Source organism: Mirounga angustirostris, unplaced genomic scaffold (assembly GCF_029215605.1).
Source record: "Mirounga angustirostris isolate CCGP_5_RB_7025 unplaced genomic scaffold, mMirAng1.0.hap1 SCAF_4, whole genome shotgun sequence".
NCBI lineage: Eukaryota > Metazoa > Chordata > Mammalia > Carnivora > Phocidae > Mirounga > Mirounga angustirostris.
Window position 1 is genome coordinate 28,893,504 of NW_026991712.1, and position 107,808 is coordinate 29,001,311.

At 40.1% G+C, this 107,808-nt stretch overlaps 1 protein-coding gene and 1 long non-coding RNA gene across 2 annotated transcripts; one reads left to right on the plus strand and one right to left on the minus strand.

Moving 5' to 3' along the window:
- The first annotated feature begins 1,924 nt into the window (after positions 1 to 1,924).
- LOC135364076 (uncharacterized) lies at positions 1,925 to 32,883 on the plus strand. The gene is made up of 3 exons (XR_010410546.1): positions 1,925 to 2,533; positions 5,578 to 5,773; positions 32,509 to 32,883. It is a non-coding gene; the product is annotated as an uncharacterized LOC135364076 (long non-coding RNA).
- Positions 32,884 to 47,015: 14,132 nt separating this feature from the next.
- On the minus strand, positions 47,016 to 89,975 carry TRHR (thyrotropin releasing hormone receptor). The gene is made up of 2 exons (XM_045896041.3): positions 89,137 to 89,975; positions 47,016 to 47,656 (listed from the first exon to the last, which is right to left on the minus strand). The coding sequence occupies exons 1-2, from the start codon at positions 89,923 to 89,925 to the stop codon at positions 47,249 to 47,251; spliced, it is 1,197 nt and encodes a 398-aa protein (XP_045751997.1). The 5' UTR covers positions 89,926 to 89,975; the 3' UTR covers positions 47,016 to 47,248.
- Between the last annotated feature and the right edge of the window lie 17,833 nt (positions 89,976 to 107,808).

The following is a 107,808-nucleotide window of genomic DNA, read 5'->3' on the forward strand; positions in this document are numbered from 1 at the left end:
CACAACTAGTCTTTCACTGGTGTCCTAGATGTTTTTACACCCTAGAACAATGACATAGTTAGATTCAGGATGAATCATGAAGATGTCTTTCTTCTATAAAATGGGAGAAGACCAACTTTAAAAGGGAAAGGGGCGGGGAGGGAATCTCTCTGATGATATGAAAGAGTACCTGTGAAAATTGAGGATATGAAATGGATTCCCTTAAAATTATGCCCCAATATGAAGACTACATCTTATATCTATCCTGTTCTAATCCCAGCTTTGTTACTGCCACAGAAATTTTGCTATCTTGACATGGTTAAGTATGATATTCTAACCCTGTTCTGTTTCCTGCTTTGTATATTTTAGCTCTATCTTTGAAAAAGAGGGAACAAAAGAGCTCGTTCCAGTCATATCTTTCCTCAACAGATAAAGCCCATGATCTTATATCCAGGGTCTCTAGCAACATGGCTACTCTTTCTAGTTGTGTCAACCCTGGCTCTTCAAGGGCACTCTCATAGCAACTGGAAATTGCAATATGACCAAATCAGTGTGCTAAGATAATAACTATGGATTGAGTACATCTTCTTTTTTAAGAAGTCCTAAAATACATGCACGTATTAGAAAATATAGTAAGAAAGAAGAGAAATATTGCCACCCAGAAACAACTGCTGTGAATATTTTGAAGCATATCTTTAGCTCTATGCTATCTACCTACCTATCTATCCATCATCTATCTACATCAATAAATCTATCTCTGAAATTATACAGCACAAACTGTTTTGAAGTTAAAGCTTTAACTCTCCAGCTCAAGTACATATTTTTTAATAAATGCACCTTTATAATATAATCTTTAATGGCTGCAGAATGTCCCACTGTATGATTGAATCACAATTTAATCAATCAATCCAGTATAGTTGGATATTTAAGTTGTTCTAATTTTTTTACAACTTCAAACACTGTGTGATTAACATCTTTGTAGCTAAATCTTCTCATATTCCCTTAGTTATTTCCTTGAAAATTATTCCTGGAAGAGAGAATTCTGTGTCAATATTTAAGTTTTCGATACATAATCTCCAGAAAGATCATATCAATGTACACTCCCACAAGCAACGTATGAGAATCTCCTTAGGAGATTATGCACTTCACTTGAGGAAAGTTAACAAACCTAGCTTTGGTAAGGAGTGTGTGTTAGAGCTAAGAGAGTATGTAAATTATATACTGATTCTTGTTCATGCAAATTATCTTTTTCAAGATGAAAAATTATAGAAACCTTTGGATTTCCTGCCTTGCTTAATCTCTTCATGGTGCCTGTATTTATAAGCTTTATAAATAGATCTTTAAAGATCTCCAGATTTGAGGCAAACCAGGCAAGATAATTATTCTGCCACATAGAGAAGCTTGTCTTGCTCTCAGCATCTAGATAGTTTGAAGCTTTGATTAGCTACCTAACCTGCAGGACCCTGAAGTTTGGCTTACTCTCATTTGAACTAAGTTTGTTAACTTGAATTTCAGGAAGCAGCAGAGTCAGAGTTAGAGGGACTAAATACTTACAAAATGTGGAGGAAAAACTGGTTTTCTATTCTTTATTTAAAATCATTACAGCATGAAAGCACCAGTGTTCCCAGTGAGTCCAATAAATAGTTATTGCTTTAAAAAATGTCTAGCATTGGGATGCCTGGGTGGCTCAGTTGGTTAAGCATCTGCCTTCAGCTCAGGTCATGATCCCAGGGTCCTGGGATCGAGCCCCACATCCGGCTCCTTGCTCAGTGGGGAGCCTGCTTCTCCCTCTGCCTGCCGCTCCCCCTGCTTGTGCTCTCTCTCTCTCTGACAAATAAATAAATAAAATCTTTAAAAAAAAAAGTCTAGCATTGATGATGATAGAAATGGCACATTGAGAGAGGTTGTGACATTTCTTTTCTTTAAAAGGAATGAATGAAGAATTGTCATTAATGCAGAGTTATTTTCTTCCACAGCTATAAGTATGACCAAAAGGAGGATTATGAAACACAAAATACGGATTGGTAAAAAGACTGTCTAAAGATAGAATAATACCAGACAAACATGTGTCATAGGAAAAAAAAAAATCAATCACTAGATTTGCATTTGGACTTGAGTTATTCATTTTTCCATCCATTTAACAAATATTTATTCAGGATTTACTATGTGCTAGAACTTCAGCTAGGTGCTTGAATATAATGATGAACAAAACTGACATGATCTTGTCCTCACAGGGCTTAGAATTAGGGAGAAAATGGACAATAAAAAGTAAATATGTTTTTAGCTCCAACACGTAATGAGCTTGGAAGACTTCACTCCCATCCTTACAACAAGAAAAAGCGAAACAACCTGAACATCCATGACTTTTCTTGGACTCATCAGAGAGCAGAGGTCACAGGGCTCAGTGTCATGCCGAAACCTGGAGAGATGGGTGAATCTGGAGAGCTGCTGTTGAAACCTGCTTACCAAATGCGGAAGTTAAACGGGCAGCAACATTTAAATGGTGATTTTGATAACCTTAACACTTATAAATCTTCAAGAAATCATCTAGGAGGTCAGTGGATCATAGGATAAACGCAAACTGTAACTGTATGACAAATGTATAAAACAACCTCACTGAAGGGATTGTGGGGGTGGGGGGGATGTTGACCTAAGGAGCACTGGAAATAAATGGAACCTGCAAGAGTCAAAGCAAAAAAGAGCCATACAAAAGTACAGCACTGTAGTTGACAAAGTTATATCTTACCAGGGTACGAATTAATAATTCTGATACCACTCTATGTATATACTGGAATCAAACAATTACGTAAATGGATGGCAGATGGTAGGGTCAAGGTTTCTCACTGTTGGAGTGGGAGATTATAGATAAGCAAGGGGAGGAAGCCAGAGATATGTACACGGTAATGGGTTAGCGCTAGAGACACCAGTATGAACTCTGTTTAGTTGAATATAGACACAGATGGCTATGTACATGTATCTGTACATGTGTGCATGCACATAGGCTAGTAAACACACGTATTCTCTTATTCTGTCAGTTACGAGGGCCCAGAAGTGACGATACCCAAATGGGAATAAGCACACCTAGCATCCAGATCTTGTTGTCTAATACCATTTGCCAATAAAAGGAAGTAGAGCTCTTAGGAGAAATGGCTGATTCTAGGACTGGGCAGGAAATACACATGATAAGCATCAAGCACCCTGTAGTGCATGAAAGAAGAAAGTGCCAAAAATAAACAAAAACAGAAACAGTCCCCTCCACCTCGCAAACACACAGGAAAATCATTGAACTATTTTAACCAAGGCACTGACGTCGTCTTTTTGAAAGATCTCTAGGTAAAGTATACAGTGTAGATTAAAGGAGGCAAGAATGCATGTGGGCTAGAACAGTTGGAAGGCAAATATAGGAGTCCAGGTGAGAGATGATGGTGAGCCAGACATGGGGAACAGGTAAGAGAGCAGAGGGAGTTAGAATTCCAGTTCTAAGGCTAACTAGCTCTGACTAGCAATTGGAACATGAGTAAGTCTTTGACCTTCCTGCCTCTTAATTTCCTCTCTTTGTTAAAGATGTGACAATCAGGGCAAAATCCAATGCATAGTTACCTCTTTAACAATATTTTTCTACAAATAAAGTTTGTAGATTTTCTACATTTGTAGAAAATTCTACAATTTCCTACAAATTCTAAAAAATAAATTTCTACAAATACACAATGTTTGAGTATTGTTTCAACAAATAGCATTGTTTATGTCATAAAAATTGAGAAGTAATTTTCCTGCTCACAAAAACATCATGTTCTATTTTGATCTTCACATTTTTTTATGATTTTTAAAAACATTTATTGTATTTCTTTTTTTTTTCTTTTAATTTTATTATGTTATGTTAGTCACCATACAATACATCATTAGTTTTTGATGTGGTGATCCACAATCCATTGGTTTTTGATCTTCACATTTAAAAAAAAAATTTTTAGTGCTAAGAATCAAAAACAATATGATCTTCAACAGGACCAATGAGGAAAGGTTAAATGAGTTGAAGTTATTTAGCTTATAGAAAAAGAAGAGGAAGTGATGCTTTGAGGACTATTTTCTAGGCCTTACTTCGTTTTGCTGTCCTGTAATTCTTTACTGTGGCCGGCAAAGGAACAGAGGCTTCTTTCCTTTTCCATCTCTCTGTCACGTTTTCATCATGTTCCAGAACCCTCACAGTAACCCTAGGAGCTTGGATAATTATCCCTGCTTTATCCATAACAGACACGTCTTTTCCTTCATTTCTTTCCCCAAACCTTGGAAGACGCATCTTTTTGGATGTGAAGGGAATACCAACTGGGGCCTCCAAACTGCTTGTAAATCTTTTTATGTGCAGCAGTTAAATGGTTTACAGTCACAGACTGAGGGGTTTGCAAAAGTAAAACTTTATTCCTAATTTCTGCTTGGTGGTGAAAAGCAGATTTTGGCCAAGCTAAGGAAATTCAGTCATTTCCACTTAGAGCTCAGTCGCTGTGCCCATCCTCCCTTTTCTTCCCCTTCTCTCCTTGGGTGGCATCCAGTGTTAGGGGTGGCTGATGTGGGGATTCCATGGTCGTCTCTGACCTTGCTCGCCTGTCCAGGGTGCCTGGCCCTAGGCAGTCCCATGGGGTCAGCGTCTGTTACTCAACCCACTGACACTTCCACCATATTCTCCAGTTTTCTGGGCACCAGGGTCTCAATTCACCTTTTGTCATCCATCATTTGGGACCTAAGAGCCGTCAGATGCTCTGCCCACTGGCTTTACATCTGAAGAAGACCTGGCCGGATGCCTCAGGCCCACCTTCTCTCTGCCTGTTCCATGCCCATTGCTCCTCCACTCTCTGGTGTTGTTTGGATGCAGGGCTTCCCCCAGGGGTTTGTGGTTTCTTTGGGCTAATGCCTGGGAAGAAAGGCCCTCGCCTCCGTGCCCCAGGATTCCTCCACACTGATCTGCCACCTGGGATTATAGCAGGGAGAGGGGGCGGGGCAGAGGCTCGGGCACTCCACACGCGCTTTTGCTTTTCTTTTTGAGTTCTTGCCGAATTCCCTCTTCCTCCACAGCCCGTAAGAGGTTTTGATCACCTGTCTGGGTGTTAACAAAGCTACTCTTGTGCCATGACGTGCTCTTCCCTGCTCTGTGTTTTGGGTTTTGTAGGCTTTGCTTTTATTTTTTATTTTTATTATTTTTTAAAGATTTTATTTGTTTGAGAGAGAGAGAGACAGTGCGAGAGCACGAGCTGGGGGAGGGACAGGGGAAAGGGAGAGGGAGAAGCAGGCTTCCTGAGGAGCCTGGGAAGCCGGATTGGATTCTAGTCCCAGGACCCTGGAATCATGACCTGAGCGGAAGGCAGAACCTTAACTGCCCAGGCGTCCCTAGGCTTTGCTTTTAATCAATAAAGCCAAGCTTTTAGAATTCCCCTAAGTCCATCAGAAGCTTCCCACAGAAAAGCCAAGCCACATACAAATTATTTTGTCCTTCAAATGCCTGGCTCTTGTAATGGAAAACCCACTGCTTTCAAGACTATTTTGAAACAAAAATCACAAAATTTGACACTTTTTTTTTCTTACTGGATTGCTTTATACTCTTTCTTCTAGGCAATAAACCTCAGCTTTCTGGTCTGTTTCTAAGTAATTTTGACATTGAAACATACCATACATACAGAAGAAAAAGGCTACAACTAATCTGCTTACTACAAAGTGAACACCAGTGAGGAGACCACCCAGAAAGAGAACATTGCCAACACCCCAGGAGCTCCTCAGCCCCCTCCCAGGGACTGTTCCACCTTCAAAGGTAACCACTGATCTAACTTCTAATACTATACATTAATTTTGCCTGTTTTTGGTATTTTATATAAATGAAATCATGGAAGATGCATTAATTGTGTCTGCCTTGTTTAGCTCAATATTACATTTGTGAGAGTTACTCCTGTTGTTGTGAATAGCAGAAGTTTGTTCATTTCCCTTGCTGTATATTCCATTTCATGAATATTCCACAATATACTTATTTACCCATTTCATTGTTGATAGACATTTAGGTTGTTTCCAGTTTGGGGCTATTGTACACAATACTTCTAAAATTACACTTGTAAATTTCATTTGGCACATACAGTATGCATTTCCATCAGGGAAATTCTTTCAAGTGACAATCTCCATCTTTTAATTGGAGTGTTCAGTGTAGATACACTCTTGGTATTTTAATAGCTTCCTATCTTGTCTTCCTGCCTTTCTCAAATGCCTTTTTCTACACTCTAGAACACTCTTTCTCAAATTCAAACCGGATCATTTCTATTCTTCAACCGTTTTTAATTGTGTTCTATTCCTCTTGGGAATGAATTGCAAGCTTTTTATAGGGGCCCCAGGGCCTTCCACGATTGGCTTCTGCTTGCTGCATTTTTCATTCTTTCACCCCTCCGAAGTGTGCTCTTTCACAAACTGTTTCTTCTGCTATTAACTCAGTTTTCTGTCACTCCTTGTGAATCTCCCTTTCCGCCCCTCACCATGATTTTATCTGGCTAACTCCTGCTTACCTCTTAGGTCACAGTTTGTCATTTAGGAGATGACACTGAAGGTGGAATTGTCAAATTCAGAGCATGTGGGCAATTGCAACACTCAAGTGAAACATGAAAATGTCTGACCCATCAACAAAGTTACCAAAAGTCTGTTTTTTCCATATTGGGATGTATATTAGAAAATGTGAGGTTGTAAACGAAGCTTGAATGAGATGTACGAAGGAACTATTTCAGTTATAGAGCATCTCCTTTACACACCACATATATCACAGAGCTTACACGGCATTCTCTAATGAGCTGTAAATTCCAAGTTTAGTTATCATAAGCAACCTAGGTAGACCACAGACAATTTCATAAAGAGGACTCCCCTTCTACCTCCCGAAAATATACCATTAGGTCTCATGTTTATGAAGGGATTTAACTGTGGCATCTCTTTCTAAGCATCCCCCAGAGGAAGAAAATAGAGTTCAGACTCATTGCTCATCCTTTCATTTCCAACTTCCTCAATGTAAACATTTCTGACCTCTAAACCTGGTTCAGGTGTCTCTGTTAGTATTTTCATAGTTTCACGTTTCTTCCCTCTGAGTGATTTTTGATGTTCTAGAACTTCTTGGTTGTTTCCTATAGCCCCTTAAGTCCTATAAACTCCATTAAGATGGGGATTATATATATATTTTATTTACCATTGTATGTGTGATGCACAGCACCATTCCTGGGGCATAGTAAGGACTCAACATTTGTGAATTGTTGAATTGCCCAAATCTATCTACTCCTTTAAAATAAGGTCATTTGTTTACTTAGTATGACATTGCTGGTTTTTCAGCTTGTTTGAATAAAGTTTATATATAGTTAACTTTGATGAATGATTCTAGCACGGCAGGAAGAAAAAGATTCATGGGTTTCTTGTATAAACCTTGTCATAATAATTAGATTTCATATTCTCATCGAATATAAGGCATAATATGTCTTTGACCTTTCCAGAGATCTTTGATTCCCAGACATATTTCCATTGACTTTCTTTATTTCATTGTCTTTTTTGGGGGTGGGGGTCATTTTCTCAGTCTTCTCCATTTCTGTCCTATTTTCCACCCACGTCTATTTGCACTTTACATTTCCTTTATGTCTTTCTTTAAAATCCATTCCCTTTCCTTAGTTTTTGTCACTTTGTGGAGAAGATTTTAAAAATTAGATTTCCCTGGCCTTTTTTTTTTTTTTTTAAATTTTAGGTAACATACAGTGCAATATTGGTTTCAGGAGTAGAATTCAGTGATTCATCACTTACATACAACACCTAGTGCTCATCATAACAAGTGCCTTCCTCAATACCCATCACCCATCTAGCCCATCCCCCTGGCATTTGAATTTCAGATTGAAATAGCCAGGTTCTTGTTTCTTTAACTGCTGGTTTAGATCTACCTTTGTTCCACATGGCTGACCTTCAGTTCATCCATGAAGTTGACAGATTAGATTATGAGAAGACTGATAAGACTGAAAAGATTATGGGCTCTGCTCTTTCTAAATTATGCCAAAACATCTCAATGAAAAGAGATCTATTCACTTATTTATCTGGATTCAAACCATACCTCACTCTAATACAATTCGTAATAATAATATTGAGTTTATGTGACAGATGACATTTTTCTGAAACTAAAGCACCATTCATGAACAGAAGATGGTTCTGATTGCTATTATAGGAGTTCTTTTGAATTTGACATGCTCATACTTTTCTTGTGCCATGGAATTATCCATTGTGCCAGTCCTTTTTCTCCTGCACGTTTCTCTATTCAAATTACTGCTAAGTCTATCCAAATAGCATTTATAATCTCATTTGGTCTTCACTAAGAACACATCATTTATGTGTTCCGTCCACCTCTGTTCTCATCCCATTAACCAGTCTTATTAGTGGCAACCGAACTTCTACTCTTGGTGTCAGCGTAATTATAATCATAAATGCAAATATGGGGACTCCTGGTTGGCTCAGTAGGTTAAGCGGCGTCTGCCTTCGGCTCAGGTCATGATCCTGGGGTTCTGGGATTGAGTCCCGCCCTCATTGGGCTCCTTGCTCAGCGGGGAGCCTGCTTCTCCCTCTGCTTGTGCTCTCTCTCTCTGTCTCAGTCTCTCTCTCTGACAAATAAATAAATAAAATCTTAAAAAAAATAGAAAATAAAAATAAATGCAAATATGGGCACTGAAATTATATGGCAATAGTCAGCTAGGAGGCAGTCATCCAGATGTTTAATTTTTTTCAGATACCTATTAAATAGATACACAAAATTTAAAAATTTTATGGAGAGCTCCTAGACCCTTGAGATTGTTTTTTGATCCCCAGAGATTGCATATAGTAGTTTGAGAAATCATAGGCCCCCCTTGAATTCTTAGACCAGTAACTCTCAAAGTTTGTCCCCAGAACAATTAGCTTCTGCATCACCTGAGAACTTGTCAGAAATGCAATTCATGGGCCTCTTCCTGAACTTACTGAATCAGCAGTTTTGGAAGTGGGGCCTAGAAATCTGTGTTTTAGCCTCTCAGGTGATTCTCATATACATGAAAGTTTGAGAAGCACTGTCTTAGCCTCTGAAGAAATGCCATTTGCCCAGGATAGAAAATGAAAGTAGGGTAATATTGCTGGGTGTGTTCTAAAATATGCATGTGGCTTGATGTATATGGCATTAATCATTTAAACAATAGTATGCAATCTCAACTACAGAGTGAGGTAGAGCTCTTACAAGTTTTAAGCACCATGAGGGCAGTAGTAAAACTAAAACAAGGCAATTCTAAGACTGGAAGATGGGGGACTTGAAGTATGAAGATCAAACTGAGCCAGGAAAGAGTGGGGGTCAGAAAGCCAAATACCACCAAGAACACACCTGTAGTTCATCAAGGTGGATTTATGACTTATGACATGATGGAAAGCACACTCCATGGGGATGTCGCAGTAAAAGGGTGTTGGGAAAACTTACAGGATTTGGGCTTGTGTTAAGTGATTTGGGGAGGGTTTAACGAAGGAGGATTTTGCTCTTACTTGGATGATGTCAGCAATCAGGGGTAATTCTATGATTTTGTATCTTAATAACTCTTATTTAGGAGAGGGAGTTTATGTCTCAAAGAAAAGAAGTGTTGCCTTTGTGTCAGCAGCAAATATTTTTCCTCTGGTCACTTGGAAAAGCAGCTTCATAGATGTTATATTGTGTTGGGTTTGTATGTGTGTGAGAGAGAGATAGAGAATAGAGGACTAAGCACTGTTCTTGACTCTGTTAGCTGTTCTTGTCCCATCTTTGATATTTCCGGCACTGGAACGGGTTTGATCAAGTACAAGAAGAGCTGCTCTTCTTGTCACAGTGAAGACTCCCTTCTGCTGTCTTCCTAGTGTAAGCTGACCAGTCAGCAGTGGAAGGACCAATCAGTTGAGTTCCAATGTACATTAAGAAAGCAACAGGACTGGGCGCCTGGGTGGCTCAGTTGGTTAAGCGACTGCCTTCGGCTCAGGTCATGATCCTGGAGTCCCAGGATCGAGTCCCGCATCAGGCTACCTGCTCAGCAGGGAGTCTGCTTCTCCCTCTCCCGCTCCCCCCTCTTGTGCTCTTTCTCTCTCTCACTCTCTCTCAAATGAATAAATAAAATCTTAAAAAAAAAAAAAAAAAAAAGAAAGCAACAGGACTTAAATCCTTTCTGTAATATTTTTCTTTCTCTCTTGTCTGCTAGATACTGTACTAGGAACCTGGTGGGGAAGAGATGGGTATGATTTGACCTCTGTCCTCAAGGAACTTATACTTTAGTGAGAAAAACAGGCTTATAAACAGATTACAGTGTGACAGGCACAAAAAGGGAATGTTGTATAATTATAGAAACAGCAGACAGGAAGAAGTTATTAATTCTCTTTTTAAAAATATTTATTTTAAAAAAGATTTTATTTATTTATTTGACAGAGAGAGAGACAGCGAGAGAGAGGGAACACAAGCAGGGGGAGTGGGAGAAGGAGAAGCGGGCTTCCCGTTGAGCAGGGAGCCCAATGTGGGGCTTGATCCCAGGGCCCTGGGATCATGACTTGAGCTGAAGGCAGACGCTTAACGACTGAGCCACCCAGGCACCACAGAAGTTATTAATTCTCTATATAGAAAAGCTTCAATATGAAGTTATTTCCAAACGGGGTTTTGAAGAATGAAGAAGAGTTGTCTAAACAAAGGGAAGATTCAGGGGCAGGAGGAAGGAGTTAAGATCAGGCTCCTGTTCATAAATAAAACCACAGACTGAGATCTTCTACTTCCAGCAGTATTGTGGACTTAGGGACTATTTGCTCTCTGCCATAGCAAAACACTTTCAAAATGATGTGTTTGGCTCATAAGAAAGTATGGGAAATCTTGAAGGGCCAGAAAATAGGAGAATGCTGAGATCACAGAAAGAGATGAACACAGACATGGAAGCTGATGCTACCCTGGGGCTAAAAAGTCTTTTTAACCCAGAATTGTAGGTATCCATGACCACTGGGCAGAAAGACTAAGTTTGGGGCACGTGACTCCATGTTAGACAATACTCACAAGCTGAAAAATGCTGTTAAAAGCAGAAGACTTATACTAGAGATTATCCTTTTTTTTTTTTTAAAGATTTTATTTATTTATTTGAGAGAGAGAGAATGAGAGACAGAGAGCACGAGAGGGAAGAGGGCAGAGAGAGAAGCAGACCCCCTGCTGAGCAGGGAGCCTGATGCGGGACTCGATCCTGGGACTCCAGGACCATGACCTGAGCCGAAGGCAGTCGCTCAACCAAATGAGCCACCCAGGCGCCCACTAGAGATTATCCTTATATGCAAATCTCTTGCAAAAAAAGTAAGGCTGCCTAAGTATGCAGGCAATCCACATAAAATAAAAATGCTATGGGATTGATTATGAATATATATTCAAATTTCTGTCTTATATGATAGTCAGTGCTTTTGAAATTGGCAAGTATAGGAACTAGAAGATATGAGAGAATATAAGTAGGAGGAAATGAAAATTGGAAAGGTGAGCTAAAACTAACCTAATAATTTTAGTCCCCAGTCACTGTCAAGAGCTCGGATAATAATGAATTTGTACTTTCCATGCTGCAGTCTTTTGCTAGGAATCAAAATCCTTCCAAAAGCTAAGATAAATAGTAGCTCCCAAGACAACTCTCTGAGGCTGTACAAGCAAACCCTTTGAAGAATTTCCATAAAATACAAATGATGACTGGAAAAGTAAGGAGGTATTTAAAACCCACAGAGGAACATAAACGAAAATAAGTGAAATGCTGTCAAAAATTATAGAAAGTAGCTGCAGAAATAAGTCACTAAAAGGGTGGGGAGAAGAATAAAGTCTTTGAAGGATTTTCATATTGCAGCTGAATGTATGAATTTCACAGTTCACTCTTTTTGAAAGCTGTTCATTCATTCACGCTTGCCTTGATTCACTTAATAAACACTGAAAGCCAAGTATGTGGCTGAGTCAAAAGCCAAAGATACAAAACTGAACAGAACTCATTCCCTGCATTTCTGGAGTTCATGGTCCAAGGTAAGGGCTTCATGTTACACATGATTGTAAGACTGTGAGCTCAAGGTTCTGATAAGAAATAGCCGTGACAGACACAGCCCAGGAAGGAGGGTGGAGAGGGAAGTATATTATCTTTTTATTTGAGAGAGCTGCATGAACTGAGCTTCCTCTCAACAAATATGTTTAAGTGTGCACTATGAAGTGATGAAACAGAGCCACACTCAAGAGTGTCCCTGAGGACCGAATGAAACGAGGGGTAAATCTCTGCTTATTTCCACCATCTTCATCTTTGGAGTGGGGTGCACAGGGGAACTGCACCGAGTCAGTGAACAAAGCTATTGCACAATCCTGAGTCAAGGTTAGGAAGCCATCATCTTCCTCAGAGTGTCCTGCGTGTTCTGTAGACACTATCCACCCCAGAGACATTGGGAAGGGGAGCGGCTGCAGAAGACATAGGTCTGGGGGCTTCTGAATCTCTTTCTGAGCTTTATAAGTGAAATTTTATACAAATTATATTCCTATCTATGTATATTCATGTCTATGTATATTCTAGCCAGTGTATATGCAATATAATAGCAAAATAAAAAGATAAGCAAAGCAAAAACAATAAATGAAGGTACAGTAAGATGTATCAAAAGAATAAATTAAATCACATGAAGTTCTGGACATGAATCTGTTTCCATGCATAGTATCTTCCTTTTTGTTTAGTGCTGGGGTTACAGAGAATTCTTTTTTTTTATGATTTTTATTTATTTATTCGAGAGAGAGAATGAGAGAGAGAGAGCATGAGAGGGGGGAGGGTCAGAGGGAGAAGCAGACTCCCCGCTGAGCAGGGAGCCTGATGTGGGACTCGATCCCGGGACTCCAGGATCATGACCTGAGCCAAAGGCAGTCGCTTAACCAACTGAGCCACCCAGGTGCCCCCTGGTTACAGAGAATTCTAAAAAAAAACAACAAAAACCCCCCCCCCAAAACACTACTTACTCATGGAGCTGTAGTTAGGGCAATGATTAGCAGTGTAGGATCCAGAATCTGGATGGCCAGGTCTCAATCTAGGCAGGGTGACTGCCTATCCCTCAAAGACACCAGGAACAATACTTAATTTAGTAAAGGCTTAGTTTGCTTATCTGAAAAATGGGGACATATTTGCAATTTTCCCTTCATAATGTTAATTAATGCAAGGGTTACGTGATGCTCGCAAACAGCTTAATGTGTGTGAGGACAGTGATGATGAAGAGCCACCCAAGCTACAGGACTGAGGCCTAGCTGGGGAACCCCTTGATCCAATGGCTTTCAAAGTGTTAGCATATTAGCATCACGTGGCGCAGGGCCAGTTTCATGGGTGTGTGACCCGTGTAGTCAAATGGGGCCTCATCCAAAGAAGGGCTTCACACTTGGTTTCATGTTCCGCTTGTTGCCATCTTAACTTTCTTAATTTTTATTTAAAAAAAAATTTTTTTTTTTTTTTGATAGAGAGAGACACAGCGAGAGAGGGAACACAAGCAGGGGGAGTGGGAGAGGGAGAAGCAGGCTTCCCACCGAGCAGGGAGCCCAATGAGGGGCTCGATCCCAGGACCCTGGGATCATGACCTGAGCCAAAGGCAGATGCTTAATGACCGAGCCACCCAGGCGCCCCACCTTAATTTTTAAACAACAGTTCTGTATTTTTATTTTGAAAAATGAGCCCTGCAAATTACGTAGCGGATCCTGCCTGGGGAGTATTTAAAAATCCCAGTGCCTAAGTTCCAACCTATATCAACTCCATCAGAATCTCTGAGGCTTGGACCAGAGATTCTTTTTCTTTTTTTAAGTTCCATAGATGAGTCTTATATGTAACAAAGTTAAGAACCAGGGCCTTGGTTTTCTGGTGCTAGCAGTCCAGGGAGTTTTTTGCATCAGTGGTCTGTATGACCTTGGTGAGGCAACCTTGTTTTTAGTATGAATTTCTATTGCAGGAGAATGAACATAGATTCTCCAACTTTGAGTCATGTCTAGAACTAGGCCGCACACGCTGGGATGTCTGCCAATACGACTGCATGATGACAGGCCCTGCAGTCAGACCATAGGAACTTACTCTCGTTAATCTGTAAAATGGGGCTTAAAATAACACCTACATCATATGGTTGTCGTTAGACGTAAATGAGATCATTTATATTAGATGCTTAACAGAAAGCCTGACACATAACAAGTGTTCAGTAAATGCAAACTATTATTAATGTTATAATTTCTACAGGTTGTTTTTCGTTTGATTAGTGATGGGATCCTTTGATGACCTAAATGACTCCTATCACAGGAACAGCAAGATACTCATTTCAAAGTGCATAATTATCTCTTCTTTAGAGATAGAAGGATAGAAGGCATTTAGTCAGAGGAAGAAGTACAGTGGCTTGAGGCAAGCCCCATCACAAGAAGCAAGTTGTGGATAATTTACTCATACTGCCAAGCTTTCGAATTATTGGAATTTTCCAAAGCAGCATCTGACCGGGTTTTTCAGACCCTCCTCTTTTAAGGAAGATGTGGCTAACTGGAAGGGAAATCTGTCCTCAGTACTCATGTTGTGTGCACATCAGAAGGTGCCATCTGTCACTGCTCTCCTCCTAGTCACTACCCGGCCAACACAATCCCGCCATTGTCAACTGATGTACTTAGGTTTGTTCCTTGATCATTATTTATTTATTCTGATGTCCGTCATTTTTCATAGTAAAATGACAGAATGGAAATCACAGTTCACTGTATTTAGAGCCTCAAATGCTGCAATGATGCGTAAAGATAGGTTTTAAGCCTCAGACGGGGACGAGGACAAAGAGAACGATAGAAGTTGTTTAAAGGCATCAACAAACCATAAATTTACAGCCTTCATTTAAAATTTTTAATTTCCTATTTTCCTCCATTAAAGAGATCGTTTGGCATTTTGCTAGTACCACAGTGGGAAAAAGTTATGAATGCCCTTTGGTAGAGAATTACAAACAACTGTGTAAATACTAATTTAATTAGAATTCAGCAAGAAAGCCAAAAGCCAGAAATCATTTATCTGCCTGACACCTGGTTATCATGTTTACTTGGCATGGTGGTTCTTAACCTGGAAGCACTTCAGTATCTCTCGGTGAGCTTAAGGCAAATCATACCGAAGCCTTGGCCCTACTGTTGGCTGGTTGAATTCGAATCTTTGGGGTCGGGGCCTGGGATTTCATTTTTTTCCCCTTTGAGTTAAACACTTTTTTAGAGCAGTTTCAGGTTTACAGAAAAATTGAACAGAAAGTACAGTCGACCCTTGAATAACCATAGATTTGAACAGCACAGGTCCACTTATACATGGCTTTTTTTGGAGATAAATATAGTACAGTTCTATAAATGCATTTTCTTTTCTTTATGATTTTCTGAGTAACATCGTTTTTCTAGTTTACTTTATTGCAAGAATACAGTCTATAATACATGTAACACACAAACTATGTGCTAGTCAACTATTTGTTATCCTTAAGGCTTCTGGTCAACAGTAGGCTAGTAGTAGGTAAGTTTTGGGGGACTCAAAAGTTATATGCAGATTTTTGACTACCCAATGCCTTGGTGCCCTTAACCCATGAGCTGTTTAAGGTCAACCATACAGAGTTCCCATACCTCTTGCCTCGACATGCTTACAGCTTCTGCTACTCTCAACATCCTGCACCAGGGTAGTATATTTGTTACACTTGATGAACCAGAATGAACACATAATTATCACTCAAAGTCTACAGTGTACATGACAGATCATGCTTGGTGCACATTCTATGATTTGCACAGATGTACAATGACAAGTCTCCAACAATGTAGGATCAAACATTTTCACTGCCTTAAAGGTCCTCTGGGCTCTGCCTGTTCGTACCTCTCTCCCTATTAACCCCCAGCAATCACTGATCTTTTTACTATCTCCATAGATTTGCCTTTTCCAAATGTCATATTGTTAAGACTCAGACAGTGTGTGTTCTTCTCATATTGGCTTCTTTCATTTAGTAATTCATATTTGAGATTCCTTCATGTCTTTTCATGGTTTGATAGCTTTTTTCCTTTTAGAACGAAATGATATGCCATTGTCTGGAAGTGCCACAGTTTATTTACCCATTCATCTATTGAAGGACATTTTGATTGCTTCCAAGTTTTGGCAATTACAAATAAAACTGCTGTAATACCCATGTGCGGGTTTTTGTGTGGATGTGAGTTTTCAACTCATTTGGGTAAATACCAAGGAGCACAATTGCTGGATCATATGTAAGAATATGTTTAGTTTTTTTAAGTTTAAATTCAATTAGCCAACACATAGTACATCATTAATTTCAGATGTATTGTTCAATAACAGAGTATGTTTAGTTTTGAAAGAACCTGCCAGACTGTCTTCCAGCAACGAATGACGGCACCTGGTTCTCCACACCAACATTTGGCATTGTCACTGTTCTAGATTTTGGCCATTCTAACAGGTGTGTAATGGTATCTCATTATTGTTTTCATTTGCATTTCCCTGGTGACATATGATGTGGAGCATTTGTTCATATGCTTATTTTCTATTTGTGTATCTTTTTCTGGTGAGGTGTCCATTCAAGTCTTCTGCCTATTTTTTAACCAGGTTGTTCATTTTTTATATTGTTGGGTTGTTAAGAGTTCTTTGTATATTTTAGATAACAATCTTTTATCAGATACGTCTTTTGCAAATATTTTCTCCCAGTCTGTGGCTTGTCTTCTCTTTCTTGTGATGGGGCATCAAATAATAATAATAATAATAATAATAATAATAATAATAATAATAATAATAATAATAAATTTTCCCAGATGATTCTAACATGTAGCAGGGTTGAGAACACAGAGCCCCTGCTAGAAATGAGAGAGATCCTTGTAGGACTCTCAAGGGCTACATGCTTTAAGGGTTTGAGAAAATGCAAAAGCAGTTTTTTGTTGTTGTTTTTGTTTTTTTTATTTTTTATTTTAAAGATTTTTTTTATTTATTTGAGACAGAGAGAATGAGAGAGAGAGAGCACATGAGAGGGGGGAGGGTCAGAGGCAGAAGCAGGCTCCCCGCCGAGCAGGGAGCCTGATGCGGGACTTGATCCAGGGACTCCAAGACCATGACCTGAGCCGAAGGCAGTCGCTTAACCAACTGAGCCACCCGGGTGCCCTGTTTTTGTTTTTTTTTAAAGCCCTACTTGATTCTGGTTGAACTGTATAGGCAAACAATAATGTTGATGCTTGGTTTAAAAATACACACAAATATACCTTCAGCCATGTAGGCACAAGTAAACTACTTGTCAGTAGAACTTTCTCATGCTAAAAGCAACTTCAAGGCTCCTGGCTCCCTGGGCATGAGCAAATTCAGTGCAAAACACAGGTGGGTTCTTTTCCTCAGTTGTCTCTCACTCTTAGGCTTTCCCCACTCAGCTCAGCTGTTTGGAGTTCCCCTTGCGCACCTCTGTCAGACCTGAGTTCCCCCGAAAGGCAGCCATATTAGCCTTCCTTCATTCCCAGCGGAATATGGGGAGTTTTTCTTCATTATCATCTCTGAAATACAACTCACTGCCTACTCACTGCTGCCTTCAGTTCCTGAGGGACCCAGTATTGCCCCCACAGAAATGAATGTCTGTTTCTGGAAGAGAAGTCTGCCTTGAATCTCTACCTTTACAGAACTGCCTGTACCATGTAGAAGAATTGCAGATGTCTCCTTTATTCTAAGTCCTGAAAGCTCACACCAGTCTAGAATTTGTTTGCTTCCCCTAGGTGTGCCTTCCTGGCCCCTGTTAGATTCTGAAACAAAATAGCCCCCCAGACTACTCACGCAGTTCTCCTAGGCCAACTGTATACAGGAAGCAACTCTATGAAGAGAGAGCAGGAAGAGAAAAGGACAGAAGTGGAAAGCATTTAATTATTTAATAACCACTTAAAATGAGCTGCAGTACAAATTACCTGGATTAACCCTGTTTGAAGTCTCTTCTTCACGTAGGAGCCAGCGATCCTTATTTATATAAGTCAGATCATGTCACCCCTCTTCTTAGAAATCTCCAGTCGTCTTTTAACTCACTAAGAAGAAAGTTTAAAGTCCTTATCATGGCCCGTGGAGCTCTATGGGATCAGCATGCCATGGATACTTCATCTCTGTCTCTTGCTGCTCACTGAGCTTCACAAGCTTTGGCCTCCAGGCGGTTTCCGGGACACACCACACACCTCAGTTTTAATTGCCATTTCCTGGGTCTGCCAGGCTCTTCGCCCAGAGGTTGCCATGCCCTTACCCCTTCCTTATGGGAGAGACAAGCTGACCCTGCCTGACACATCATAAAGTCCTTGGTTTATTGTCTGTTTTCTCCCACTAGAATGCAACCTATATTACAGCAGAGGCTTTGTGTTTCCTGTGGCTGCTTTTCCAGTACCTAGATCAGCGATTATTAAATCTGCATTGGTCTCCAGTAAAGTTTCAGAACATGTGTGGAGGGATCTTCCAGATGGCACCTCTTAGCAGAGATTTCTCTCTGGAACACTAAGGACAGCTGTCTGACATTTCCGCTTGAATGTCTTAGCATGTTAACAGATTATAAGTCACAGCAGGGCAGGGACTCTATTGTCTTGTTCACCAATTTCTCTTCAACACCCAAGTTAGTGAAGGGGTATAGCCTGTATTCAACATATATTTGTTGAACGAATGGGCAAAATTGAACCCTCTCCCACCCTCCAGACCAACCATAAACCTGGGAGTCAATCTTGACTTCTCCTTATTCTTCACCTTGTACATCAAATCACGTATCAGTCCTTATAGACTGTATCCCATTTGTATCTATGAAATATATACGTTTCTCTCTAATCCTATGGCCTTATTCTAGTCTAGGCTTTGCTAATCTACAATACTCCTAGTCAACAAAATACAAAGATATCAAAATACTCTGGAAAGAGAACTAGAGAACCTCTATGAAGATGTTTCTAATGGAGATAGTCTTTAAATTTTCAATATTGGGTACTTTACGGTGTGAGTTGTAATTATCTTAATGTAAGTCACAGATTAAAACTTGCGTTGGGGTGGGGGGATCAGGTGGATATCTTTGGACACTGCTACAGAAGATGAGTGTTTAGGAATGACCAGTGAGTGTACTGTGCATGAATGATGGCAGAAAACTGGAAAATTTTGAGAAAATTGGAAAGAACTGGAAAAAAACCTATTGAGAAAACTGGAGAAAACTCCACAACTGTGCCTGTCCACAGAAAATGTGTATTGAATTTTCTGGAGCTCAGCAAGAGAGAGAGAGAGAGCAAAGAAGCTCCCTTCTTTTGACTTCCCAAAAGGCCTTCTCTCAACGTTTCGAGTAATGAGTCATTTAGAAGGAACATGTGTTGCATCTAGAAATGGGCTACTATTGGGAGCAAAAACGTTCACTGGCGAACAGAGAATTTGAACCTATGTCACAGGCAGTTGCACAAATAGTTTCTAAGACTAAAATAAAGAATATTAGCTTGGGCGCCTGGGTGGCTCAGTTGGTTAAGCGACTGCCTTCGGCTCAGGTCATGATCCTGGAGTCCCGGGATCGAGTCCCACATCAGGCTCCCTGCTCAGCGGGGGGTCTGCTTCTCCCTCTGACCCTCCCCCCTCTCATGCCCTCTCTCTCTCATTCTCTCTCTCAAATAAATAAATAAATAAAAATTAAAAAAAAAAAGAGTATTAGCTTTAGCTCTCATGGTTACCAGTGTTCTGTTGCATCATGCCAATTTTACTGTTTTTGTTCTGTTATGAGCTCTGATTTTTAAAATTCCCGAGAGAGAGCATCAGAATGGAATTCTGAATGTCAAGGTCACCCAAAACTCTGTTCTCTCTACTCAGCATGCATGTGCATTTGTTTTTCTGCACAGTGGTTACACTGCAAATTAGAAGACCACCTTTTCCAAAATAGACTCTCAGTGGCATGATAAGGTGATGAAAAGATAGTAGGCTTTGCAGTCAAGTCTAGTGTGAATTTTTGTCTCTGCCGCTGATAAGATGTGGGAATTGGGGAGTATTTCCCTTTCATTGAATGGAGTTGCCACATATGTAACATGGGAAACATAGTATCTACCTAGATTTGTTGTAAAGAATACGTGAGTATTTGATGTGCTTATTACAGAGGAGTTCTAAATGTTTTCTCTTGTGGCTTCACAAACTCCAGGCCAATTCTAACATTGTCTCCTGGGAAAGCGGGACAGGGACAAGTGTTACGGATGGAAATGCATCTTGCAGTGGTCCTTGGACCCTGTGGGTAGTCACTGTCAAATTTTGTTTTCTGATAAATGGTGTTCAGAAGGGATCTAGTGTACTTGATGATCAGCCTAGAAGAAAAAAGTTTATTAACCTTTTGTTTGAGATTTGATTTTGCATACAAATAATTAAATAATTAAGCATAAATATGCCAATTATTTATTGACTGACTTCTATGATTCAGGTACGTTTTATGCAATGTTTCATTTAAACCTCAAAACCACCAGATGCAGTTTGCATTTTTATCACTGCTCGCATACAGAGGGAAGCCCTGAGATGCTTACTGAAAGTCAGTGGCAGATCCAGTGTTTAAAACCAGGCCTGTCTGATTCTAAAGCTGGGCACTTTTGCTTCACTACTCTGCCTTCCCAAATCATGCCTTCTGAAAGGTGTGTTTGGAGGCTACAGGATTATGTAACAGCCCTAATCAGTATATTCTTATTATGATTTTAAGAAGTTGCTTTCCGGGGTGCCTGGGTGGCTCAGTCGTTAAGTGTCTGCCTTCAGCTCAGGTCATGATCCCAGGGTCCTGGGATCAAGCCCCACATAGGGCTCCCTGCTCAGCGGGAAGCCTGCCTTTCCCTCTCCTACACCCCCTGCTTGTGTTCCTGCTCTTGCTATGTCTCTCTGTCAAATAAATAAATAAAATCTTAAAAAAAAAAAAAAAGTTGCTTTCCTTCGCTCCCTTCTATGATCATTCTAACACCTCCACGTTGCCTTTTATTACTTTAAAATTTTGATTCCAACTTGATGTCCAAATAATCCAAACTCCTCCTTCTAAATTGTATTCCTCCTTCCATTCCCACCACCCTCCTTGCCTCCTCCCTTCTCCTCTCCTGCATTTGGTCATTCCAGACCATTAAATATTACATATGAATGTATACATATGCACATATAGAAATGTATCAAATGGGGCGCCTGGGTGGCTCAGTAGGTTAAGCATCTGCCTTTGGCTCAGGTCCTGATCTCAGGGTCCTGGGATCGAGCCCCACATTGGGCTCCTCTCTTAGTGGGGAGTCTGCTTCTCCCTCTCCCTCTGCCCCCCCCCCACTTGTTTGCTCTTTCCCTCTCTTCCCTAAATAAATAGACAAATAAAATCTAAAAAAAAGAAATATATCAAAGAACTCCATATCCAGTCAAGAAGTAATGCTGAGACAGATGTGGCTCTTTCCCAGTTGTATCTGTTATTAGCTCTTGCTAGGGTACCACTCACCTTATAATATATAGTCATGCATCTCAGAACTACAGCAGCCTGGACTAACACTTCTTCCACGTTTTCTCCATGGTTGGGACATGTCTGGTCCAGGCCAAGAGTCCAAAGCCCTTCTAATTTTAGATGAACAATCCCTAAATGAATGAAACAATATTTAACAAGTTGACTTTTTATTCCTTTTCCTTCTGTAGATGCAGATTTTATATAATTTTCTTCTATTTGGAAACACTGCATTAACCATTTAACTAGAGTTTTTAGGGTTTATTCATGACATACCACACGAGGAGTTGGAAATACTCTGGCTTAAATCACTAGAAAAGGCACAAAGTAGAGAGAATTGCAGAATGGGAAAGAATGAGGGTCAACATATATACAAATCAACTGCAATAAAGTGAAATGAAATGAATTTCAATAAAAACACATTCCCATGGATATATGTGATTTGGTTTTGAACTGTTTTTATAAAAAAGGAAAATAACCCTTAAATGATAAATAATTAAGTAAACTTTTATATAAAAACTTTATAAAATTAAGATACTAGTTAAAAGGAATTTTCTCTTGCTTTTTTCTGTGAAAATGTCTGCCTAAAGTGATTTAGTTGGGTTACTGTTTCCAAGGCCTCTGATTTTTTATTTGCATTTGGTTAGACATCCCTCATTCACAAAAATATCACCTTTGTAATAATTTAATGAGGTTATGGAGAATAATCAATCACATTTGAGCTCCTTTACGCTGCTGAAATCCTAAAAATACATGCTAAAGAATATGTATGCTATAGAAGTATATACCTGAAAGAATATATTAAAGAATATGCATAATAAAGGATACGTATATGTTAAGGATGATGCTTTAGTTGGTAGAACCAACTTAACCAAAAAATTATGGAGGTCACATATATTACCAGAGTAAAATCCTCAAGCACCATGACATATATGCAATAGTTATATGCCTCATATTTCAAAAGCAGTCCTTATTTTGATATCTCCTGCTACCATATCAGATGCCACATACATGTTATGGCACATGTCTCAAGTTTTGGGCTGGGAAATACTATCAAAGTACACATGAATAAAATAACAAACCAAAAAAACCCCACAACAATATCCAACAATTTCCTGTTTCCAAGAGATCCACCCAAGGGAAAGAAAATCAGGACACAGAAAGACTGGAAAGAGTAAAATGACAAAAAAATCTGTTAGGAAGATATTAACAAAATAAAAGAGAGTGTGGCAATCTTAATAGAGGAAAAGTGCATTTCTATGAATTACTATAATGTATTTTTCTGGGATGAGAGTATTAAATGAGACAGATGTTGCAAATGTTAGAGGACAAAGATTTTATATCAAATAGTAGATAAGGCCTATATATATCTAAATGCACAGCTATAAAATATGTAAGGCAAAAATATTAGAAATACAAGAAGAAATGTACACACTTACAATTGTTGCAGAAAAATTTAACACACCTTTCTCAGAAATTAATTGATAAAGCATAAAAAGGATATGGGCAGATTTAAATAATATACTTACCAAACTATATCTAATAAACATATAGAGAACTTTGTATCCATGAACTGAAAATATGCATCCATTTTTTATATGTACATGGATAAGGAAAGTCTAAGAAAAGACTCTACATATTAGTCCACAAAATATAAAAATTATTTAAAAAATGGATGTAATAAGGAGTATGTTTTCTGATCATAATGCAAATTAAAAATAAAGAAATCAAAAAATAAATTTATAGCAAAAAGTCTAATCACTTAGACATTTAATCATTTCTAAATAAATTGTGGGTTGAAAAGGAAATCAAGAAAAATTAAAATTTATACTACAAACAAACAAAAATGAGAACATGATTTGAACACTGATACCAAAATCAGGTAAGAACAATACATGGGCACATACACATACATCTAAAGGCTGTTAGACCACAACACAGAAGACACAACTGTATATTTACTTGAAGATGATAAGATTGTAAAAGCAAAAAAAAAAAAAAAAGATGTTAGTTGTCTAGATTCAAAGTCAACATACAAAACTGGTATAATTTTCTATACATCCAGAATAACCAATTTGAGAAGTCAGTAGAAAAGGATCTCATTTATTTATTTATTTATTTATTTATTTATTTATTTTATTTATTTATTTTTAAAGATTTTATTTATTTATTTGAGAGAGAGAGAGAATGAGAGACAGAGAGCATGAGAGGGAGGAGGGTCAGAGGGAGAAGCAGACTCCCTGCCGAGCAGGGAGCCCGATGCGGGACTTGATCCTGGGACTCCAGGATCATGACCTGAGCCGAAGGCAGTCGCTTAACCAACTGAGCCACCCAGGCGCCCGAAAAGGATCCCATTTATACTAACACCAAAAATCTATAAAGTTCTTAGGAAAAAAACCAAATAGTAGGTGTTCAAATCCTATCTGCAGAAAATTACTTTAGGGGCACCTGGGTGGCTCAGTTGTGTAAGCATTCGAGTCATGATTTTGGTTCAGTCGTGATCTCAGGGTTGTGAGATCGAGCCCTGCGTTGAGCTCTGTGTTGGGTGTGGAGCCTGTTTTAAGATTATCTCTCCCCCCTCCCTCTGCCTCTCTGCCATGTTCTCTCTCTCTTAAAAAAAAAAAAAAAAAAAAGGAAAAGGAAAAGAAAACTACTACTTTAGTGAGAGACAAAAAGGGAGACTTGAATAAATAGATAAATACCATATTTCTGCATGGGAAGATTCAGTATGGCAAAAATTCACAAATTCATGATTTGATTTGTTTTGAATTAAAATCATAACAGAAGTTTTCATGGAATTTGATATCTGTAGGAGAAACATACACACGAATTTGGTAGAAGAAAAATAAGAGGGAACTGGCACCCTCAAATTTCAAATTAAGGCATAAAGCTAAGTTAATTAAGATAAAGTGGTATTGGGCAAGAAAGAGATAAATAGTTAATTTAGTTGAGGAATCCAGAATCAGAAAAAATTATATATATATATTAAATATTAGGGTGTCAGCTTGAATGAATTCTCCACCAAACAACTGAAGAGGAGGAGTTGTCTGATTTTCTGAAGGCTGATTCCAGAGGACCTCACCTAGGTGTGACCAAGAGTATGAATAGTGCATATGACAAATGGGCACTTTCAATCCTTGAGGAAATAAATTTTTTCATTAATGTGTTACAACTGTCGACTTTCTATTGGAAAGATTATTAAATTTTATTTCTCATATTTTAGATATTTCAAAATATAAAAAAATAGCACTAGTAAAAAACACTAGTGAAATTTTTAGTGCTTTGACATAGGCAAGACTTTCCTAAGCGAGGTAGAAAGCACAGAAATTATAAAGGAAAAGATTAACAAGTTTTGCAACTAAAGAATTAAATTTGTATAGTAAAAGATATCATAAAGCACAAATGACCAAAAGGGAAAAAAATGGCCAAAGGGGAGAAAATTTTTGCTATAAATATAACAAAGAATATTCAAAGTACATAAAGAACTTCTATAGATCAGTGAGAAAGCTCAGTGCAAAAAAATGGACAAAGACCATGAAAAAGCAACTTACAGAAAAAAGAATAATTCGGTAGGGGGGAGAGAGAGAGATATAGAGACAGCCAGAATGCTCACCTATATTAGTAATAAGGAAATTACAATTTAAAATAATGTGTTTTGTTTTGTTTTTTGGTCCATCAGTTTAGGAAAACCTTAAAAGACTGATATATTTGGTGTGAGGGAAAGTGTGTCATTGATCACTCTCATATATTGCTGGTTGGAGTGTGAATAGGTATAGTCTTTTTGGAGGTCAATTCAGCAGTATATACCAAAATTTATAATGTGTTTCCCCTTTGACTCAGTAATTCATTTTTAAGCAGATATCCTATAAGATTGCTGGGAAATGTATGTAAAAACATCTTCATAATGATGCTCACTGAAGCATTGTTTGTGACATTAAATTGCTAGGAACAAGCCAGAAGTCATTGAGAGAGAAATGAAATTAGATCACAGTACAGCCATCCAGTGGAATAGTATGTGGTTGATCAGTGTCCTCCAGCTTGAATAATGTATGGATCTTTTCTAAAGCGATTTTTAAGTTAATTCCCAAGGTAGCATGGAGGAATATCTACAAGAACAGACTTTCAAGATAGAAAGTTATCTTAAATGAAAAAAAATCAGGTTACAAAACTACGTGCTTAATGCAATACTTATTAAGACAACAAACTCAAGCTATCTATTCTCTTTCTCTCTCTGAATGCACAGAAAAGACTAAAAATCATATTAAAGTGTTATTAGTGGTTACCTTTAGGGCTTGAATTGAGATGAGGAAATGTACTTTCTCTCTCTCTTTTTTTATTCTCTATGATTCTGCTTTTTGAAATTTATGTTTCAATAAAATTGTGTCCCTTATTTAATTTTTAAAAATAAAAATAATTTTTAAAAAATCTAAGAAATAATAATTTTAGAAAAAGAAAAAAACCCTATTTTTCTAGGATTTCTTTTAATCTTAAAAAATTCACTCTGGGATGGGAGTTATGAGATGTCAGAAGCAAACTGAGCCACACTTCCTTCAAATACATCATTGTAAAATGAATTTTTCATTAGTGATCTCTGAAACCAAGTACTCAAATCATGAGATGCAAAAGAAAGTCAAACATTCTTTGTTAGCTTTTTGAAGTACCATTTGTCACTTTAGCTTGCTCTGAAATATTCCGTTATCTGCTTCATTCCATGGAGTGCTGCAGACAAGGTTCAGCATTCATTTTGCTACGTATGAAAAGTGCTCCAGGAGAGAGTACGATAGTATGAGCCAAGGGACCTCAAGCCTCACTACAGTTTAGGGCTAAGGAACAAGTCAGAGAAGACAAGAAGGCTGATACCATGCAAGCCTATATTTTGTTCTGCTGTAAAAATTAAAATATGTAAATTCCTAACTTGGAGGGCAGGAATTAATATCTCTACTTTGCATACAAAAGCGAAATTTAGAGGACTTCAGTGAATGAACAGTCTGAGTACCTTCTCCTGCCAAATAGCACATTCATTTATGGTTTCTTACTGGTTATAAGACTTTTACCAAAACACTAGGAATCAGGGGAAGGAGTGAAATGTTCTGAAGAAGAATGCTGGTCTGAAAAAAATTAAGGTCAAGTTAAGTGAGTAACAATTCACATAGTAGGAATTAGGTAATAAGAATTTCATCAATTTTTCAGGGCAGGTGGGGTTAGTGCTGGTAGTGATGGGGTGGGCGGCTGTCAACGTGCTATGATGGGAAATTCATAGCACATTGGATGGTATGGTACCTTAATGTCCTTTATAAAATGATATTTTATTTTTCTCTGATTCAAAACTTATGTAAAAATTGCCAGCAAGAACTCCTGTATACATAGTTATATTATTTATCTATATTTAGACATCTAAAATATATATTTTAGGGGCACCTGGGTGACTCAGTCCATTAAGTGTCCAACTCTTGATTTCAACTCAGGTCATAATTTCAGGATTGTGAGATCAAGCCCCATGTCAGGCTCCGCACCGGACATGTAGCCTGCTTAAAATTCTTTCCCTCTCCCTCTGTCCTTTCCCACCTCTCTCTCTAAAAAAAAAGAAAAGAAAAAAGAAAGAAAGAAAAGAAAAACATATCTTTTATGTAAAATTTATCTAAAAAACAAAGCAAATAAATAAAAACACAAATCAGAATCATAAATACAGAGAACAAACTGGTGGTTGCCAGAGGAGAGGTGGTTAGGTGGATGGGCAAAATAGGTGAAGGAGATTAAGAGGTATAATCTTCCAGTTAAAAAGTCAAGTTATAGGGAAAAATAGGTGAAGGAGATTAAGAGGTATAATCTTCCAGTTAAAAAGTCAAGTTATAGGGATGAAAAGTAGAGCATAAGGGAGATAGTCAATAATATTGTAATAATGTAGGATGACAGATGGTAACTACACTTACAGTGCTGAGCATGGCATGATGTGTAGAATTGTTGAATCGCTATGTTGTACACCTGAAACTAATATAACATTGTAGGTCAACTATACTTTAGTAAAAAATTGCAATAAGGAACTCCTGTATACACATTTATATTTACATTTATTTATATAATTTTTTCCAACTCATTTGAGAGTAAATTGGAGACATCATACCACTTTGCCTCTAAATAATTCATTTATAATTCTCTTTATAACAACAGAGATGTCATCTTAAATAGCCACAGTGCACTGGTCAAAAATCAGAAGAGTTACCATTGATACAGTACCATTATGGAATCCAGAGTCCATACTCAAATTTGTCAGTTGACCTCCAAGTTTCCTTCACAGCTATTTTCTACCACAGTCTAGGATTCAAGCAAGAATTACCTTTACCTATTTTATTCCCAGTAGTTAATTAACTGTTCAAAAAATAGTTCTGCCCTCTATCTGCTGTGTATTGGTGTTAGTAACGTGGTAACAGAGGCCAGGGTCCCCCTCAGAGGAGATGGAGGGGAGGCTGGGGCTGGTAGAAATGGAGCAGGTCTGGGGCAGCGCCTGTATCTGCCACAGTATGGCCGGAGTTCATCTCACGAAGCATTTAGGGGAGATTAACGTCAGTAATCTACAGATGAAGAAAGAGAGCTAGAATATAAAGTGGCAGAATAAAGATTAAAACCTGTGTCTCTAGAATCTCAATCTTGTTATTTATAGATTCCTTTTCAACCTATCTATTCTCTTCCTGAAATCATCTTCAACATTTTTCAGCACATTAACATTCTTTGACATTGTCATGCTTATTCATGTCTTGTGCTTTTGCCCATAAAATTACCTTTTTCTCAAAATGCGTTTTTCAGCTCTTTTGTATCTCAAGATTTTACCTCCAGTTGGCATGGGTTTATGAATTGAAGAAGGTATAATCTAAGCAAGCTCTCAGAAGCTAATTCTTATAGGCAGCTGATATCTGAAGGATTCATAAACTCAAATAAGTGCCTTAAATCACAAAGTCGGATCCAAAAAAACAAACAAACTGGTTTTTGGAGTCCAACAGACTAAGCTTTAATCAGATCACATCAATTCATCATCAATGGATTTTAGCTTAAACAAAATCAGTTATTCAATTTCTACAGAGCACAGCTTAGATTTGAATATATGCAGGCTATTTGATCATTCTGGTTTAGTTCTATTTTTAATGCAAGAGAATGCTAGGGGTACCAGATGGAAACCCAGGCTGAGTACCCACAGGGGGTTCAGGTTCAAGCATATCCAGCTGTGTCTGGATGGCTGACAGGGTGAAGTCACCAGCAATCGATTTCCTGGAGGTGATCAAAAAGCCTCATTGTAAGCAGCTCATCCCCAGTGAAGGAAGAGTTAAGGAATGAAATCTTGTGTGAATACAATGGGGCATTTTGAATTTAGCAAGAGTATGACTTCTAACACAACACTGCTGGCATCAATGAAGGAAAATGACCATAACCATTTTTCGTTTTCACACTACTCGCCAACTGATGACAGAAATACTTTTAGAAAATTGCTCTCTCAAGTTGCTCAAAATATAGAGGTGTGCCTGCAATTTTCTGCATAAGCTATTCCCAGAAGATTTTTGGTCATAGCTCCTCTTTTTCCTATACCCATTTCCTCAGAAAAATAATCATCCCCCACAGCTACTAAGCCAGGGACTGCTAGCTAGCTATCCGACATCCATCGCCCTTTCCTCTTTCCTACCGAGATCCTGATTCCTGCCCCTCGCAGCTGATTAAGAGGAAACTGACACAACCCCCTGAGCCAAGGTGGGTAATTAACCTAACGCAACCAGCACGTGGCATTCCCTCCACAACTGTTTCTGATGCAGAAGTGGGCTTCTGACATTTTTGGCTCAGACTACAGTGAAAGACATATTCCATCCTTGGGCAGGGATTCCTCTCTCTCTCACTCGCTCTTTCTAGATGTCAACAAGAAACCATGTTGCTATAGTTGCTGCTGACAAGCATCTGATGACAAAACAAGAAGGACCGGTAGGATAGAGCAAACAGTCTAGACAGCAGAGCAGAAAGTTAGAAAAATCTGGGTGCCTGACGTGATAGCTTCAGCCACTGAATCAAATCACTCTGCAGTTGACTACTGTACTTCCTGTTAGTTGAATAAATTTCCTTATTGTTTAAGCCTAGATGAGTCATGGCTTCTGTTACTGCAGTTGAAACCATACCAAACAATGTATTATAGAAACATTTAATTATGAAGACTGAGAACCCCAAATTTTGTGTTAGGCCCAAACAAAACTTAAAGTTCGCCTGACTCATTTAGTGATTTGCATAATTGTTATCATACCACATAACAAATAGATATAAATTATAAGTAATGCACACGAAGGACTGATTTTCCAGGGAAGGTGCCATGGAGCAATAAAAAGCATATCTTATTCAGAATTGTGGGTAGAAATCTTATACTCTGCTTATTTCTAAGAAAAGGAGCTGCTCATAAATTTGTGATCAGCTCCCAACTGGAAAGGGCCTGCTGTTTATCGAGTACTTACCAGAAGCCGGGCACTGTCCTGGGTGCTTTTTACACAGTTGGATTCAAGCAGGCGTGAAGAGCAGTGGATATGGAGTCCCGTAGACGTCGTTCCATGGGCACGTGTGCCCGAGCGGGCCAGCTTCTGCTTCATCCACATTCCATGTTTGGATTCCCAAGGTGACTGTTCTCTTAGCAAAGCCATTGTTTCCCAGGGCCCAACTACTATGCTCCAAGCGCCTGGCTCCAGAAGAATGTCCAGCATCAGCCATGTGAAGTATCCGAATCAGCTCTGCCACACAAACTGTTAAGCTCCGGTGTTAAGACTCAGCCAAAAGTCTAGATAGCGACTCTTTTCATTCAGGTTAATTTATTTCAGGTGCCCCCTTGCTAGTTCTTGCCAATGAAACCTGGTCAGCACAATCCCAGAAAGCTCCATCAGGCCTCCCTGAGTTCTTGTCTCAGGGTGGGGAGTGCTGGGGCTGTGACCCGTTGTCTCCCAGAAGCCCTCTGGATTCCTAGGTAACTCTTCTGAGATCATGACCTGATCCAGCTACACGGATCTGAGAGTGCTCACTTTCTTATACTAGGAAAAAAAAACCCAAAAAACAAAAATAAGGGGGCTGTCCAAGTAATTCTTCCTTGGGTAAAGGATTTTAAACACTTACATAAAAATAACATAGTCAAATTATAAACATAAATAAGCATGGAAAATCAGATTACACAAATGCTGTATCTTTTTAATGGTCCCATGAAATTCCATCTATAAGAATACCATAATTTACTTAGTCTTCTAATGTTGTTTTTAGATTGTTTCTAATTTTTCTCTATTATAAATATTTCTTTGCAATGAACAACAGATGCATGAGTTTAAATGCTCCTGTAACATTTTTAAAAAGTAGGCTCCATGTCCAGCACGATGTAGAGGCTCAGACTCATGGGGCTCAAACTCATGACCCTGAAATCAAGACCAAGAGCTGAGATCAAGAGTCAGAACCCGAACTGGGTGAGCCACCCAGGTGTCCCATTTCTGTAATATTTTAAAAAGCCTTTTCAAACTGAAAGACTGAACTCAAGGAAATCCAAGGTCATTGTAAAATGAATCTGGGGACTGCTTTAGAATATGTCGCTAAGTCTACTAGAGAGACTGCTCTAGAACGACGTAACTGTTCCTTTTCAGTGCAAACACTATGCAAGCAATGGGCCCTATTTCCTCGTTCTTGACTGTTCTTTGCCCCTGTCATGTTGGACTCCATTTGTCCCCCAGATCTACCTCCTCAGTCTTCAGTGTCACCTCATTGCTTTCCTCAAGGTGACCCTTTTGATGCAAATGAACAAATCTTTTAAATCTCTAAAAGAAAGAAAGAGAATTTTCTTTGAGCCCAAGTGAGGGCAGCTGCCCAAGGAACCCAATCTTCACAAACAGACTACTATGGAGAATGAACAGTTTTTACAGTTATAGACTTTTTTACTTCTTGTAAAAGCTCAAAAGATTATAGAATAACATATAGGCAGGAGTCACCAGTTTTAACATCAAGGAATGCAGGTAGGAGGAATTTTGATGGACAAGCTGGTTTTCCTTGAGGCTACTCACTCATACAGCAGGTGTAGATTGCATGTTGGTGGGCCATAAATGAGGCTTTGGGTTTAAACAAAGTTTATGTACAGTCATGCTGACTTTGAAATCAACCTAAAATGGCTTCCCTTACATATCAAGCCTTTAGAGAGTTTTTCTCCCATTACCCTTGACCAAGGCCTCGCTCCATTTCCCCAGCCAGGCATGGGGTGCTTCTGCAAGCCCAGCCCAATGCCTCTCTGCACTCGTCCTCAGCTCTTTTTATAACTAACGGCTTGTACCAGCCCCGCTGTCAGGCGAAGCACAACGGGCCGGACACGGGAGGGTTCAAAAGTGTTCTGGGTTGGGCAGGAGTTATGGAAAGTATGAAGAGCAGTGCTGAGGCCAGGTAGTCAAAAATTCGGGAAAACCCACTTTTAGAGCTCAATCTGGCACTTTCCCCAGGGGTCTTTCAGCCATGACATTCTGCCCTGGTGCTTTCTGTCCTCTTTCTGGCCCAGGCTAATGTGTCAGCATCTGCACTCGAGTTGCAAGTTTCATCCATTTTTATTTTTCTATTTGCAAGTATCTGGGCTCCTACATTTTACTGAGATGCACTGGCTTCTGACTCTATTTCTCCTAAGCCTTCTTGGATCTCATGGAGACCGGGCGCCTCTCCTGCATCAGGCTCTCTTCCTAATGAAGAGGCTGCATTGCTCTGCCATTTATGCAGTCATTCATATTCATAGAACAGCATAAAGACAATTTTCTTAATTACAGTACTTGATGCTGCGGTGTGTCTCCCAATTTTCTGTGTGTGGTTTCATCTGCGTAACAGGCACTCTGCATGAATTCAACACCTTTAATTGCTGGGCAACGCGCTCCAGGAGAGGGAATATGCAAGAAGAGAATTCCATTTAAAGAATGCTTATTTGACTCTGGTCTTACTGGGTTCAGGGGGCCTGGCTGAGCTGCGGCTTTGTGATTGGCATGTACAAACCAAAATTAAGCTTCTGATTTGCATCCTTCATTTGCTAACAGAATTCTGTTTTGTATTTACCAGCAACTGAAGATGTAGACCTCACTCTCTCCTGAGACCGCCGTGAATGGAGGGAACGAACAATTGGATAGCCTCTAGCACGTGGAGAGAGAAATGCTGCAGCTTTTCACCATAAAATTGAATTTTGTGAAGCCATCACTAAACAGTTACAGATTGTAGAGAAAGTAGAGTGTAGCAGATTCTGCGGCCTCCCTCCAAATGCACCGAATAAAATCAGCGGGTCTAGGTTGTTGGTTGGAATGCTGTCCTCTCAGTCTGGTCTGTGGGATTTCAGAGGAACGGCTGGAGAGCAGAGTGAATACCACTGAATACATTTGCTTTTAGCATCTTAACAGCTACATTTCCCTGTGTGGTTTCAAAATTCCGTTTTTATCAGATGTCAGTTTTGGGTAAACTAAGCCATTTGCAGTTTTTTTTTTTTTTCCTTTCTGTTCACTTACAGGCTAATGAGAGCCAAGTATGTCTCATTTTGGCCCTTCCTCATTCATGCCACCTGAATGCTTGAGGGGCCTGCTGATGCAGAGACAGTCTGAGGTCATGAATGATCAGGTCTAAAGTTGGTATCAAAAGTTCTTGTTTGAAAAGAAAAACAAACAAACAAAACAAACCCTTCTTGTTCGGGTAGGGCTGACCTCAGATTTGCAGCAAGCTAAGGAACCCTTGAATTTTTCTTTCCTTTAATAGTTGTTCTTTCAAGTCCCTCAAAGAAGTAGTAAACCAGCAACACCTACTTCGTTCCTCATACTTAATCTGTTTTCAGTACAACTGTAATTTTCACTGAATCGAAACTGGGATTCAGTCTGCTGCTCTGCTGGGCCAGGGAGCTTCATCATTTACATTCGTGAGTTGATTTAAATTAAAGAAGAAAAAGACCGGAGGCAGAAGTCTTGTGAAAAGTGTCTGAGTCAAGCAGAGATTGGAGGGAGGCAAAGGACAATGTGGTGTTTTTCCTCAGCCTTGCACCTAGGTTGGATTTGATCTTCTAGCAAGAGAACATTTGCAGGTGGAGGCTGGAGCCTATTTTCATAGGAATCATTGTTATACACAGAACGTAAGCAGTGGTATACAGAACCAGGTTTATTACAAAAGATGATATGAAGTAGGGGAGAGAAGCATTTTATGTGGAGCAGAAAAGAAGTGCAGTCCTTCCTGGCAACTCAGAGGCTTTGTGTCTTTTGAAGTCAAAAGAGATGGTTCTGTACGCAAAACTATGTTATCATGGTGAGAAATGGCAGTATGGCATCTGGGGGATGATAACCATTGGTGATTTGGATGAATGAGGAGGCTGAGGTTGAAGAACAAGATGACACTGGATCTGAGCCATGTGATACACCCTCAGGTCCGCACCTAATAACTGAACGGGATGCTGACGCCCCCTGGTTAGGCAGGCGGGTTGACCAGCCAGTGAAATTGAGTATTAATGTGACTTCATTTGTGTTTGTGGACTGGTGACACCCAGGAAAATTCAGAATATATTTGCTTCTATTTTAGATAGCACAAACACCTATTTGGGGCCCCAGATTTCAATTCACTTGGAAACAGAGACATTGCACTCTTGCCTTGGGAGACTTTGAGTTAGTGTCAAATTATTAGCAGAGAAGATCACCCTTTTTGCTGCATTTCCATTATTTTGGTATATTTGCATTTGGCATCTTTTTCTAAAATCTGATAAGAAAGGCTTTTTTTATTTGCTTTGTGTGATTTTAACAATAGGAGACTGTAGAAGGCGGTATCCTGTGGTATCCTCCTAGGAGTGACACCGACAAATGTAAAAGCTGCCTTTTGGCTGTCTGGGTGGTTTGTGGGCTGTGTTCACTGTCCTTTGACAGAGGGGTGAGAATGGAGGATGATGGTGCAGGAAGGGAGTTTCATTGAGACTTCTAGAATGTGAGCAGTAAGAAGAGGAGGTACTAAGAGTAACCCTTCAAACACTTAAAGAAAGAATCTGTCACCCTTTAGCAACTTAAGTATTCAAATAGCTGCCCATCTAGTACACATAGTGCATTTTGTATACCACCAGTCATAGTGTTGGTGCATTGTAGATGCTCACTCCCCACTTGCTGTCTTAAATTGAATTATGTGGATGGCATTTTTCCTAATGGACCAGATTGCCTCTCCGATTCTGTAGATAGATGGCCTTCACCTCAACTTCCCTCTCATGCTTGCTTCATGGAAGTAGCAGTTTTGATGCTGGGTCTCAATTCCTCTGGATTTTCTAAGTGTCACTCTATTTGACTATATCATTCCAGTCATAAGATACAACAATATTCATTTTTATAAAAATCCAAATATATGTAACTGACATATGAAATTAAAGGACAGAGGGACGCCTGGGTGGTTCTGTTGGTTGGGCCACTGGCTCTTGGTTTCAGCTCGGGTCAGTGTCTCAGGGTCCTCGGATGGAGCCCTGCCTCAGGCTCCACACTTAGATGGGCAGTCTGCTTCTCTTCCTCTCCCTCTGCCCCCGCCCTCACTCGAAAGCATGCATGCACTCTCTCTCTGAAATAAACAAATCTTAAAATAAACAAAAGAGGGGCACCTAGGTGGCTTAATGGGTTAAGTGTCTGCCTTTGGTTCAGGTCATGATCTCAGGGTCCTCGGATGGAGCCCCACAGCGGCTCCCTGCTCAACGGGGAGTCTGCTTCTCCCTCTCCCTCTGCCCCTCCTGCCCACCCCCCCACCACTCATGTTCTCTCTCTCAAATAAATAAATAAAATCTTTAAAAAAATAAAGTCTTAAAAAAGAAATTAAAGGGTAGCAATTCATACTAATTCATACTAATAATGGCCATCACTCTCTTATCAGCAAGCAGGACAATATGAACTATAGCCTAGATGAACAATGTGTGATGTGGGTAAACTTAGCAAATGTCCGATTTGAAATAAGCTGTAGTTCGCCATTTAGCTGTAAAAATCAGTGTTTCCACATCCTTCACATCTTGGCATTAAAAAGAATGTGTTCAATGTTCCAAGCAAGGGTACTGATTCTTTCAGCTGTCTCAAGTCCTTCTGGTAACTAATTATATTCTTCCCAGAGAAAATGACTGATTGTGCATGAAATAAGGGTGCTTACATTAAATATTGAATATTAAACACTAAAAAAACTCTTTCTCCAATAGATCTAACACAGAATATGTTATTTGGAAGAGTTATCTTCATTGATCCTGAATTTTTTTTGTTGTTGTTCTTGCTTTTCTTCCCTTCATCTGACTGTTGGGGTGGTGTCTCAAGATATTTCTGTAAACCTCCAACCAGTCACAGCCAATAGGACTAAGAAGCTAAACAAACAAACAAACAAATATTCTAATTGTTATTATTGTCACTGATTACTTTTTTTTTTTCAATTCAAGACTTAGTCTTTCTCAGAACTTGGAAGTTGCCACAACGATGTCACCTACCATAATAAGACATGTGACATTCAAGGTTTAGTGTGGGGTAAAAGTTGAAATGTCATTTTAATCATCAATGCTGGAATTTCTCTGAGAGCAAGTTGGTAAAGGCTGTCATTAGAAACAAGCCGGAGTCAACCAGAGTCTGTTTTTTGTTTTTTTTTTTAAGATTTTATTTATTCATTTGACAGAGAGAGAGAGAGAGCGAGAGAGGGAACACAAGCAGGGGGAGTGAGAGAGGGAGAAGCAGGCTTCCTGCCAAGCAGGGAGCCTGATGCGGGGCTCAATCCCAGGACTCTGAGATCATGACCTGAGCGGAAGGCAGATGCTTAACGACTGAGCCACCCAGGCGCCCCAACCAGAGTCTGTTTTTTAATACCTGAGAATGACCAAAGTCGTACTAGATACATAATATATTTTAGATGATGAATAAATGTGTGGATAAAGTGAAGAAAAAATATGTCTATGGTTATTCTGAGCTTCCTATTATTTTATACTTCTATAAACTCTGTTATCTGGGAGTGTGTGTGTGTGTGCGTGTTTGGGGTTAGGAGGGAGCTTTTCTGGCTTACACTGCTATATAACAAAATGTGAAGCTAACTGACTCAAGTGAGAGCCATTTAAAAAGCTCTCTGCAAAAAAAAAAAAAAAAATCCCTGTTGCACTTGAATTATACTTTGACAGTTATAAATTTTGTTAGTGATTCTGATAAGAGGATTGGCCTAATTTTGCCATTTGACTAATTTTAAAAACATGTAAATGTCAAAATAATTTTGGGACTCATCAGGAAAACATTCTTGATCAAACTGCTTTCCTCCTTGACTTCCATGATCAACATTTAAATTTTGTTTTAGTAAACATATTATTTTGGAATAATTTAGATTTATAGACAGGTTCAAAGATAGTACTATCATTCTGTTTACTTTCTATTTATTCTAAACCAGAAACAGGTTAAGCAAAATAGTATTTGTCTTAGCTCATTTGGGCTGCTATCAGAGAATACTATAGACTAGATGGCTTATAAACAAGAGAAATTTCTCATAATTCTGGAGTCTGGGAAGTCCAAGATCAAGGCACTGATAGATTTGGTGTCTCATAAATAGATGGTAGCCTTGCTGTGTCCTACCTAACATGGCAGAAGGATCAAGGGAGCTTCTGTGATCCTTTTATTAGGGTGCCAATCCCATTCATGAAGGCTCTATTCTCATGACCTAATCATTTCCAAAAGCCCCACCTCCAAATACCATCACCTCTCGGGTAGAATTTCAACATAAGAATTTCAGGGGGACACAAATATTTGGTCCATAATAGTATTATTTTCATGCCTGATATTTTCAGGATGTCTTAGTTTGAAAGAAAACAGCCCAGCAAAATTCCTTTTTCAAATGAGCATTACCTGATTTAGACTGTTATTCTGCTCTTGATATCCTATTGTAAGCAAGTTAATTTTCCATAGTTCCTCTCACATTCCTCTGTCTCCATGCCGTCTTATGCCTTCTCATTTGCTGAGGTGTCCTTCAAATGCCTCCCTTTCTGTCTGTTCTGATACTTTCTCTGTTCTTTCGTATCTTACTATGAATATTCAAGTCCAATCCCACTGCCTCCTCTTGCTGGCTTAGCCTGGAAGGATCTCTCTCTCAATTTTCTTGGCAACTATTCTCTATGTTAATAATTGGGGAATTTACCACGTACTTCCTTTTTGCTTCTCTTGGCATCTTGAACTGCTAGTTAAATATTGTGCTGTTACCTAAATTTTAAGTGTTTGCATTTGTTTTTTTAGTAAGATCATAAATTATTGAGGATGATTATTATTGCCTGTTTGTCTTGTCCTAGCATGTAGGAAAGCGCTTTGCACACATTTCTTAATGAATATTTGTAACTTGATATGGTTGGAATTCTGATTAGTTTTGAGTCTGATTAGTAATCATTAATGTTGAGAACATATCCTTGGCCATGTATCTTATAACTACTTTTATGTATCATTTAATTTAATTTCCACAGTGCATGCATAAATTAGGTGTTTCTATCTCTGTTTTACAGATGCAATGATTATATGTTAAGTACTTATGAGTTACATAAGAGAGAATGAGGAGACAAAAATGAATTGACAAGATCCATTATGGTTCACTAGTATAGAGAAGCAACTTTTTTTGTGATTCATAAAACTGTACCATATTAGAGGTATAATAACTGATATATATATATGCAATGTCAGCTCTTTGAGATGTTAGAAGGCAATCTGATTAGAAATACAATGAGATCTGTTCTTGGTGTCACTTTCTGATGATGGCATCTGATCCACCACTCATTAGAAAAATTGTAGCACTGAATGGTACCTAAAGCAAAGCCTCAGACAAGGATTTGGGTGGACATATTACATGTTGGAGGTAAATTCAGGAAACAGAAGTGAGAAAGTTGGGAGAGTGGGACAAGGAAGGAAGAAAAGTGAATGAAGGGTATGTTTTTGAGTTGGCTACCAATGTGGAGAATGGGGTCTCAATCATGCTGAACCTAAAGAACCATTTTGAAGATGTTTCAGAAATATTCCACCAAAAGAGAGGGTGGAGTATTTGTCCCTCACTGTTTCCCTCACTTTCCCCTCCTCAGTTCCTGTCTCTCACTGAAGGGGTGCTTAACCCCTCTCTAATTCTTGGCTGCCTATGCTCAAGCTGAGTAGTTTCCACAGCTTTGGAGAAAGCTGTGAGGAAGAAAGCAGTCACTTTGGTTTGCTGAAGATGGGAGAGTGTCCATGGGTGAGGAACTGTCCACCACAGCTGTGCTGAAATCTTGGGAGCTAAAGAGGAGATGGAGCACAAGGCTCCACAAGGGGCTTGCTACCACCATGCAAATCTATTTGCACAGATTCATCTACATTACCCCAGCTTTTATGACAAATCTAGCAGCAGAGTTGGCAGTTTTGTGGAATGGATGGGGTGGGCAGATTGAGCATTGAGTGGATTTTCAGGTCAGAGGAAACAGTATTTAATCATGAAGCTGAACATATTTTAAGGTTAATATGAAAAGGTAGATGGTGTTTGAGATTTAGGAGGTCTAGGACTTTTCTATATGTAATTTACACTCTTAATAGTTATTATCTGTGGTATGAAATTCTTTCTTTTCATTAAATTTAATCCTTTAATAAACACATTTATTTACATCCATTAATAGATATTTGTGGAGGGTCCATTGTCTGCCAGGCACTGTGCTAGTCACTGTGCTTTGCTAACCACAGGAGCAAAAAACACATCCTCATTGATTTTTACAGCATTTTCAGGCATTCTGGGAATGAGGAATATGCTATTTGGTATAATCACACTAAACTAATTACCTGGGGGAATTGAGAAAAATTTACATAGGCTGGAAGTGTTATACATCATAATATAAGAACAAATAGTTTGAAAGGTAGATAGTGGTGGCAAGACTCTTATTCTTGAATAAAGAGGATTCAAAGAATCCTCTCTTGTTCACTGGAAGTTACATTGCTTCAAGAGTATTTTTTATTTTATTTCCCCCATGTTTTCCAAGTATGAAAGAATGAGGTCATTCAAGCGAAGCTTGAGATTTACTTAAGCAAGCATTTCCTTTTACATGCCAAAATGAACTTCATCAAATGGCGTCTGTTTACTAGAGCGGTGGCCCCAGGGACTAACTAAATCCAGTTTCACACAGAGCCGAACTTTATAGTCTGTATATTTTTGCCTGTTTATTCCAGGTATATTGGAGATTACTTGGAATTACAAAGGTAATGGAGCAATCTGCTTTACAATAACACACAAGTATTTGAGTTTACTTTGCTATTGTTAAAAAAGGGACAGTTAGAGACATTTGAAAGATTTAGTTCAGTCTTGCCCAAACTTCAGCTTATTTAACCCTCATGGTTTTTGTCTTATCTAATGTCAACATTAAGTGAATTCATTAATAGCAATGACATCATGAATTTTTTTTAATATATATATTTTTTTATTTATTCATTTGAGACACAGAGATACAGAGAGAGAGAGAGAAAGCATGAGCAGGGAGAGAGGCAGAGGGAGAGGGAGAAGCAGGCTCCCCGCTGAGTCAGGAGCCCGATGTGGGGCTCGATCCCAGGACCCCGGGATCACAACCTGAGCCGAAGGCAGACGCTTAACCATCTGAGCCACCCAGGCACCCCGACATCATGAATTTGATGAGGTAGTTATATTTGTTCCATCCAGTACACATTAAATTTATTATTAAAAAGGGAAATGTCTATCTGTGTATTACTTATAATCATCTCAACCAACCAACAAACAAACCTAAAGTGGATCATGTTGAGTGCCACTGGATTAAAATGAAGTCTCCTAGGCAAGTGGTTTAGGGTTAAATAACACCAACAATTAAGTAATTGTGAAGAAAAAGAAAGCTGAAGAGCCAGATCTCTCAGTTTGATTCTTTATTGCTCACAGTACACATATTGGGACAGACACAGTTTCCCACAGCAGCACATGTAATACTGCCCTTTCTTATAGAAGAGCCTTTGTTCCACAAGGACACAACAGTTAATTCCCAAGTAATGAAGCGAGTCAGCGTACAACTTTCTAAAACTGATAGAAGGAAGCCAATACATTCAGAAGCACATCATAAGCAACATGCGAGTCTATGATGTTGTCAGAAGTAATCTAAAGCTAAGCACTAACATGCTTTTCAATTTTATATTTAATCTTGAAGCTTAAGCTCATGAAGGGCCTAGGTCCCTGAGCTAGCTCTGATTTCTATGGTTAGGATAACTTGGTAAGTCCAGAGTTGTTAAGGACCCCTGAATAATATACACAGGTATAAATACTTTTAAATATATTGTGACAATATAATATAGAAACAAAGATATATATATATATATATGTATACAAATATATTTTTTCCCTTGGAAAATCAAGACTATAAGAACACTTTTAGAATTATAACACCTATAAGACAAATCGGGTAGTGTATTTTCTATAAATAATAAATGAAATTCACAAAGTTTAGAAAACAAACATGCTGACCTAGAAGCTTTATTCCCCTTCATATTCATACTCATACTGTATGGGTGGAATATTTTCTCACCAAATATAAGTTGACTTCATTCACTTTTCCCTTAGTTGGAGCTTTATTGGTAGTGGCAAATATTAAAGGACTAGCTGCCTTCCTTAATTAATCCCTCATGAAATGGACATGATTTGGATATCTATCCTTAATGTCCAGAGGCCTTCCCTAAGATCTGTTACATCTGTCTCCACTCATCTTATTTCTCCCACATGTAGTTTTTCCTTTAAATATCTAAATCATATGTATCCTTGAAAGAAGTTCTACCTTTTCTCCAAAGTCTTAATTACTCCAGGTCCCACTAATGCCCCTTTTGCTCTGAAGCACTCAGTTATTTGTAGTCTGAAATCATACAATTTGGCTTCCAATTATGTATTCTGCATTTCTTATATGTTTCTCTGTTAATATGTTGTCACTAAATTATAATCTCCTGAGGCAGAAACAATGTGTTAGTCTTCTTTATTTTTCATTATTAAATTAGGAGAATTATTAAATTAGGACATGAAAGTGTTACTGAAATTTCAAGCATTATGTATATATAAGGGATAGTTCTGACCATGATCCAGTACACTTAATGCAGTGCCATTCCTTGAGCTGAAAACTGTTTAAAAACAAACAAAAAAACCCAAATGGAACTAGCTCTCTTATTGTGAGGCTAGATTTACAGGCAAATTGGGCATCACCAGAAAATTTTAAAATATATGCCTTAGTTTGGGATTGATTTGTTAATTAATTTAACAGATACTTAGGGACATCATCCAAGTTTAAATGATTTGTGGAATACAAAGATGAAATATGCTTACTCACAAGAGGTTTTCCATGTAGTTGCTTATCAAGAATTGTGCAATAAATAAGAGCCTTAAAGGCTTTACATGAGGGACCAGGACTCAGTAGTTTTCCAAGGTGTGGTCAGGGGACTACAGGCATCAAAATCACCTAAAAAGGGAGAATCTCTTGGGGGGCAGGGCCAAATGAAGTGCATTTTAAGATAAGCTTCCAGGTCATTCTTATATGTACCAAAGTGGGAGTGGTTTATTATTGCTAGCTAAGGAATGAACAATTGGCCTCTTTACTGGAGCATCTAATGCCATTCCAGGAATCTGGAGAATATTCTTATTGACTTCTGAATTCAGACCTCTGGTTAGGTGGATTCTTATTCTGATACCATGTTGTATCTCTTTTTCTTTATTGGAAAGTTTCCATCTTTATCAGTAACAGTCCATAACATTCTTGAGAAAGTTCACACTTTCTCTTTGTTGCAAGTCAAAGAACAGTCACATGCACAAAAGTTAAGTCCATTATTCCAAGAGGAACAAAATAATCACTTAAGAGTATTGCTTCGGGGCTCAAATAAACTGCAGGAACTCTAGCCAACTCCACTGCTTACCCCATCCTTCTTTTATAATTTTCAAAGTGCTTTCATTTCCATTATTCTAGTGGAGAGCCTGCAGTATGGACTTGACCCAAATGCCCCTCCATGAGGACACACAGGTGAACATTACGCGAATTTGCTTTTTACTGGCCACAAAATTGTCTTTTGTTTTCTTGCTGAATCCAGATTTGACAGTTCCAACAATGTGCTGTCCCAGCTGTACCATTTCACTGAGCCCCTTTAATTTTCCAGACCGGATCTCTACAGCATAAATCAATCACCTCAGGTTGGATTTTCCATGAATGTTTGGTGTAGAAGAATGTAAACAGGCCTAACAACATTGTATACAAACATTCATGGCAACTCTTTTCAAGAGAGATTATTTGAATATCAAAATTAGAACCACCAAGATTTATTCAGGATAGCCCATTTGGTGCTAACTATTCCCTAGTGTGCAAATTTGTAAATGAGATTTTCTGCTAAGTGATTTGAGATTATACTTACAGACGGAACATATAAACAAAAATATTACAGGGCCTTATCTGACCTTTTTTCCCGTGTGTAATCAATGAAATTAACAATTAAATTAATTGATATTTCTAATTATAGTTCATAAAAAAGAATCACAATGCATAAATTATCTTAACAATTGCTTCTTTAAAACATTTCTGACACCTCTACTTGTATTCTAAATATTGCCAACTGTTATATCTTGAAATGGTATCATGTTGGTTTTTGTTTTTCCTCATTGGACTATGAGATCCTTAAGAATGGGAAGAGCCTTTGGTTCCCTTAAACACATTTCTGCAGTGGTTTTTCACATGTGAAGTGTTCTTCCATTGGCTTCTCACTGAAGGTCTGAGATGCAAAACCTCCGCTTGGTTCTGTGAGGAAGAAGCCACATCGAGCTGCTCAATTCTACACCCGAGCCCCACCATGAAAATGGGGACTTAAGTTAAATTGAAATGTCAGAAGCATCCGTTTTCCCATACTTGGAACATGATTTTATGAAAACATGAAAGTATTCAGAACAAGAAAATATTCTCTTACATATAAATATATTTGAAAGAATATTTGCACTTTTCCTTAAGATAGTTCATGTCCAGGTTTAGTCTTGAATGAAGTCGGATGAAATTGCCTGCTCTAAGGAAAACCATGTTTTAGGAGAGATAAGAGTTTGATTGGGAGGAGGAGTGGGGGAAGGGAGGAGGGAGGAGAGAAAAATGTATTTGTTATTATAGAGCTCTGTAAGGCTTCTTCATGAGTATTATTCTGAACACTTACATTCCCTCAGCCAAATCTTGGTTTTGATGGCTATTTACTGCAGACAACTAAAGATAAACAAACAACAAATGGCTAGAGCTTTTTATCCTCTGCTTCTTCCAAGAGAAATGAGTGATTCCAAACATTTGAAAAAGTTTTCTTTGAACCTGGGACTGACCAGTTGTTTCTGGATGCTCTTTCACACCTGGTTTCCTTACTCTATGTACGAATATTCCAACCCCTTTGTGAGTTGTAGTTGAGAGGCAAAAATAATGTTAAATATAGTATTGATAGAATTCACAGAATCATGGGTAGACTATCTAAAATCTGCTTTTCCTCCAAAAGTTAATATTGTCTCTCTTCTATCAAGTTTACAGATTTAACATAGTTTAGAATGATGTAACTCTTTTAATCTTTAAGAGCAGACCAAAATTGTATGGACCCACCTTTACTAAGACATACTGTCCTTAGTATTCCAACACATTCTTCTGAAAATGAGACAATTCAAGTTTAAGATTCAATTATACTAAACCTTATGGTTAAAGTTTTCCTTTTACTTTACTAGTTGTTTAGCTCAAACCAGCCATTTGTTTTGAAATATTTTCAAAGTGTATTTTTCTGTCCACTTAGCTTGTTTAAGAATGAACATGGTTTGGACTTTTCTCATTTCTTTTCAGCATATTTGTGTTGGAGTGAAGCTCTAGAAATACACTCACAATACTGATGGAAGAAGTCTTAAGAGGTAATTTACATTTGCTTGTTTTATTTGTGACCTGTGACCTTTACCTAATTACCTTAGGTGCAAGATCTAACCAAAGACATTCAGCAATTAATGAAATTGGAAGTAATAAAGCAACCCAAGGGATTTTATTAAGGGAGGCCCTTAATAATAGTGCTCTACTCCATCAGCAATGTTTTTCAAGTTCTTTATTTTTCATTTGATGGTGTATTAAGTTTTGATGATTTAAGGAAATACTTTTTGATGATTTAGTACACTGTGATAAAGAATACTTTAGAAAGTCCTATCTCTTCTGTGTAAACCCAACTACCTATTGGACATTGCATGGGAACATTTAATTTCATAGCGGCATTTGCTTTAGAGTTGAAACACTATGAACTATGTTCTCTTGAATTTTCCATGCGGTCTAAAACTAACAGGTTATTAGCAAATAATTCTTTAAAAGTGGAAATGGAAAAACTGAGCCCCTAAATTAAATTTCCAATGGTGAGAAGAGTACATTGTGTTCTGTGTATAACATGTAAAACTAATTATAATTTTTTTCAACATCTAATATTACACTCAGCAAAATATTTATGTTTTTTAGTTATTTAGCCCATCGGGTCACAAGTTGTCATCAGAACAAAAAAGAAAGACAAATTTTCTCTCTTCGGTACTACATAATTTAGAGAAGCTGCATTGATCCCTGATCCCTGATCCCTGGTTTTATTATCAGAGAAATCACAGCTGTAGTGAGACTGTGGTGAAGATAACGTGGTTTAAGTACCTACCAGCAAGCCTGAGACATAGCTTGTTATGATATCAGCCCCTTTCCCTAACAAAAAAGCGAATATATTCCAACGCCCTCTGTTAAACAACTTAGGCACGGGTGTGTGTATGTTTGTATGCAGATGCACACGTGCCTGTGATTTGGGGTGGGGTCACGCTGGTGCTTCCATCCATATAATTCCAATATTAATATTTAATCCAAGATGAAAAGTTAGTTAAAATAGATTTCTTGGTGTCATGCAGATAGACTTTTAGTGTATTTCCCATAAACATTTGCTTGCATTTGTTGACTGATACAGTGACAGGATAAGAATGTCTTCCTGGAATAGATGAGGCCAGTTTTCTCAAAAGCATATTCTGGTCTGATATTCTGGATGGCAGAGTCTCCACATAGCAGAATTTTAAAACTGAAGTTTCCAAAATAGAAATGATGTATTCTTCATAAAGAAGGTGGGGAGGGGTAATTGTCATTAGTGATTAGGTTTACAAAAAATCCATGAAATAGGAATATAGGCTGGAAAGGGCAAATGCCAGTACCCAGTACTTTCTGACTTCACCATTAAAAATGAGCTATTATTGAACCATCACCAAGGAAATACACTTGGAGATACTGGATTGGCCAAATCCCAGTAGGTGAGCCATCTGGAAGGGATTAAATTGGACCTTGACCCTATGTCTTGGGCAAATTCACATTCACACCCTTCTTATAATCACTGCAATAGAATAGCAGGTATAAGTCATACATAATAAAAATATTAATGATGAGATGAAATCAGTTTTAGCTCTCTTAAAAGTAAAGCCAACAGAATTTTGCTTTGCTTTGACTTAGAATCTGTAAACAAACTATCACTAGTATTAAAAACAAAAAACAAAAAATGGAAACCTACAAATGACAAGCAGGCAGGAAGAAAAGGCAATTGCAGACAAGTTAAAAATCCATAGACTACAATGCTCCGTGGGGAGTCTTCATTTGGAAGTGTAATAGACTTTGGCTGACTTAGAATAGCAACTAAGCTTTTGAGAATGTTTCAGACTTTTAAAGCTAGATTCACTTGAAGGATTCACTTGACATGGCTCAGTAGTTTTTACACAAGAATGCTCAAAAAGGATTTTCTTCCTTAAAAATTTTAGAGAAAAAGTAAAGCCTTCTCTTAAATACTGGGTCTTGGCTCCACTTTTCAATAATTACTTACATTGTTAGTTTGTATCTTCATAGTTATTTAAGCTGCTCTTTCTCTTGTCTCACCCATCGTTTTGGAGGCTCAAAGAGTTGGTTAAGAGCTGGGTTCATCTAAAAATCACATCTACATGTCTTCTGAACTTGTAATTCTGGCTATTTTAAGGTTTATTTTACATTAGAGTTGAATGATGACATCTACTTTATAAGACATAAAAATTATCTCAGGGGATGAAAGGTGCCGCCGAGAGAATATAGTCCCTGCTAGGGTAATAGCATTGCACGGTGACAGATGGCAGCTCTGCGTGCGGTGAGCCCAGCATAATGCATGCTGCTGTCAGATCACCGGGTTGTACACCTGAAACTGATGTAACACTGTGTGCCAAACACACTGGAATTAAAGAAAACCATCTCAGAATTTTATAAGGATTATGATATTTGTTTTTGTTTTTCTTACAGGGACTCTGTTTGAAATCTCATTTTTACTCAATAAATAATTTTTTTTTCTATTTTTCCCTGTAGTTTCAGATATTCATGAAATAGCACTATACTGTGTTAAAATGAAATGCTAAATGCAAACATTTAAACATTACACGTCACCAAATTACTAATTGTACCAATAATTTGGGGAAGTTTGAGAAGTTACATTTATTATGAATAATGTTAAATCAATGTCTAGATTTTATCTAAACTTCACAGCCCCAGAAAATACAGTGAATTTCTCAGATTCAATGGAAAGAGCTACACTTTCAGTCTCTATCATTTGGCTCTTTCACAAATCTGCTCCATTTTGGGGGAAACATTTTTGTGATACTAGAAGGAAAATATGAATCATTCTTATGGGTTAAAGTATCTTGGGCCAGGATTTATTAGAGCCTTGGCAAAGACTTTATCTGCTCTGTCTTCATGTACAAGTATTGGCTGTTTCCTCTTGGGCTGATAACGGCACAGATTCTCATTTACCCTGTGGTCCATTTTCTTCTCATTCATGAATCAGCTTTGGCTAAAGGTTATTTCAGAAGCCAAGCAGGTATCATCAAAAGATACTTTTGTGGCAGATAAATAAGTATCAGTGACAGTGATATCATCAAGCTCTGTGCTGAAGGGATCTGACTCCTTGATGACACTGTAATTTAGGGCCACACTGTAGTTAGTGGGTTTCTCCACTGGTTTCTGCTTGCATTTGCAGAGCTTGCTGAAGGCTGCACGGAATTTCTGGGACATGAGATTGTAAATCACCGGGTTGATGGCACTGTTGAGATAAATGCAAATTCTGCAAAAGAGCAAGAACCAATTTTCTTGGAAAGGGCTGGAGAGAAATGAGTTGACAACCACAAGAGTCCTGTAGGGCATCCATAAAAGGGCAAACAGAATTACAACCACTGCCAGCATCTTGGTGACCTATGGAGAAATAAAGAGAAATGCAGTGCAAACACAAACAAAAACAAAACAAACAAACAAATGAAAATAAAACACCTCCCTTCCCCTCCCAACCCCCGCCAACCATTAGTTCCCAAGAGGTAGTCTGAGACAAGGGCTTAAATGCAGGCAGTTTATTTGTGAGATCATCCCAGGAAGCAGGATTAAGGGTAAAAGAGAGAGTGTGATAGAAGAAGAAAAGCTAAAACAGGGTGTATTATTGCGATGACTCCCCCTGTGGGCAACTGTGAATCAAGTAATGCATTTCTGGATTATCTGTCCAGGGAAAGAGAGGCCGGGGCATTTATCCACTGGCTGCCAATCTCTGCTTTGTTGAGGAGTGCCCTTGGGGGCTTTAACTGGCCCACACTTCCACGATTCTCCTGCATGGAAACTCATGGGGGCTTTAAAGAGAACCTTGAGGCAGAGAAGATAGACAGGGGGCAATGAATACCAGAATCAGGATGTTTTCTGCAAGCAGGAACCATCCACTGTAGCAATGGCTGAAATCAGGGGCCAGCTAAGAGAATGCGATATAGGCCACCAAAAATGTCTATGACAAGTGTTAGGAGACCTAAGGTCTAATCCCGTCTTTACTTACCTTATATGTGGCCCTGAGAAATGATCTTAACCTTATAGCTCGTCTGTAAAATGGAGCCAGTATTGCTCCCCTAAATCAAATGGGGTAACAATAGTTCGAAAAGGATAAAATGTCTTTTAAAAAAGCCAACAGTTGTTGAACGTCTACTATGTTCCAGACACTAGATCTAGTTATCACATTTAAAAGGCTGAAAATCCTCCAAAATAGGTATTGCATCTTCCATTTTTCAAATCAGAAAATGAAATGCAGGTGCTGGTAAGTACTTTGGCGGAAGTGGTAGAGTCTTAGAGCCGGGACTGGAAGCCAAGTCAGCCTGGATCCAAAGTTTTGCCCTTCCCACCGTACAGCTGTCCTTCAGGGTAAAGGGAGATACAGGACAGAGAAAACAAACTTTGAAATTTTACATAGAGTTGACCCTACTCCTAAGAACAAGCCATGCACAGGAGCTAGGACAGTAGGTAGGATGAGGTTAATATCCAAGATTGCCCAGGGACAAGATTATCAAAGAGCATAATTTAGCAGATTCTGGAGACTGACCCAGACTCAGAGTTAGATCATTTGGTTTTGTCCATGTTAAGTGGTTTTAAGACCTTAATGGAGTCATTCACCTGTACTTCCATGTCTACATCTGAAAATATGCCTGATCATATTGTTCATTTAATTCATAGAGATATTGAGAAAGTAAAATTTAAAAATAATGAACATGATAAGGGCTTTGAAACTCTAAAGCACTATGGAAATATTATCCTTTGGTTAATGACCATATAAAGAGACCATAATATTTCAGTTCTGTGGAGGACATATTAAAATTGTAGCAGTGGTTACCTTTGGGTGGAGAAGATAATAATTGATTGCTTTTCTTCAAAAGCAACACTTTACACATTTTAAAATAAGTTTTCAAGGGCCCCTGGCTGCCTTGATCAGTGGAGCATGCAACGCTTGATCTTGGGGTCATAAGTTCAAGTCCCATGTTGGGTGTAGAGATTACTTAAAAATAAAAATAAAAAAATCTTTTACCTCTGAAACAAATAATACATTATATGTTAAAAAAGAAAAAAGAAGAAGATAGCAGGAAGGGAAAAATGAAGGGGGGGGAATTGGAGGGGGAGACGAACCATGAGAGACTATGGACTCTGAGAAACAAACTGAGGGTTCTAGAGGGGAGGGGGGGTTGGGTTAGCCTGGTGAGGAGTATTAAAGAGGGCACGTACTGAATGGAACACTGGGTGTTATATGCAAACAATGAATCATGGAATACTACATCAAAAACTAATGATGTAATGTATGGTGATTAACATAACATAATAATAAAAAAAACTAATGGTGTAATGTATGGTGATTAACATAACATAATAAAAAATTAAAAATAAATAAATAAATAAAATTTTCAGTTACCTCTAGTCTCTCACAGATTTTGAGAAATTCCAGCTTCCTTGGCCCAGACTTTCTAGATGTTCTGAACTTAGAAACTACCCAAAATGGAAGGAACAGATTCTTCCCCCCCATCCCTTTTGACCTTCCAGCTGTTTTACTAAGGCTAGTACTAGAAGCTTCTATCTTGTTCTGGCATTGAGGGGGATCCTGTTTTGAGAGAGGGCTTTTTAAAGGTCTTTAGTGTAGAAATAAAGATTCTACATCTAGACACGTACTCTGTTATCAGTATCTACTATAAATTCATCTCCCAACCTTGTACTTAATCCTGGTAATAGAATCCATCTTGATCTCCTGTGTTGGAAAACCTCCCTTGTCTCCCTAGCACATTTAGTCTTCTGATCCTGGGGCTCTGTTTTACTCTTAGCCATATCTCTTCTACCTTAGCTAGGAAACCCCTTGTATCCTACATTGTGGGAGTGAGGTACTCTCTTGCTGTTATTCTTCCTGGATCTGTAGTAATTGCCTCTTTCCTTGGCTCTCCAAATATTTGCTGTAAGACTTTTCATCTATGGGCACAAATAGTCTTTGTCTTTTTTTTTTTTTTCTTTTTTAACTATTACTATCTCTTTTTGAACAACTTCTACTACTTCCTTGCAGTGCCACCTACGAGCTATCCATCTACTCTCAAGGCAGGAACTAGTATTTCCAGTAGATATTAAGAACTCCTCATGTGTGGGGCACCTGGGTGGCTCAGACGGTTGAGCGTCTGCCTTCGGCTCAGGTCATGATCCCAGGGTCCTGGGATCGAGTCCCGCATCGGGCTCCCTGCTCCTTGGGAGCCTGCTTCTCCCTCTGCTTCTCTCTCTCTCTCTCTGTCTCTCATGAATAAATAAACTCTTAAAAAAAAAAAAAAGAACTCGTGTGTACTGATTCTAAGAGATAGGTACTGAGTATGACAGAAGAGTCTTTGATCTGTGTTTGAGGATAACAGAGACAGCTTCATAGGATTTTTAGGTAGACTGGTGAATTCTCCAAATGCTCTGGGTTTCTTGGGTTGGCCATAACATTAGTTCTCTGGAATTCCTTTCATGGAATAAGATCGATCCCATTGTGTGATTTTTTTTCCCAAAAAAACCTCATAGGTGGATCTTATAATACCATATAAATATCCCATGTGTTTTGATAAACTTGTTAAAATCTTTATAAAGTATACTAATCACCATAAATTGATCAATTATTGCCAATACTCCTCTGAATGCATTGCTCATTGCTGTATAATCCATCCAGTGGCATAATCATAGAAGATAAATATGGAGATCACTAGAATTGAATCTCCAAAAGATATATCTTAGAATTTTCCTTTTATTCCTTTGCATGCTAAGCATTTAAGACTGGAATTAAAGTTATGTTTAAGGAGAGCGTTAAAAGAACAACTGGGGGAGAGAGAACCAATATTTATTGAGCACCTACTATGAGTTAAGTATATAGCTCTTTTTTTTAAAGATTTTATTTATTTATTTTAGAGAGAGAGAGAGAGCACAAGAGGGGGGGAGGGTCAGAGAGAGAAGCAGACTTCCCGCTAAGCAGGGAGCCCAATGTGGGACTCGATCCTGGGACTCCGGGATCATGACCTGAGCCAAAGGCAGTCACTTAACCGACTGAACCACTCAGGCGCCCTAGGTATAGCTCTTCATAAATATCTGATTTATGAACAAACTTCTTGTAGATTATAAAATTTATTTTATGGTTGAGGAAACTTGAAAAATACTAGTGATATTCTTAGGATTTGAGTCCATGTCCTTCAGACTATTGAGGTCATTCTTTTACATTTATAATATTTCCTCTCTATAAGATAAATGAAGTTGAAAGTTGTGTTTAATTAACTCTTGATCTTCATGTCAAAACCACCTGTATTTAAAATATTTCAATTCATTCACTCAACAGCCAACATTTGGAACATCTGCTGTGTGTAAAGTGTTAAATTAAACTTAATCTCTATACTGCTAATTCTCTATCATCTTGTCCTGAGCAAAGAACTGTTCTTGCTCTCCAGTTCCTCTTTCCCACCCTTCTAGGGCCATTTTGTCACTTTCCTGAAGCTCTCCCTGCCCTCCAAGAATGTGCCCCAAGTCCCCTGTTCTGCCTCACTCACTGTTCCCTGAGCTTCTCTTCAGACTCAGTGCATGGAGGGTAGTTACACTTCATATTTTGCTCACTGGGGGTAGAGAAGTTGTTCTGTGTGAGAATGTGTAATTTTCACATTGGTTCATATAATACCAGCTAAAATATTATTCCAGAGATTCTGACTTCTTTCAGAGATTAAGAAGGATTTACTCAGTCAAGAGGTTAACTGAAGCCTAATTTTTTTCTGAGCAGACTTTTAAGATTATGAGTAAATACTTTAATTGGTCCTAGGAAATCGAAGACTTAATTCAGTGATAAATATTCTGAGCTTTAGAAGGAGATATAGTAATTATCATCTTTATCATCATCATCACTCACATCCCTGTCTTTGTCTCCTGTCTAGTACTCCAGGTTCTCTGACATCAGGTCACTGCTTTATACCTGCCAACATCCTCCCACTCCTTGCCAAGGACTAAGCATCCTGTATTTGAATCTCTGCTTGCTACACAATGAGGTTGCTACTATCACATTTGAGTTCTTTATGATGGCTCATGGTAAAGATATGTAAACATTAGCTTATTTAGTGCTTATAATAACTCTATGTGTAAGCTAGTATTAGCTCTATTTTGCATATGGGGAAATTGGGGTTTACAGAATGTATGTGATTTGTCTAAAGACACATGAGTAGTAAGTGACAAAGCTGTGATTCAACCCAAGTCTACTTAAGCCAAAGCCCATGCTCTTTCCTTTATACTTTGCTCTTTCTCTCTATGAAAGTCTTTTGCATTTCCAATGATGAGATTTCTACTGTGTTATCCCCGTTGTCGTCACTTAAACACTTAACTTCTTCTAAGCATAAATCCAACATACATGTTGCTTCTAGATTTCCAAACTTAAAGTTTGAATTTCATCTGTCTTTGTGTTTTTCTCTACAATTGTCAGGTGAAACATTGAACCCACATTTAATATCTACCTACCTCTTTTCACTTAATGTCAGTGAGGGAGCACTGTCTTTAAGAAAAGCTACAGTTTCAAGGTTAATATCTCTGCCATGTGCTTCCATAGCCCCCCAGGCAAACTTTGACAACACTACCAAAACTTTTTATTGCAATGATCTATATTTGTCCACCTCTCTAATACATGGTAAGCTTCTTCAGGGGATGAGTAAGTTTATTAATTTCTTTGTCCTCAGGGATTTAGTACGGTGTGTGACAGAAGATAGCCCCCAGTAAATGTTGAATAAATTCAGGCATGGAAAGAATTATTTCAAAATTGTAGACATGATCCTTTATTGGATTTTAATACTCCAAAATTTTGTTAGAGGATTTTTGCAAACATTTTATTTTTAATATTGAAAAATCTCTTTTAAGTGGAGATTGGTTAATTAATAAAATGAGTCCTTAATACATTTCAGCTTTTTGTTGAAATAAATATATTTTACAAAATTTAGGGAAGTGTGGAGTAAAATAAATATAATGATGTTTCTAAAATTAATCAATTGGAAAATACATCTCCAGTGGGATAATAGAGAATACATTTAATCCCACTCATAATTATTTTTAGTTAATTCCCAATACCTTTGATTGAGTTTAATAACTCAAATTTCTAAAATATTCACAAGTTTTTAGTGTATCCATAGCTTGGATTTTAACAACGCTTATTCATTATAGATGCAAACACCTAGAAAAAAATGTTCGGGAGGTCATCTTTCATACACTGTTGCTGAAGTTTTATTTCTGTTGCTATTCCTTATCCCAAATAAAGGGGCAAAGATGCAAATCTGAAAATATCTTTGGGCCATTGTTTTTAAGCCTTGACAATTTTGCTAGGGCAATGCATGAGATATGTGATGAGAGGAAAGATTGCTTCTTTACCAGCCTCTGTACCAGGACGTAAAATTCCTTGAGAAACAGTATGACACAATCTTCAGGGGAAAATGATTTTACAATATATTTGGATGGGGAAGGAATTTATCCATTCATTTAAGAGATTCATTTGCATCTATCCTATGTTCCAGTCAATGTCCTGGCTCTTGATTCGACAATGATCCAGAGAGACATTGCTAATGGCTTCACGTACCTTATAATCTGATGGGTAGTTAAAATACATTGTGATGAATCCAAAGACAGAGAAAAGTTTGGGTTCTATGAGAGCACCTGATCTGGAGTTGAGGTCAAAGGGTGGTTTGTAAGGGCTTTCTGGTCTCAGTGACATCTAAGCCAAAATCTGGAGGTAAAGAGAGGCAGGAAGAATGTTCCTGCAGAGACTGGATGTGTGTAGCCGTGTGGAGGCATGAGATAGTGAGGCCTATCATGGAGACCAGAAGTAATTTAGTATGCAAGTTCTGGGGTGCCTGAGTGGCGCAGTCCACTGAGCAACCAACTCTTGGTTTCAACTTGGGTCTGATCTCAGGGCCATGAGATGGAACCCCATGTTGGGCTCCGTGCTCAGCACTGAGTCTGCTTCAGATTCTCTCTCCCTCTGCCCCTCCTGCTTGTACTCTCTCTCTCATAAATAAATCTTTAAAAAATTTTAGTATGCAAGTTCCAATTGCAGATCATGTGAATAAGTGGAACTCTATCTTTCTCTAGGAAGCTTGTGGAAGCCATTACAAAAGTCATCACTTTTACCTGATGAGGTGATGTCACACTCTGTGGGGTGCTTGGCCTTCCATTGCTAGGACAGAAGGAGAGATGCAGCCGTCAAAGGAGATACAGTGTCGAGTTCTGAAAATGTCAGCTCCATGAAGCCATTTTAGTAATGAGGAGGTAGGCAGCCACTTTTGCACAGTATAGTGAGGACAAGAAAGGAGGCTGATTAAATTGATTAAATTTAATCAATTGATTAAAACACAGTATTGAGAGAGAGAGAGATTGCACACATTGATGGTTGAGGAGAAGAGCACAGAGGGAACAGGAGGAGCTAAGCAAGGGCCTTTGTCCTTGGCCACCATGGTGAAGGGTTATCTTTCTCATGAGGATCAGCTTGAAAATTTTAAATCAAGCCCTACTATATATATTTTACTCTTCATTATGTTTAATTATGTGGAATAATGGCATATAGCTCTCATAAAAGAGTTTAGATTCAGTCCTTCTCAACACATCCTTTTGTAATCTCTATAAAACCTCTAGATAATGATCCTACTAGGGATTGCTACTACTACTACTACTACTACTACTTCTTCTTCTTCTTCTTCTTCTTCTTCTTCTTCTTCTTCTTCTTCTTCTTCTTCTCCTTCTCCTTCCTCTTCCTCTTCTCTCTCTCTTTTTTTTTTAATGTGAAGTGGACAGATTTCTAACTTCTGATTTTTAAGGTTGAGATTATGGTTATGGTTCCTTCAGGGGACACTAGTTCAACTTGGCATATATGTGCTGCATGTGAAAAACCAGGCTAATTAAGTTCTCTATTTCAGCCTGCTAAGGATCCTTGTATTACTAACTACTATTCCTATTACTAGTACTATGATTTTACTACAAGTTCTAAAACTATTAACTAACATTTGTATATTGCTTTTTAAAAAAGTGTTAGATTTATGGGAAAGTTGCAAAGATAATACAGAGTTTCCATCTACTTTACATCAAAGTCCCCCTATTATTAACACCTTATATTGGTATGGTGCATTTGTCACAATTAACAAACCAATATTGATACTTTTTCTATGGAGTCAGTTAACTGCATAATTTATTCAAATTTCATTAGTTTTTTCCTGGTGCACTTTTTCTGTTTCAGGATCTTATCCAGGATACCATGTTATACTTAGTCATCACGTCTCCTTAGGTTCCTCTGGGAAGTGACAGTTTCTCTAACTTTCCATAATTTTGATGGCCTTGATAATTTTGAGGAGTACCAGTTAGGTGTTTTATAGAATATCCATCAATTTGAGCTTGGCTGGTGTTTTCTCACACTTAGAATGAAGTTATAGATTTGGGGGAGGAAGGCCACAAAGGTGAACTGCCATTCTCAACACAATATTTGAGTGCATGTTATCAACTTGACTTATGACTAATGTTAACCTCATATCTTGCTTTATTGAGATATAATATACATATAATTAAATTCACCCACTTAGAGTGTATAATTCAAGAGTTTTTAATATATTCCCAGAGTGTACAACCATTACCCCACTCTAATTTTAGAACATCTTCATCATCCTGAAAAGAAACCCCATACCCATTATAAGTCACTCCCACCTTCCCCAGCTCTAGATTGCCGTAGGCAACTGCTAGTATATTCGTGGCCCCATAGATTTGCCTATTCTGAACATTTCATTTGAATGGAATTAATCTTTTGTGGTATGACTGGCTTCTTTCACTTGGCATAATGTTTTAAGGTTCATCCATGTTGGAGTACGTATGAGTACTTCATTTCTTTTTATTGCTGAATAATATTTCACTATTTGTTGGAAAAGGGACTGGTAAAAAAGAAGGGTTGCAAGAGGGAGATGCAGAGCCGATTTATTTTTCTCAAAAATGGAAGATATTATATCTTTGTTTGCTTGGGGAGCAATCCCACAGAGAGGGGAAAATTTGTGATCCAGGAGAGAGAGAAAGAAAGACAATTGGAAGAACTGTGTTCTTTTTTTTTTTTTAAAGATTATTTATTTATTTATTTATTTATTAGAGAGTGAGCAGGAGAGAAACAGCATGAGAGGGGAGAGGGTCAGAGGGAGAAGCAGGCTCCCCGCTGAGCCGGGAGCCCGATGTGGGACTCAATCCCAGGACCCCGGGATCATGACCTGAGCTGAGGGCAGTCGCTTAACCAACTGAGCCACCCAGGCGCCCGGAAGAACTGTGTTCTTGAATAGGGAACAGAATGGGGTGCACAAGTGGTGAGTTGGCCTCTTCTTAGTCATATACACAAAAAACACTTTTTCAATATCTTCCCCTTTTTCTTAGCCACACTTGGTCTAAGATATCAAGATAATGCAGGAGAAAATTCCACCTTTCTTGTCAATACCCTGAATCTTGAATGGAGTCCTAACAGCAGCTAATTGTTTAATTCCTTGTATTAACAAAGTACTTTCATTGTCATCAAGCCATTTTGTGTTTCTATCCCTATGAAATCTGTAGGATAGGTGTTATTGCTTGCATTTTATTGATGAGGGTTGGAAACTGAGCTCAGAGAAGCAGAGAAAGAAGGTCATACAACTCATATATACATATAAGTAGCAAAGCTAGTTATTGGATAGTCTATTGATACTACACCTAGTTTTCTTTCTAGATAATTACAGAAATCAACGTATATACTGAGCTGATGACTTCCAATTGTTGTAAATAATGTTTATGAAATACTTGGAAAGGCCAATATTGTTGGCAGGAATCATCAGTAGTCCTGGGATTACATGTGTCTTTTGCTACATTTAGAAAGTACTGATTAGAGAGAAGAAAGTTGTCATAACAAGGCAGATAGGGATCCTTCACACCAATCTATCTCCTAGGGAAAAAAAATAAACAATAAAATTTAAAATGCAAAAGTAATAAAATGGAATCAAAAATAAAATGGGAACTTTTATTTCTGGGGTCACAGTCCAATTAGTAACGTGTTATTTGTGAGGATCTGGTTACATGGGATTTGGGGACACCTTAATTATCAGAGATTAGTTTATTAATCTGTCCAGGAAGTTATAGGGAGTTGATTGATATCTCAGTTCTCTGGAAGATTTAGTCTGAATTCTTGCGTTGATTCAGAAAAAAATTCTGACTTTTGATTTTATGTCTGATTCAGAAAAGATTCCGTGCATGGTCATGGGTCTTGCTATCATCTAGACATTCTTCCTTGGGAGAGAAAAGCTGTGGCATACTGCTGTATGTCAGTGAATGGCCAAGTCTAGTGGGTATGGAAGAAAGAGTTGGAATTGGCGTGTAGCATCTTGGTTTCACAACCCCTCTCTGACCCTGAAGAGATTGGGCAGATCACATGATTTATGTTTGAACCTCATTTTCCAGAGTCAGTAAATGTACAATCTTTATTTCTCCCAAAAGTCTCTCCAGTTCCAACATTCTAAGAAGATCTAACTTATATGTTACTCATGGTAACACAATATTCAGACATGCTTGTGATCATTTTCACATAATTGGGTTTTGTTATTTGGGGGTTGTAAGGCCAGGCAAAGGGAAATAGTACCTGGAGCATAAATATTCCTCAAGGTACTGATAAACTATAGGAATAGATTCAATTCCTAATAACGGAGATTGTCAGTAATTATCTTAATTGCTGCGTTCACAGGAAGATGCAGTTTCCTGAAGTGCTGAAGAAATTACTAGAATTCATTTTAACTTCCTGTAGCTAATTAAGAACATGGTGCATCTCTAGACCCAGAACCCTGGCTTCCTAACCTTTTATTATTTTCCCTTTTAAAGTTTATTATAACTGAAATATGGTTGAAGAACTGGAGTCATTGAGATATATTGGAGCATCACCTTGAGAAGAAAGCAAATAATTGAATCCTCTTTTAGGAGTACTATCAATTTAAAGACTGAATCTATAGAAGTTTTAAAAGGAATGCTGAAATAAAAATTATTTAATAACAGGTACCAGGGTCCATTCAAACATTTGGTTGAAATTCAGTGGCAGAATATAAAGATTTCAGGGAAATATTAAATACTGTGGAAAAGCTTTCTTAAAACTAAAAAGGCAAATCCATGTAAGAGGAGATGACAGCCATATCAATAACTGGTGTTGGAAGACTACCACTCTTACAATGCATGATCTTCAAGAGTGTCAGAACAGGTAACTAATTTGTGGATCATTGTCTCTTTATTTGTTTTGTATCTCCCACATTCTCTAACACCAAAGTTCTGCTTTTGGTTTCATGACCAGAATAAATCAACAACAAACTTTTATTGGATCCCTAGTACACAAAAGTTTGGGAGAAGTCCTTAGTAAATATGCCTGCCACATAATAAGTGCTCAATGCACAGTTGAATTATTCTTGAGTAAATACTTATTTTTCACAAATGTTAAAATATAATTGTGGAGGTATGTGTAGGTTTAGGACTCTTTAAATTAGCAAAGTGGTCTAGTTCTTGTACTTCTGGCTGGAATATACCCAATTTCAAAAGTGTACTTCCTTCTGGAAACATTCTCTTGGTTAATGAATACAAAACAGTTAGCTTTAATATTCTAATGCCATTCTTTGAAGAGTAACAATACGTTTTGTGTTTGGCTCCTGTCCATGTTCTCCTGTATTGCTACATTTTAACAAAGTGTTCTGTTACTGGGAATATTTTGCTCTCAGATGGCCTTCAGCAAAGTGATCAATGACCCTTTGCATTTTGTTACATTAATTGAGCCAGTTGAAGAATGAACTTGAGACAGTTATATAAATCTGAATTTAGGTAAGCTTCTACACTGATTGGGAGTGCTGAGATTTTCCTCTTCCAGAGGTGTTCTGCTTTGTTTTGACTTAGAGTCTGGCAATGTGGTTTGTAAAAGAGTTATAATCAATGTGGAGTGCTTTGTACTATGGAGTGGGATCATTGGTGGGGTTTAAAAATTGAATGATGGGGCCACCAATGGGCTTAGAATCAACTCAAAGTCAGTTAAAGTATAATAAAAGTGAATAAGGTCAGAGTGGTGATTCATGGTGGGGAGATCATGGACTGTCAAATCCTGCCTTGTGGATTACTTACAGATTTCTTGGCAAGGAGCCACTTACGGATGCTAATGCATGGGTTCTTGACTCCACCTGTCAAGTACTATATATAAATATTCCCTTAAGAACTTAGAGCCATTCTGGCTAGAATTACGGATTATTTTCTGGACTCTATTCTGATTAAAGATGTCCATGAAAATAGTAGCAGAGATTCACATTAGAGAAATTTTGGTAGTATTTGGCAATGCTTGGGGAAGAAGTGGGGATTAAGGGAGAAGTAGGGATTACAGAAATAGTGATACAAGCTTTTTAAATATAAATTTGTAAGTGTGGTGCATCCAGTGAAATTGAAAAAAAAAAATGTCTCCACAATTGTAGGGGTGCTGAGAAAGCAGACTTGTCAAGCAGAGCTATTCTCTGAGTGAGACATTTGTGGGGACAGGAAATTGAGCTCTATATCCCGGGGGGCCACACGCTGGCCCTGCCCTTGGTAGGACATACGAGCACAGTTGAGAGGTGGAGCTGCAGAAGGACATGTTTTCATACAGAACACCATGTGCGTCCTCCGTGACACCCCCAGATGCTTTACTGAGCATCACCAAATACCAAGTGTGAGGACGCTTACGGGAAACAGAGGGAGCTCTGCACCCAGGGCTGATATGGGATGAACCCTCAAAGCCCATCTTTCTTTCAAAAGCCAAGTTAGAGCGAGGTACAAACACACAAAGAGTGAAAAAAGTGATGGGACCCTGAGCTATTCTGGTTCATGAAACTAGAGTTCAGGGCTAAATTATACCCAAACCTCTCAGGGTGGGAGAGAGCCTGAGTGGTTGTGAGCCTCACTTTCTGAGAATCTCTGAGTCTGTGTTAGAGGACAGACTGTGAAGTATTTCTTAACATGTTTCAGTATCGAATGAGGAAAATGGGATGAAAATGGAAGACAGTCTAATCTAGCAATAGAAATTAGCAGATGAGGGGAGAATGGCGGCCTGGAGAGGGCAGGGAAGCTGCGTGCCATTTCTCCAGACCTCGTCCTGCCTAACTCTTCCATTTGGCTTTTCCTGAGTTACATCCTCTTATAATCAACCACTGATCTGGAAGAATTGATGGGGGCGGAGCAAGATGGCGGAGGAGTAGGAGACCTGGATTTTGTCTCCTCTCAGGAATTCAGCTGGATAGGGATCAAACCATTCTGAACACCTACAAACTCAACAGGAGATCGAAAAAAAGAAGAGCAACAACTCTCTCATCAGAAAAGTGACCACTTTCTGGAAGGTAGGACGTGCGGAGAAGTGAATCCGAGGTGATATTCGGGAGGATAGACGGCGGGGGAGAGGCCTCCATTGGCCACTTCTGGAAAGTGATAGAGCCGCGGAGCACAAAATCGGAACTTTTAAAAGTCTGCTCTGCTGAGGAACGTCACTCTGGTGGCTAAGCGGGGGGTGGAACCCTCCGGGACAGTGTGGTCTCAGGACCCTTGGAGTCACAGAAAGACTGGGGGTGCCTGAGTGTGGCAGAGCTCCCAGGTAATGGAGCAGGGAAGCCAGCTGCAGAGGCGGAGCCCAGGCGCGGGCTCTCAGCTCGGGGTTGCCATAAACCGTGATCTGTGGCACAGTTGGGCCACTGCTCCTCCAGCAGGGACCCAACAAGAGGCAGATCCGGGGAGACTCACCTTCCTCCCCCGGGGGGAGCTGCACGAGAGTGCACCGCAGGGACCTGCTGGGTTTGGAGACTCCACCCGGGGTTGGGTGCCAACTTTACAGTCATATTCCATCCCTTCATCATATCAACCCTTATTTTTGTACATATATAAGTTTTTCTTTCTTTAAAATTTTGGGAGGCACTTTCTTCTAAAAGACCAAAATACACCCCAAATCTAGTGTGTGGCACTGATCTATATACCAGCCTGATCATATTTGATCACATTCTGGTTTGTTGTTGTTGTTGTTGTTTTGTTTGTTTTTGTTTTTATCTTTATCTTTATCTTTTTCTTTTTTTTCTTTTTCTTTTTTCTCTCTTTCCATTTCTTTTTCCACTGCTTCAGGTCTTTTCTGATTTGTTTAGAGTATATTTCTGGGGATGTTGTTACTCTGCTAGCATTTTGTTCTCTCATTAATCTATTCTCCTCTGCACAAAATGACAAGACGGAAAAAATCACCTCAACAAAAAAACAAGAGATAGTACCGACTGCCAGGGACAGTAGTACAGACTACTCAATATGGACATTAGTACGATGTCAGATCTAGAGTTCAGAATCATCACTTTAAAGATACTAGCTGGGCTTGAAAAAAATATGGAAGTTATTAGAGAAACCCTTTCTGGAGAAGTAAAAGAACTAAAATCCAACCAAGTAGAAATCAAAAAGTCTATTAATGAGGTGCAATAAAAAATGGGGGCGCTAACTGCTAGAATAAATGAGGCAGAAGAGAGAATTAGTAATATAGAAGACGAAATGATGGAAAATAAAGAGGCTGAGAAAAAGAGAGATAAACAACAACTGGATCACGAGGGCAGAATTCGAGAGATAAGCGATACCATAAGACGAAACAACATTAGAATAATTGGGATCCCAGAAGAAGAAGAAAGAGAGAGGGGGGCAGAAGGTATAATGGAGCAAATTATAGCAGAGAACTTCCCTAATTTGGGGAAGGAAACAGGCATCAAAATCCAGGAAGCACAGAGAACCCCTCTCAAAATCAATAAAAATAGGTCAACACCCCGACATCTAATAGTAAAACTTACGAGTCTCATAGACAAAGAGAAAATCCTGAAAGCAGCTCGGGAGAAGAGATATGTAACCTACAAGGGTAGAAACATTAGATTGGCAACAGACCTATCCACAGAGACCTGGCAGGCCAGAAAGGACTGGCAGGATATCTTCAGAGCACTAAATGAGAAAAATATGCAGCCAAGAATACTATATCCAGCTAGGCTGTCATTGAAAATTGAAGGAGAGATAAAAAGCTTCCAGGACAAACAAAAACTAAAGGAATTTGCAAACACAAAACCAGCCCTACAGGGAATCTTGAAAGGGGTCCTCTAAGCAAAGAGAGATCCAAAAGCAACATAGACCAGAAAGGAACACAGACAATATACAGTAACAGTCCCCTTACAGGCAATACAATGGCACTAAATTCCTATCTTTCAATAGTTACCCTGAATGTAAATGGGCTAAATGCCCCAATCAAAAGATACAGGCTATCAGACTGGATTAAAAAACAAGACCCATCAATATGCTGTCTGCAAGAGACTCATTTTAGACCCAAAGACACTCCCAAATTGAAAGTGAGGGGGTGGAAAACTATTTACCATGCTAATGGACACCAAAAGAAAGCTGGGGTGGCAATCCTTATATCAGACAAATTAGATTTTAAACCAAAGACTGTAATAAGAGATGAGGAAGGACATTATATCCTACTTAAAGGATCTATCCAACAAGAAGACCTAACAATTGTAAATATCTATGCCCCTAACATGGGAGCAGCCAATTAATTATATAAGGCAATTAATAACAAAAGCAAAGAAACACATCGACAACATTACAATAATAGTGGGGGACTTTAACACCCCCCTCACTGAAATGGACAGATTGTTTAAGCAAAAGATCAACAAGGAAATAAAGACTTTAAATGACACACTGGACCAAATGGACTTCACAGACATATTCAGAACATTCCGCCCCAAAGCAACGGAATACACATTCTTCTCTAGTGCCCATGGAACATTCTCCAGAATCGAGCACATCCTAGGTCATAAATCAGGTCTCAACCGGTACCAAAAGATTGGGATCATTCCCTGCCTATTTTCAGACCACAGTGCTTTGAAACTAGAACTCAATCACAAGAGGAACGTCGGAAAGAACTCAAATACATGGAGGCTAAGGAGCATCCTACTGAAGAATGAATGGGTCAACCAGGAAATTAAAGAAGAATTAAAAAAATACATGGAAACCAATGAAAATGAAAACACAACTGTTCAAAATCTTTGGGATGCAGCAAAGGCAGTCCTAAGAGGAAAGTATATAGCAATACAAGCCTTTCTCAAGAAACAAGAAAGGTCTCAAGTACACAACCTAACCCTACACCCAAAGGAGCTGGAGAAAGAACAGCAAATAAAGCCTAAACCCAGCAGGAGAAGAGAAATAATAAAGATCAGAGCAGAAATCAATGAAATAGAAACTAAAAGAACAGTAGAACAGATCAACGAAACTAGGAGCTGGTTCTTTGAAAGAATTAACAAGATTGATAAACCCCTGGCCAGACTTATCAAAAAGAGAAGAGAAATGACCCAAATTAACAAAATCATGAATGAAAGAGGAGAGATCACAACCAACACCAAAGAAATACAAACATTTATAAGAACATATTATGAGCAACTCTATGCCAGCAAATTAGATAACCTGGAAGAAATGGATGCATTCCTAGAGATGTATCAACTACCAAAACTGAACCAGGAAGAAATAGAAAACCTGAACAGACCTATAACCACTAAGGAAATTGAAGCAGTCATCAAAAATCTCCCAAAAAACAAAAGCCCAGGGCCAGATGGCTTCCCAGGGGAATTCTACCAAACATTTCAAGAAGAATTAATACCTATTCTTCTGAAACTGTTCCAAAAAATAGAAATGGAACGAAAACTTCCAAACTCATTTTATGAGGCCAGCATTACCTTGATCCCAAAACCAGACAAAGACCCCATCAAAAAGGAGAAGTACAGACCACTATCCCTGATGAACATGGATGCAAAAATTCTCACCAAAATACTAGCCAATAGGATACAACAGTACATTAAAAGGATTATTCACCACGACCAAGTGGGATTTATCCCTGGGCTGCAAGGTTGGGCTGCAAATCAATCAATGTGATATAATACATTAACAAAAGAAAGAACAAGAATCATATGATCCTCTCAATAGATGCAGAAAACGCTTTTGACAAAGTACAGCATCCTTTCTTGATCAAAACTCTTCAGAGTATAGGGATAGAGGGTACATACCTCAATATCATAAAAGCCATCTATGAAAAACCTACAGCAAATATCATTCTCAATGGGGAAAAACTGAGAGCTTTCCCCCTAAGGTCAGGAACACGGCAGGGATGTCCACTATCACCACTGCTATTCAACATAGTATTGGAAGTCCTAGCCACAGCAATCAGACAACAAAAAGAAATCAAAGGCATCCAAATCGGCAAAGAAGAAGTCAAACTCTCACTCTTTGCAGATGATATGATACTTTATGTGGAAAACCCCAAAGACTCCACCCCAAAACTGCTAGAACTCATACAGGAATTCAATAAAGTGGCAGGATATAAAATCAATGCACAGAAGTCAGTGGCATTCCTATACACCAACAAGGCAGAAGAAAGAGAAATTAAGGAGTCGATCCCATTTACAATTGTACCCAAAACCATAAGATACCTAGGAATAAATCTAACCAAAGAGACAAAGGATCTATACTCAGAAAACTATAAAATACTCATGAAAGAAATTGAGGAAGACACAAAGAAATGGAAAAACGTTCCATGCTCATGGATTGGAAGAACAAATATTGTGAAGATGTCAATGCTACCTAGAGCAATCTACACATTCAATGCAATCCCCATCAAAATACCATGCACTTTTTTCAAAGAAATGGAACAAATAATCCTAAAATTTGTATGGAACCAGAAAAGACCCCGCATAGCCAGAGGAATGTTGAAAAAGAAAAGCAAAGCCGGCGGCATCACAATTCCGGACTTCCAGTTCTATTACAAAGCTGTCATCATCAAGACAGCATGGTACTGGCACAAAAACAGACACATAGATCAATGGAACAGAATAGAGAGCCCAGAAATGGACCCTCAACTCTATGGTCAACTAATCTTCGACAAAGCAGGAAAGAATGTCCAATGGAACAAAGACAGTCTCTTCAACAAATGGTGTTGGGAAAATTGGATAGCCACATGCAGAAGAATGAAACTGGACCATTTCCTTACACCACACACAAAAATAGACTCCAAATGGTTGAAAGACCTCAATGTGAGACAGGAGTCCATCAAAACCCTAAAGGAGAACACAGGCAGCAACCTCTTTGACCTCAGCCAAAGCAACTTCTTCCTAGAAACATCTCCAAAGGCAAGGGAAGCAAGGGCAAAAATGAACTATCGGGACTTCATCAAAATAAAAAGCTTTTGCAAAGCAAAGGAAACAGTCCACAAAACCAAAAGACAACCGACAGAATGGGAGAAGATATTTGCAAATGACATATCAGATAAAGGGCTAGTATCCAAAATCTATAAAGAACTCATCAAACTCAACACCCAAAGAACAAAGAGTCCAATCAAGAAATGGGCAGAAGACATGAACAGACATTTTTCCAAAGAAGATATCCAAGTGGCCAACAGACACATGAAAAAGTGCTCAATATCGCTCGGCATCAGGGAAATCCAAATCAAAACCTCAATGAGATACCACCTCACACCAGTCAGAATGGCTAAAATTAACAAGTCAGGAAACGACAGATGTTGGCGGGGATGCGGAGAAAGGGGAACCCTCCTACACTGTTGGTGGGAATGCAAGCTGGTGCAGCCACTCTGGAAAACTGTATGGAGGTTCCTCAAAAAGTTGAAAATAGAGCTACCATATGATCCAGCAATTGCACTACTGGGTATTTACCCCAAAGATACAAAAGTAGGGATCTGAAAGGGTACGTGCACCCCAATGTTTATAGCAGCAATGTCCACAATAGCCAAACTGTGGAAAGAGCCAAGATGTCCATCGACAGAAGAATGGATAAAGAAGATGTGGTATATATATACAAAGGAATATTATGCAGCCATCTAAAGGAATGAGATCTTGCCATTTGCAATGACGTGGATGGAACTGGAGGGTATTATGTTGAGTGAAATAAGTCAAACAGAGAAAGACATGTATCATATGATCTCACTGATATGAGGAATTCTTAATCGCAGGAAACAAACTGAGTGTTGCTGGAGTGGGGGGTAGGGTGGGAGGGATGGGGTGACTGGGTGATAGACACTGGGGAGGGTATTTGCTCTGGTAAACACTGTGAATTGCGCAAGACTGTTGAATCTCAGATCTGTACCTCTGAAACAAATAATGCAATATATGTTAAGAAAAAAAAAAAGAAGAAGAAGGTAGCGGGAGGGGAAGAATGAAGCGGGGGAAATCGGAGGGGTAGACGAACCATGAGAGACGATGGAATCTGAAAAACAAACTGAGGGTTCTAGAGGGGAGAGGGGTGGGAGGATGGGTTAGCCTGGTGGTGGGTATTGAGGAGGGCACATTCTGCATGGAGCACTGGGTGTTATGCACAAACAATGAATCATGGAACACTTCATCTAAAACTAATGATGTAATGTATGGGGATTAACATAAGAATAAAAAAAAAAAAAAAAAGGAAGAATTGAGAAAGCACCCATAAGAGGAGAAAGATGTATTAGGCCTCAAACATAAGGGTTCCATCTTTCTCAGTAGTAAATTTTTATAATCAAAAAAAAAAAAAAAAGAAATTAGCAGATGAGGGAGTAAGAGCATTCAGATAAATGCAATGTCTCCTGTGTGCTGGGTAGTGTGCTTGGCATTTTCTTCATATCAGCCCCTACTTTATCTGCATTTTACCGAGGATAAAACTGATGCCAAGAAAGTCCTTTGCTGATGAATGAAAGCCACACTTTAAGGGCATGGGTATTTCACTGCAAAGTCTCCCTCTTCTCTTCACTATAATACCTTGAATTGGGGGCAAAAAAAAATTTTTTTTTTTGAAGTTTGCAAAACCAAAAAACAGGTGGATTGAAAGTTTAGATGTGGTGAAGACTGTCAGAGTGGAACAGGAGAATGAAAAATGAATTCCTAGTTCCACCCAAGGGTTATACCTCAGCACCTGCCAGAGCTATCCTATTCCCTCCACTCAGTTCTGAGGGAACATGTTTTTTGAACGTTTTCATTTTGTGGGCCCTCCTGTTAACAGTGGAGAACTAAAGATAAAGTTTGCAGCTAGACTTTAGGATTCGCTACAAAACTTCCCACAACACTAGCAGCTATTGTAGTGTGGAGGTTTGAGGATTGGTTACAGTCTGATAGTTGTGGGAGATGAAAGGCTGTCTCCCTTCCTGTTGCTTTGATGTTTTCTTGTTCACAGGAGGCGGATGTTTGGAAACATGCTGGGAAGGAGAAAACTCAGCCAGTAGAATGGGGATTCAAATTATAATAACATCTCAACTGTAGAAAATAAAATGTCATTCTAAATTGTTTCATGAGCCATCCTGGAACAAGGCTACAGTGCATCTGCTGTGGGTTGAGTGTGCTACTTAGCCTTTTCTAAATGTTCTCTTCCAGGTAAATCACTGGTGAATGACTAAGCATGCGGAAAACCCTGCCTTACCACCTTGCGTGGGTTTTCTTACCTTTGTTCTCTAGGATGTGTTTACTTCTCCTGATCATTTTTCTCTTTGGAACCAGACCTTGGAAATTCTGAATGAGGCATCTTGGCTGGCTGTGAGCTGGGCATCCAGCTGCTGGGTCTAACACTTCTCTGAAGATACTGATCCTTTCTGAGGGAGATATTTCCAGATCTCATCTCTCCCTTGTGCTTCTCCGGCCCTACAGCCTGGTGAGGGTAACACTGTAGACAGTGATCTAGACACACAATCCCTCAGCTCACCCAGCAGGGGATGGGAAATCAATGAGAATATTTTGAAATGTAAAATGTGAATGATGAAGGGGAAGATAGGTAATCTCTAAATAGAAGTAAAGCTCTCAGGGCTGCCAAAGTTTTAGTGGGTATTTAGTGGTCTTGCTCCTAAAGATCTTGGACAAAGTACCTTATCATGGGGGCTAAGAGCACCTGGAAGGCAGCCAGCTCCTTCTCTATCTGTGTCTATCCCAGGAGAGACTACCTGTACCATGCTTGGGCCTATCTGGACTTACAGAGAGAATTTTCTAGCTGTCCCAAAAGAACTCACAACAGCCAAATGGGGAAAGTATGTTCCTTTCCTTCAGCAAGTTATAAACTCAACACTTTTCACTGATTTTTAGCTCTCTGATGGCTAGCCATGGGACTCAGAATCAGAAGACTTGGTTTGAAATGTCAGCTTTGTCAATCATTACCCCTCAAAGCTTTCTGAGCCTTGATGTCCCAGTTAATATGTGAATATAATATATTTGAGGATTAATTCCAAGGAGGATGTGAAAACACACTGAAGCATATACTATAGCTTTCTAATATGAGGTGCTGTTATATTCCTTATCCTGTCTTGAAATCTGCATCCTTGGCAAGGGGTGCTAACTTTATCACCCCTTGTTTGCCTAACAGATTGAATGGAGCTACTTTGCATTTATCTGCTTTTAGCGGTTTGACTAAAAAACCTACATGAGTCTATAAGGTGTCTGATGCAAACCACAGCATGCTGGTCATGTGCTGTGAAGTCCAAGCTTTTACCACAGATTATTAAGTCATTAGAGTTTCTTTTCAATGGTATTGTCCAGGTGGTATTAATATAGTGGTTGAGGGAACAGGCTGGATTCTAATTCTAGTTCTGCCTCTCTCTAGCCGTATAAAACTGGGCAAGATATCTCATGCCTGTAATACTCAGTATACTCATCTGTGAAATAGGAGTAAGTGTAAAGAATACATGATGTAATTTATGTAAAGCATCCGCATAGAGTATGGGCTTCCATATACAACACACCATTTAAACCATCTCTGGGAAAATGTGAAGGATTTAACTAAATAGCCGAGAAGACTGTGACAACCACCACCACCACAACAATAATAATTCCTTACTATACTCAATATATCTTAAACATAACACCAGGGATTTTATTGAATTATTTAATCGTTGCAGTATTTATGAAGTAGGTATTCGTTTCATTTTATAGATGAAGAGAAAGAGATCCAGAGAAGAGAATACTAACTTTCTAGAGACAGTGGCAGGTACTAACCTTTTCCTAGGTTACTTGCTCTCTTATCTCCCTGGTTATTTCTTTTTTTTAAAAAAAAGATTTTATTTATTTGACAGAGAGACACACAGAGAGGGAACACAAGCAGGGGAAGTGGGAGAGGGAGAAGCAGGCTTCCCGCTGAGCAGGGAGCCCGATGCAGGGCTCGATCCCAGGACCCCGGATCATGACATGAGCTGAAGGCAGACGCTTAACTGACTGAGCCACCCAGGCGCCCCTCTCCCTGCTTATTTCTGTGTACTAACAATTCCATTCTGAGAGGATCCTGTTGCTTTATTTATTTGTTTCTTGTCTCTTTTTCATCTCTAGCATGATGGCTTCTACCTACCCTACATACAAGGAGCAGCATGAAGGTCTGGCGCCTAGTAGGTGCCAAAAATATTCAAGAAATGAATGAATGAACAATTCACTAATGCTACTCTAAGTATTGCCTTTTCCATGGAGTTCCATGTGGTTGTTTGGTACTTCCAGTCCTAATCACAAATGTCATTATTATTTGGGGACTGATTTCTTTTCTAACATGTAAGATCTTGATGGCAAGAATACGGTGTACTGCATATTTTTATCTCTTGCCCTTGAATCAAGGTTTGGTATTAAAAAATGCTTAGAGTCTGGGCACCTGGGTGGCTCAGTTGGTTAAGCGACTGCCTTCAGCTCAGGTCATGATCCTGGAGTCCCAGGATCGAGTCCCGCATCGGGCTCCCTGCTCAGAGGGGAGTCTGTTTCTCCCTCTGGCCCTCCCCCTCTCATGTGCTCTCTCTCTCTCTCTCTCAAATAAATAAATAAAATCTTTAAAAAATAAAAATAAAAAAATGCTTAGAGTCAACAATTAAAATCAATGTGTAAAGATTCAGTCTCAAAAAGGGGGCATGATAGATCAGACTGGAATTATGGTGAAGAAAATTTTCAGGGAACAACATGTTATTCTGTAGAAATAAACAGTTGTTGGATATAATGTTACAAAGAACTCAGGAAATGTGAACAACGAAAGAGATGCTAAGTCAATATGATTTATGCTGAGGTCATTTCCCATTATCAATGTTGACTGAACTGTATTAATATATACCAGAGTGGGGTTTGCCTACAAAAGATACAAACCCACTTTGACAGTCATTCTTGTACTGTCTTCTCTGTCTGCTGTCACATCTAATCATCTGTGGTTTCTCTGTCCCTCATGAAGCTGTAGAAAACTATTTCTCTGGATGTCACTCTGCATCTTAAATTTGTACTTTAGAGCCCATTGAAATCAAGGATTCTCCCATATAATGGGCAAAGCATTTTCTTTAGGGGATATAGAGTCAAGATGACAGTAGGGGATACACTAGCTACTAACTTAGGCTGCCTGCGATAAGCTTGAACTTTCTTGTTTGGGGTAATTTTGTGGTAATTCTTGTTTGGATAATATTTGTTTAATATGTATTTATAATTTATTTCTTGAGCACCCTTCACGTACCTGTACCAAGTATATAACATTTTCACAAATAAACTTTTAAATAGGAATTGTTCAAGGGTCAGCAAAACTTTATAATAAGGAGCCAGACAGTAAGTATTTTAGCCTTTTTGGGCCCTACAGTCCCTGCCATAACTATTCAGCTCTGACCCTGTGAGAGAAGCCACGAACGACACATGGGTGATTGGGCGTGGCTGTGAACGTTATTTAGAAAAACAAGCCATAGAGCTGGATTTGGCCCATGACCGTAGTTTGCCAACCAGTGGAATAGTCCAATTCTTCTGGTAAAGCAAGGTAAATGGCACATAACTTATTTCAAACCACTCTTGTGATTTACGGCGAATTTTTTCAAATTATTCATCTAATTATCAACAGCTCCTATGAGAAATACAGACCGAATAATGCTGGCTTTCAGCGTGGGGACCAAAATTTTGATTGAAAATTTGACTTCTCTTATGACAGAATCATCGTGAGCATTACTACTCTAAACAAATATCACCTAAAAAAATTTCCTGCTGATACAGTACTTTTAATAATCCTGGGAGCTACTTTCCCAGAAGATGTGCGCTCCTACGGATGGTGGATTCAGGAGTTCGTGTAGAAACCAGTACCAGAATCAGCCGGAGAGGACGCACTTCCAGACTGATGGCCAGTCCCTTGGTTCTGCTATCAGACTCTCCTCATCTGTGCCGGAATCCTGGCTCCAGCACTTACCAGTTGTTGGACTCGGGGCCCATCTCTAACTTCTGAGTCTCCATTTTCTCTTCAGTAAAAGTGGTGAGAGAAATTTTACCTATCTCCCAGGTTGTGGGGATAAATGAGATAATGTTGATCAAGGGCTTATGTAGTGTTTGGAACATAGTAAATGCTAGAAAAGCAAAGCTAATTTTAAAACTAACAATAGGAATCACTCATTACTTACTGTGCATCAGACGCTGTTCTGAGTGTTTCATTTACATATATAGCTCATCGAATCTCCACAAATAGCATCGTGAGGAAGGTGCTACCATGACCTCCATGTTACCAGCGAGGGAACCCATCTACACTTACAAGTGGCAAAGCTGGGATTTGATCCAAACAGTTTGCCCCTGTCATGCTGGAACCACTCTGGCTGCCACCAAAAAGGCCTCTTGAACTATCTGTCCCTACAAAGGCAACTGTTTCTTATTGCTCAGGTGGAACTAGGTAGACATCGTATTTCCTGTTACGAGAATGAAGAGAACTAGTGCTGTGTGTGGGTAAAGGAACACTGATCACAAACCTCTGTCAATCTCTGACCTACCTAGAGGTCTCCACCCCCACCAGTGGAAAATGTTTCCGTCTGAATTAGAATGGAGAATGCCTTTTCTTCTAGAATAAGTGTTTTAAAAGCTTATGAAAGACAACTGAAGAGTATCACTGCTATACTTCCTGTGCATAAAAGCTAAATGACTTACGTAGGCCGGCCTGGTGTTTTAGCATTTCATTAATGGGAAAAATCCTGTCATTTCAGACATTGATTTGTGAGCGACATTTGCTCGTGTCTGCATATAGAGTCAAAATAACACTACACTCTGAAAATGGGCTATTTACTTTATATCTCTGACTACCCTATAGAAAATCATCTCCCTCCTACTTCATCATTTCATATCCTCCTCATCTGCTTCATTTTCTCCAATATCTGATACACTATGTGTATATATTTATATACTGTATATGTGTTCATATACTGTTTCCTCCATCCTCCTTAGAATGTAAGTTCCACAGGACAAGGGTTTTTGTCTTACTTGTTCACTGCTGTGTTCCTAAGGTCTCACACAGGGCCAGGAACACTTAAGGAGGTATTCAGCACATTTTGTGGAACATGTGAATCAATGCAATTGTCACCTATATAAGAAGTGCCCTTTTTCTTAGGCAGATAAGGCCTAAGCTACGTACCTCATCTCTGAGATCCTAGTACTGTGGGCAAGTGTGTGAGGAAGGAGAGTATAATGTTACTATCAGAGGCTTTGGATTAGATGCCAGCATTCGATCCCCGGTTCTTCCATCTCTTGAATGGATGACCTTGAGGTTAATGTTGCTGAATCTCAGACTCCTCATCTTTAAAACTGACATGATAAATTATACCTCTGTCCTAGGTGCAAATGTGATGCTGTGCAGACATCCCAGAGCACCATACCTAGCGCACGGTCTGAGCTCAGGAACACTGGCCACCTGAAAGGCGAGCAAACGACTGACCGCCATGTAGGTGGGCCACACTCTTTTCCAGGTTACATTGGTGGGAGGGGGAGCAGACAAGGAACCTGGTGCATGACATTAACCGAAGAATCTAAGCTAGAATATTTAGGCAGTGACTCAAACCGGGATGCAGAGGTTTTGAGGATCGCTTGGGGGAAATTTTCAAAACTCTCCATGCTCCTGGGGCGTTGGCAACGCTGCTTCCCTTTACAATTTGTGTGTGGATGTGCTTCTGGACTGAAGGGAACATGTCCTATTCCTCAGGGGTTTGGGAGTAAAATAAATGTGGATAACAAATTTACGGTACATTACTAAGGTATAATATGTTCAAATCTTTCTGATGACTGCAAAGATAGCATATGTATGAAATATTGGCTAGTTGATACCCAAGGGAATGAATCACTGCTCACCACAGAGGCTTTCCTGCACAGCATTTCCCTAGCATGACTGTGTAACAGCTTCCCGAGATGTTTTCCTTCTGAATGAAGACGTTTCTATTGCTCTTTAGGGGAAAATGGTTTCGCGAATTTTACCACTGCAAATCATCGTGATTCAAGTCATCTTTATGATACATTATTGTTTTTGAAAGAATTCTTTATATTCCTCAGGTTTCTAAAGAACTTGACTCTATCCTTAAAACTGAGATCGTATTGGGTCAGTTGAGCTGAGGCAGAAAGATAACCTTGAATAAACAGAACTCTAATTACAATAGCTTTACTTTCACTCTTTATAAAAGACAGCAGGATTGTCTGAAAGTGCACTTACGTTTAGGTATCCGTTTGCAAAAATTAGAGTACCTTTCTTCAGTGCTACCAAGAACTTCTTAATGACCATTAAAAATTATTTGAGAAGATAATTCACACTGTCACAGCCCAGAATTTTCTGTCTTTTGACTCACTGGGCATCATGGGAACATGAGTTTTCTTTCAGTACCTCAATGTTTGTGATTAAAAAATAAATCCAAGACGGCATTTTCTACCTGTGGTATATGCATGGATAACTGTCTATCAAAACATGTTTAGGATGGTACAATAAGCCTGATGCAACTTAATAACCATTCTTAATTAATTATTCTGAGGAAATGAGCAGAGTTGGGAAGGAGCCAGTAACAGAAACCATTCATTAGCTTAAAAGCCACAGTACATCGATGGACTCTGAGAAACAAACTGAGGGTTCTAGAGGGGAAGGGGGGTGGGAGGATGGGTCAGCCTGGTGATGGGTATTAAAGAGGGCACGTTCTGCATGGAGCACTGGGTGTTATACGCAAACAATGAATCATGGAGCACTACATCAAAAACTAATGATGTAAGGTATGGGGATTAACATAACAATAAAAAAAGCCACAGTCCATAACGGCAGTTTTCTACCTGTCTAAATTTGGGTCTGCACTGGATTTTGAGTGGCTGGCACTGACTCCTTGAGTTGGGAGAGCTCCCTCAGGAATAAACAAATATCGTGTGTGATGTGGAGCACCAATACAGAAAGGGTTTATGTGGAACCCCTCTCTGGCTTTTGCCTTTAGTATCTGAGGGTCTTGTGAGGCACAGAGACTCAGTGTGCTCGCATCCACAGGAGAAGGGTCAAGCACCCTCGATTCCGCCCATCCCTGTTTATTAAGAGTATTTGCACTTCATAATGCCCTCCTCCTAGGAGATAAAAGTCACTAGCAAAGTCAAGTCAAGAACGGTCTGCAAAATGGAGTAGTGTTCCTTTTATCAAAAGGCTAATTATTTTTAAGTATGTTCCCGGCGTCCCTCACTGATAAATTGGAAATAGCCGGGATGTTTGAGGGGAAGGCAAAAGACTGTGAACACCAGACAAGTCAGCTGAGAATGCTCATAAAGCAGAGACCCGGCTCAAGATTGTGAGGAAGGAGTTATAGCCCATGAACTGGTCCTATTCACAATATTTTGAGGCACCTGACTTCCATCGATTTGGAGGCAGGGTTTTAGATGGAACTTTGTGGCAAATGTAGAAATCTCTACCCTTGGTGTTGCATCACATCCTATCTATCTTTATGGTAAGATCCTTGCCCCAGTGAAAGGGAAGGAAGTGCTAAGGATAAATTGTATTGGTCGCGGGGCTGTCATTCTTTGTCACAGAAAAGGAAACAACCTTGAGGACAATGAAATGGCTCATCTAAATATGGCACCACACACCTAAAAACCTTCAGGATTAGTGCCTTTGGTTGCCCAAACAAAGGGATGGGTTTTTCTAATTTGCTTAAGATGTTTATTGGGAATGAGTCCCAGAACAGGCCCACTGCAAAGTGTTTAGACGTCACTAAGAAATTCAGATTGCCTGTCATTTACTATTACACCAGCTCCTTGTTTCTAAATGTGAATGGGACTTCATCCTGCCATCATTCCCCCGTCATCTCCCTCTCCCACTTCCCACAATGGACTGCCATGCCTCTGCTCATGGCCCCTCGCTCCACCACTGTCTCTTCATGCTTGTTAGTCCATGAGTTTCCATTCCGTGTCACCAAGAAAAGAGAGACCAGCCTATAGGAATGAGCCACCTCCTACCCCATAACCTAAAAATAATCTGCAACCATGGTCATCCCGATCTCTTTTCCTGTATCATTCATTCTCTTTAAGTCACACATTTATCCATTTGTTCAACACTCATTGATACTTCTATGTACGACACGCTGTGCTGGGTGCTGCCGATGGACCAGCGAGTTAGATGCAATGCTGCTGACAGGCTTACCATTACCTTGCCCTCTCCAAGGTTATGGCTTCACCTGTGTTCTTGCTGGTACCCCTTCGTGCCTCTGCAGGGACCGAGCCCTAGCAACAGTGAGTCTGGCTCATGTCTCTGCAAGCAGTTCCTCCCACCCTGCTTAGCTCTTTCCCACCAGGATTTAAAGGCTTCAGGTTGGGGCGCAGGGGTGGCTCAGGCTGTTAAGCATCTGCCTTCGGCTCAGGTCATGATCCCAGGGTCCAGAGATCAAGGCCCATGTCAGGCTCCCTGCTCAGCTGGGAGTCTGCTTCTCCCTCTGCCCCTCCCCCTGCTTGTGCTCTCCCTTGCTCTCTCTCTCTCAAGTAAATAAATAAAATCTTTCAAAATAAATAAATAAAGGCTTTGGGTTTCCCCTGTCTTAGGCAGGAAACAAAACAAAGGAAACAAAAATACTCTGCCTTTTTTCTCCCTTTCATTACTGTGCACTCCCCAGCTGCCCCTCTCTCTCACAAATGTGTTAAAACTTGCCTACTCTTAACTCCCTGTCCAGTTTCCTGCTGCCTGCCCCAATCCATTCATTCACAACTTCATGAGAGCTAATGTAGTCCCCCTACCACTTTGTGGGAATTACTCACAAAGCCTGCCAGTGCCTGTTTGGGGTGCTTCTTTGGTTATCTTTACCTCTTTCTGTTGACCTCCATGGAAAGTCTCCTCCTTTCGTTTTTGTGACTCTACATTCTCCTGGCTGTCTTCCTCCCTCTCTGGCAATTCCTTTTATTTGTTTTATTATTTTATTTATTCCTTTTATTTGTTTATTTCATGGGCTCTTCATCCCATTCCCCCCAGAATTCTGGCTACTCCAGGGTTTCTTTTCTAGTCCACAAAATTTCCCCCAATAATCGTATTTACCCCAGAGTCCCCAACCAACCGTCTGGACGCTGACTGCTCCAAGTCTCAATCTCCAGGCCAGGTGTCTCTTCTGAGCTCTGACTCTGTATTTCAGACTGTAACCTTGTAAACTGTATTCTCCAGACACTTCAAATGCAACATGGGCAAAGCTGAACTTAATATGCTCACTGCCCTGAAATATACTCCTCCACCAATTAATTTGCAAGGTGCAGCTCAGGAGGCTCTTCCAGAAAGCCTTTCTGACGCCCATCTGCCCCTGAGCCATCTAGGTGAGGAGAACTGTAAGTACACCACTCTGTGCTTTTTCTGATGATAACACTTATTCCTTTATGGCTGGAATTATCACTTTACTTTCCTGTGTTTCCTATTAGACTGTGAACCTTTTGTGAGCAGGAATTCTAACTTGCTCATGTTTGTATCCTCATACCTAATACAGTGCCTGATACATAGTAGGTTTTCAATTAAATCATAGATGAGTGGGTGCAAATTTGTCCTTACCTGCACTATTTTCCCATTCCATTTAATAACACACTGGAAGGGTTTGTAATAATTTAACAAGGATAATACCTCCACTGTGCACTACAGTTGGTTTATACAAAAGTATTGACTTGATTGCTCCTAATTGATTAATAGAGAAATAGGCTGGAGATCCATCCTAGCACGTGATACTCTCTAGTTAAATATTTCTCCTGTAAATTCACCCTGAAGCGGAGCCTATTCCTAGCTTTCCTTGTAGAGCAGAAAATATATCAGTGCACATTTTTTTCTCCTGCTCTCCCCCACCCTCATTTTCTATATGCCTAATCTTTCAAATGTTTGCCAAGTAGAATCAGTCACCAAGCTGAACTCCTGTCAGAGAAGCATGACAGTGTATCCCAGTCCCGCACATTGCTGGAGGCTCCCGTTACTCGACTTTACAAATGATCTTTGAAAATTCATGGGGTGCTCTGCGTTTACCCTGCCTCTGTTCCCTCTCACCCTCACCATGGGGCTGCCTCTCGTAGAGTCACGGCCTCCTTCTCTGAGCGAAGAGCTGCTGCCTGCAGAAAATCTGCTGAGTTCTCCCAGAGCCATAAATCCCGTGAAAACTCACAACGATGAAGGCACAGGATGGAGAGGCACAGGACGCTTTAGCTACTTGCAAGTACTAGATAATTATTCTCAGGCAAGCTATCCTAGAGGGACAGCCAAAAGTCACCAGGGCTGTTTATGAAAGGTTGGCAGGATTTTCTTTTCCAAAATGACTGTATCTATTTTCATTGCAATGAAATAGGGCCGTCAGGTGTTTTGCATTATTCATTCTATTTCGTGTGCGCATTTAGCCTTGCTTAATTTTCAGAGCGAATTTAATTTGTAGTTTAAGTTCTTCTCGTGTACCTTGCATGCATCTACGAAGAGCTGTGTTTAATTCTAGTTCGTGAGGCCATGACTTCCCAGTTTTACATAAATCCACTTATTTACTCTTTTAACTGAAACTTCTCTCTCCTTGAACCTTCTCTCTCTCCTTGGCTCATTCTTCCTTCTTTATTTTCCCTCCCAACTGGAGGGAAAGCATCCACTAAAACTCTGTCTTTGGCCCTCTGGCCGTGTTCCAAGAGGGAAAAATAGGTCTTTCTGTCTCCAGCAAAAACTCCAGTCCTCTTCCAGCCTCCTAATTATAAAGATTTCCTCCAGAGCTCAATTTTTGTCAGCCTCTCCTTCCCTCTCTTTAGATTCAACACTAATTATATCTCCTTTCCATTATTTTAATGATCCCCAAAGGCCCATATTTGATCTTGACCACTCAACTTACAATGTAAATTTTTCCAAATCCTAAAGACTTACAATCTAAAATGTCCAAATCCTCTTCTTAAACTGTAGGTTTCTGACAGTGCCTTTAACTTCTCTCCCTCCACATTTCTCTCAACAATTCCACCACTTGCGGTTGGAAAGAACTGCTAGGGTCATATTTGACCCTTCCATCTTCCCCATTCCTTACACCCAGCCTTTACTAGTTATTTATCAATATGTCCTTAGGCACCATGGCAGGCGCTGTGGACACAGAAACGAATGGGATGATGTTGCCGGCCACTGTGGGATGAACAATCTGGTGGGAGAGACACTTGAACAAAGTATTACAGCAACACAGTGTGCGCACGGATTCAGGGACAAAGTGCTGCCGAGGGGAGGGGAAGCCCCAGCCACCGCTGCCCGTGGGCTCAGGAAAGCCCACGCCTAGGGGTGAGCCTGGATGGGCAGGTTGTAAGTGACAGGTCCAAGGAGCGGCTGCAGAATGCTGGCAGCCTGGATGCAGTACACAGTGGGGCCAGTTTAGGAAACTGTTTGTGGAACGGTGGGCCAGGAACAGGGAGAAGATGGGTTTGGGGGAACAAGCAGGGAGCAGATCAGAGACGTCCCAGTATGCCATGATCATGGTGTTGTGTTTATGCCTGGAAGACAGATGGATATTGGCGATTCCAGACACCTTAACCCTGTTATCAAGTGTGCATTTTAGAGGATCCTAGCAGCACTTTGGGGGGTGAACCGGAGGAGGGCGATTAAGGGCCCCGAAAGGGCTGGGCAAAGCAGGGGCCGGCCGGTCTGCAGTGCAGAGGGGCAGGCGGGGCCAGGAGACACAGGCGCTGAGGAAGGAGTGCTAGAAAGGAGAGGTCGGACATGGGAGAACTTTCAGTGCAAAACATTCCCGGTATGAAGGCTTGAGGAGAGCTGGGAGCTTTGAAATAGGCATTTAAAGCACAAAAAGTGGGAACTGCTTACAGTCCTGAAAGGGACAGACAGAGGTCACCAAGGCCCGCTGGAATGGGAACGCCAAGGGCGATGGAGCTCACCTGCCTTCCAATACATGTCCAATATGTGGGACCTCTTGATCCAACTGCAGCCTGACCTGGGAACTTGAGATTCACAGATAGATATGGAAGCGTTAGGAGTGGGGAGGGCTTTGCAGGTGGGAAAAAAATTACATGATCAAGGTTGCAAAATATAAATGAGCTTGGTAGGTGTGGGAAAATCTGGTGTGACACGCCTGAATCTATGGGGAAGGAATAAATACAGATAAGTCCTCTCTTCCTCTTTGCTCTGTGCCATGCTTAATAATGCCGCTTCCTGTCCAGTCACCCCAGCTGAGAATCTGGAACTCCACTTAGGAACTTCTCTCTCCTTCATCTACAGAATTCGTTGTTAAATCCTACTGACTTTACCTCCTAAATATTTCTCATATACATCTCTTCCCACCCATCCCTACTGTTACCCCTTAACTGAAGCCTTCTTTTCTTCTTGTCTGGATGGCAAAAGCTTCATCTCTGTCTCCCTGTTCTTGGATGGCTCGGTTGTACAATTTTATGAGCAAAGTTCCCAAAAGTCAAGGCCTTTAGTGGTTCCCCAGTGCCACAGAATCAAGTTCAGACACCTTCAGATGACACACAGGGCCTTCTGTGGTCTCGCCCTGGGCTCAGCTTGGTTACATAAATGACTATTTCTGCTGGTCTGAAGGTCTTCTTGTTCTTCATGTTGGCCTGGTGAATACCCCCTCATCATTCTAGAGTGGAAGTGACTCTTATTCTGTTGGGGGCTTTAGTACAGTGTTTGCCCCTCTCTGTTGCCTCTTATACACACTGTACGGCCCAAACTTCTTTTCAGTTTTTTTTTTTTTTAAGATTTTATTTATTTATTTGAGAGAGAGAGAATGAGAGACAGAGAGCACGAGAGGGAAGAGGGCAGAGGGAGAAGCAGACTCCCTCTGAGCAGGGAGCCCGATGCGGGACTCGATCCCGGGACTCCAGGATCATGACCTGAGCCGAAGGCAGTCGCCTAACCCACTGAGCCACCCAGGCGCCCCTCAATTGGTTTTTTTTTTAAGATTTTATTTATTTGAGAGAAAGAGAGAAAGAGCACGCAAGTGGGGGGAGGGGCAGAAGCAGAGGGAGAAGCAGGTTCTCCACCGAGCAGGGAGCCCGATGTGGGGCTCGATCCCAGGACCCCGAGATCATGACCTGAGTGAAGGCAGATGCTTAACCAGTTGAGCCACCCAGGAGCCCCTCCAATTGTTTTTAATGGCAATCTTTCATATTGCACTGAGAGTTCCTTAAGATAGTGACTATCACTGGTTTTCCAGAGCAATGCTTGGCTTGAAATTGGCACTCCATACATGTTTATTGAATTAAAGAAATAATGGATAAAGCAAAAATAACGATGAAAGGGTCAGATATTAGAGAGTTTTAAAAGCTAGTCAGAGGAGATTGGGGCTATTCTTTTTGAAAGAAGATGATGTGTGCAAATTGTTTTAGGAAAATGAGTCACATAGGGGCACTCAGATTTATTCTCATTTTTATACCTCTGCTCACATTGTTTTCCTTCTCTGAGTTGCTATCACTCTGCCTCTCTCCCCATCCTGTCCAGTGTAGCTCTCTCATTACAGAGAGTATTTTAAAGGCTCACTGGAAAGACAACAGGATTTTGTATAAAAAGTAAATTATTATTTGAGTCTGCCATATTTCTAAGTTAGCCTGTCCTGTCTGGGAGGGGGAAATCTCCATAAAAAGTCTTTTCTACTTGCATAGTCACCATTATACTGGATAGTTGCTAGTTTGACTACTTCGGAATAAAAAAGGGATTCAATAGGGGCACCTGGCTGGCTCAGTCAGTGGAGCATGTGACTCCTGATCTTGGGACTGTGGGTTCAAACCCTATGCTAGGAGATTACTTAAGATAAAATAAAATCTTTTTTTAAAAAAAGGGATTAAAAGAGGGATTCAATAAGAAACAAGAGGATTTTAGCTAGAATCAGAGAAGGATATGTCATAAATCAACAGCAATTCTCCACGGAGCAAAATAGTGTTGGAATTGACTGAGCCCCAAAGTAAGCATGCATGTACTCTCTTATACTTTCATTCATTATATATGTAAAATTATATCATACACACACACACATACACACAGAAGTGTGCTGATAAATATATAACCATTGGCTCTCCACAAAAAAAAAAGAAAGGCACTGAATTGTCATACTTGCTGATTTCTGTAGATTACAAAACTCCACCCATGGCCAGTTTTAAGCACCTAGCGTGACATCACTGAACATGGAATTGGGAAGAGATGCTAACAACCTGCTCTTCCAAAGCCTATGCTTTTGGGTTGCAACGTAACTGTGTATACACACTTTTGGAAGCCTGCTATACGCAAGACAGAGTGCTGAGGTCACTGAGAACACAAGGCCCTACTCTTAAGGATATTAATGGCAGTAGGAAGGTGGACAGACTAACAATTATGATACTTAAGAATTACTAAACTAGCAGTATATGCAAGGTATTATGGAAACATAGGTAGAACACCTAACATATGTAGTTATAGCTAGGCATTTAGTTATATAAGTCGGCCTGAGAAATTCAGGGAAGGCTTGGTGGGGTGCATGGAGCATCATTTGATCTGAGACTCGGAAGATCATGGGCAGTTGGCCAGATGAAGGGCATTCTGGCTGAGAGAACATAACAAGTTCAGAGAACTACAAATAATTCAGGATCACTGCAGCATAAAGTGTAAGTTAAGAGAGCCACAAGAAAATAAGCTGAACACATAGGAAGAAGCCAGGATCTTATTTGTTTGTTTGTTTGTTTTTAAAGATTTTATTTATTTATTTGACAGAGAGAGAGACAGCGAGAGAGGGAACACAAGCAGGGGGAGTGGGAGAGGGAGAAGCAGGCTTCCCGCGGAGCAGGGAGCCCGATGTGGGGCTCGATCCCAGGACCCTGGGATCATGACCTGAGCTGAAGGCAGACACTTAATGACTGAGCCACCCAGGTGCCCCCAGGATCTTATTTGTTAATGCTAAGATGTTTAAACTGTAGGCCTCAGGGAACTATACAAATCACTTGGAGAACATATCTGTTAGAGAGATCCCCTAGTAAGCAATGTACAGAATGATTTGGGGGAGATTGGAATTGGAGCCCAAGAGGCTGCTGAGGTATGTGCTAAATGAGAGCACGGGAGAAGCAGGGATCGAGGACAATGGTGGTGTATGTGGGGTACCACAAACAGGAGATTTATGGGCTAGAATCACTCAGACTTGGCTATATAGGGTGGAAGACACCTTAGAAGGACTCCCGGATTTCTGGCTTGGGACTTTCAGATAAGAAAGAGGAAAGTTGGGACTCATGAAGAAAAATAATGGATTTAGTTTTAGACACATTGGATCTGATGCACTTACATGATGTCCAAAAAGCAATGAAGTGTTTACTAGAGCTCCGTGCTAGAGTCTCAAGCAGGTAGGGACGAAAGCAGGTGGAATGACAAAGGGCGAGGCTGCAGAAGCAAGAAGGGAGTCAGATGCCACAGCCGCAGACCTCCTTCACTGGACAGCTGCCTTTTGTGGCCCCACTGCAACGATACTAGACTGTTCTGTCCCTGAACCTGCCTGGTCATCTCCCGGCCTCTCTTCTGTGAAGCTCTGCTTCTTCCTTCTCTCCCTGTCTTCTCAGTGCTGCTTTGAGATGTTCTGTCGATCTTTACAGGCTCAACTCAACGTCACGGACCCCATAAAGCCTCCTTCCTTTCTCCCCCATTTTGCTCCTCCTCTCCCGATGCCGTGTCCTCTATCCAGAACACAATGGGCTGCTCAGGATTATTTGTGCACGTTGCCAACAGTGAGCTCCTCGGAAGATGAAGAGCTCGTCTCTACATGTCCCTGTGTCTTCCACACTTAGGCCAGTGTTAGGCACTTTTTTGGATTGTGAGAGGATGTTTCATTAAACTGAAGAGGATATTGAATATAAAGTGCCTACTCCACAATTTTGCTTAATGTTGACCTCACTCTAGCTTTAAATCTCTCACTCTTCCCCCAACTCATAAAGGAGCCTAAAGACAGGGTACCAGCCGAGCCTTCTTCTGTCTGGAACTTGGGATATCTGCTTGCCATTTGAAGAATGCACAAAAGGCTATGTAAAGAAATATAGTTTGTCATTTTCAAGGTTAGCTGATTTTTTTAGAAGCTTTATTTGTTTATTTGAGAGAGAGCTTGAGCAGGGGCGGGAGGGGGCGGAGGGAGAGGGAGAGAATCTCAAGCAGACTCCCCGCTGAGTGCGGAGCCTGACAAAGGGCTCGATCTCACAATCCTGAGATCATGATCAAGAGCCTGAGGCTTAGCTGACTGAGCCACCCAGGTGCACCTCATGGTTAGCTGATTTTAAAAGGCATGTGTGTGTGTGTCCAAATTAAGAATGCTGCAGGACTACAGGTTTCTCCTTTTTTGTAGGCATATAGGAAAATGTATTTTTCTCTCCTGGTGAAATTATGTCTCAAAGCTACAAATGTAAAACTGGGAATAAACAATGTTCATCTAACCAAGGGACACAATGCACATAACTGCAGGGGATTTTCACTGAGGCAGTTTATGGGGTATGTACAAAGTCTTTCCTTATACAGGATGGGAATGTGAAAATGGAAAGCTATTCGTTGATGATAAAAATAAGATGGCTCACTTAGGTACCTGTGTGCCGAGTGAAAAAAATCACACTTTTTTTTTCATATCTTAGTGACCTTTATACTATGAAGGATACAGTTGAACCCAGACAAATGTGACAAATAAAACGATTAGAAATGAAAAATGGACTTGTGAAAACACTCCCTGTAAACTTGAGAAACCTCTGATTTAGGCCTGATGCTGAAGAGTTTAGTATCATTAATGCCTGGTAAGATGAACCACTGATGAATCTCCCCACACACCCTAAGGGACTTCAACCTCCCAAATACCAGCCCTACTGCCTGCTATTACACTCTTAGGCCTCTTTTCCCTCCTGTCTTGGAGGGTTTTCCTTGTTCAAGATTTCTTGAAAAAGCAAGTAGCACTGGAGGCAGTTGGAGGGAGGCGGGGGAGAAGAGAAAAGACATATTTAAGCCCCTTATTTATCTCGGTTCTTCATTTTCCAGGAGCCTATTGTACGAGCAGAGCATGCTGAGGAGGGGCACAGAGTAGTGAGAAGGACAGGCCAGAGGGGAGGGTAGTGGAGGGGACCGGCGGGAGGAGAGCGAACATGAATTTGGTCACATGCATCTCACTGGATTGGAACAGTCTATGAGTAATTGTTATTCCCCTTTTATTGATGAGAAAATCAAGGTGAAGAAAAACTGACTCAATCTTACCCATGTTCTTTTACCCTGCTATTTTCCTTGAGAATATTAATTTCAACATTTTATGTAAAGGCAGGGTATAAATTATATATTTTTATATACATATACACACATATATATATTACTGTAATTATATTAAAAGGACCAAGTGAAAACATAAGAAAAAGAATATAAGCAAATGCTAATAAACTGTGGTTTTGGGAGGTGGGGTAAAGGATACCTTTTTTCTTATCCCTCGTTTTCTGTGGTTTTCCATAATATGCATGATTGCTTTTATATTGTCATCAGCAATAACAATAGCAACAGCAAAAAAAGGATGGATTGCTTTAAAAAGGAAAGCATCTTTTGTTTCTTGGGTGAGCAATGTTCCTCTGGTAAGGTGGAAGGCTTGTAAGAAATTTATGGAAACAAAGACCGGTATTTTAAAGCCTTCTTTAGTCAAATAAAACCTATAATGAAAAACTTGTCATAAACTCATGGAGTTTGCATTTGGACTCTGTCCCACAGTTCCCCCCACCAGAGGAAAAAGGAACGAATTAGGGAGACTCAGTGCAAAAGAAAACTGGTAGTCTGCTCCATATGATATTCTACACACCCCTGCATCCCTTGGAAAGCAAATATTTGCATCCGTAGTATGATCCATTACCAAGATTATTTGTGCCTCCAAAATACCAAAGGAACCAATCAATTCCTTTGGAATATACAGTCAGTAATTCAGATATTTTATCTACCCAGTGCTCCACGCCAGAAATGACCAAACTGACAGCTCTTCTGGCACTGTGTGGATAGAGCTGAAATGTGACAAACGGGATCATTTAAACTGTATCTCTTCAATATCAAAACAACCAATGGTAAAGCCAAAGATTTAGTCAATCAGATAATCCTTTGTCTAAGTTCCAAGTTCCAAGCCATTATTTTGAGTAATTCCTTTGATTCAATTTACCAAATATTTAGTCAGTTTCCTAAAATATAATAAAATCTCTAAATAATAGGGAAAAAAAAATCTCTGATCTGGATTTTCTGCATGGGGGATAAAAGTTAAAAACAAATAAAAATGCACATTTATCCCTTACGTATAAATGCTCTTTTATTTCCTTTTTAAATGGAGTTCTCTTAGGCTATGCACATTTGACTTTAATAACTTGGTTAGAGAGACCTGTCCCAGACAGAATATTTATTAAAATGTAAATTAAACTTGCCTGAAAGAAAAAGAATGCAGAGAAAATACTGAAACAAAAGACTCTTGGTTATAGGAGGTGGAGGCTTGAACCTTTTGAAGATTTGAGAAAAGAACAATTTTAGAAGAGAAAAAAGCCAAAGGAAAGGCCCATTGATTTTGGACAAAACTGGTTCCTTTGCATGGCTCTCACCCCTACTCATCAGTCGGGGCCCTCATGTCTCCTAGGCTCCGAGCCCTGGTGTGGGGCTGTCTTCAGCTGGTGCTTCTGTTGTGTTCACACCTCACCCGTTCTTTCTTTGAAACATGTCTCTGGTTCACACCTTCCTTTAAGTTCTCCTGATGGAGAATCTCACTACTTCATGCCTGAATCACCACCAACAATTTCCAAAGTGGCCTTTCTGTCACCTGACTCCTGCCCTCCAAATCTGTCTCATCCCCATATTGATCATCCCCTCCAAACCAGTTTGCTCGCTGTTGCTTCCTGCTCACCACCCTCCTTGTTGGTTGCCTCTATGCCAAGTTAAAACTCCTTTCTCTGCCTGATAGTTGGGATCCTTCACAGCCCCTTAGCTGTCTCTTAAACACACACACACACACACACACACACACACACACTCCTAATTAATGCAATCTTCCTTTTTACTGCTCCCCCAAATATGTCACTCATTTTAGTCAACCAGATCACTCGACACCATAAAAATCCCACCCGTGGGCTCTTCCTTGTCTCCTTTCCAAACCCGTAACATTCTCATCCCAGCCAGGTCCTTCGTGTGTGGCGTGCTGTCCCTCTTGACTTTTACTTTCCAAATTAGCTCCATCCTAATGGAGCCTACTCAAATGCCACCTCTTCCAGGGAGCCTTCCCTGATCACTTTAGCCCCACAGTTTTCTTTCTCTTCTCTGAACACCCATCCCATCTCCCATCAAGACTGAATCTCATGACATATTACTTCAGTGCACTTCTGTGGATTCATATGCTATCCCGTGTCTCTCAGCGGGGGTCTTATTGCCATTTGTACGAGGGCACTTCTTCAAAGGGCAGGACTGACTGGCACATTTCGGGACATTTGGTGCCCCTCCCTCTTGAAGGCTCTCTGACAGTGTTGCGATTGTGACAAACCCAAATGCTCCGAATACATTTCCAAATGCCTTAATAATTAAAAAGTTCCTTAGAGAAGTTACTAGAACATATACACATCTGTTCAACAGCTAATCTGTTTAAATGGTGAATGTATATAGTATTTTAAAGAATGAATCCATATTTGTCTTACAGTTGCCAACACAATATAAAACTAGGAAAGAGGCTAATTTTCAGGTGTTAATCACCACTCCATTTCATAAGATGTTCCACTGAACCCTCATTGCAACCCCGGATGCTGCTATTGATCCTCCTTTTCTAGATTAGGAAACTGAGGCTCAGAGAGTTCTGCCTATTCAAGGTCATACTATTCGATTAGAACCCTGGCATGTAAGCCCAGGATTGTTTGGAGCCAAATCTTTGACTTTTTCTTCTATCACCAGCCTCTATAAAGGCTCTATAAAGCCTATCTGTAACAGCTTTGAAATAGGAGTGTGAACATGTAACATAATTAGCAATTTAAAACACATTATTAATGCTGATAGGTACTAATGACTATAATTGAGAAGAAGGACATTAGACCAGACAATTTTTTTTAGAATTTACAACAAGAATATAAATTGGAGTCTAATGAACAAATTTACTCACTGACCCTTGCTGCAGACATTAACCCATGTTTGATCTCAAATTGAGATGTACATATTCTTTACCTTCTTACTGTATTTGTCAATGTTTGTCTTGGCAGATGGTCAACAGCTCTAAGTTTCCCTTAATCAAGTTCTGGGTAACGGATGGCCAAACAAGCCTTGTATTAGGTAGCATTGCTAGACCCAAAGCAATAGGAATCTAAGAGCCGGCAATAGTTCTCAGGTCCTTCCTGTCTGGTATCCTTAATAAAAAATGTTCTGTTAAATCAAATCTCAAAGTATCATTTAAAATGGTGTATAGACTCCCTTTAAGTTATAGTTCCTTATTCATTTCATGCATATCTACAACACCCACATTTATTAGCAGCTCATTTCAGTGTGTGCCCATATGTCCAATTAAAATTCTTCATATATCAGCTAATCTAGAGTTTCGGAAGTAATAGCATGTATATAATCCATATGCGTACTTTAAAAAGTATGCTCAGTTTCTATCTAAGCACACAGGAAGAACTGTATTCCCTGCAGGGGGAAAAAAGAGAGAGAAAGAGCTGGTATTGCTGATTTCAAGTTTTCTTTCTCAGCTATGAGAATAAATGTTTCCTATGTACTTATTCTGTTCAGCAAAGAAGAAAAAGGAACTGAAAGCTAAGTTCATTAAGTAACTTAGAACAATTGTGTAAATATAGCTGAAAATGTATATGATATACAAGTATTTTATTCTTATATTGCCTTATAAACTGTATCTACTGTAACAAAGTTGCACTTCATCCACTAGGAAAACCACTATTTAGCTGTAACCACATCCACATTTGGTGATCTGAAAGCTAAAGGGATTTTTAGTTACTCTTACCAGGAGAAACACATTTAAAAAAATGTAATCATTCTTTCTAACCAATGAATTGAGGTTGGTGTTAGCCTTTTTACCAGAACATTTCCTAAGGAGAGTGCATTTTCCATTTCTGCATGCTGGGACACTTTGTAGGGAGCTGAGGGAGAAGGTGATAGGCTCTTTCCCCACTAAAACTAGTAAGCCCAGGACCGGGAACCCCTCTCAGTTATTAAATCTCAGTGAGAAGCTGTAGAACGGTAGGAAAGTTTCATTTTTGCTCTGACTCATCTTTTCTCCAACTATCTTATCAAATCTCTGTCATGACATAGAATTCTTAAAGCTACCCAGCTGCTCCCCAGAGAAGCCACCAATGGTGCAGGTATTTCGATTACATTTCCCAGAGAATCGCACACATTTTAAAAGTGGATTTCTAGAGTTGCTGTTTATATTTCCTTCTATCCTCCCAGCACCTCCACTGATACCTGCTGGTGTGCTCTCACATTTCCCCCACCTATTTTTAGATCTTCGGTTGCTTTAGAGATGGATTTCACATGTAAAGCAGACGCTTACACTGTGAAACATTGGCATGATTGTATTTTGATTTTGCCGTCAGCTAAGGAGGGCAAAGTTGATGCCATCCTGCAAGGAACTCTATCCCACACTGTTTCCGTGGACTTGCTGGCTCACGTTTGCTTACCTGCTTCCTCGAAGATACTGTGCTGCTGAAACATCTATTAGAGGTCTTTGAGTTCAAATTCTTGTTCTGATGGGTTGAGTCGTTTTTCCATGTCTTAGAGTTTTCTTTAGGATCTGAAGGAATGGGATTTAAGAAGAGGATCCTAGCTATGAATCCGTAGAGGACGGTGGCCAGTATCATTGGCACAACATAAAAGACACCAAAGTCCATTAGGTAAATAGGTGAGTAGTAATTCCTGGAGATCTTGTAGCCACACGACACCACAACAGCATCTTTGTAGGTGCTAATGTTGAGATCCAGCAAGAAGAACCAGAGCATACAATAAATGGATGTGAAGGCCCAGACAAAGATGATGATCTTTTTGGCTCTGGAAAATGTGCAGAGAAACTGGGCTTTGATGGGGTGACAGATCGCTATGTACCTCTCGATGGTAAAGGCTGTGATGGAACAAGAGGATGCATTAATGCCCAAGTACTGGAGGTAAGTGATGCAGAGGCATCCGGCGTAGCCGTAGACCCAGGAACCATAGATACTGTCTGTTATGTTGGGGAGGCCTGCAGCCACCAAGACCATGAGATCGGCTACTGCCAGACTCACCAGGTAGCAGTTTGTGGGGGTCCTCATGTGCTTGGTTCTCATGACCACCAACACTACCATGATGTTGCCCACGATGCCCAAACCACAGATTATGAGCACAAGTAAGATGGTGACCACTTGGTACTCGAGGGCCACCACCGCTCTTGGCTGAAGCTGTGTTTGGTTCAGTTCACTTACTGTCTCGTTTTCCATCTCCACAGGTTTGAAGTTTCTCTGAAACACTTCTCAAAACATCCTCTCCCCGGTGGCCTTCCTTTATCTCAGTTGTTCTCTCCCCCTGTGAAGAGTTAGAGTCCAAATTCATTCACAGCGTCCCCGTTTCAAATGGAGCCGGTCACGGGCAGGTAGCTCTTTTCCTCTGCTTTCACCTCCCGTGTTTCTCCAGTAACAGGGCTCGCATGAACTTCTGAAAACTCCCTTTATTGCAACTCTAGTGTAGGATGGAGGAACTGTCTTTAACCAGCTTAATAAGAGGCACCTGTTTCCTCTTAATGGAGAAAAAATGCGGAAGAGAAACAGAGGAAGCTCCCTACTTTGAAAGGGTGCCCAGAAGGAAAAGCTAAATGATATCTGCTAGCTGAAAAAGAAATACAAAGAAATCTCTCAGATGCTTGGGAAAAGTGTAAAGAGGAAAAAGGGACCAGGCGTGGGGGGAAAGCGGAGAGGCTCAATGATGAAGCTTGGTAGGAATTTAGAGTTTGCCTCCTTTGCTCTCAGAGGGTGGGATCGCTGGGCTACAAAGCCCCCAAGTCTTTGAGCCTGCGTTTCCCCCTGCCGCCCTGCCCTACCTTCCCCATAGCGACCAGTTTCTTCTCTTACCTTTCCCTCAGTAGCGCTGCCTGCTTTTTTTTCCCGGTGGATGAAGCAGTAGAAAGTGCAAGTTTCCAATCCCGCAGGAGGTCTGGTCTACTTTGCGGACGGGGAGACCGCTTTGCTGCGCTCAGTCCTCAGCATCGCAGTTCGTCTGAACCCTCTGGACCCTTTGCGAGTGTGGCCCGAGCACGGCCGCAGCTGCCGGAGCTGCCTGGGGAGCCGCGGGGCGAGCCTGTCAAATCAGAGAGCGTCCCCTAATGAGCACACACGCTCTCTCCCTCTCCCCCGCCCTCTCTCCACACACCGCCCCCCCCCCCACCCCCAACTGCCTGTCCTTTCTCACTGATTCATTATCTTCTCCCCTTGAAGGATCTCCTTTTAAATGTGCTGATGACTCCGTCCTCCATCTGGAAGGCTGAAATCCTAAGCAAGGGGTCTGGGAGCAGCTGGGACTGCACTTGCTTCTAGTCTAAGTCCTGCAGGAACTCCAGGACCCGAGCAGCCCTGAAATATATTTACACTCCCTGTGTGATAGGACTTTGGGGAGAGCAAATTCTTCTCAGTCCAGACACAGCCCTTGAAGCTTGAAATATCTGTCTGAACTGAAATCAGCTAGGATGGAAACCCTTAAACCGTTTCTCCAGTGAGCCAGTGACGATGGCCCCCTCCTCTTGTGTTATATGAATGGAAAATGAGTTGAAATTGATTTTAAACCATTTCAGCTGCACTCTGCCGAGGCTTATAAAATTATTTTTCTAAAAACTCTTTGAGCTAAGAACACGGACTTAAACCTACGTATTATCTGTTCAGTTTGTTTTTCAACTCTGGCTCTGCATCACTTATTAGAATCTCTCGACCTGTTCCGGGTGCCTCTCCCCTCTTCACCCACCTCTGGTATACCCACCACGGTCCCACCCAGCAACGTTTAGTGTGTATTTATCTCTAGGTGAAAATATCCCGTGGAAATCTAGGCCAGGGCCACTCTGGTACCACAGCTCCGAAAGGAAACTTCATGGATGCTTTTTTAGAAAAGTGTACTTCAGCTTGACTTTTATTGCTCTAAAGTAGCCCATGGGCAAATCCTTACCGTTTTTTATAGAGGCTCAGAAAACGTGTCTCCCTTCCACAGGCACCAGCGGAATATACGGAATGTTAATGTTTGTCCACTTTTATTTTATGAACTGACACGAAAAACCAGCCCTGAACAAAATTCCTTATATGGTGAATAGTTTTATTCTCCGTTTTAAGAAGTTTAGATGTTCTTCCTTCTAGGTGTCGATGGAAGTGTAGATTTAGAGTATACAGAACCATGGGGATATCAAAACCATGTGCAAGGCTAGGTACCAACAAGATGAAGGTGAAACTCTGGATCGTACTGGGTAATCCCACCCTCTGAACCACCGAGGGCTCCTTGACTATCTACTTCTCTTTTCAAAGCATCATATCACAAATGAATGACCCACGACCCAGATTCAGCTTTGAGACATTTATTGTTTGGTGTGTACAGTGTAGGCTCAAGTGTGATTTAAAATGATTTGACTGTTGTCTCCTTTTCAAAACTGGGAGATTGTATACTAACTCTGAATTTCTGTCTCTCATAAAAATTAGAAAGATCGGACAATCCTGGGCCTCTATTCCTGAATAGAAATAATCAGCTGAAGTTGAGTTGTGGCAGGGGGCAGCGGTGTATGGGGGTCCTTCATACAGGATGTGCCCTCTTGGATTTTCCTCACCCCTCACTTCCTCCCTATTTGTCTGTCACGCATGCTAGCTTCCCTCAGTTATCACACATTCCCGGCCTCTGTAGCCATCTGAGGCTTGCAAGTTCCTCAGAGACAGTGGAGGGTACCAGCCAAATGCACAGTCTCTCACCCCGAGTAGGATTTCTGCTGGCACTCTACTTTCCTTCCCCAACTGCTTCAGCACACTGGGTAGCAGATGCCCTTCCTGCCTCTCTCTCTGGACTAGAGGACAGAGGTTACTCTGAACACCCCATTTCTTGCTTAGCCCTTTACATTTTGGAATAAAAAATTGCTTCCCAGGAGAAGGCACTGCCTTCCTTCTCCACCCCAACCCACCACTCCAACCAGAATATCTCTTGAAAAGTCATAGTTCATATAGCCCATCTTCCCACTCCTCCCCAGGATTTGAGCTTTCAGGACTCCTGGGAAGACCTGACAGCAAATCTTACTCTTGGGTAGTAAAGGTGAGGGGAGAGAGCAGCCATAATGCTCTCGGCTCTGGCAACTCCAACTCCATGCCAAATCTTACCATATTCCTCACTGTTTCTATATGACGTCATCATTCTGAGTCTCTTATTTTGTATCTCTATTCATTTTTTAAAAGATTTTATTTATTTATTTATTTATTTATTTATTTATTTATTTATTTATTTATCAGAGAGAGAGCAAGAGAGTGAGAGCGAGAACACGAGTGGGGTGGAGGGGCAGAGGGAGAGGGAGAAGCAGACCCCCTGCTGAGCAGGGAGCCCAGTGCGGGGCTCGATGCTAGGACCCTGAGATCATGCCCTGAGCCGAAGGCAGACGCTTAACCAACTGAGCCACCCAGGCACCCCTCATTTTTGAGCACATAATTGTTACGCTCCGACTATGTACCAGGCACCTAGTATGTAAAATTTTGTTTTTATCTTCGCATAGGTCATGGTCTATTGGGAGAAGCAGACTTACAAACAGTTACAGGGAGAAATGCACTAACAGCTTATGTTGAGAGGGTTCAGGTGTGAAGGGAAAGGCATCTGTCGGTGGTGGGGGCCACATTATAACTGACCATGGCTTTTATATCTTTTGAGTACTTCTGACTAGAGAGAAGTTTGAAAACAGTCTAGTGGTATCTGTTTGGAAAAGACTGGTGAGTCCTGAGTACAGCCATGTAGATGGCAAACCCACACACCACACATTCGCTTGGCAAGTCTCCATTCCTGGGACACATTGGCTGACGTGATATCACACCTGCCAGGCCTGCCTGTCTCTACGCAGGAAGAATTAGGGCAAGCCCCACCCTTATTTCTGGAGGTGATCTTAGCTATCTAGGGAGGAGGTGGCTGTCCACAGGTTGTCATGAATCCATGAGTAGACAGATGATTATTTATACCATCAGCCTTTCTTAAACTTTAGCATGCATCTGAATCTCCTGGAGAGCTTATTAAAATCTAGATTCCTGGTTCCATTCCCGAATTGCTGTTTAAGTAGCTCAAGGATGGGACCTGAGCCTTTCTTACAAACATTTCTTATAAACTTCCAGGTGATGCTGATGCTGTTGGTCTGTGGACCACACTTGGAACAACACTGACCTAGCTCAATTGTTCTAATATGGGAGGTGGGGAGCAATGATGGATCAGAGTCGCCTAGACAGAATTTTTAAAATGTACATACTAGCTTAGTCCTCCTATATGTTTTGGGTATAGGTGTATTCCTATAATCGGACTCAGGCTTGAGAAAGAGATTGGAACTTCGGACAAAAGCAATTGACTTGTATATATACACATATATGTGTGTGTGTGTATATATATATAAAATGTGTATATTATATATATATACATATTACATGCAATATATGTATTATATAAATAAAAATAAAAATACATTATATATATTACATGCAATATATATGTATATATTATATATGTTTCTCTATCTTATATTGTCATAACTGGAGCTTGGCTTGGCAGATGGAAAATTGTTGGGAAAGAATATCTGTGCTCACTTCAGTCAACTGGCACTAGGGTCAGAGGTAATGCAGAGCATGTGACTAGGTCAGTGGTTTGTAGGACCCAGACCAGGGTGAGGAGAAGGCAACATTTCAAGGAGACACCAAAACCTCAATGATTAATAGAATCAATATCCTCATGGACTATTTTTTAAATTAAGATAAATGCAAACAAGTCTATGATGAATAACATATCAAAATTTTAAATAAAGACACTATCAATATTATGAATTTTTCCCTTCCACCTCAGGCTCCAAGTACTGAGCCTTTTTAAAAATTTTAATATTTTGCTTATTATGGATTACTTTGCATTCATTTTTTAAAAGATTTTATTTATTTATTTATTTATTTATTTATTTATTTATTTACTTACTTACTTACTTACTTACTTACTTACTTATTTATTTAAGAGACAGAGAGAGTGCAAGCAGGAGGAGGAGCAGAGAGGGAGAGGGACAAGCAGACTCTGCACGGAGCCCGGAGCCCCGGGGTCGACAGGGGGCTCAATCTCATGACCCCGTGATCCTGACCTGAACCGAAATCAAGAGTAGAATGCTTAAGCGACTGAGCCACCCAGGAGCCCCTCCTTTTCATTTTTAAAAATAGTACATTAAAGTTATATCCTGATTCCTGTTTTATTGGAGCCCCCTTAAATTTTGCACTCTCCCTTGCCTCACCCCATTCTCAGCCTTCTCTTCCCTGTCTGAATTTCAGAACCATCTGGAGGGCTTTTAAAAATGCAGATACTGGGCGCCTGGGTGGCTCAGTTGGTTAAGCGACTGCTTTCGGCTCAGGTCATGATCCTGGAGTCCCTGGATCGAGTCCCGCATCGGGCTCCCTGCTCGGCAGGGGGTCAGCTTCTCCCTCTGACCCTCCCCCCTCTCATGTGCTCTCTCTCTCTCATTCTCTCTGTCTCAAATAAATAAATAAAATCTTTAAAAAAAAAATGCAGATACTTAGGTCTCTTTCCCAGATACTTAATCAGTCAGGAAGCAAAGCCTAAGCTTGGTTAGTTAAACAGTGGTCAAGAATCACTGAGCTAGACCAACAGAAATTGGTCTCTGGGGATGAAGGATTGGCGGTCCTTGGTGGTCCAGGCTGTTGGAGGATGAAATAAACTGGATGCAGAGAATGTGCAAAGATTCAGAAAGGTGACAGCATCAGAGCATTTTGGCAACAGAACATAGGACTCGAGTTCCTGAGGGAAATTCTAGAACTATGCGGATTTCTAGGTTTAGAGCTGCTGAACCTGGTACAGTCTATCAAGTTAAGAATCAGACACAAAACCAAGGCAAAGACTTACTCACTGGAACTGAGATATAAGGTCTGGGTTCCGGAAGTAAAAAACAAAGTCAAAAGAGGATTTGATGCTGAGTCAACCTAAATACTGAACTAAGAATCCTCTGGTTTCCTCTGTGCAGTATAAGCTTCAGCCTAGAGCCTGGAGTAGGAGAAGGCATTTGGCAAACCCCAGAAAAATGTCAAAACCATTTTCACTGAAATTTAAATATTAGCTAGAGAAAATTGTTGGCTGTTGATCAACAAACGAAAATACTTTACGTAATAGGTTTATGAAGTTGTGTTTGTGCTAATTGGAAAAGGCATGAAATCTTTGTGCCCTAAACGGTAAGGTAGGTTAGATGGTAATGGGTCTTTTGGGCACAAACTGCCCTTCCTTTTTGTTTCTCTATTATATATACTTTATATTACTTAATGTCCACATTTGGGGAGAAAATAGGACCTTAGATTTAAAAAAAAAATACAGTAGAACTCAACCTAAAAATACCCAGCCAATTCTGTATTCCCTGAACAATTCTGTGTTCAGGCAAATGTTGCTCAACTTTCTATGTCAAGATTATTCATCTTTTGAAGAATTTCATGTAAGTGGAATTATACAATATGTACTCTTTTGTGTCTGGCTTCTTTAAATCAGCATAATTTTTTTAAATAAATATCCATTTGTTGCATAAATCAGTAGTTTATTCCCTTTTATTGATGCATCCTATTTCATTGTATGGATATATGGAGCTATCATATTTTGTTTATACATTCACCTATTTGTGGACAATTTGATTGTTTTTAGGTTTTGGTTATTATGAATAAAACTTTTATTAATATCCATGCAAATACAATGTTTGTGGACATATTTTGTCATTTTTCTTGGATAAGAGTAACCAAATTCTCCAAGAGTGAAATTGTTGGGACATAAATTTAGTATATGTTTATGTTTTTTAAGAAACTGCCAAAATGTTTTCCAAAACAATTGCACCATTTCACACAAAGCTACATAATGTTTTGTTTTCATACAAATCTACATAATGGCTAGATGTAAAAAATTCAAAGCAGAAAGTAACCATACACATAAGGGTGAACTCTGTTTTATGCATTTCTGTGCCCGGCAGCATACAGCAGACAGAACATACAGAGTCCACAGAGAAGGCAGTTTGTGTACAACACAAATTGGTGTATATATGAGTGAGTTAATTTTCTCAAATTATTGACTTAAAATATAATTCATAGAATAGATGTGATTGAGTAAATGACATGATACCTATCAAACACTCAGTCCAGCCCTTGGCACAGAATTAAAGTTTAGTGTATTTGCTACACTGAACTTGTAGTAGAATATAAAACAAGTAGAAACTTGTTTGTAGAATATAAAACTAGTATTATTAAACTCGATAAAACACCACATAGCGCCTTTATAATATCTAAGTTATAAAGTGTATCTTGCTGTATCCAATGGGGTTGTTTTAATGGTTTGACTAAGTTATGTCTCTGTGGAGATCCTAGTGCCATATCATTTTTATTCTTTAAAACTGAGTTAATGTAAAATATAACACTGAATGTTTTTATGCCTCAGTAATTTTATTAACTAATCAACAAAAATGCAAGCATTTGTTCTTTCATCATAATTACGTTCATAGCAAGTTAGGGAATTTGTGGAATTGAAATTCTTACTGATGCCTTTGAAATTAGGATGGTAATATAGAAAACTCTGAAAACGTGATTTGTTTTCATTGTTAGGAATTGTTGGCTTAAAGAGTTTTCTAAGGACAGAAAGAAGAGCACAGATTATTGACGTTGTATATAATAATTATTATTTAATGATCGGGTCACTTAATTATCAGGTTGTTAGTTGCAGCGGGATATTTGGTGTCACTGACAGGATCATCTTACCACTGAGGTGCAGAAGGGGTCTTCACAAAGAAAAGATTTGTGACAGTCCCACGGTGGCTCTAAGCTATAGGAAGGTGGGTGGAGTTGAGTAGATAGAATAGAATAGGAATGCAGGTTTGTTTGAAGGAGTTAAGAAAGATCTGCCAAGGGCGCCTGGGTGGCTCAGATGGTTAAGCGTCTGCCTTGGGCTCAGGTCATGATCCCAGGGTCCTGGGATCGAGTCCCGCATCGGGCTCCCTGCTCCTTCGGAGCCTGCTTCTCCCTCTGCCTCTCTGTCTCTCATGAATAAATAAATAAAATCTTTAAAAAAAAAAAAAAAAAGAAAGATCTGCCAAAATTAGAAGTATAGCATCTTTGAGAATCAAAGGCCACTCTAATATTGGAAATGATTAAAAACCAAAAAAATTAAAAAGCATTAATGTGGACCAAATTTTCATTTTATGAAATCATCATAGTAATCTCTACTAAGGCAAGATATTTCTGAAATATTTTATTATATATTTTTTAAACTTTCCAGTCTGCGGGGAAATCCTTTGCAAAGAAGGATAGCAGGGAAGCAGTGTGGTGGATGAGTCAGGACATGACATTACAGAGCCATTTCTCACCTTCAGGAGGAAAGGTTCATTTGTCTGTCCACCTGTTCTTCCAATTCATACTTGTTAAATGTGTACTTAGTATGTGCCAACTGTTTGACAGGCTCCATGCCAGACACTGTAGATAGAAATATAAATATGAAAAGCACAGAGCAGCTCCCAGCCTGGCAGGAGTGACTTCCATAAACTGCTAATTATATTGCAGTGTGTTAGCTGCTATAATTGAGGTGTGTACACATTTTTAAAGATGTACAGGGTTAGGAGAGACTAATTCCATGTGAAAAGGTATGGAGCAATTTCAAAGACCAGGGAGAAGATCAATAGGACTCAGGGCCAGGAGAAAAAAACAACAACAAGCAATAAAGAGTTGGACAAATAGCCCCTGGCCAGCCACCTGGGGAATGGAGAAGGTAGGAAGCATAGAAAATTCTCGGTTGGAGAGCAGCAGGTACCTGGTCTCTGAGGATGTCCCACAGTGAAAAGCTACTCTGTTAACACGCAGTGCCTGACTCCCCTACCCTTGAACGTGGAGGCCTATTGCAAAGGCAAATGCTGAGCCCGGGGTTCTTTACTCAGACCAACTGGTCTTCAGTCCCAGCTGACTTACTCTCTGTGTGACTTTGGCAAATCCTTGAACTTTTCTGTGTCTCAATATTTTCCTTTGTCAAGTAGGAATAACAATAGTAACTCTCTCATAGGGTCTTGTGTTCTTTTTAAGGATCACATGAAATAATAGGAGTTAAAATTATTAGAATTATGCCCACGCAAAGAGTGTACTGAGTAAACGTTAACAGGTCGTATACTTAAAGTAGAAGAAAAAGATTGTCTTCTAATTCTGCTGATTTGGGGGGCATGGGCTTCTGAAGTTGTACCCCACTAACTGCTTATTGGTTTCAAGAAGTGGCAGGCCCAGCTATGAAGCTGAATGCTTATCTATACTGCAGAGTAATGACAGAAAAATAGGACTCAACTCTACTTAATGATGAACGGAATGGATAGTGTAGGTCCTTTTGTGCAGAATAAAATTTTGAAATAAGTCAGGGAGGCTGGAGTGTCCATTCTTATGACTCCTTCTGACAGATGCTTTATGGTTCTTCTGCCTGTTCTCAAGGGATTTTTATTATTTTTATTTATTTATTTTTTAAAGATTTTATTTATTTATTTGACAGAGAGAGAGAGAGAGAGAGCACGCACACAAGCAGGGGGATTGGCAGGCAGAGGGAGAGCGAGAAGCAGACTCCCCTCTGAGCAGGGAGCCCAATGTGGGGCTCGATCCCAGGACCCTGGCATCATGACCTGAACTGAAGGCAGCCACTTAACCGACTGAGCCACCCAGGCGCCCTCAAGGGATTTTTAAAAGCAACTGGCATTTACCAAACTCCAGCAAATGAATATCTAAAAAGAAAATGAAATTGCTAAGCATTGTTATTTTCAAACTGCAAGACCCAATATTTGGTTGTGAAATCAATTTAAAGTTTCTTGAAAATTTTTATTTAGGTTACAGATAATATGGTATTATTTCATAAACTTCTTATTCGTATAAGTAATAACATCATGGCTGACACTGACATAGTACACTATATATATGATAGTAAGAACTTGAAGTCTACTCAGTTAACTTTCATAACAATCCTATCAGATAGATCTTACTATCAACTCCATTTTGCAGATGAAGAAACCAAGGGGTTAAACAACTTTATAAGGACAGAGCTGATATATTCCAGAGCTAGGGGGCAGACCTGGAAGTCTGGCTCTAGAAGCTACGAGGTACATGAATATAATATAAAATGTACATCCTACTGTGGGTCTGGCCCAAAAGAGTCTCGAAGCCAGTATGATGGAGAGATGCGCAGCTTCCACCTCCCAACAGCCCTAGGCACTTAAGTGCCCTGTCTTCTCAGAACTTCCACTGGCTTGAAAGTCATGTTAATGCTCATGTGACTTCTGATGATTTAATCAACTTAAGAATGAAAGAGGAATGGAAGTGTATGCAAACGAGTAAGATGTCCAAGTCTTCAAGGGCATACTTTCAGAGAGAGAAAATGATGAACTAGTAGATTGGGCAGGTCATAAAAAATTCAGTTCGTATCATTCACGAAATAGTATTTCAGAAAATAAACGTTTACTCTGCACCAACCTATTCTAAGTACTGTGGGGAGCAAAGATAAATAAAACAAGGTCCCTTGTTCTCAAGTAGCTTACGGTCCAATGGGAGAGACAAACAAACACAAAATATGAGTTACAATATTACCTTGTAAGTTCAAGAAGAGAATGTGAAGAAATGCAGTGAGCTCTTCAGTTGTACGGAAGAGTGGCCACCAACCTGGCCTAGAGGATCCAAAAAACTCCAGGAGGAACTAATCCCTGTCCTGATTCTTGAGAGTAGAAAGAGAGGGGTATTTCGGGCTGTGGGGAGAAGGCGTGTAATAAAGCAGAGGAGTGATGGGTGGAGCATGTCTATAGAACGAGGGATTGTTTCACCTGACTCACTACCACGAGAATGTCTTTGGAGAGAAACATTTTATATTTTTCTACAACATCCTAATAACTGAAGAAATGCCACACCCTGCCCAGATAGCGGCATTCTCCTGGCTCTATTGAGTATGTGTAATTGAATACTAGTGCAGCTAGTTTCTACAATATTATGCCTGTCCCTGATAAATTCTGGCTGAATGGGCTTACCTAAGGGGTGAGTGTACTTCAAAGATCAAAACACTTTCTGTTGATTGCTTGTCTGCCTTTCAAGGGAGATGCTGCATGTGGCAACTTTAAACTCTCCTTGCTTATTGTGTCAGATGATGGCAAGTGTTCACCACCTCTCCAGGGCACAACAAGCCATGAGAATATTTTCTCCTCATTCTAGACACATGCTTTTAACAACATGTTTCAACAAGCGACGTGAGCTTTTGGCAACCCAGAGTTCAGTATACTATGTAGTGATCCAGTGCCATTTTTAAAAAGAATCAGTCCATGCTTGGAAGAACAAGGAGGCAGGGTGGTATGTGCCGTGGAAATGAAAGCCTTGAGTGTCCCTTAAAGGATTTGAGTATCCCATAAATCAGCTGGATGACCTTCAGCAATTTGCTTCACTTCTCTGAGCCTCAATTTCCTGGTCTATAAAATAAAGATGTTGGAGGGGCGCCTGGGTGGCTCAGTCAGTTACGCCTCTGACTCTTGGTTTTGGCTCAGATCATGATCTCAAGTGGGATCAAGCCCCGCATGCTTCAGAATCTCTCTCCCAGGCCCTCCTGCTCTCTCTCTCTCTCTCAAATAAATAAATAAATAAATAAATAAATAAATAAATAAATAATAAAATCTTTTAAAAATTAAGGGTGTTGAATAATTGACATATTCTGATTTTAAGTGTCTGATTTTGAGAGTATTTTAGGCTATTCTTGAGAACCAAGAGATGCTTACGGTTCAGGTAGCTAAGAGTCTGACTATCGCATCTCCCTTACCCCATCAGCTCAAGGGAACCAAAATGGAAGAAGTCTGTTTCCTCTCTGAAGTTGAACAAAGCTGCCTTCTGAACTGAGCCCGGGAAGTTGAACCCTCTGGTCGTGCCTCTGGAATTTCATCCCATCTCTAAAACTGCACGGCCTTCTTTGGCTCTCCTGCATTGGTTTACCTCCAGGGTGGAAATGGCCCAAAGCTCTTCTGCATCATAGACTTAATGCCATTGGCTTCTAGCGTCTGTGGAGACTGAGAGCTGCATAAGGGAACAGAGCAGAAAAACCCACATGATGTCAAAGACTCAGGCTCTTGGGGACTTTTAAACCCACTGTACATATGCAGATAAGGCCCCGGGAGGATACAGGGTACGATCTCATCTTTGGAGATAATACCATTATTTACCTTCCTGTTTTTTGTTCTTATGGAATGCATATGAATGCAAGAGAAACCCAGAGCTCTACTGGTCTAATGATGCATATTTTTTGGTTGTTATGTGGTAAGTTCATCTCTTTTATGGGTTACTCCCTTAATTGTGGTTAAGGAAATGCCAAATCCTGCTCCCGTGCTGTTGCTATAGTGATTCTTGAGAAAGAGAAGCCAGGCATGAAGTATTCAGGTGAAATTTTTATCCAACTACTGTTTAAATTAAACGACGTGGATTTTATTTATTAAAACATTTGAAATCCAGTGATCAGGGAGGCTGAAGCACTACTCCCCCAATTACCTTTGCCACTTCCACTGACTGCTGTCTTTTTTTTTTTTTTTTTTTAAGATTTTATTTATTTGACAGAGAAAGAGACAGCCGGAGAGGGAACACAAGCAGAGGGAGTGGGAGAGGGAGAAGCAGTCTCCCTGCAGAGCAGGGAGCCTGATGCGGGGCAGGGAGCCCGATGCGGGGCTCAATCCCAGGACTGCGACCTGAGCTGAAGGCAGATGCTTAACGACGGAGCCACCCAGGCGCCCCTGATTGCTGCCTTAAGCGCGGAGGCACCTTCGGCTAGAGCGAGCGCCTCACTAGCGGGCTCCTGTTCTCAAGTGAGAACTGCTGAGCCACCGTGAAGGCAGCTGAGGGACTGGCAACAGGTTGATGGGAGCATTCTAATTTAAAAAAGGCTATATTTTATTTTTTCATTTGAGTATAGTCGACACAGTGTTACATTACTTTCAGGCGTCCAACACAGTGATTCAGCAACTCGATACGTGATGCTGTGCTCACCACAAGCAAGCTACCATCTGTCACCAAGCAGCTACTATGGTTCCACACCGGACTTTTCTTCCCCGGGACCTGCTCACTCCATAACTGGAAGCCTGTAGCTCCCACCGCGCTTCGCCCATTTCGCCCATCTTCCCCACACCCCTGTTCTCCTGCCCCCATCAGTTTGTTCTTTATAGTTCTAGGTCTGATTCTGCTTAAAAAGAGATTGTAAATGTTTCTTTCCCCACCCACTTGAACACTGGCCCCAATATGTTTAAGGTCGCGGTGATTGTACTCTGGAAACTTGGTTTTGTGTCTAGTTCCGTTTTGTAGGATGTCCTCATCGGGTTTTGCTGGTGGGCTAGGCTTATATTTCCGTCCATCCACTTTGAGACACAATAAGCTAGCCCACTGGTGGTCGGTCAGAAATATGGCACTGTGTTGTCACATCCACACACAGGTGCACAGATGTGAGAATGAAGGGAGGGGGGGTAGATGGACTGGGAGGTCCGCTAGGACAGCAGTGGGGCAGATCATCACTTGGGAACAGCACTGCATAGACCAGGCACTGGGAACCTTTTTAAAAAGTTTGTTGTTGTTTGTTTGTTCTTTGAGTGGGAAACTTTCTGTACCAGGCCAGAGGATAAATAGTTTTGGCTTTGCAGTCCACACCACCTCTGCTGTAACTGCTCACTTCTGCCGTGTGGTACGAAGGCAAGCATGGGTGATACAGACCCGAATACCTGTGGCTGTGTTCCAGTCAAGCTTGTTGATGATCAATGACATCTGAATCTCTTGTGATTTTCAACAATACTATTCTTCTTTAGATTTTTTTTTTTTTTTTTAACCGAACCATTTAAAAATGGAAAAACTCCTCTTAGCTCATGGGCCACTGAAATAACAGGCAGGGGGCCTGTTCGGCCAGCAGGCTCTGCTGAACCCCGGCATAGAGTGTTAAGAAGATGGAATCTTGGGTGAGATCATCGCTCTTTGAATTCAGCGCTCTTCCTTTTTACCTGTTTTACCTTGGACAATTAATTTCTCCATGATTCGGTTTAGTCGTGTGTAGAGCAAAGTTGGTGATGGCACCCACTCATGGTTTTTTTTTTGTTGTTTTTTTTTTAAGGGTTACATAAAGGAAAGAAACAAACCAGAGGAGGCCAATCCGCCAACACCTTGATTTCACACTTCCAGCCACCAGAACCATGAGACAATAAATGTCCTTTAAGCCAAATAAATAAATAAATAAACAAACAACAAAAATCCATAAAAGGACAGATAAAGAGTGGTGTTTTTTTTTTTAAAGATTTTATTTATTTGACAGAGAGAGACAGCGAGAGAGGGAACACAAGCAGGGGGAGTGGGGGAGGGAGGAGCAGGCGTCCCGCGGAGCAGAGAGCCTGATGTGGGGCTCGATCCCAGGACGCTGGGATCATGACCTGAGCCGAAGGCAGATGCTTAACGACTGAGCCACCCAGGTGCCCCTAAAGAGTGTTTTTAACATAAGAAGTGCTCACTAATAGCAGTCATTATCATCTCGCAGAGAGGCTCAGGGCACCGTGGGAGTGGCTCTGTCATCATTGGGTCGGGCGGGACTGAAGTAGCCAGATCTGATGTCACCAAAAAGCCAGGTGACTTAGAAAGAGAATGTTACCCTTCCTGCCTTTCTTCAGCAGTCACCAAAGTATTAGAGGCCTCCTTTCGTCCACCTGCCTTGGCCGCTTGCCCCTGGCCACCACCTCCTGGCCACGACCTCCTGGCCACCTCCAGCCCACTTATGAAGACTGTTTCCCTGTGGAAAGGGCTGCTTGTGTGCGGTGAGCCGGCACCTTCTGCCACCCATTATTTATCATTTTTATTTCCCTTCCACTGCACTTTCTAAATGTTGACACGGTGATTTCAGGACTGGTCTCATCATTTTCAAATCTTATGATGGCTGTTTTTTATACTTCATAAATCCAGAGAGGCAAATTTTTGCTGAACATTACACAGCTGTTGGGCAGCCGACAACTGCCCTCCCAGAGCCATATATGAAAATACAAAGTTTTTTTTATGATGCTGGTTTTCTCTCCTCATTTAACTGTTTCCATTTATTTCTGGTTCCTGGTCCTTTAGGGCAGCTTAGAGCTGAGGAATATTTGTTTTGAGGGAGAGCATAAAGGATAGAGAACAAGCATGTTTATGTGGATGAATTTTGGAGATATCCAAAGGCTATCCTCCTGATGATTTGCCTTCTTTTTCAATAATTGGTTTCAAATCTTTCAAATCTTTCTCTCAAGAGAGGCCAGATCAGAATCTTAATTAATTTTGTTTTAAAAGTACAAGCCACAAGAAGGAATGCTGTACTAAAATATTCTCTCTCACTTAGGGGAGGCCAGGTGTCATTTTGGAGAATTTCATAATGGAGGCCCCTGACAACACTTTTTATTGCTTCTTAAAAACAAAAAATTTTTAGGCATGTGATTCTCTACTGACTTGTGTTGTAATTAGTGCAGTGTTTAAAACTTAATTATTTATTCATAAAACCTTGGTTCTGGAGTCAGTTGTAATCCCAGTCCCATCACTTCCTAGGCTTTGTGGCTTTGAATAAGTTATTTAAGCTCTGTCTGCTCAATTTCCTTCTCTGTAGAAAAAAAAAAAAAATAGAGGGTCTAATAATCATCCACCTTGTAAAAGAATTGTGGAATTGTAAGAAATAAAAGTCATAATTCATATAAAGCTTTTAGAATGGTGCCAGGCACAGAATAAGAACTCAAAAGATGCTATAGCTTTTTTTTTTATTCGTTTATTATTCAGCAGGGAGTTCGTTTGTCCCTCCTGTGCTCAGACCTGGGGCCCTTTCGTTTACTAGGTCTGTTTCCTTGGGCACGTTGCTTCCCATCTCCGAGGCTCAGGTTTCTCATCTGTAACACGAAGTTCCTAACAGTGCTTGAGAAAATGAGTTAATACATTCAAAGCCTCTAAATCAAGTCCTGACACGAAGTAACTACGTAATCAGTGTTAGCTATTATTATACTTTTGTAATTTGCCAAGGTCCTGTGGTAAATTCTGGGTGTTTTGGGACAAAAGATGCTGTGGCTGGGAGGCAGCACAGCGGGCCCACAGACTGGTAAAGGAGGGAGTGAGTAAGCTATTGCTTGTGACATAGCGTGACAGTGGTGACCACAGAGGTGTGCCCAGGTGGTGGTGTTTAGCTTAAGGCAACAGCCCTCACAGACCCGTACCTCTGAAACATAATACATTATATGTTAAAAAAAAAAAAAAAGAAGATAGTAGGAAGGGAAAAATGAAGGGGGGGATATCGGAGGGGGAGACGAACCATGAGAGACGATGGACTCTGAGAAACAAACTGGGGGTTCTGGAGGGGAGGGGGTGGGGGAATGGTTTAGCCCAGTGATGGGTATTAAGGAGGGCAAGTGTTGCATGGAGCACTGGGTGTTATATGCAAACAAAGAATCATGGAACACTACACCAAAAACTAATGATGTAATGTATGGGGATTAACATAACAATAAAAAAGAAAGGTAACAGCCCTCAGGAAGGCAGGGAAGCTCACAGTGCGGGGGAGGCCGTGTGCTCCCGAGGAGAATGATGGAGCCCAAAAGACCTGGGTTTGGGCTTTCTCCTTGCTCTTCCGAGTGAAGTTCCTCAGCATCTGAGAAGCTCCATTTTCTTCTTCGTGAAATGGGGCTGATCTTACCTACCTGTCTGCTTCCTGGGAAGTATTATTTCGCTCCCCAGTGGGCATGTGAGAGGCGTATGGAAACTACTGTAATTACTAGCTGGGAGCGGAAGAGGCCAAGGCCATTGCCAAACTAGTATTCAGGTTAGAAAAGTAATTATCTCTCTCTTTTTTTTTTTTTAAGATTTTATTTATTTATTTGACAGAGAGGGAGAGACAGCAGGGAGAGAGAGGGAGGGAACACAAGCAGGGGGAGCGGGAGAGGGAGAAGCAGGCTAGTATTCAGGTTAGAAAAGTAATTCTCTCTCTTTTTTTTTAAGATTTTATTTATTTATTTATTTGACAGAGAGAGAGACAGCAGGGAGAGAGAGAGAAGAAACACAAGCAGGGGAGTGGGAGAGGGAGAAGCAGGCTCCCCGCTGAGCAAGGAGCCCAATGTGGGGCTCTATCCCAGGACCCTGGGATCATGACCTGAGCCGAAGGCAGCCGCTTAACCAACTGAGCCACCCAGGCGCCCCAGAAAAGTAATTATCTCTTGATTTAAATAAGGCCTCATCCCCTGACTTCTACAGACAAAACTTCAACATTCCAGTGTTCTAAACCCACAGAGGTTCAAACAACACAAATGACTGTTGTAGAAATAAAATAATTTAGCTCACTGGAAAAATATGATTAAAATTTTCCAGGACAATTATTTAAAAATGAATGCATTGGCTAATCGTTAATACAGGCCTTAACTAGTGATTTTTTTTTTTTAAGATTTTATTTATTTATTTGAGACAGAGAGAATGAGAGACAGAGAGCATGAGAGGGAGGAGGGTCAGAGGGAGAAGCAGACTCCCGGCCAAGCAGGGAGCCCGATGCGGGACTCGATCCTGGGACTCCAGGATCATGACCTGAGCCGAAGGCAGTCGCTTAACCAACTGAGCCACCCAGGCACCCCCTTAACTAGTGATTATTGAGAGAATGGTTCTCAAAGTGTTTTCCTGAAAACTCAAGTCCTGCTAATCCCAAGTGATAAGGATTCTGTGGTTCAAACATGTAGAGAAATTCTAGGTTAAACAGATTTCTTCTCTACAGAGTATTTCATACCTTTTAAGATAAGAAAGTGTATTGGATGTCTCTATGAAGGGATAGAGTGTGTAGCATTTCCCCAGTGTATTTAGCCATGGAATTCCCTCTTCTCCCCTCTCCCCTGCCGTGTGTGTGTGTGTGTGTGTGTGTATTTCATGCCCAAGTCCAGCAGAACTCATTTTTTATACACCCATATAACACTCATATATGTCTGCTGCCTCCTACTGACATTCTTGCTGGTGTTCTGAAGGTCAAAATATAATATTATGCCAGACACAGCAGCGTTCTTCACATCTTCTGAAACTTACAGGAGTCCTAGAGATTTTTCCTTTGAAGTGCTTACAGTGAGTTCATAATGA

Excerpts from the sequence above, each read along its gene's own strand:
- TRHR (XM_045896041.3), bottom strand. The coding sequence starts at position 89,925 with ATGGAAAACGAGACAGTAAGTGAACTGAACCAAACACAGCTTCAGCCA. Across the intron at positions 47,657-89,136 it reads CAGTATCTTCGAGGAAGCAG|GTCACCAAGATGCTGGCAGT; the intron begins GTAAGCAAACGT and ends ATTTCTCCATAG.